Source organism: Camellia sinensis, unplaced genomic scaffold (assembly GCF_055761805.1).
Source record: "Camellia sinensis isolate YWXY unplaced genomic scaffold, ASM5576180v1 Unanchor12, whole genome shotgun sequence".
NCBI lineage: Eukaryota > Viridiplantae > Streptophyta > Magnoliopsida > Ericales > Theaceae > Camellia > Camellia sinensis.
Genome location: NW_028128998.1, coordinates 1,544,813 through 1,688,991, shown reverse-complemented (window position 1 = coordinate 1,688,991; position 144,179 = coordinate 1,544,813). Strand labels below are relative to the sequence as shown.

Below are 144,179 nucleotides of genomic sequence, written 5' to 3'. Positions count from 1 at the left end.
CTCCGCTTTATATGCCCCTGTCCAAAGCTTTGGGGGTTTTAATCAGAAAAGGGCATCTGAAGCCCCTAGAGCCGCGGCCCTTACCAGAAAGACTTCCCGCTACCCACAACCCAGCCAAATATTGTGCATTTCACCAACAACACGGTCATGACACCGATCTGTGCTTCCGATTACGTCATGAGATTCAAGATCTCATCGATAACAGGGTGATTTTGCCTCCCGAGAAACCCAACGTTACTACAAACCCTCTCCCCACACATAACCAAGCTCCACCACCCAAAAGAGTTAACTTCATCCAAACTGGGGTCATGCCTTATGATCCTAGCATCTATATCACTCCTTCCCACCTGCCTAAGCCGAAAGTGTTCCTTCCCGATTGCACCGATTTGTGCATGATGGACATCTCCATAACCCAACCTAAGCCAGCGGTGATGACTATCGAGGACAGGAGAGAGAAGATTCCAAAGGAGAAGGGGGTTGTTGAGCCAGAGTCTGCGGAATCTGGGAGTGGTGTTGAGAAAGCTTATAGTCCAGGTGACTACATTTTGTCAATAGGCTAGGATAGGCCAGATATGGAACTACCAACAGAGGGGGAGCTGTGTGTGATCCAAGGGGACAGTCTGGGACAGGGAACGGATGATTTAACGGCTGTGGAAGAGGACCTTGCCAAGCTCCAGTTTTACAGTAACCAAGATCCAGGAGACTCAGCCATCAACTGGTTCGATTATGAGGAATCAACAGAGGCTACGAGATGGTTGGACGATCAACCAGATGTGGTAGAAGAGTTTCAGCCACAACAAGGCCCGGCAGGGGCAAGAATGTCAGTGACAGCCGGAAGGATTGAAGAACAGAGTGCATCGCCGGAGAGCGCCGGTGTCAAGAATTTCGCTCGGGATTGGAGCATTTCGAGTACGAGGATTATTGAACAGTCGGCTGCATTGACACAGTCGGAACAGGAAAGATTCGAAGATTCCGAGAGAATCAGGAAGGCAAAAGCCCATGTGGGGACTGAGACTGCTGTGAGCACAGAAATGGAGAATGCCGCGAGCATAGGGATAGAAGGTACTGCGAGTATGAGAACAGTCATGCCAGAGCCAGACAGGTGCCTGTCGGCTGCAGATGGAATGTGGTGGGAGGACGATGATCTATGTCTTTCCCACATAGACGAAGATTGGGGGAGTAACCAACCAGATGATACCTAGTATATCGGCGAAGTCGATCATATGACTATGAGTGGATGGTATTTCAAGCCTCCACACCTAGATCAACCAGTGGTGTCTGGAAAAGATAGGGAGGTAGAGAAGCAAAAAGAAAAGCAACTCGAGGATGAGGCCGTATTGAGACAATTGAAAAAGATACAAGCAGACATCTCCATCTGGGGGCTGCTTATGGCTTCTCGAGTACATAGACAGGCTGTCCTTTCAGCCATGGACAAGGCTAAACTCTCGATAGAGACTACGCCGGAGCAGTTGGTTGGATTGGTTTTTCCGGGAGGAGCTACCCCAATGCTGACATTTTCCGACAAGGAATTACCACCCGAGGGGGCAAACCATAACAAGCCACTCTACATCTCTATGGAGTGTAGGAATAAATGGATACCGGTGGTCCTTGTTGACACAGGGTCCACCATCAACGTCTGCTCGGCAAGGACAGCCTATGCGATCGGTTTGAAAATCGCGGACTTTGTGCCAACAGCCCAGGTGATTCGGGCGTATGACAACACAAGACGGGAAGTAATGGGAACAGTTAAGATTCTAACAAAGGTTGGGCCGGGATAGCATGAGATAGATTTCCATGTCTTGGAGGTTCCTGCAACTTTCAACCTGCTTTTGGGGCAGCCGTGGCTACATCAGGTAAAGGCAGTCTCCTCCGCCCTACATCAAGTGGTGAAATACCCCTATGGGAAGGGAGTAGCCATTATTTTCGAAAATTCATCGATTCATCCGCCGCCGGAGGTATCTATGCTTGTTCTAGAAATTGAGCACGGTATGGAGGATGTGTTCATATCGGGTTTTACCTTGGCTGAGGCTCATGTTGTACAGAACATCATGGCAGCTAATGAAGGGATATATGTCAGTGTTCAAGCAGTCCATCTCATGAACAAGCTCCAACACATCCCCGGGATGGGATTGGGAAGGAGCGGCCGGAAAGGCGTCGCAGCATTGACCGAAGTGCCACACAACCCTCATACCTTTGGATTGGGTTATCTGCCCACCAAATAGGACTAGATAAGGAAGGGAAAGGAAATGGCTGGAAGAGCCAGAGCAAAGCAGGCTGGGAAACCTTTTGAGTTGATGCATAGGCCCATTCAGGGTACCCTGAACGGACGCTTCGTCCGGGAGGGGGAGGATTTTCCATTTTGCGGCTTCCCAAAGCCGTGGCTGAGCGCGGAAAAGAAACGGGTGCCAGGTTTCGAGATCTTCTTCGACCTGCAAATATTTGGGGATGACGTTGCCAAAGGGCAGATAGACCTATCAGCTAAGGTTGAGCAGTGTAAGGAAGTGCAGTCTGAGGACGCTGAAAATGAAATGGGGGTAGCGCTGGCTTGTCTACTTTCAGATCCTCCGATCGTATAGAAGTACTTGGAGGATAACTTCTCGGTATGCATGATCGGGAATGAAACAGCCGCGGGCCTACCATCAACTATTTTGGATGCATCCATCGCACCCTCTCTCGCTTGGCAATACGAAGAGGGATTTTTATCAAGCAACACCGGGTCAGGTAGTGAGCCGGAATCTGATTCCACCGAGTCTTGTGAGTCAGAATCAGGTTCCAACTCGACTGAGTCTGAGTCCGGTATTCTTGGGGGTGATAACCCGGATGCCACAGTCCTGTCTAGGTCGTCATTTTCTTTCTCTTTTGAGTCTGTTGTAACAGAAGAATCGGACAGCTTGGAAGTATTTAATGAGAATGATGTGGATGTGGTTTCTGAGTATTTTTCTGTGCCTTTGATTTATTGCTTAAATTAGGATTTTTAAAATTTTGATGAAAACGATGAGGAAGAAATTCCTCCGGTTTTGCAACAATTAATTGATCGAGAGCAGGAAAGATTTGTTAAACCCTTCATGGATGAAATCACTACTATGAATGTTGGTACTGAGAAGGACCTGCAGCTGGTCCAGATCGGGTCCACGTTGTCTTCGGAGGAACGCGAGTGCTTAGTCGCTTTATTAAAAGATTTCAAAGACGTTTTCGCGTGGTCCTATGAAGACATGCCTGGAATCGATCCTGAGATTGTACAGCACCGGATCCCTCTTGACCCCGAGGCCCGACCTGTCAAACAGAAACTCAGAAGGATTCGTCCGGACTAGGCCATCAAAATTAAGGAAGAGGTCACCAAGCAAATCGATGCAGGCTTCCTGCTGGTATCCGAATACCTGACTTGGTTGGCCAACATTGTTCCGGTACCGAAGAAAGATGGCAGGATCCGAGTATGTGTGGATTTCAGGGATTTGAACAGAGCTAGTCCAAAGGACGACTTCCTCTTGCCGCATATTGATGAGTTGGTGGATTTTACAGCGGGGCATGCTTTGCTTTCGTTTATGGATGGCTTCTCATGTTACAATCAGATAGTAATGGCACCCGAAGACCGGGAGAAGACTGCTTTCACCACCCCATGGGGGACATACTGTTACAGAGTGATGCCGTTTGGGTTGAAGAATGCTGGAGTTACATATCAACGGGCCGCGACCACGATATTGCATGACATGATCCACAAAGAGGTGGAGGTGTACGTAGACGATATGATTGTCAAGTCCAAAGAAAGGGAGGGCCACTACACCGCCTTGCAAAAGTTCTTTCAAAGGATCAGAGAATTCCGGTTGCGGCTGAATCCTCAGAAGTGTACGTTCGGTGTTACGGTAGGAAAAATGCTAGGGTTTCTGATTACACAAAGGGGCATCGAAGTCGACCCTTCCAAAATCAAGGCCATCCTAGAAATGCCACCACCAAGGACTAAAAAGGAGGTGCGAGGCTTTCTGGGTAAAGTGCAATTCATAAGACGGTTTATCTCAAAATTAACCTTGACTTGTGAACCACTTTTTGGTCTCTTGAAGAAAGGAAGGAAATTCCAATGGGACGGCCGATGCCAAGCTGCTTTTGAACAGATCAAGGAATACTTACAGAACCCGCCTGTATTGTCACCACCAGAGCCGAGGAAACCGTTGATATTATACCTTTCAGTGACTGAGACCACAATAGGCTATATGCTCGCGCAAGAGTCAGAGGACAAGGTAGAGAGAGCCATCTACTATCTGAGCAAGAAGATGCTAGAGTATGAGACTCGCTATACGCCGTTGGAAAAGGCTTGCTTAGCTTTGGTATGGGCTACCAGGAAGCTGCGGCACTACTTATTACCTCACTCCGTAATGTTGGTTTCACGACTTGATCCCATCAAATATCTTTTCGAGAAACCGGCACTTACGGGTAGGCTAGCTCGTTGGTTGTTGTTGCTCTCCGAATTCGACCTGAAATATGTGACACGCAAGTCAGTCAAGGGAAGAGCAGTAGCAGAATTCTTAGCCGATCATCCGATGGAAGGAGGTGAAGCAGTTGAATACTTATTCCCAAATGAAGCCATTTTGCACATCGAAGATGAGTATTGGACGATGTACTTTGACGGGGCGTCAAATCATTACGGGTATGGGATAAGAGTGTTGCTAATAGCACTCAACAATTCCTGTATCCCTCTAGCCTTCAAACTCCGGTTCAAAGTCTCGAACAACGATGCAGAATATGAGGCATGCATTGCCGGTCTAGAAGCAGCCCTGGAATTAGGAGCAAGACGGTTGGACGTCATCGGGGATTCAAACCTTGTTGTGTCTCAAGCAAAAGGAGACTGGAAGGTCAAAGAAGAAAAGATGATGATGTATCACCAGACCTTGGACTTGTTAATTCCTAGGTTTGAGAAACTAAACTTTGCTCATCTTCCAAGAGAGAACAACAGGTTCGCAGATTCTTTAGCAACTCTATCTTCCATGATAGACATCCCGTTTGGAATCTGGACGCGTCCAATCGTCATTGACCAGAAATTTGCACCAGCCTATGAGTCGATCACTGCTATAGATGAGGTTCAAGACGAAAACCCCTGGTATTACGACATTTGGAATTTCTTGGAGAATGAAGCATACCCGCCAGGGGTAAATGCCAAGGATAAAAGGGCAATCAGAAGAATGGCCATTCAGTTCCTCATCTGTGGGGATAAGCTGTATAAGAGAGGTCATCTGGGAATGCATAAACTATGTGTTGAAACCGAGGAATCAAAGCGCCTGATGGAGGCCATCCATGGGGAAGAATGCGGTGCGCATATGAACGGAGTAATGCTAGCACGAAAGATCCTCAGACAGGGTTACTACTGGTCCACCATGGAGGAGGATTGTATCAGTTTTGTTCGGCGATGCCACAAGTGTCAGACCCATGGAAACCGCATGAACATCCCACCGTCGAAGCTGTACAACATGACTTCGCCATGGCCAGTTTCAGTTTGGGGAATTGATGTGATCGGGGCTGTCACTCCAAAGGGGTCGAATGGGCATGAGTTCATCCTAGTTGCGATAGATTACTTTACAAAGTGGGTCGAGGCCCAATCATATGCCGTGTTGAAGGCGTCGCACGTTGCAAAGTTTATCAGAAACAACATCATCTGCCGCTACGGGGTCCTAAACGAGATTATTTCGGATAACAGTTCCCACTTCAAGAAGGAAGTGATTGGCTTGTTGGAGAAATACAACGTGGCTTTTCATAAGTCATCCACATACCGGCCGCAAACCAACGGAACGGTCGAGGCTGCCAACAAGAATATCAAACACACACTGCAAAAGATGGTGGAAACCTACCGGGATTGGCCAGATAAGCTGCCATTTGCTCTGTGGGGCTACAGGACTTCAATTAAAACTTCTACCGGAGCGACTCCATATTCATTGGTTTATGGGATGGAGGCCGTTCTACCTATCGAGATTGAGGTTCCGTCATTGCGAGTATTGGCTGAATGTCAAATAGCCGAAGCAGATTGGCAGCAGAGCAGATTTGAGGAACTCATGCTCTTTGATGAGAGAAGACTGAAAGCACTGTACCATGTTCAAGGCTATCAGTGCAGAATTACCCGGGCTTTCAACAAGAAAGTTAAGTCTAGGAATCTAAAGGAAGGAGATTTGGTGCTCAAGGACAACCGAGCTCCCATCCACGACCCAATGGGCAAGTTCAGACCTAATTGGACTGGTCTCTACATCATCAAAGCTATCTGGTCAGGTGGAGCTGTGGTTCTGATGGACCTAGATGGCCTGGAATTTTCCCAACCGATCAACATGGACAAGTTGAAGAAATATTACCCCTGAGAGGCTCGCTAGGCAGAAAACCCGAAAGGGCGACCTAGGCAAAAGTTAGAGCACAAAAAATTAGAAAATATAAAAACTGAGCTCGCAAGGTTGAAAACCCGCAAAGGGCAACCTTGGCAAAAGTTAGAGCGTAAAAGGAGAGTGAAAATACCCGAGTGAACCTAAGCCTGAACTACGTAAGGCTTGATTCCCATCTTTGGGATACGTAGGCAACTTCATCCTGAAGTTCAGCCATAAACTTTTCCCCGATCAACTTTGTCCATTCGATCATCTCAGTCATCTTTGTCTATCAGCATCCATTGGAATCTCCAGTGCAGTGCTATTCAGACTAGGGGCAACTTTCCGTTACCATGCAGTGCCGCGGTACTCTTCAGACTAGGGGCAACTTTCTAGTTGCAGGGATCTGGGGTTGTGCATCTCAGTGACAGATCTTAGGCGTGTCCAGTTCTGATCCATATCGAAAATGATTCTGAAAAGTTTTAATAAAAGTTGACTTTGTTCAAATTAATCTTTTTACAACTAAGACCATTTTTTGGACCAAAGAGGAAAATTTTCAGTGCCACAACCTTCAATTTCATTGATTTCAAAACAGAGTTCTCCTGCTCTTGCATACAATCGAAGTTGCTTTTTATTACATTCATAAAGAAAACTTGAAAGTACTAATAAAGCAATAAATCCGGGGCATAGTCAAGTCAGGTGTTCCTGTGCCCCCTTCCAGAGCTGGTCGAAGCCTTTGATGCTAAGCTGGGCCCTTTCTGTGCCTCTTCATTGAGCCAATCCAAGCACTCATCAGACAAAGTGCAACTGAAAGTAGGAGCGGGGGCCAGGAGTTCTCTTGTCCTCCATGCTCTGGCCTGCCGAGCAAGCTGTGCACCTCGGGCTGGGAATGCAGCAGGATACTCTATCCCCTCTGGCAGGCAGGTCTGATCATGGCCAAATTGGCGTCGAATCCGGAATGGGAAGTAGAATACACAGTGAGTGAGACCAATCAATTGAATCCCAGTCTGCTGGGACATGTTGTAACTCATTGCCAGAAGGCTGAGCCAAGGGCACCGCCAAGCAATACGGTCTACGGACAAACGGCACATCCAAGCGAACCACCATCCCTCATCAAGGGCATTAACTAGACAGTGCCGGAAGAAGTAGCCGCGAGCTGAATATGCTGGGCAAGAGTTCACAACCTGCAGTTTGTCCATCAACCATACCTGGGAAGGGATGAAAAATGAGAGAATAAAGAATAGAGAGATGTACGATAAGAGAAAAGTGAGAATAGGGTTTTTGTGAGAAAAACCGAGCTTGAGGGCCAAGTGATGTGAGCGATACATATGTGAGATTGGGTGGGAAACATTACTTGTAGTAGTAGTGGACTCCCTGCTAATCTGGTTGTCTCACGACGATAAAAGGCGTCTAAGCCCATTAACGTCTCAGCCAGAGTCATGGCAATACAGCTCTTGCCCTCCTTCAAGCCTTGGGCAACCTCGGTCAGCCGGACACTAGACCCTCCGGAGCCTGAGACAAATAGAAAATAAGATAGCATGCACAAACAGAGGGCGTGTCGCCGGAAGCCTTGCCAATGATGGTTGTTGCGATCACCGGCATCAGAAAACCGATCGATCAAACTCGGAATATCCAGCATCCCGTCACAAATCAGAGACCGAGCGTCACGCATAATGAGTCCACACATTTGCCCTAAGGATTGGGCATGGCCAAAATTAAGTTGGGGCAGGAGCTCCTCGTCGCGCTCGGACTCCATTAAGGCTCAGAAATCTTCGAAGGTAGGACATATCTCTTGCCCAGCGAAGCTAAAGACATGTGTCACCGGATTCCAAAACCTCGCCGCAGCATGGAGAAACGGAAGGTGCAACGGGGTACGACCTAGAGTGAATAGTGCTTGTATGTCGAAACCCCAGAAATTCAACTTTTCCGAGCCATCCAAGCTAGCAATCCAAGCTGTGAGATTTTGAGCAAGAAACTCTTTCATTAGAGCAAATCAGTGTGGAATTGAGAAAAACTACGAAGCTGAGGTCTTTTGTAGGAGATAAGGTTGGGTGGTGGACAGGTGTCAACATTCTGGTGATTCCTTCATTCATGGCCGGCCGGCCAAATATTGTGCCGACCGGCCATCACTTTTTGCCGACCGAACAAATTTCTGGCCGATGGTCTTCCTCCTTGTTCCCTGAGCTGTTTATGCTAGGGATTGGGGAACTCCACCACCTCCAATCCCCCCCCCCCCGGTGATCGATTCTTGTAGAGTCACACCTATCTGCTTATCAAGTTATTGTACATTTGCTTATCGAGTTGTATTTCACTCTCTTTAAGTCTTTGATTTGTTTATCGAGTTGTACTCACACTTGATTGGTTATATCATGCCTTTGTTTTGTTTATCGAGTTGTAAGTCGGTTCACTACCTGATTATTACGATGCAAATACTCAATGTTCAAAACAGGTTCAATTTCGTTCACATTGTGGTGTGATATCTTGCGATGCGATGCATAGAAAATTTACAAATGCAACATCTTTTGAACAAAATGGTCGTTTCATTCCCATCGCGAGTTTTGCAAAATATGTAATTTTGAGAAAGAATAAAACCTGCCCGAGGCAATGCAATGTGCTTAAACTACCAGTAAAAAGGAAAGTAAAGCATAGAATGGCAGGGTAGCAAAGTGTCGGAATTGATACCAGTAAAACTCCCCTTACGGTCAATGCACCTTCCGCACCTTTGTTCGGGTCAACTATATGGTTTGGCACCTTCATCACTCGAGACAATGCGGGAAAGCACACTTTTGAAACGTGAACCTTCGAGTTGACCTCAGGCCACCACTTCTACGAGCGATGCTCGGTACGTACGAAGAACGTCCCTTCCCGTATCCTTTTCATGTCTTGTGGATTCCACAAATCGTTTCAATTATGCTGTGTTACAGTACTTTACATTTCAGCATCGTGAATAACATGTTTTTACTTACATGTGTACATTCAACTCTTCTCATACACACTACTTGCGTAGACCGCATGTTTGTAATCAATTTCATTACTTGCGTAGACCGCATGTTTTGCTTGCGTAGACCGCATGTTTATAATTAGTTACGCTACTTGCGTAGACCGCATGTTTGTAATCAATTTCATTACTTGCGTAGACCGCATGTTTTGCTTGCGTAGACCGCATATTTGTAATCAATTTCATTACTTGCATAGACCGCATGTTTGCTTGCGTAGACCGCATGTTTATAATTAATTACGCTACATGCGTAGACCGCATGTTTGTAATCAATTTCATTACTTGCGTAGACCGCATGTTTTGCTTGCGTAGACCGCATGTTTATAATTAGTTACGCTACTTGCGTAGACCGCATGTTTTGCTTGCGTAGACCGCATGTTTGCAATCAATTTCATTACTTGCGTAGACCGCATGTTTTGCTTGCGTAGCCACATGTTTTGCTTGCGTAGCCACATGTTTTGCTTGCGTAGACCACATGTTTTGCTTACGTAGACCGCATGTTCTGCTTGCGTGGACCGCATTCTTATGTTCAAATTCATTACCTACGTAGACCGCATGTTCTACTTGCGTAGACCGCACGTTTGAAACCAATTTCATTACTTGCGTAGACCGCATGCTTATGATCAATTTCGTCGCCTGCGTAGACCGCGTGTTCCACTTACATGTCTGTGCCTTCACAGCATTGTTATGCTTCCCACTTGCTTTGCATTGTCACGCATTTTCAAGTACATTAATATGCATGTTGTTAATCACATTGTACCTGTTAAGTTTGTTTTTCTTTGCAGGCACGATATTGTATGTACGGTTCATTTAAGGCTGGTGCAACCCGACGAACAGGACAGGTATGGTATACTCCGAGTGAGACATATCGAGAATCGTATAATTCTCTTACATCCTTTCTGCAGTATAGTGTAGTTCGGTGTATGCTAGCTTAAAACTGTTGCATGTGGGCTTCGTTACAGCTTTCTTTGCATGATCATAAGTTATGTTCGGCTTTGTGCATTGTCTTGCATTTTGCCCCTACCTACAGGCACATATCCTGCTTGTCTTGCATGTCTGTCTAAGTCTTCGGCCTTGTCAAAAATGGGTCGTCTCTGGGCTTTGACATTCACTCCCGTCATTGTTATGACTTTCGAGTTCTGTCAAAGAGGGGCAACTATAGACACCACATTTTTGACCGTCCTCAAGACTTGGACGTCACTGTTGGAACACTCGGTGATCATCCGTGCTTGTGTTCGTCTCGAGTTTCCGGAGGTCTCGGCTGTGCGCCTCGCCTCAAGATCTCTCGACTCGACTTTTCGGTGTTTGGTTTTGCACCAAACACTTGTGTTTTTGCCTTGAAAGGCAGGGAATGGCTTGTTGGCCATTCCCACATCCCACCGGCCATTTATTGGTGCCACCGACAATGGTTTCTTAAAACCAATGGCCGGTCGGCACTATATTTGGCCGGCCGGCACTTTATTTGGCTGGTGACCTATTTTGCTGGCCGGTGTGACCCTTTTGCACCCTTCAGACTTGGTGCATGCCAGCCGTGCCAACTGGAATGCACCAACACTCCTCCCCGTACATGAAGTGGCTGTTTTGAGCCTTTGCACCCCTTTTCCTTCTAGAAAGTTGAACCCTTTGCCAACTGTCCTAGCTTCCTCAAGAAGCCTTGACTCCTTTGCCCCCTTTGCCCCTTTCACTTAGCTTCTTTGAGAAGCTTGAGTCCATTTCTTTTGCCTATATAAGCACCTCTCTTCTTCCATTGTAGGGGGTTGGAGTTTTGAACATAAAAACCAAAGCTTATATACATATACATCTGATATATACACTCTCTCTCTCTCTATATTTCCCTCTCTCTCCTCCCTTATGTGTGTTTTCTTGGACTAAAAGTGCATTTTGACCTTACTTTTGCACTAATACACACACCATTACACCTTGCTCCGAGATTGAGAGGCATTGAGGGTTGTTTTTTGAGATTTTGGACTGATTTTGCTCAGTAGAGTGTGGTTGGACCAACTATTCTTGAAGTGTTCTTCAAGGGTAAGACTTTCACTTTATTATCCCTAATCTTGCATTGGTTCTTGACCTGCCTTGCATGCTAATTCAAGCTTTGAGTATAACATAAAAAAGTCTTACATTTTCTTGCTTAAGAACTTTCATTAAGGGTGTTTTGGGGTTTGGGGTCGAACTCACCCTCTTAGGCCTTGTTTGGCTCTTTTGGTGCTTCCATTGTTAGGCTTTATTTGCTTGAGTGTTTGGTTCTTTTCACCACTGAAATCCAGTGGATTTCCAGTGGTAAAGAAGAGGGATTGAGGTCTTGCATAGGGGAGGGACACCCCTCTCCCTTGGTCTCTCTCTTGTTTGCATATTTGGCTCAATGTGGTAGCATGCATGTCTAATCTTGTTTAGCTTCATTTCAGAGCTTATTTGGTGTTTATACAACATGTTTTACCTCTGTCTCATGTGGGTTTGTTGGTCTCTTTCATGCATATTATACTTGCTTTATATCTCCTCAAGGTTACCTAGAGGTATGCCATACATTAAGGCCATGATTCTCGCATGATCTAGCCTAATATTATGAAGGTATTAGCATCATTTTGCCATGTTCAAGATCTGTTGGCCACTGTTTCAGTCATGCTTGCCATGTTTGGTGTCACCTCTTTGCATTTTGGCTTGAGAGCCTTAAGGGTATGGGTCATGAACATGCATTGGTTAGGCTATTCCGGTGATTTGGAATCACTTAGCATATCATTTCAGTCCCTAAACCATGCTTGTATACTTGCATTCATCGCTCCTCTCATGCTTTGAAGTTGTACCCTCTTATGCCTTGAAACGTGCATTGTGTATGCCTAGGTGTTTGTTTCATTTGGGATGCCATATGTGTGGGTTTTGGAGCTCTTTTTGCATGCTAAAATTCTGTTTTTGGTTGTATAGTTCATGCCATGTTTGTTTGGGTTAGTGGGTAGAATGCCCTTTGTTATGCCTTAGCTTTGGCCCCCTTTTTGGCTTGCATGTTTGTAGTACATTTTGTTCATCACTTGAGGCACTTTTAGCCACTGTTTTTGGGGGTATTTGAGGCCTCCCATTTCAGTCTAAGTCCCTTCTTGGACATGGTTGTATGTTTGACTTGTTGCCTCTAATTACATGCGTGCATTGTACCATATTAGCATTACGTAATGAGTTGCATTGTAGCATTGCATATTGGGAACATTGTATGCTTGCCATGATATGTTGCATTTGGCATGCCTTGGCTTTTTTGTGATATGTTGCATTTTTTAGCCATGTTTGCATAACATGCATTGCATTGCTTGGTTTGGGGTGTCAAACCAAGTGTGAGGGTTAAGAAGTGTTCATACTACGAGTGATGTAACACGCCTTAACTCTCAGTCACCGAGACCCTTGACCTTGACATGATAGGGTCTTGGTCTTCATTCGTGTGTTGCATGCATTTTTATTGAATCGCAACCGTGGCTCCTTAGGCCATCACGCATCAAAATGCATGATTGATGGCCCGAGGGTCGAGGGTCATGCTCCCTTGAGTCCCTTGCATGATAGGGAGTGTGCCCGCGCATACATTTGCTTGAAATTGCATGCCATACACTGTCTGTCCTTGTTGCTATCAAAAACCAGTTTCTGCAGGGAGTTCTTGCCGACCGGCACTGTAGAGTGCCAACCGGCCATGGATTGGTGGCCGATAATATGAAACCCCGGCCGATAGATAAGTTCCATGGCCGGTGTGTATTCCCTCCAGCCGATGGTGTCCTACAGGGTTTAGGGAACCTGTCCCAGGATTTTGGCAGTTTTCAGAGAAGCAGGGCAGTGTAAACAGAGGCAGCAGTGGTATGGTACGGGCTTTCGGGGCAAGATAAATTTGAGCATGCATCATTCACGCATCCCGAGGCGGGAGCTGAGGCCATCTTCTCTTTGCATTTAATTTGTTAATTGGATTAGAAATTTTGTAATAATTAATTTAGTATTATTTATTCGGACTGTAATATTTATTTGGACCCTCCGAGTGAGGGCAATTATGTAATAAGTGTGGGTGCGTGTGTGTATGTCTTCCAATCCCACGTCTTTCTTCCCTTTTATTTACCCGCTTATGATGGTAGACTAAGACATATTTAAATTAGCATACCTTATGCTATGCATGCGTGCATCCACACATTTGTCTTACATGCATCGGGCTCTGCGCATCACTCTAACTACATTTGTATTTTAATTTCAAATTGAATACGTGTTAGTTGTAGCATTTCACATGTCATTGTAGATTAGCCGAGCCTATCTTAGTTGCATTCTGCATGTGTTGCATTAGCTATCTTAACATGAACTAGGATCATGCATATGATTACTAACTAGTTTCTGTTTTGGCTTGGAGTACTCTGTAAGTTTTTTGCTTTAGCATCCTTGCATGCGTGTGAGTGTTGCCATGATAGCATAATTACCATGAGGCTAGCTGCTTATGTGATATAATTGCTTGAATGCCTGTGGGTAAAGGTTGGATTGTCTGAGTTGGAATAGCTCATTGAAATTCGTGTTTTCAGCATACTTGCGAGTAGCAAATTCCAAAACATTTTTCAAAACAAACGGATATGCAATGCTTATTTCCAAATTAGGCGATCTAGTTTATACTTTTGTGTTGTGTGCATAATATAGTAATTCTAGGCTAATAATCGGGATAAGAACACATAACATTTTCAAAAACGGATATCACGGTTAGTAGAGGCCGATCTTCGGATCGGGCGAGAGGGGGTGCTCATAGTTGACCTTCCCCAATCGTACCCTAGCTCCCGAGCCGAGGCAACTTTGGTGATGACGGACACGTGGCCTTTGGCACCGAGTCAGGGTTTCCTAAATTCCCCCTTAAAAAATATTTAGGTGGCGACTCTGTATCTGGCAAAGCAGTCCATGTTTGGCACTTCTTTTCTAAAAATCTGTTTTCTCAAAACGATTTGCCGGATTTGGACTCTTTGGTTCAGATTAAGAACCGTGACACAAAATTGAGTCCGAATTGCAGCACGAGGGCCTCACGCGGGCGCGTCTACAATCACCAAATATTGTGTATATTAGTGCGGAGGTAATGTTGGCTACATATTTTGTATAAGCCAATTACAATTCGACGTGTGGCAGAATAAGGGTAATATGGGAAGACTGCTCAAGTCTTCGATCGTGGTCGTGTACGTGGCAGTTAGTGTTGTTTCTTACAAGATCTGCGTAGCACTAGATCAGCAAAGAGATGCAAAGTGATGTGGCTTCAATGGTTACTCACAATCAAATTCAAAATCAGGAGAGAAGCCTAACTGCAAGTAATGGTAGAGTGGAGCTAACTATAAGGCAAAATGATCAGCGATCATGGAGGTGCGATTCGACGGTTAGAAGTGCAGTTCGATGGTCATCCTTGAGAAGTATAAATAGTAGAGAAAGCTCCAGAGAAACACTCAGACTCAGATCTAGAAAACCAGTTTTATTTTATTTTATTTTTTTTTCAGTTTTTACATTTCTTGTTCTTTACATTTCTGTACTTCAAATTCCTGCACTACATTTCGTTCATAGGAGTAGTTTCAAGTAGATTGTTGCTATAAATCTCTACAAGGCTGAATTGGATCATTGTAAGTCTTTCGTTTTACTTAATGAAATACTGCAATTGTTCTTCAATTAATCATTGTCAGTTTATTCTTCCTAAGTAAAGCCACCAGTAAAAGTCCTCTTCATTGAGGCTGAAAGAACTAAAACACAATCGTCTGATAATTGGTTGGCAATTAAATTTCTGTAAGGACTGATTGATCCTTGTTGGCACACTCACAATTACAAAAATAACATTCGAAAGTCAAAAAAGCCAACAATATTTACTTTGTTTAATCTATTTGTATATATATATAATTAATGGAGGCAAAAGGGAATGAAAAATAATTAATGGAGGGAAAAACAAATATCAAAGGAATTGAGGGAAACAGAAATGAAGAGAGAATAATTTTTAAAACTCTTATCGGTCGACCAGCCAATCATCTCCCCGATTAACTTGTTTGTTGATGAGAGTCAGAATTGTTTCGATAAAGTGCTAAATATCAGATACAATTTTTGCTTAAATTTAATAAAACAAATGATTAATAGTCGGAGATGCTCCTACCGTGAAATCAAGGGGTGTGTTTGAATGTTTCCACTTGGCATTTAATATAATCCCAAGTTATAACTTTTGACTGCAGCTTTTGTGAGGTTTGAAATCTTGAAGACTTGAATTTCATGAAACTTCTACAAATTGGATTGAATCACTCACTCAAGTTGCTAATAAATATCTTATTCATTACTTTGTAAGACTGTATTTGAAATATAAATTTAAATAAGTTAATAAAAATTTAAATAAAATATAATTATATTATATATATATATATATATATTTTAATTTTTATTATCTAAATTCGTACTCTAAACATAACGTCAAAAGATTCCATGTCCATAATATTTCGCCACCATCATTACTCAATCCTATGGGCGGGTCAAAGGCCCGTAGTCCCACTAAAAATTTTCATCTTTTAATTACTTTTTTATAAAAGCAATAATTTAAGAATATTTTTATAATATATATAAAATAATTCTCTTTCATTTTTATATTTTATTTGTTTCGTTAACCTTCAATAGTTCACTAATATATATGACATGATCCTCAACTATTTCATGTACTACGTAATAACATCATGTTTAAATAATTAATATTGATTTTCAATTATTTATGAAAAATGCTATGTATCCTAAATATTTTTCTAAATATTTTATCAAACCTCTCATGGAATGAGATTCACACAAATTCACATGTGTGTGGTTCCATACCTATGTGAGATGTTTAGTAGAATATGGGTAGAATATTTGGAGTCTCCATAACTCATTATTTATACAAATAGATTAACCAATTAATGCATTAAATTATCAGTCTAATATATTATAACTAAGATCCTAATTATATAGCCTAAAAATTAAATTTAATAATTGAAATAAATATTAAGAAGTGACTTATATAAATTTATTAACTTTTGTTACTAATGTTTTCATAACATGATTACGTAAATAATAAAATTTTCAAATGATACGTAATTTTTTTGCTGCAGTTATCTCGGTCAATTTAACTGGAATTCGTAATGTTGGAGGGACTAGATTATAAAAAAGAGAAGAGAAATTATTATTATAAGATATTTAATGAAATCATTGTTGGAATTGAGATTTATTTAAAGAGATAGTTATTAAATATTTGAATTTTTTTAATGTTATATGAATGATTCGATTGGCAAAGGATCACGACTGACAATTGTTTGATCCTCTTTCTTTAAGAAAGATGCCAAATACAATCAATTTTAATTCAGAATTGCTATTCAAAATCTTAATAAAATACTTACGTTTGTTTTTCGTAAAAAAAAACACTAAGGGTTGATTTGGGAAGTGGGTTAGTTTTTTGACTTTTTGATTTTTTTGGCTATTTTAGCTTGTGCTAAAAAGCTTGGTTTGAGAAGGACTTTTTGACTTTTTGACTTTTTTGAATTCTTTTGTAAGAGAAGAATGTAATGATTGTGGATTGGATGTGATATTTTGTTTATTATGACTAAAATATCTTATTTTATCTTTTATGACTATTTTAGTCACAAATTATCTTCCCACACGGGCCCTAATTGAAGTAAAAAGTTTCTCCAGACAAGGCCTCGACTAAATTATTTAGGGCAAATTACATATACACCCCTCGAGGTTTGGCTAAATTACAGATACCCCCCTGAGGTTTCGGAAATTACATCCCGCCCCCTGAGGTTTGTATTTTCATAACAATTTGCCCCCTGAGGTTTATATTTCATAACAAATTACCCCCTAATTTCTTATGCAAATATAGCATTCAGGGGGGAATTCGTAATTTCTCAAACCTCAGGGGGGCATCTGTAATTTAGCCAAACCTCGAGGGGTGTATATGTAATTTGCCCAAATATTTAACTTTATCCACTCTCAATCCCATCCCATGTTGGCTACCTTTTCAAAATTGAGGGGTGGTTTGTAGTGGGAAGATTTTAGCCAAAAAAAATAAATTAAAATTTAATACAAAAGGTAATTCATCCTAGTTATTTATTTATTTACATTTCTTTATAAAAAATGTAAAAATTATTAAAACAAAATCAATTTCTAAATTTCAAGGTAAATCATGTCTTGCCATCAATTCAAATGTACAGTGTCATAATTATTATATGTATTTTTCTGTGGAAAAAAATTATTATATGTATTCCAAATTTGTACTATTTTCCAACTAGATTTTAATTGGGAGATTGACCAATAAGTCTCATATTTTGAACTTGTAATTCATATAGTCTCATATTTTTGTGTGATCCATTTAATCCTTTTGGATGTGTAATGACTCATTTACCTGCCACATTAGAGTGTCATATTTGGAAAAAGTACATTAAAGAGTTTTTAGTGTCACATTATATCCGCTTAGAGTTTCACATTTGGAAAAAGTAAAGAGTTTTTAATTTTTTTAGAGTGTCACATTACCCGTCACATTAGAGTGTCACATGTCACGTTTGAAAAAAGTACATTAAGGAGTTTTTAATTTTTTTTAGAGTCACGTTATGCCCGCCACATTGTCACGTTTGAGTAAAGTACATTAAAGAGTTTTTATTTTTTTGAAGTGTTCCATCATACCCGCTATGTTCTCACATTTGGGAAAAGTAAACTAAAGAGGTTTTTTTTTATTATTTTTTTTATTTTTTAGAGTAAAAGTTTTGTACGATATCATATCCGCCACGTTATCACATTTAAGAAAAATATACTAAGAAGTTTTTAATTTTTTTGGATTGTCACATCGTTAGAGTGTCACATTTGTACTTATCACATTGGAGTATCACATCATACCTATCACATTAATAAAAGGATATAGCTGTCCACCAAAACACTACTAAAATAAAAATAGGACCATACGGAAACAAACTCATCACTAATAGAACTTAAGAGATTAACAAAAAAAAATTAAGATTAATTGAAGTACTTGTTCGTAAGATAGAATTTGTTGATAAGTATCCCATTTTAAATCCCATCCTCTACTAGTTTCACAAAATAGTCAAATGGATCTTCTTTCTTTTATCTTTAACCTTTCATTTTAGTCTAAGGAAATCATTTGGGGCTAAATCAAATGGAGCAAATTTAGGAACTTTTTTCACCCGTATCAATCGATTGGCTTTGAAGTTTACTTTATTTCCCAAATATTTTCCAGACAAAATGTCTGATTTTGACCATTTGATTGATGGCATGACATAAACTCTTTGAGTAAAATTCACTCTTTGAAAATTAGCATGCAAGAGGAGGATAATTAATGACCTAATGGTTGGCTCCAATATTAAATCCTGTGGGTCGAACTGACTATTGATAACTAGCTTAGAAGAGGAGAGTGCTGAGAGGGTTATATGCACATAATTGAAACTTATATTAACTGATATGAGATCGTAATAGATCCAATTTTATTTGTTAATTTAATAAATAATAAGTGTCCTAATAAAAATGCTAAAGCATGTGTGCTAAGTGTTGGATCTACCCAAATATGTACATAAAATGAGTATTTATTTATTTAAATTTTGTGGCCCCATTGTTCTGTATAGATTGCTTATCACAATTGAAAGTGCTTTAACATTTTACATGTAAAAAACACTATTTGCAATGACCTTAATGCTGTATTTGGTTGAAGAATTTGGAGAGGAATTTGAAAAGGAAAAGGGAAAGAAAAAGGTGTGTGAAATTAGGTGAAATGTAGGTATATTCCATTAACATTTTACCTACCTTTTCTATTTCTTTTTTCAAATCACTTCTCAAATCCTTCAACTAAACACTGCATATCAGTTTTATTGGAATAGAAGAAGTGAAATCTGTGACCTAATTATTGACACTAGTGTAGTGTCAAGACTTTCCTCATTAGAGATGCTCTAAAATTGTTGATGTTGATCTAATAAAGTCCGAAAATTTAATGACAATTGAGAATTACTTTAAATTTTGATCAGACACGACATGTTATATTTTAATGATTCATTATTCATCATTACCCAAGATCAAGTCAAGCTGTGTACTGATTTAAACTTTGGAATATTGGTTAGTCGTGGACTATAATTTGTTAGACTAAGGCCCCGTTTGGGAACAGACTAATTTAGTAATTTTTTGGCTAATTGGTTAAAAAGGTAAGTAAAAAAAACTTGTATGTTTGGGATGACTTTTTGACTAATTACGAAAAACTGTGCAAAAAGTAGAGAGAAGCCATAATTGTTGACTTTTTGGTATGACTAATTGGCTAATTGACTAATTTAGTAACTTTTTGACTAATTGACTAAAAAGGTAACATCCCAAACGAGGCCTAATTATAACAATTTGTCACTTTTTAACTCTTTGTGTTCACACATAATGGGAATTTTTAAAATAGATAAATAGGGTGTAGTTTGACTGTTAAACCTTGTTTGGGCTGCCTTGGTGCCTAACTACGGCCCAAGGCACTAACCTTGTTTATCTTGAAATTCATTTTTGGGTTTCATGTGAGGCTAATTTTCTCAAAATTATATTTGGTTTATGAATTTGGATAAAAATTTAGGAAGGAAAAGATAAAAGTGTATGAAATGTGTGAATTGTAATTATATTTCATTCATATTTCACTCCATTTTTTCCTATTTACTTCCAAATTCCTATCTAAATCTTTGTATGAAAAACAACCTAAAAATTAGTTTTCAATCATTTAGGTTATGTTGAATTTTATAAAAGTATAAGAGATTGAGAAACTAAAAAAAAAGAAAAAAAAGAAGAAGATAGACTGGAGATATAAAATAAGTATTTTATTAAACATTTTAGAGAATTAGAACCTTTTAGCATGAATGAATTCAAATAATTGTTTTTATGTTGTTATTTTATATCCGTCATGATGAAACTTCTAAATTGAAACTTGGAAATTTATAATGAAATAATTAAATTTAAATTTAAGGTATTCTCCATAATTGAATAATGTAAAGTAATTATATTTAAAATCTATGTGTTCAAACATAACTTTAATGCATGTTGCTCATGATAATAAGCAAAACACAATGGCAAAATACATCGCTTGAGTATGCTCGGGACCTAATGACAATGCATGACCTAAAAGAATAAAGAAGAAAAAGAAAATACGTATGTTTATGAATCGAACTAAAATAATATGTTCCTAAAATTTTTAATCTAATTCATACGCTAACATAAGGTCATGTTTGGTAATTTGTTAAAATAATTAAAAAGTCAATTTATTTTTCACTATTTTTTACATATTTTTTTATAAAAATTATTAAAATAATTTAATTTTCAAACGAAACCTAAATGTTAAAAAGCCCAAATCCGACTCAAGTGTAAAAAAAATATTTCTATATATACAAATTTTTTTTGAACTAATTTCTATATACAAATTGATAGACGCAAAAATGTACACAAGTAATATGGAAAAAAATTAAATTATTGGTTAGTTTGGAATATTACATGATCATATTTTAGACTAATCACAAACTCTCATATTCCTTCATATTCTTTAATTATTCAATACAAAATTATAAATTTTTTCTTCTTTATTAATCAAAATATATATAGAACACTAAGTGATGTTACCTGAACCAACCAATGACGAATGGTCTAGTTCCTTTCTTGGTGAATGCGACAGTTGATAATCATTGGTCTTCGAAACCACAACAAATTTATGGACAGTCGTATGAATAAATGCACAATATTTTATTAATAAAGATTAAAATCAATAAATTAAGAATTATGTATTAATTACCTTGTATGAATAAATTTACACTCATCTATATATATAATAATTCTACTATGTACTAATTTTTTAACATTAAATAATAATCTAAAAAATTTATCTAGTAAAAATAATTTAAAATCAATTAAATTTTATTCATTTTTATTACAGTTAGAGAATTTTTTTTATTCTTACGTGATTAATTGTGTGCTCTAAGTTCTTAATAACAATGTCATAATTTAATTGATAAAAATTTAAAAATAAATCACAAAAATTATGTTTATGATAAAATATAAATATATTTTGTCTTATGAGTTTCGTAAATTTAATTTATCATATGATAGTAGTAAATTATATTTGTCAATATATTAAAATTTTCAAGTTTGTAAAGTCTAAAAATTTGTCTAGGATCAAAATTATAATTTATCTTATGTTATAAAATTTACGTAAAAATAGATTAGAATTCACTTGTGATATTAAATTAGGGCTGAATATTAGATTTACACTAACTTTCCATTTACCTAATCATTAAAAATTGTCTTGGTCTATTTCCAACTTATATGAATCATTTGACCTATCTATTTATTAAATTAGTAAATAGATATTTGTAACTATTTTTTATAATAAAAATAAGAAATATGGACATATTTTATGCATACTAAAAAATTTGAACTTAGTTTAAAAAAAAAAACTAATGTTTAAAACAATTAAATGAATAGTTATATACATTTATGTATGAACAAATTATCTAAGATAGAGCCACCCTAAATTGTAGGTCATATTCGAATTTAAATTTTATATTCAAATTTTATCACAGTTTATCAGTCCAGTTTATCAGTCCGTGACTGATATAAGCTAATTTGATGGTTTTAATATTGGATTAAGCACTAAAAAGTAGATAAGAAAATGTCAATTTCTTTGCTAATAATTCTTAATTTAAGCCTAGTTCTTGGAGAATCATCTAATTCATGTCCAATCCATAAGTTAGTAGACCCACATATTTATTTAATTTTTAATTACTAAATATATTTTTTTAAAAAAAATTATAACAAAAATAGGAAATATGTACATATTTGTTTGGTATATTTATTAACAATTTTAAAATTAATTAAGAAATTATGTAGTTATTCTTAAAAGAATAAATTATAGGGAGCTTTTTCCATAAATCTATCTTTAATTACTTATATTCCATCCAATCCATATTCTTTTTTACTATTCTATTAGGTCCTATTTGAGATAAGAAAACCAAAATACCATTTTCATCTACTTATGTTCTATTTAGCTCATATTATTTTCTAATGTTTCAATAAGTCCTATGGGTGACATAATTACCAAAATACCCCTAATGTGAATGTTCACACCGTCAATGTGAATGTTCATATCGTCAATGTGTAGGGGCCCGGCCTATGTACAATGTGAATATTCACATTGACATGTTAATATTCACATAGATATGAGTGTAAAATTAGCCCGCGGCCTGTGGGCGGCCCAGGGCGAGCCCGGTCCAGCCCGTGACAATGTGAATATTCACATTGACATATTAACATTCACATTGATAGGACTGTAAAATTGGCCCGCGGCCTGTGGGCGGCCCGAAGCTCGTCTGTTGCCGGGGCGGGCTCGGCCCGTTGATAATGTGAATATTCACATTGATATGTTAACATTCACATTGATAAGAGTATAAAATTGACTCGCGTCCCATGGGCGGCCTGGGGCGAGCCCAGCCCGACCCGTGACAATGTGAATATTCACATTGACATATTAACATTCACATTAATAGGAGTGTAAAATTGGCCTGCAGCCCGTAGGCGGCCCGAAGCCCGCCCGTTGCCCGGAGTGGGCCCGGCCCGGCCCGTGACAATGTGAATATTCACATTGACATATTAACATTAGCATTGATAGGAGTGTAAAATTGGCCCGCGATCCGAAGTCGACAGCCTCGGGTCGGGCCGGTGGGCCTAGGCCTAGGCCTAGGCCTAGGCCTAGGCTCGAGCTTAGGCCGGGATTGGGCGGGTCTGGCCATTTTTTTTAATTCTTTTTAATTTTTTCTACCAAAATTTTATTATTTTTCACAAAAAAAGACATTGTGCCTTAGGCGGGCTGGGCCTCGGACCGAGCCTTGAATGGGCCTTAAGCGGGCCGATGGGCCGGGCCGGGCTTCAAAGTGATGGCCTAGGCCCTAGCCTAGGGTCTCGGACATGCTCGGGCCCGGACCCAAACGAGCCTGCCTCGGGCCGTGGGCGGGCTTTGAGCAGCCCACGGGCGGCAGGCCAATTCTACATTTCTATCAATGTGCATGTTAACATGTCAATGTGAATATTCACATTGTCAGCGGGCCAGGTCGGGCCTCCCCGGGCCGCGGGCGAGCTTCGGGCAGCGGACAAATTTTACACTCCTATCAATGTTAATGTTAGCATGTTAATGTGAATATTCACATTATCACGGGTCAGGCCAAGCCCGCCTCGTGCTGCGGGCCAATTTTACACTCTTATCAATGTGAATGTTAACATCTCAATATGAATATTCACATTGTCAATGGGCCAGGCCGGGCCCGCCCCGGGCTGCGGGCGGGCTTCTGGCCGCCCATAGGCCGCGGGCCAATTTTATACTCTTATCAATGCGAATGTTAACATGTCAATGTGAATATTCACATTGTCAACAGGTCGGGCCGGGCCCGCCCCGCTCACGGGCTATGGGCGGGTTTCAGTCAGCCATGGGGCACAGGCCAATTTTATACTCTTATCAATGTGAATGTTAACATGTCAATGTGAATATTCACATTATCAACAGGGCGGGCCGGGCTCACCCCAGGCTACCTACGGGCCGTGGGCGGGTTTTGGGCAGCCATGGGGCGCGAGCCAATTTTATACTCTTATCAATGTGAATATTAACATGTCAATGTGAATATTCACATTGTCAACGGCCCGGGCCGTCCACGAGCCGTAGGCGGGTTTCGAGCAACCACGGGGCGCGGGATAATTTTACACTCCTATCAATGTGAATGTTAACATGTCAATGTGAATATTCACATTGTCAACGGGCCGGGCCGGGCTCGTTGCGGACGGGCTTTTGGCCGCCCACGGGACACTGGCCAATTTTATACTCTTATCAATGTGAATGTTAACATGTCAATGTGAATATTCACATTGTGAACGGGCCGGGCCGCGGGTGGGCTTTTGGCCGCCCATGGGCCGCAGACCAATTTTATACTCTTATCAATGTGAATGTTAATATGTCAACGTGAATATTCACATTGTCAACGGCCCCGACCGGGCCCGCCCCAGGCCGCCCATGGGCCGCGGGCGGGTTTTGCACCGCCACGGGATGCGGGCCAATTTTACACTTCTATTAATGTGAATGTTAACATGTCAATGTGAATATTCACATTGTCAACGGGCCGGGCCCGCTCCGGCTCGCAGACGGGTTTCGGGCTGCCCACGGGCCAATTTTACTTTCCTACCAATGTGAATTTTAAAATATGAATGTTCACATCATGAAATTGCTAACCGTTCAAAAAATATTTATAAGGGTATCAAAATTAAATATAAGGGCATAAGTGTCCAAGAAAATAGTGTAAATCAAGAAAAATGAGTTTATGGAATAAAACTATACATACATGGGACTAAATGGGTTAAAAAATTTGTTTATGGACTTCTTGGGTTAAAACACTTTTAAATGGGATTTATCAATAATTTTCCCTAAATTATATTGGTAGTCCCTATATTTTTACTCTTGTGTTATTTTTGTCATTGCAATTTTATTTTGCTTGATTTTGACCATGAATTTATAATTTGTCTCAATTTGGTGCAACTGTTAATTGCTAGTTTTTTTATAATTATTATTATTTTTATTGAAAATACAAACATTAGTATCATATGTTATAATTTTATAGACAAAATTATAAATTTGTTTAACTGAGTAAGTTAATCTCAACCAACTCAATAACTATTTTCTTTTAAAAACCTTAACCGACATTATCAATTAAACCAAATTGATAAAAAATCTAAAATTAATGGTCAAAATCAAGCTAATTGAAATTATAGAGACCAAATTGACATAAGAGACAAAATGCGGAGACTATCGATATAATTTACCATTCTTAAAATATGTCTAATATTGATTGTGTCAATATTAAGATATATTTATATCTGAAAAACTATTTAGGACCATATCAAGGTAAATACTGAATAAAAAATTAATGGCTTATTAAAAATATTTAATAATTATAAATTTAAATTTGATCAATTTTCATAATAGAATTAGATTGTTTGATAATTATAATTTATAGTTCCAATTTTTCTTTGTATTTTTTTAAAAATATTTTAAAATTATATATAATTATAGTTTCTTTTGAATTTTCCTTTTCAATCTCAAATTAGTTATAACTTGAATTATATATAATTTATTTTTGACTTCTTATCTACAAAAACCAACAATGAACTTAAATTGTTTTTTTGAACATTGTAAAAAATAAATAAAGAAATATATTATCAATAATAATAACAAAACATATTTTTATTTATCATATGACATCTTACCACTATATTGATAATAGACATTAATAATAAAACTTATTATAATAATACAATAATAATACATCAGATGATAAGTAACATGTGATCACAATAATTTTTTTTTATAGTTATACAAAAGTATCCAAAATGATATATATATATATATATATATATATATATATAAATATTATCCATATTCAATTTTTGTATAGTAAAATTTACACTTAATCTCTACCACACATTAGTTATCTAAATCAATTTATCACCCAAACTATCTACCATTTTTCTAAGTAATATTCATCTTTTCAAAACCCATCCAAACAATACTCTGAGCGAGCTCGTCATTATCCTTGTTGTTTCCATGCTCACCACTTACACTAACTACTATGCAACTCTTGTCTAGTTTTTTTTAATCTTTGTAAATTTGAAAAGACAATATTGGAGAAATAAAAAGGTACCGTTAGAGTTTTTAAATGATAAAAATAAAAAATGAAAAAAATGTGTGGTTTTAGTTTTTCTTATTCCATATATGGGTGATAATTTTTTTTAAAGTCTATAAATTATGGAACATTGTTCATTATTTAAAATTTTATTTATTGATGGTCAAGTCAATTAAATGTTTTTAATTTGGGCGAATTACACTAATAGTCTCCTATAGTTTGGGGCCCGTATCACTTTGATCATTGACTTTTCAATTGTGACATATTTGACTTTGAATTTTGAATCTTGTTCCAAATAAGGACAATTGAAGATATCATTACTTAATTTCAAGGGCAAAATCGTCAATTTGATAAATATAAATTAATTTGACAAAAATAAATGTCAAAGAAATATTTTTAAATTTTTAAAAATTATTTCTATTCACCAAAGATAAAATTATGTAAAATTGATAGATCTTTTAGATATTTATTTATTTTACCAAATTAATTTTTATTATATGTTTGGATGATAATCATGTAATAAGTAGTTGTTAAGTTTTTAATATGTAATCGATATATTTAATATATGAAATGTTTTTAATTTGGATTTTTTGATTTAATGGATTGGATTAATAATGATACCAAAGTTGTTGTTATATTTGACTTTTGAAAAAATAGAAACTAATTTAATGAAAACAAAAACAACCACCAATTACATGATTATCATCCAAACATATAATAAAAATTAATTTGGTAAATAAATAAATAAATAAATGTCTAAAAGATTTATCAATTTTATATAATTTTATCTTTAGTTGGTAGAAATAATTTTTTAAAATTCAAAAATATTTTTTTGATATTTATTTTTATCAAATTAGCTTATATTTTATCAAATTAACGTTTTTTCCCTCGAAAAATTCAATGGTATCTTCAATTTTTCTTATTTGGAATAAGATTCAAAATTCAGGGTTAAATGTGTCACAATTAAAAAGTCAATGACCAAAATAACACAAGTCCCAAACTATAGGGACTGTTAGTGTAATTCACCCTTTTAATTTTTTACAAACAAAAAAAATTGAAAATTTTGTTTAAGAAATAAAAAAAAGGGCCAAATCACAAAGAAGAATATAAGACGCCATACTCTATAAAAAAAAAACTCATAACTATATTATCAATTTCAATATATAAAAAATAATAATAATAACAATATAAAAAATACACAAACATTCACTAAAAAAAATATAAATAAAAATTCAAATTAACTCCCAAAACAAAGATAGTTAAACATATATATATTTATTATCAATTTAGTTAGAACAAAAATACATTGGAAAAAAAAAATCATGTAGAGGAAAAAAAAATACTCATACCAAAATAGAAATTTCCAAAAAAAAAAAAAAAAAATCACAAACAAACAAACAAACTTGAAATAAGTTTGGACAATTAATAAAGAGAGAGACTAACCTTTGCATCATTACATTTGGAGAGGAGCTGGTCAGGCTGAAAGAAAAATCAAATATTGAGTACTCTAAAGAGAGAATTGTATTAAATTTTTAATTTGATTGAGTTTTTAAAGTTTTAAGATTTATATTATTTTCGGAAAGGATGGGGTGACTTACCATATTATTTTAAATTTTGAAATTCAAAATCATAGATAATTAGTACCTTTATTGTTCTTTTATTTGAATTGTTTTGATCAATATTATTTTTAGAAATAGTGAAGGTGACTTATCATATTATTTTGAATTATAAAATTTAAAATCATAGATAATTAGATTTTTTTTTTTTTTTTGACTTAAGGAACCAACCAATAAATTTTTTTTCTTATTTCTTTAAAAATTAAGAAATTGATAAAATTAGTTTAGGGGTTTAGAACTCCCACTTAAAAACTCCATTTTCCTTATATAAATGAAGTTTGAAATCAATCAATTAAAAATTAGGGAAAATTATTGATAAATCTCATTTAGAAGTGTTTTAACCCAAGAAGTCCATGAAGAAATTTTTTAACCCATTTAGTCCCATGTATGTATAGTTTGATTCCATAAAATCCTTTTTCTTGATTTACATTATTTTCTTGGACACTTATGCCTTTATATTTAATTTTGATACCCTTATAAATATTTTTTGAACGGTTAGCAATTTTATGATATGAACATTCATATTTTAAAATTCACATTGGTAGGAATGTAAAATTGGCCCGTGGGCGGCCTGAAACCCGTCTGCGAGCCGGGGCGGGGCCGGCCCGTTGACAATGTGAATATTCACATTGACATGTTGACATTCACATTAATAGGAGTGTAAAATTGGCCCGCGTCCCGCGGCGGCGTGAAACCTGCCCGCGGCCCATGGGCGGCCCGGGGCGGGCCTAGTCCGGGCCGTTGACAATGTGAATATTCACGTTGACATGTTAACATTCACATTGATAAGAGTATAAAATTGGCCAACGTCCTGTGGGCGGCCAAAAGCCCGCCCGCGGCCCGGGGCAGGCCCGTTGACAATGTGAATATTCACATTGACATGTTAACATTCACATCGAAAGGAGTGTAAAATTAGCCCGCGCCCCGTGGCTGCCCGAAACCCGTCCACGGCCCATGGGCGGCCCGAGGCGTGCCCGACCCGTTGACAATGTGAATATTCACATTGACATGTTAATATTCACATTGATAAGAGTATAAAATTGGCTCGCGCCCCGTGGCTGCCCAAAACCCGCCCACGGCCCGTAGGCAGCCCAGGGCGGGCCTGGCCCGGCCTATTGACAATGTGAATATATCACATTGACATGTTAACATTTACATTGATAAGAGTATAAAATTGGCTCGTGCCCCGTGGTTGCCCAAAACCCGCCCATAGCCCGTGGGCGGCCCGGGCACAGGCCCGGCCCGGGCTGTTGACAATGTGAATATTTACATTGACATGTTAACATTCACATTGATAAGAGTATAAAATTAGCCCGCAGCCCATGGGCGGCCAAAAGCCCGCCCGCAGCCCGAGACGGGCCCGGCTCGGCCCATTGACAATGTGAATATTCACATTAATAAGAGTGTAAAATTGGCCCGCAGTCCGTGGACGGCCCGAAGCCCGACCGCAGCCCGAGGCGGGCTTGGCCCAACCCATGACAATGTGAATATTCACATTGACATGTTAACATTAACATTGATAGGAGTGTAAAATTTGCCCGCTGCCCGAAGCTCGCCCGCGGCCCGGGGTAGGCCCGGCCCGGCTCGTTGACAATGTGAATATTCACATTGATATGTTAACATGCACATTGATAGGAATGTAGAATTGGTCCGCCGCCCGTGGGCTGCTCGAAGCCCGCCTACGGCCCGGGGCAGGCTCGTTTGGGTCCGGGTCCGGACCCTAGCATGTCCGAGACCCTAGGCTAGGGCCTAGGCCATCACTTTGAAGCCCGGCCCGGCCCATCGGCCCGCTTAAAGCCCATTCAAGGCTCGGTCCGAGGCCCAGCCCGCGCGGAGGCATAATGTCTTTTTTTGTGAAAAATAATAAAATTTTGGTAGGAAAAATTAAAAAGAATTAAAAAAAAATGGCCAGGTCCGTCTAAGCCCGGCCTAAGCTCGAGCCTACCGACTCGAGGCTGTCGACTTCGGGCCGCGAGCCAATTTTACACTCCTATCAATGTGAATTTTAATATGTCAATGTGAATATTCACATTGTCACGGACCGAGCCGGGCCCGCCCCGGGCAGCGGGCGGGCTTCGGGCTTTCCACGGGCCGCGGGCCAATTTTACACTCCTATCAATGTGAATGTTAATATGTTAATGTGAATATTCATATTGTCACGGGACGGACCGGGCCGGGCCGGGCTCACCCCGGGCCGTCCATGGGCTTCGGGCCGCCCATGGGACACGAGTCAATTTTATACTCTTATCAATGTGAATGTTAACATGTCAATGTGAATATTCACATTATCAATGGGCCGGGCCCGCCCCGGCAACGGGCGGGCTTTAGGCCGCCCACAGGCCGCGGGCCAATTTTACAGTCCTATCAATGTAAATGTTAATATGTCAATGTGAATATTCACATTGTCACGGGCCGGACCAGGCTCTCCCCGGGCCGCCCACAGGCTGCAGACTAATTTTATACTCCTATCAATGTGAATGTTAATATGTCAATGTGAATATTCATATTGTACATGGGCCGGGCCCCTACACATTGACGATATGAACATTCACATTGACGGTGTGAACATTCACATTAGGGGTATTTTGGTAATTATATCACTCATAGGACTTATTGAAACATAAGAAAATAATATGAACAAAATAGAATATAAGTAGATGAAAAGGTTATTTTGGTCTTCTTATCTTAAATAGGACCTAATGGAATAATAAAAAAAAATATGAATTAAATGAAACATAAGTAATTAAAAATAGATTTATGAAAAAAGCTCCCTAAAAATTATGTATTAATTGCCTTATACAAATAAATTTACACTATCTTTATATATAATAATTCTATGTGAAAGGTATAACGTCAGTCAACACAATTGTGGGCTGAGGAGAACTAACACTAAAGCACTACACTCTACCCGTTGGCACTAAGTGGACCAAACCACATCAAATTATCAATAACAAAATTAAAAATTATCAGATAATTATAAGATATGAGGATGTTAGAAATTAAATTTTTACATCCTTGAAAGCAAAAATTGTGTTATAAAAAAATAATAAGAGATTAATTGTATCCATCATGTGAGTCGTTATTAAAAGACTGTTTCGAAAAGCAAAAAAAAAAAAAAAAACTTTTAACTGTAATATACTTTTTGAAATGAAAACTTTGTCCTAAAATAATAATAACTTAGGCTTGTTTTGGCAATTCAGCTAGGAAAATGTTTGGTGGCCACAAATTCTGTGGCTCAAATGGTCCGAAAATGCCAAAACGGTCGTTTTGACATTTTCGGACCATTTGAGCCACAGAATTTGTGGCCACCAATCATTGCCCATTCGGCTAAACACTTTTTTTTACTTTTTGATTTTTAGTTCATATCACCCCTTCATTTTTTCATACGTTTTTTTTTTTTTAAAAAAAAGGGTCAAAAAGCTATCTTTTAACTTACTTTTCAAAACAAGCCTGATTACTGAATGTTTAATTTCATCGTTAAAAAATATAATAATGACACTTTTGATAACTAAAATATTTCGTTTTTAAATTTTTGTCTTTAATATTTTAATTTGTTGTAGTGAATCCTCATAGTATATGTGGTACTCCGAATAAACTCTCGACAAATAAGATATCACAAGACATATTTTATCTCTCAACTATCAAATAAAATTAAATCAGTATGTTTCACTTACAAAATTTTTCATTACGTGATTGGTTTAAAATATCACTTACACAATGAACCAGACTATACTACTGAATAGTTATTCTTAAAAAATGGATCTAACCAAGTTATAACTGAAAAATTATTAAGTAATTTTAAAATTTTAAATGATATTAAACAATAAAAAAATGAAAAAATTACTTATAAATCTAATTTAGAGAAAAGTTATTCCATTTAGTCCTAAAAGTCTTCTTTCAAACCAATTAGTCATTTTTATTTTGGGAATGTTGTATTTCCTTGATTTGGGGGTTTGAAAGTTTACTTGTTTGCCTTTGTATGTGATTTTGTTTGGATTTTTTCCCTAATGTTGGATGTGCGTGGGTAAGGTAGACTTTTACGTTTCTATTTTTTTTGTGGGAATTTAGTGGAGCGATTTGTAGGTGAATGATGTTATCCCGTTTGTGGTGTTATTGATGTAGTGTTTGTTCATTTTGTAGTGTCCGTCCCTATTGTAATATTGACATTAATTAATATCCAAACGTAACACTAATGTAACACATAAAAAAACTTCTTACTGTACTTTTCTCAAACGTAACACTCCAATATAACACTTCAAAAAAATCCTTAGTGTGACACTCTAAAGTAACACACAAAAAAAAAAAAATTTCTTATTGTAATACTCTAATGTAACACACAAAAAAATCTCTTAGTGTATTTTTTCCAAACGTAACACTCTAATATAATACACAAAAAAACTTCTTAATGTAACACACAAAAACTCTTTAGTGTAACACTCTAATATAACATACAAAAAAACTTTTTGATATATTTTTTCCAAATGTAACACTCTAATATAATACTCTAAACAAATTTCTTAGTGTAATACTCTAATGTAACACACAAAAACTCCTTAGTGTAACATTCTAAAGTAACACACAAAAAAATTCCTTTGTGTACTTTTTCTAAACGTAAAACACTTAAAAAAAAATTCATTAGTGTAATACTTTAATGTAACATACAAAAAAATTCTTTGGTGTACTTTTCCCAAACGTAACGCTCCAATATAACAAGAAAAAAAAAATTTCTTAGTTTATTTTTCCTAAACGTAACACTCCAATGTAAAACTAAAAAAAAAAAAAAGAATGTAAGATTTTCGAACCATTCCAAAAGGAGTACAAAATATTCTGTAGTAAGTTTTGAACAAATGTATAATTGGAGTGTTATGTTTAAGAAAAGTACACTAAGAATTTTTTTTAATTTTTTATTTTACATTAATGCATTTCGTTTGGGAAAAATGCACTAAAGAATTTTGTTTTGAGTGTTACGTTGTTACATTTGGAAAAAAAGTGCACCAAGAAATTTTTTAGTGTGTTACATTGATGTGTTACGTTATTAGAGTGTTACATTAGAGTGTTAGGTTTTTGTTCGTAATGTGATGATAAGAAGAAGACGATAGAGATGGAAAGTGATACAGGCCATTAGCATTATAGCCCTTGTGTAAAATGGCCTTGGTGTTCTTGTCCTGAACCACAAAGGAAGAAGCATCAAAAGTAATAGTGCAATTATTATCTTTGGTGAGTTGATGAACAGAGAGAAGATTGAAAGAGATAGGAGCATGGAGAAGTTTATTGAGTTTAAAAGAAAAATGAGGAGTAGGAAGGAGACCTTTACTTGTGTGGTGAATAAGAACAGAAGTGCCATTGCCAACTGTGATCTGATCAGGACCAGTATAGGATTGAGACATGTTGAGATTGGAGAGATCATGAGTAATATGATCCGAGGCAGCCGAATCAAGATACCAGGGAGCAGCCTCAGATAGAGAAGGAGAAGGAGCATAAGCAACATAAGCTCTTGGTGGAGGATAAGCAGAAGAGAGTTCAGAAGAAGACTGAGATGAAGAATGTTGGGAAGAAGCATATGGATGCACAATCTGATGAAAATTCACATCCAGTTTGTGCCAACAATCAAGAGCCATATGGTTACTTTTGCCATAGATTTGACAATTATAGTAGATGAATAGATTCTTTCTCCACCTCGAGAGTTTTGTCGTCCATTACCACAAAAAGAGCCTCGAAATTCTTCTCTTTGGCTTCGAAAAGAGGATCGTCCTCCTCTTGAAGAAGAAGATCCACTAGTGGAATCTCTCAGTGACACATAGGCAATTGTGTTTTCATGTGATTGCATTTTTCTCGGTTTGGAGTCTATATGGAAAGACTCAGAACACAGAAGAGAAGTTAAGTCTACCACGGAAATAGGTTCAATCCGAGCATGAACAGTAGTTTTAAGAGCATCAAACTCATCTGGCAAGCCATTCAGAGTAAGTAGTACCAGATCTTCATCATCCATAGATGATGAAGCAGGAGCTAATTGATCAGCAAGCTCTTTGACTTGAGTCAAATATTCTTCAATTGATTTGGAACCTTTGGTTAAATGAGTCAATCGATTCTTGATTTGATGGATGTGAGAACGAGAAACCATGGTGAAATGTTTGCAAAGAGCAGTTCATACCTCGAAGCTATGTTGCAGATGAAGAACAGAAGAAAAAATTATAGGTGTAAGAGTAGCAGTTATATAACTGAGTAGATGAGCATCAGTCTTGTTCTAAGTTGCTTGATTTGGATTCAAAACTTCAAGGCCATTGGAGTCAGTGATCATCAATGGAGGACATGGAACTGATCCAATTGCAAACTCTAACAGATCAGTAGCTCGTAAAATATTCTGAAATTGACTTTGCCATATAAGGAAATTGGTGGAATCGAGTTTAATTGTGATGAAAGAATTTAGATCGGAAATTAAGAGATTAAGATTTGCAGGTAAAGAAGAAGAAGAAGAAGATGATGAAGCAGCCATATGTGGATAGGAACTATGCTCGTAGGAGCTTTATTGTAACTCTGATACCATGATGAACAATTGAATCTTTCATTAATCAGATACAATGTATATATATACAGATGATGTAATAACCTCCTAACAAACTATAACAAACTCTAACTACTAACTAATCTTGAGTTAACAAACTCTAACTACTAACTAACTATCTTAAGTTGAAGCAGAGTTAGCTATTGGTGTAACTGCTGAACTTGAGACTGAGTTAGCTGCTGATGTTAATTTAGTCTTATCAGATTTGTTATAGAATGAGAGAAAATCCAAAACTTCTATAGTCTAAATTGCCCAAATGTGTAATTTTACATTTTGAGAAAATTACTTTTATTCCTAAAAAATTAAACTCAAATATGTAAGTGACTACTTTTTTTATGTAATTTTCACTTTAACGGGACCATTGGTTTTATAAGAAAAAAGGGAGGATTAAACCAATCACAAAATTATATTGTATGATTTATTGGTGCTTCACCTTAAAAAAATTACAAAACACACTTAAATGCCTCATTTTATTTCTCTCAACAATATAACATAAATGAATTAGCATTATCTCACAAATAAAATTTCTTAAATCATATAAACAATAGAGTACCAACTAATAATTTCTTATAAGGGTTTAGATTCTTTCAAGTTAATAATCTCAACTCGAAAGAACGTTTAGTTTGACAGACCCATTTTAAGATCGACTTCGGCGATCCAAACCATTTACCTTTCAATACTTGTTGAGTAGAATATTCATATTAAAAATTAAAATAATTAGACATCGATAATTATATATTCAAATCCCATTTATATTACAAAAAATTAGTAGTTACTGTTCAAATTATAATTGTCATTTATTTTTTTAAAATAAATATAATTTAAATATATAACTATTGATATTCAATTACCTTAATTTTTTACATAAATATTTTACTTAATAAATTACAAAGAATAAACTAATGGAATTACTAATTAGTCAAAAATTTGGCCCACCAAGCCCAATGAGTCTATCCCTTGTTATAATTACCCTGCCAATGAAATCATCAAATCCAACGTCACACCGAATTGTTGTCTGACCCGGCCGCCCATGCCCATGACTCCTTTGACTCACGTGCACCAAACTTCTTTTAGAGGTCCCTCCAACGACCACACAACATGTATTTGCACCGAGTAAGGTTTTTTTAGAGTTTTTTTGTTTTAAAATTTTTTAGAGTAGTGTATTGTGTGGTTGAAATTTAATGATAAGTGATATCAATTTTTTAATATTAAATTTCAACCACACAATACATCACTTTAAAAAACTTTAGTAAAAAAACCACTCTAGAGGATTCTTGGTGATTTGCACCACCTTATCATTTTTTAAAAAAAGAAAATTAATGTTCTATACATATTTTTATTGATTTATATATAGATTAGTGTATCAACTTTTCTAATCCACCACTATATAGTAGTAGGAGAGTGAATTTTTACTCTTCGAATCTCTCTCAGTGCGTATTATTTCCTTGAACCTGTAAATTTCATGTTTTTATTGAAATTTTTTTTTCCGATCAAAAAAAAAAAAAAAAACTTTTCTAATCCACCACTACCCCCACGTGTGGCTATATAAAGGCCTAATCTTCATAATATATGTTCTCATACGACCAAAGACCATTGACAACAAACACAACTATTTTTCAAAGCATTGAAAACACTCTTGAGATTCGTTCATGGATTCTCCTTTCTTTCCATACCCATATCCTGAATTCTCACCTCAATCTTCTTTCACTTCACTTGAATCCTCGTCATGTAATATTGTGCTAGGCTTCACCAACCAAACCACCCTTCCCTTCAATGAAAATGACTCTGAAGAAATGCTTCTCTTCGGAGTCATAACTGAAGCAGATAGTGACCACTCATTAATGGGCACCTCTTCATCTCGATCCAGAGATAAAGAGGCATGCTCAGAACCACGTGAAGAACTCATTAATGAGTCACTATCTGCTTCTACTTTGAATGCTTATAGAGGTGTTCGTAAACGGCTTTGGGGGAAATATGCAGCCGAGATAAGGGACTCCACAAGGAATGGTGTTAGGGTTTGGTTGGGGACTTTTGACACGGCCGAGGCCGCGGCTTTGGCCTATGACCAAGCTGCATTTGCGATGCGGGGTTCCTCAGCTGTGCTCAACTTCCCGGTGGAGGTGGTTTACGAGTCGCTTCTAACCATGCATTATGGTTTTGAGGAAGGGTGTTCGCCGGTTTTGGCATTGAAGAAGAGACACTCCATGAAGAGGAAAAGAGTTGGTAGGAAGAAGAAAGAAAGAGAAAATAATCAGACGAGGGTGGAAAATGTGGTGGTGCTAGAGGACTTGGGTGCTGACTATTTGGAGGAACTTCTAAGTTTATCTGAGAGTACTACTACTAGTGTTGGAACTTGGTGAGTGATCTAGGGTTACTCACATTATTTGAAATAAATATTAAATATAATAGTGATATTATGTAACCATCCCACTGTTTAGTGTTTCTGTTATATATATCATATTTTCTTTTCGATGAGGCTGGTGATTGATTTTAGTTTCTATCAGAAAAAGATAAAAAAATTCATTTGTAAAATTTGAAGACGATAGTGGATGATTAAGGAATTGTTTGTAATAATTTAAATAAGTATATTTTTTGATTTTTTATGAAATATGGGTTGGATTTGAAGTGATGTAGTAGAGAGATTATGTAACTTAAATAAAATGATATGACTTAAATAAAATAATAATTTTTTAATTTTTTGACTTTTTTAAAGGTTACCAAACCTAGCATAAGTTCTCAATTATGTGGGGCTTGGATGTTTAGTCCATGCACGTTGACAAGGGAACAATCTTTTCTCTCTTTGTCATATTTATTAATTTTCTTTTCAAGAATGATACATCTTTTAATTTAGGAGTTCTTAAAGAGCATTAATAATGTGACAAATAATTACAAAAAAAAAAAAATTAAAATCAAAACATCACATCACATAATACCCACACACTAATTAAAATTATTATAACTCTTAATTTAGAACTCTCAATCTTTTTTCCAATCTTTTTATCCGTGGGACATGCTCTTTCTTGATTATTAGTATAGCTGTGCAAAGGGACGGACCTACGCAAGGGACTGGTAAAGCCTCGGCAACCCTGCAAAAAAAAAAAAAAATGAACTTAAATTTTAAATTTTAAATTCTAAATTAAAAAAAAAAAAAAATTAGAGCTCTACCAAATTTTAAATTTTTGTAATATACTTAATGCAAAGTCTAGGTAAATTTAATCAGGATTTTTTTATTATAACATATTTTTGTTATTTCTTAATTGTATATGCATATTATATTTTAGTACTACAAATAATATAAGTTTCAGACTCAAGAGAAATATCAGAACAAAATATATTAAAATGTACCTAATAAATTATAAAAACTATATGTCGACTAGACTTTTGAAATTGTTCTGTTTCAAAATAATATATATCAAAAAAATTCTGAATAAGTTGTTATTTTAGTAGGTTATTTTAGTTTTTGGCTATTTTAGTAAGCCAAAATTTTTGTGTCTGGGAAGATAATTGGATTTTTATGTAGTTGAATGTGATGTTTGTGAGAGAAAAAAAAGTAATTATGGTTTAATGTATCATTTTGTCTCATTAATTATTTTAGTCTATTGTATCTTTTTATAAATTTTAGTCTAAAAAGCCAAAAAATTACTTTTGTCAATAAATAGCCCTTGAGTCAACTTTCTGGTTTTGCTCCTGATTGTGCAAGAATGATATGTATGTATGTAGTTAATTAGCCTCACTTGTGAAATCGTCATTTTAGTTAAAAAGTTAAAAATTTATTAAATAAGATTAAAATTTTGAAAAAAATTTATGTCACACAAAATAGTTAAAAACAAATTTCCATTCATTTTATAAAATCAGAGATTCCTCTCTAGTCACATTACTTTTTTGCACATTTATTTTTCATAAAAATATAAAATTTCCCTTTTCAAGTATATTGAATTTTTTTAATCCAATTTTTGTAGTAAAAATACTAAAAGCCTACTAAAAAAGTCATTTTTCAAACGGGACCCTCACTATATGTTCTCCTCTAAATGATTGGGTGATAAAAAATTCAAAAATGTCTAACACCTCCTTTTTTTCCACCCCCTTTGACCTCGTCTTTCTCTCATTGGTTGGATTTTCTTTTCTTTTTTTTTTGTTTCTCTTGTCCTCCAATCACCACCTGCCACATGTGTGTAGGGTGGTGGGGGTGGTGATTGGAGGGGCCTCCATCACTCCTCTAAAAAATTTTATGAGTAAGTAATACATTTAATCTATATTGTGATTTTTTTATTTATAAAAATATTACATAAATAACTTTATATAATATTTTAAGAATATTCAATAATTTTTCTTGTTCTTGCTAAATAAAAAAACAATTCTTGTGTGCTCCGGTCAATCCTAATGCTCTCAAGCGTCATGTGTATCCTTTTATTTGAGTAGCCTATAAAATGATGGTTTAATTTTTGGAGGCATTGGAGGATTCTCCCAAGATAGGATTTTTTTTTTTTATTCTTAATTTCTGTAATCAATATGATAATTAAAAAAATAAAAAGATTATACTATGATAAAATCTAAAAGAAAAATGATATGCAAGTTTACTTTTTACACCAAGGATCCTCTAGAGTGATTTTTTCCTAAAGTTTTCTAAAGTAGTGTATTGTGTGGTTGAAATTTAATGCTGAAAAATTGATGTGATTTGTCATTAAATCTCAGCCACACAATGCACCACTTTAGAAAACTTTAAGAAAAAACCACTCCAGAAGATCCTTGCTCTACTTTTTAACTCAATTTTATAAATCTAATGATGTGTATGTGATATGATTGGTTGATGATTAGATAAGATATGAGAGAGTGTGTTATCTTTAATATTCTAATTGATTGTTCACTATTACAAAATCATAAATAGATCATGTATATTATTTAATCATACGTTTTAAGTTTTGTTAAAGTGTGATTTTTGAGAGTGTAATTAAAAATAGTCATTTTTAGTCACACGTTTTGAGTGTCATTAAAAGACACTACAAGAAATTTCACTTTTGGCGACTAAGTTTTTAGTCGCCAAAAGTATAATTTTTAGTCGCCAAAAATTTTGCCCGACTAAATATTTTGGTCGCCGGATTGGTCGCGGGAAAATTGTCGGGGAAGGTATCGGCGACTAAAAAATATTTAGTCACCAAAAGTCCTATAAATGGCTACTAATATTTTTAGTCGCAAAAAATAATATTTAGTCGTCAAAAATCTTATTTTCCGCTAACAAAACTTTGGTCACCAAAACTTGAAGTATCTATGGTGACCAAAGTTTTAGTTGCCAAAGGGTTTTTTTTTTCAATCTGATTTATTTTATTTTATTTTTTTTAGCTACTAAATTCTTAGTTGCCTAAAGAGTGCTTTTATTTTAGCTACTAAATATTTAGTAGCCAAAAGTTTCTCCATTTTATTTTTATTTTTATTTTTAGCTACTAAATATTTAGTAGTCAAAAGTTTTTTACTCCATTTTTAGCTACCAATTGTTTAGTAGCCAAAAACATCATTTTATTTTTTTAAAAAAATTAATTTGTCCACAACCTATATATATCTTATGCAATCTATAACAAGTATACAAACAAAACAATATATATATATATATATATATATATATTATCATCCATTCCACAACCTGCATCTATTTTACTTACAACCATCCAAACAAAAGAATAACTTTTAATGTCAACATTGCATAAAAACCAAGTATATTCCAACTTCAAATAATAATTTCATACAAATCCAATAATGATATGAGCTCCCGGTGACTTCCATACACCAGCTATATATAAAATCAAAAGCCTTGAAAAATTTACTAGAATAAATCAACCTCAACAAGAGCAATCATAGCTGCAGCCATCATTATAAAAGCATCCATAGCATTTACAGTGGGAGTCCCCCATTGCCATGGATATGGAAACCTTATCCTGCATGTTGAGAACTAACAGAAGCCCTTAGTATTGTTACCATCACTCCTGGATGACCATCGATGTTCCCCGATCTTTCACTATACACTCATCATTTGGAAGGTTGAATGCAACAGTTTGAGGACCCTTCGCATCCTGCCATAAAAATGAAGTTCTCAAGCTTCAGTTTTTCAACCAGATAGTTCCAGTAAAACTTTGTACAAAATGGGAAACATCAGGTTCTGAATAAGAGATGGCTTAAAAAGAGGCTGAAAAAGAGATGGCTTAAAACTAACTTCAAATAAAAAATTTAGGGAAATTACTCTATGACACTTTGATAAAAATTATCCTCCTCTTGTACAAATCTCACCCACACCCACACCCACACCCACACCTGCTCACATGCGCTCATGCGCGCGCGCGCACACACACAAAAGACTATCTTTGGAAAGAAAGAATAAGATCAATAATCACAAAAAAATGAGCCATATGATTGAGATATACTAACTCAAATCTGAATTGTTGCTTGCTACCTTAAAAAAAAATACGTATATAGAACACAGATGACACTCATGCCAGAACCCATCTTAAAACAATGGAGAGGGAAGACCAAATGTGTTTGTCAATCCATTTTCTAATAAGATGAGTGGGGGCAACGTCACAGATCAGAACCATCAACTAGATAGTTTTTAACTCAAAGCAACAACATGCCTGGGAAGAAATTCAAACATTTGTGCACACTGTTACATATACACGTGCAAGCACAGAAAGAGAGCTTGTATTAGATGGAAGCAGGAAACAGAGGCAGAAACCAGTAATGACAAGGACTTTTTTAAATGATTAATAAGAATCCAAGAATCGAAAGAGTCAAAGGATTCAAACTAGGAGGTGATCATTTTGTAAGTAATTGAATATTTCCCAATTCGGCACAATATCTGTAAATAAATTTTAAACATCAGACATATCATGGTACCTATTGAAAAGCCTCAATGTTCTAAGAATTCTTCAAAATTTATAATATGGTGCAACAACAGTTCTTGCAACGGTTTCATTTTTTTGATTAGCTGCAACAACAACTTCATAGTCTTTGAACATTTACCACATAAGTGAATTGAAGCCTGGATCAACCCACTACATAATAAGTACAAAGTTGCTGCTACTACCATACTCAAACCCGCATTCTCATTTTTGACAGCCCAACCATATTTTTTTATTGCCCCTACAAATAATAAAATTACTTTTTAAGGGAACTTTAAGAGCTTAAGCTTACTCTTTCCTTTTTCTCATTCTTTTTGGGCCTTCTTTATATTGTGTTAACATGGTGGATTGAAGGCGTGGTCCGATGTTCATTTATTGATTTAATTTTTTGTTCGCGAAAATGAAGTACTGTTATGGATTTAGATAAATCACATGCAAATTTCTGTAAGTTGTCATAATAATGTCTCCATTTTCATGGTTTCTCTTAGTAATTCATACTTAATGAGAGGAACTATTTATACACAAGAGGTTCACTTTTCTTTCATCTTCAAATATACTTATCACTTAAAAAGGTGTGTTAAAAGTTTACAATTATGTAGTTGTTGTGTTGCACTTTAGGACCAAACCACAGGAGATGGAACCATAAGGGGGAATGTGTTTTTGGGCCTAATACAGGTGGTAAAATGTAATTTATCCTTAAATAATGCAGTATTGTAGACCTATTAAAATTCTAAGGCTCTGAGTCTCTTGATCAGTAGTGAAGGAGAAATTTCTACCTGCCTGTGTCACCATTAATTACTTTAGTCTTCCACTTATCATATGCATTTACAAGTTATAAAGCATGTTCCTGTTTTGATGGCCACATTAAGCGATACTATTAGCAAACTCCTCACATATAGCGATTTTGGTTCAGAGACATTTGCAGTCCTTCAAGTTAGCCTGTACAATCTAAGATTGTAAAACTCGTGTAGTAGTTATACAATACACATAAATGTACACAGTGAAGGAGCTGGCTACAATTCCACATTTGTAAAAGCTGAAAAAGTTCATCTAAAAGTACTCAAACAAAATGCTTCATATCATTAAATCAAAATGTAAATGCTTTCTAAAAAAATTGAAGCCACAGATTTTTTTATTTTGCTTCCACAGGAATGTGGATAATCTCTGATTAAAAAGGTATCGATCATCAACACAATCAACTTAAAAGACTACCTGATCGTAACACCAAATGGTATTTACATATAGATATATATATATATATATATATAGAGAGAGAGAGAGAGAGAGAGCATACGCGAGACGGAGCATCAATGGAGCAGAGTTCTTCTCAGCGATGAAGCCTCTAGATCTCGCGGCGGTGGCAGTGGATCTGTGAAGATTGGCAGAGGAGGAGGAGGAGGCGGCGGCATGAAAAGAGGGCAGCGACGGAGGTGGTAGCGGAGGCAGTGGTGGTCGCAGCAGTCACGATGGCAAAGACGGAGGAGGAGGAGGTGCTCCGGTTGCCGACGAACGCGATGAGGAGCGGCGGCGGGGCGGCGACGCAGCTGGACTCCTCAACCCTTCATCTTCTGAAACGCAGAGATGACCCTTGTAACACCCTCAAAATAATACATATAAACCCAACATTCAATACATCCATAGACATGAGAGAATAAAACATATTTCTATTTATCAGAGTATTCATTACAAAAGTATTACATGTTGACAACAAAAGTAAATGCCCTACGGGCTTACAACTTTCCAAGCCAACACTTGGTTACAAAAAGAGAGTACTAACTCAAATACACATTAAGCCCTTGGCTTGAATTTACATGTAATACCAAAAGAGAACAACAAAAAGATCTATCAGCCTCAAAGCCTCCCAAGCTACGTCCTTAGAGATGGCATATCACCTGAACCTGAAAATGATGTCCCATATAGGGTGAGCCAACGCCCAGTAGAGATATGCTAAACATAATATGAACAATAACTAAAACATTAGTATTTGATAAATTTTTAACTCATATAAACAAACGTACATCCCTTTCATAACCAATCCATACTCACAGATATATATATATATATATATATATGTCAATCCCTTTCCGTTTCATCATCCAAACCAATTCATATATATGGTTTTCAATTCATCCAGACAGTTTATAATGAGACTGCAACTCACATCATTAACATTTCCATGCTTCAATTCAAAGTGAGACTACAACTCATATCAATAATACTTCAACACTTCAATTCATCTACGTTATGCAAACGTAATCAAGATTTGGGACTTTCACCCTGGACACTCCGGCCAACTTAATTATCACTGGAGTCCAGCCCCTATCTCCTCCCAAATCTGGTTTATGAGTACATCCCCTATCTCATCCCAAATTGTGGAGTACATCCCCTATCTCCTCCCAAACAACATACATATACAATGTATTTAAACACTTATCATATACAATGATTAAGCAAAGCACATATTCAATATGTTATTCTATCCGTCATATTCAATGACATACTCAATTGATTAGTTTTAATTCACCTAATCAACATGCAGTGTCTACAACAATCAAGGCTATCCTCCACCGATAGTCCAAAATAGTTATTTCTAAACAGATAATAAATTCATCAAACAGATAAATTATCAAAAATTTCATAGGTGAGTGGTTTATCAATCCAATCGTACCATTAAATCTCACAATTTCCCAATTTCCTTATTTCTTAACCAATTTCACATTCCCATAATTAATTTCATTAATTACTCAAACGACCTAATTATACCCAACTAAGGCATTTCCCTTTTTTTGTCAACACTGACCCAAAGGTCCAAATATCATCAATAAATATCAATAACCTCATTTTAAGACCCAAATACACATGTATAGTTCAAAGGAACAAAAACCCCTCTTTACACATTTCAAGCTTTGAAATCCTAACACCCAAAATTTTCCAACTTCAACATTAAATCAAAATGAATACATGTTTATGTCAAAGACCATAAATATGAGTAGTTATTCCCACCTCAAATGAAAAGATCCAAAGGAGATGTTGAACAAACTCGAAGGTGCTCCAAACCCACAACTTTTCGGATCAAAATGGAGGCCTTGAAAAGCTCTAACACTTTAATGAAGACACAAGGTTTGGGTCTCACTAAACCAAGATCAAAATGTAGAGAGAGAGAGTTCTAGAGAGAGGAGCTCTCAAATTAGGGTTTTGAAAAGCTAGAGAGAGAGAGAGAGTCGAAAAAGTGATTCAAAAATGGCTTCTCTCGGACTGATATACATCACAGTCTGCTCGAGCGTGGAATGCCCCGCTCGAGCGTCAGACACAGAATCCCGCTCGAGCATGAAAAGCGACGCTCGAGCGTCGAATGCACACTTCCAGAAGTTCTGCAGACGAAGGTCCCCGCTCGAGTGTGAAAGTGGACACTTGAGCGTCCGATGTCCTGCAGGGAAAAATACTGAAGACTGAATAATCCCGCTCGAGCATCAAACTCCCCGCTCGAGCGGAGGAGCAAAAGTAAAAGGCCCGCTCGAGCGTCAAAAGCCCTGCTCGAGCGTGAAGGCCAAATCTAGGCATCAACTCTATGTTTCTAGACACAACCAACCTGCTTTAAACCTGCCCAACACAACCTAAAACTCAAATGCAAAGAGTAAAGGATGGAAACGAGAATAAGACAATAACACACATCCACGGAACCGAGTCCGGAACACAATAAACAATGAAAGGAAAACCGGGATCGCTATAACCCTAATATTTCATTGGAGAGGTATTGATCTCACCCGTTGGTTCTTCAAGTGATCTTAGCCATCCGTTTTACATCCTTGCTAACTTATTTTCCCGACTAAAAATAGCTTTGTCGTTAATTAAGTAAGGAACCTGTAGACGTCCCCCGAACGCCCGGGGAGGAACGAGTCCCGTTCTGTTCGCATTGGGGTCACTACAGCTCAGGATTCTCAAATTGTCACGGTTCGTAATCTGAACCAAAGAGTCCAAATCCGGCAAATCGTTTTAAGAAAACAGATTTTTAGAAAAGAAATGCCAAACATGGACTGCTTTGCCAGATACAGAGTCGCCACCTAAATATTTTATTTTGGGAAAATTTAGGAAACCTTGACTCGTTGCCTAAGGCCACGTGTCCGTCATCACCAAAGTTGCCTCGGCTCGGGAACTTGGGTACGATTGGGGAAGGTCACTTTGTGAGCACCCCCGCTCGCCCGATTAAAGATCGGCCTCTACTAACCATGATATCTATTTTTGAAAACATTATGTGTTCTTATTCCGGTTATTAGCCTAGATTACTATGTGATGCGCACAGCATACAAGTATAGACTGGATCGCCTGAATTGGAACAAAACATTTCATGTTTGTTTGTTTTGAAAATGGTTTGATGGTGCTACCCGCAAGTAGGCTAAGACGTAGATTTGCCACCCTCGGGTGGGCTTAGAAAACATGATTTGGCCACTATCTAGTGGGCTTAAAATACACATTTGATGAATTGTTCCAATCCAAATAACCCAACCTTCACCCACAGGCATTCAGACAATTATATCACATAAGCATATAGCCTCATGGTAAGCATGCTATTCATAGCAATCACTCACACGCATGCAAGGATGCTAAAGCATAAAACTTACCGAGTACTCCAAGCCAAAACAGAAGCTAATTAGAAATCCATGCATGATCCTAATTACACGGAAATGCCTAATGCAACACATGCAAAAATGCAACTATAGCAGGCTCGGCTATTCTAAACATGGCATATGAAATGCTATATGTAACAAGTCCGCGAGGGACCCCGCTACAGTTCGGACTCGATTTGTGTCACGGTTCTTAATCTGAACCAAAGAGTCCAAATCCGACAAATTGTTTTGGGAAACAGATTTTTGAAAAGAAGTGCCAAACATGGACTGCTTTGCCAGATACAGAGTCGCCACCTAAATATTTTTTATGGGAGAATTTAGGAAACCCTGACTCGGTGCCAAAGGCCACGTGTCCGTCATCACCAAAGTTGCCTCGGCTCGGGAGCTTGGGTACGATTGGGGAAGGTCAGCTATGAGCACCCCCTCTCGCCCGATCCGAAGATCGGCCTCTACTAACCATGATATCCAGTTTTGAAAACGTTATGTGTTCTTATTCAGGTTATTAGCCTAGAATTACTATGTTATGCGCACAGCAAACAAGTATAGACCAAATCGCCTAAATTGGAACAAAACATAGCATGTTTGTTTTGAAGATGGTTTGCTACTCGCGAGTAGGCTAAAATGCAGGTTTTGCCACCCTCGAGTGAGCTTTTAGAAAAGATGGTTTTGCCACTATCTAGTGGGCTTAAAACTCACAATTTTAGTGCATTATTCCAATTTAGGTAATTCAACCTCCACACACAGGCATTCAAGCAGTTATATCACATAAGCAAGTAGCCTCATGGTAAGCATGCTTTCATGGCAACACTCACACGCATGCAAGGATGCTAAAACATAAATGCTCACCGAGTACTCCAAGCCAAAATAGAAACTAGTTAGTAATCATATGCATGATCCTAGTTCATGTTAAGATGGCTAATGCAACACATGCAAAAATGCAACTAAGATAGGCTCGGCTAATCTACAATGACATGTGAGATGCTACAACTAGCACGTATTCAACTTGGAATTGAAATGCAATGCAGTTAGTATGATGCGCCGAGCCCGGTGCATGCAAGACAAATGTATGGATGCACGCATGCATAGCATAAGGTATGCTAATTTAAATATGCCCTAATACTAACCATCAAAGCATGTAAGTAAAAGGGAGAAAAAAGTGGGGGTTGGAAGACATGCACACACGCACCCACACTTATTACAAATTCGCCCTCGCTTGGAGGGACCAAAAGAATATACAAATTAGTTATTACAGACCACTTAATTAATTAACAAATTAACTAAACTATGGAAAGCAGTAAAGGCCTCGGGAAGAGGATCCAATGCGCGTGTGCTCGGGTTTGCTCAGAAATCCAACGCCATGCACAAGTTTGCCTCTGTTTTCCCTGCTCTGCTCCTCTGAAAATTGCCAAAGTCTCAAGGATGCCTTTCTGGATACTGGGAATCACCACCGGCTGAGTAAAATTACCACCGGCAGTGAATTGTGGTCACCGGCACAAAATGCATCCATCGGCTGGTGATTGACTGCCGGTCGGCAATGTATCCTGCCGGTCGGCAAAGAATGTTTGCAGAACCTGCAACTCTCAGCAGTAGAGGGCAAAACAAGGCATGGCAATGCATTTCAAACAAATGTGTGCACCAACACATCCCCTATCATGTTTATGACTCAAAGGGACTTGGTTCTCGGTTCTCGGACCACCAATCGCGCATTTCAATGCGTGATGGCCCAAGAAATCAAGTGTGCATTTTCAATGTGGAATGAAATGCACGTAAACAAACAATGAGCTCAACCTCTATCATACTCAAGTCAAGAGGCCAAGCATGCATGCCAATGCAATGCACCCTAGGCATGTGAGCTAGTATGCAACATGGCGATGCAAACAAGCAAGCAATGAACAAGCATGCAAGCTAGTGGACATGCAAGACATGATGCAATCAAAGCATGCAAAGTGTAAGACATGTAACAACATGTAAAGAGTGGACTTAAACTAATTTGGGCAGCCCTATACTAGGCCCAAAACAGTGGCCATAATGATGCAAGTGAGGCAACAAAATACATGGAATGCATGCACAATGCATTAACCAAGCTTAAGGCACAAAAATACAACTCTACCAAAGCATGGCAAAGAGGGAATATGGCATACAATGGTGCATGTTCCAGATCTGAAATGGCAAAATGACTCAAAAGCATGCAAACACTCATGTAATGCATTGTTAAGGACTCAAGCACTAAAGCTAGTGAAATGCAATACACCATAAACATGCAAAGCGATGCTCGAATGATGAAACCAGCCCCAAACAGTCCCCATGCAGCCCAAAATAATGCTAAAACATGTATGAAATGTAGCCAAAATAGGCTAGCATGCTTGGCCAAAACAACATGCAACATAGGCTAGTAAGCATGGGTTGTATGGAAAGTATATGATGCACATGGAATCTCACCAAACCATCAAAAATCAGTGAATAAAACATGTGAAAATAGGCCCAAATAATCACTGGTACGCAACCATGGCATGCAAAAATGATGAGTTACTTTAGAGGGCCGTGCAAGGAGTTATTAAGCACATGCAAGATAGACATTTAGAGAGACCAAATCAACTCTGGAAATGGCTTATGGGGGTCCTAAAACCCACTGAAAAATGCTTGAAACAAGGTTTGAAAGCATGCAAATAGGAGCCCCTTTGGAAGGCCAAAAAGGGCAACAAACAAGACAACAAGGAGAGGGGATGGCCCTCTCCTTCTTAGGACCTTAAACCACCATCCTCACCACTGAAATCCCTCAAGATTTCAGTGGTGAGGAGGCCCAAACAAGGTGGTCCCGAAACTCACCAAAAATAGCACAAAATGGGGCCAAACAAGGCCTAAGAGGGGGTAAACGACCCCAAACACAAAAGTGGTCTTAATGAAGTATCTTAAACACAAAAAAACAGAACTTTTTTATGTTATACACAAAGCCCAAATCCGAAAGCAAGACAGGCTAAAATGGTATGCAAAAACGGAGAATAAAGAGGGAAAATGGGTTACCTTTGTAGCCAAAAGGGGACAGCAGCCTCTAGACCCAAAAATGCAACCCTCAACCTCTGAAAATGGCCTCCAAGCTCCTTATGTTGATGATGGAGGTGTTAGGCCAAGAGTTGTAGTTCAAATGGCCAAGAACTAAACCCTTTTGAACCCTCTAACCAACACAAATGTAGAGAGAGAGGGAGGTATAGAGAGGGAGTGATATATATGTGATATATCAGATTTTTCTAACCTCTCTAATGGAAGGAGAGGCTCTCCTTATATAGAGAAACCAATGGGGCAAAGCTTCTCTTAGAAGCTTTGACCAAAAAGGCCAAGCTTCTCTTAGAAGCTTGGAGCAAAAGGGCCAAGAAGGCCAAGCTTCTTGGAAAAGTTAGACAAAAGGGCCAAGCTTCTTGGAGAAGCTAGACAAATGGGTCAAGCTTCTTGGAGAAGCTAGACAAGGGGTCAAGAGGTGCAAGCTTCTCTTGGAAGCTTAGAAGGGTTCAAGCTTCTTAGAGAAGCTAAAAAAAGGGTCAAGCTTCTTGGAGAAGCTAAAAAAAGGGTCAAGCTTCTTGGAGAAGCTAAAAAGGTTCAAGCTTCCTCAAGAAGCTAAAAAAGGTCAAGCTTCTTGGAGAAGCTAAAAAAGGTCAAGCTTCTCGGAGAAGCTAAAAAAAGGTCAAAAGGTTCAAGCTTCTTGGAGAAGCTAAAAAAAGTTCAAGCTTCTTGGAGAAGCTAAAAAAGGGTCAAGCTTCTTGGAGAAGCTAAAAAAAAGGTTCAAAAGGGTCAAGCTCCCTCAAGAAAAGGTCTCGGCCAGGAAAAGTGGCCGATTGATCAGAAACAGTGGCCGGCCGACCAAACACAATGCCGACCGACAATAAACAGTGCCGACCGGCAATATACATTGCCGATGGCAGCAAAAACCAGCTGGTGGCCTCTGGCCATGGCCGGTGGTGTGTGGGGATGCCTCACAAGGCATTCCCTGCCCCTCCAAGGCAAAATGCAAGTGTTTGGTGCAAAACCAGACACTGAACAGTCAAGTTCGGAGATCTTGAGGCAAGGCGCGTAGTCGAGACCTCCAGGAACTCCAAACGAACACAAACATGGATGATCACCGAGTGTTCAAACGGTGACGTCCAAGTCTTGAGGTCGGTCAAAAATGGGGTGTCTACACTATAGCTAACATGTATTCAACTTGGAATTGAAAATACAATGCAGTTAGTATGATGCGCCAAGCCCGGTGCATGCAAAACAGATGAATGAATGCAAACATGTTATCATACTGTATGCTAATTGAAACATGCCCTAATCTAACCATCATAAGCGGGTAAATAAAAGGGAGAAAGACGTGGGGTTGGAAGACATACATCACACACACGCACACTTATTACAGTTGTGCCCTCACTCGGAGGGTCCGAATAAATAATATACAGTCCCAAATAATTACAGTCCAAATAATTACAAAAATCCTAATTAATTACCAAATTAACTAAGAAAATAATAAACTGGCATGCAAGCCAGGGACTGCCTTGACTCTTCTTCAGATGATGGATGATGCAAGTCCGGGTCGCCTTTGCACGGAAATCCACTGTGATGCCCCAATTAGCCTCTGTTTTGAAATATTTTTTGAAAAGCGCGCCAAGCCCCGGAAGACGGCTGATTTTTGATTTGCTGCAACAGAGAGCAGGAAAGGGGCATGGCAATGTATTTTCACATATGTATGCGTGACTACTCTTCAGGGAGTGTAGTCCTCGATCCTCGTGCCACCAATCACGCATATCGATGCATGATGGCCGAGGAGTCAATTTGCATGACTCAATATGGAATGAATGCACACATAAACACAACAAAACCTAAACTCCATCATAGATAATCCGGAGTGTCGGTGATTGGGAATTGAAACACGTTCCGTCACTCGAAGTACGAAACGTACCTCGTTTCCTGTGCTCGGGCTAACTCCTATCCCAAGCACAATGCAATATGCATGACATGCATGAAATGCAACTAAGATACAACCTAACATACACAATGTTATGAAATGGCATACACGATGCACGAGATAACATGGCATACACAATGCGCTAACATACAACCCAGCATACGCAATGCTATGAAATGAAATGGCATACACAATGCATAATGGACTTACACCAACATGAGTGGACCTCAGCCACACTCACATAGGAGGCCATTAGATGAAAATGAGATACTCGAAATGCGTGCACACGTGCACGCAAACCGAGGACCGAACCTAAGGCACGAATACCACTCTACCAAAGCATGGCAAGGCATGGAATATGGCATACTAGTATGCAAATATCAGCGCTAGAATATGACCCAAAACAGCCCCGAATCATGGAAACATGGCACCCGATGCATGGAATGAGACCCGAAATGCAAAACTAGGCACACGCAATGGCCTATAGCTATACAAAGCATGCATTATTTGAACATGAAGTGTGAAGAAAGATTCAAGGCAGTCCCAAAAAAAACATATTTACAGTTTTAATCAAGGCCAAACAATGAACACAAATGGGGCTAAGCTAGCATGCAAAAATGGCCCCGTAAGAGAGGTAATGAAGCAAGTAACAGCTTCTGGCCCCAAATGGCCGAGAGCCCTTTAACAAAGTTGAAGAAGGGCTCAAAATGAAGCACTTTACAGTTTATAACAAGCCATGGATCTAAACACAAGCAGGCCTAAAATAATGCGCAAGAAATGGGCCAAAAGGGAGACAAAGAAGCAAGTGATGGTTTCTGGCCTCAAACAGAGGAGGACCCTTCAACAAAGTTGAAGAGAGGCCAAAAAAATGGTATTTTACAGTTAATGACCACACCCAAAACAGTGCACATGCAAGCCTAAAATATTATGCAAAATAAGGCCTAAAAAGAGGCTTAAACACAAAGTGTAAAAGGGGAGCCTCAAACAGAAAAAGTCCCTTGATAAAAAAGAAGAGGGGGTCAAAATAAGGCTATTTACAGTTCGGACCAGAGTCCAAAAACACAAGCACAAGGGGCTAACATGTCATGCAAAAAAATGGCCAAAAGAGAGATAAAGAGGCAAGTGACAGATGAAAGCCTCAAACAGTGGAGAGCCCTTCAACAATGTTGAAGAACGGCTCAAAATAAGCTACTTTACAGTTTACAACCAAGCTCAAAACAGTTTAAAAAAGGGCCTAAAATACTATGCAAGAAATAGGCATACAAGAGAGGTAAAGAAGCAAGTGTAAGCAAGTGTAAGCTAGAGACCTTAAACATGGAAAGACCCTAAAGCAAACATGAAAAATAAATCAAAACATGACTATTTTCAGTTAGGGTCGGAGCCCAAAAATGGAAGCAAGTATGGCTAATATATTGAGCAAAATAGGGCAAGAAAGAGGGAGGAGAGGACTTACCCTTGAAGACCAAGTCTTTGACAACTCTTGGCTTGAGTTTGGTGGCTCCTTAGCTCTAAAAAACAGCTCCAAGTGGCTGGAATGGAGGATGGGGGTGTGGTGCTAGGTGGTGGTGTGGAAATGGTGTAGGGTTTGGAGAGGTTTTGGTGCTTGGAAGAGAAGGAGAGGGAGAGACAATATAGGAGGCTTAAAGTAAAATTTTGTAACCCTCAGATGGGAGCTGGAGTTGCCATTATATAGGCAAAAGAAGGGGAGAAAAGGGGGGAAAAATGGGGGGGAAAGAATTCAAGTTTCCCCCCAAAAGTGCAGCCCCCCGGATACAAAATCTGGGGGGAAACAGAATGTACATTTGAACTGTACCAGTGGAGGGGATCATGGCCGGCCGGTTATTGGAGTTGTAGGTGGCCGACCGGCTCTTCCCATGGCCGGCCGGCCAAGGGTCAAAAGGCTCAATGAAGATTAGTGGCCGGCCACCCCAGAAAGAGGGCCTCCCATGTGTGCACAACACAACCATGTAGTCAAAAACTGGAGAAAGTGAACCAGGAGAGAGAAAATGCCACTTTTAGGAGGGGTTCAAAAGGGTCAACCAGAATTACTTGCCGGCCATGTGATATTGGTGGCCTCCCAGGTGTGTACAACACAAATATGTGGTTTGGGGCAAGAAAAAGTGGCCTTAGGGTGGTCAACATTGGCTTTCGAGGGAGAAAAAAAAATGGGCGACGGAGGGCAACGGAGGAATAAAACTGGTTATCAGAACAATTGCTGGCCTCCCACCCTTCTACGACCTTTCTAACAATGAAACAGAGGTCCCTGCCAAAAATAAACTCAAACCGATGCAAAATGAAGGTTCGGGGGCCGAAACGCGCAGCCCGAGGCCCCGAAAATTGACTGTTAGGCACCGGAAGTGGTGTTCAACCAGGAAGTTGGTTTTTTGAGCCACAGTGTCCCTCAAAAGGGAGCAAATAAGATGCATGCCAAAAATCGGAGCAAACGGAGGTGGTTAAGCGGTCCCGAACCGAGGCACACGGCCAATGGCTCCGAAAAACCGGAAACCAGACTCCAAACGAGCAAAATGGCCTACGACCACGAAACATAGCCTACGGCCACTGAGAGATGATCTACGAGACCTCTCCCTCCCTTCGGGAAGAGAAAACAGAGCCTGGTTCACAAACTGAGGCAAAGCATGAAAGAGTCCGGAAGTCCGGAGGCAAGGCTCGCAGCCGAGACTCTGAAACCTCTGAATGAGCACAATATGCACCATCACCGAGCGCTCAATCAGTGACGTCTGAGTCTTAAGGTCGGTCAAAAATGGGGTGTCTACAATTGCCCCTCTTTGACAGAACTCGAAAGTCATAAGGGACGGGAGTGAATGTCAAAGCCCAGAGACGACTCATTTTTGACAAGGCCGAAGACTTAGACAAACAGGCGAGATAAACAGAGATGTGCCCGCAGGCGTGCCCGCAGGCAGGGGGCAAGATGCAAAATGATATGCACAAAGCCGGACGTAACTCATGATCATGCAAATGCAGCAAGCTGTAATGAAGCAAGTATTCGCAAATAGATGCAACAGTTTTAAGCAAGAATGCAAAGCGACAACTACATTTCATGCAGTTAGGAATGCAGAGAATTATTCAATTCTCGTCACGTCTCACACGGAGAAGATACGATACCTGCGCGATTCGTCTGGTCGCACCAGCTTCAAATGAACCGTACATACAATATCGTGCCTGCAAAATAAAGAAACTCAACAAGCACAACATATCTAACAACATATGTTCATTGTGATATCGAATGCAGACAATCGCGGTGTTGATGGAAAAGTGCATCGCAATGCGGGAAGAAACGTGCGTGACAACATGAGTTTAAGGACGGAGGCTCGGTGATATCAAAGAGACGTGCATAACAATGCAAGTATGTTCATGAGGATGCAAGTTATGTGCATGATAATGCAGAACAAGCGTAAACCAGGATGTATGTTTGTCACAAAACAACGAGCAAGGAAATGCGCGTTTCGGCGAGGGCGACTCGATCGTGGCCTCCGGTTCACCTCCCGGAGAGGTTACAATATGTTCAAAAGGATATATCTCACTTTAGATGAGTAATGATGAGACACGCATCGGAAATTGAAGCTGAGGTTCCGGCGGAGCGATTTCGCGACAGAAAGTGCACTTCTCTTGTACTTTTTCAGGTCCCGGGGACTCCAATCCTCCCCAAAATTTGCAGGGACCTTGGGGGGCGTGTGGGGAACACCACCGGCCAGTTTTATTGGGAGAGGGAGGCCACCGGCTAGTTTTTGAAAAGGGAATGGCCGGCTTGCCAGAAAAAGTGGCCGGCCGGCCACTTAGCCAAATTTCGGGGCAATTTTGTACTTTCACCCTCTTTTCTTTAAATATACTCATCCAAACACTTCGTGCTCACAAGTGCAGCTCTGAAAACATCTCTTCTTCCTTCCCAAACCATTTTCTCCCTCAGATCTGGGCTCTATACGCGTTTTCCAACGTCCCATGTAAGTTGTTTTCGCGAAATCTTTCAGTTTTAAGCACTTTGAACCGATTAAATTTTGATTTCGGGGCTTCTTTTCTCATTTTCGCCACTTGAGGTGAGTTTGTCTCAATATTTTGAAGATTTTCTCGGGAGTTGACTTTTGTTGACTTTTTCATTTCCCGAGAGTTGACTTTTGTTGACTTTTTCCAATTTTGGCTCATTTTTGCCCCTTTTGCAGATTTCTTGAAATGGCAGGTCACTTTTCCCATGGCGGAGGTTCTCCAGGCGCTAGAGGCAAGCCTGACATTATGTCTTTGCATCCGAGGGTTTGCCCCTTTATCCCCGAGAGGTACGCCCCTCAGGCTCATATCCTCCCACGAGCTGTTTTCTATCACTTCACTGATTTCGACGAGCGAGCACCCGGGGATCTCCTTCTGCAGGAGCCAGAGCATCACCTCTCCCATGAGGCACGAGAGGTATTTACTTCGTTTTTACCATTTCTGTAACATATTATGAATTTTTCATGCCTTTTGTTTGCATTCTGAACACACGGTTCAATCATTTGAATTCCTGAACACTCAGCCCATAGATTGATTGTGAACACACGGCGCACGTTGGTTGAGGGTTAAACACGCAGCCCAAAATATTGATTTTCTGAACACACAGCCCAAATTGATTGTGAACACGCAACCCATACTGATTGAGAGTTGAACACACAGCCCAAAACACTAATTTTCTGAACACACAGCCCAAATTGATTGTGAACACGCAGTCCACAACATTGATTTTCTGAACATACAGCCCAAATTGATTGTGAACACACAGCCCATACTGATTGAGAGTTGAACACACAACCCAAAACACTAATTTTCTGAACACACAGCCCAAATTGATTGTGAACACGCAGCCCACACTGATTGAGAGTTGAACACGTAGCCCAAAACACTAATTTTTTGAACACACAGCCCAAATTGAAGGTGAACACGCAGTACACACTGATTGAGAGTTGAACACGTAGCCCAAACACTGATTTTCTGAACACACAGCCCAAATTGAAGGTGAACACGCAGCACACATTGATTGAGAGTTGAACACGCAGCCCAAACACTGATTTTCTGAACACACAGCCCAAATTGAAGGTGAACACGCAGTACACACTGATTGAGAGTTGAACACGCAGCCCAAAACACTAATTTTCTGAACACACAGCCCAAATTGAAGGTGAACACGCAGCACACACTGATTGAGAGCTGAACACGCAGACCACAACACTAATTTTCTGAACACACAGCCCAAATTGAAGGTGAACACGCAGCTTACACTGATTGAGAGTTGAACACGCAGCCCACAACACTAATTTTCTGAACACACAGCCCAAATTGAAGGTGAACATGCAGCACACACTGATTGAGAGTTGAACACGCAGTCCACAACACTAATTTTCTGAACACATAGCCCAAATTGAAGGTGAACACGCAGCATACACTGATTGAGAGTTGAACACGCAGCCCACTTACTTTACTTTACACGCAGCCTATTCATTTTATTTGCACGCAGTTTATTCATTTTATACTGAAACATGTATTCATTCTGAATGCAGGTGACTTCTCGTACTGTGCGGGGATATGGCTCTACCGCAGTGAGAGATTGGTACATTGAGCTCCCGGAGGCTGTTCGGGATTTGGTTGACCTAGCGGGGTTTGGGCCCTTCTGTACTGGGCTATCTCGTTGTCCTGCCAGGAGGACGCTGATGGCCGCCTTGGTGGAGAGATGGTGGGACACCACCAACTCCTTCTATTTTTCTGCCATGGGGGACTTGACTATGACCCCGTTTGACTTTGCTGTGCTGACTGGCCTTGACGTGGGAGGTTAGCCTATCCCTTACGACGAGGATATGGGCCAGTGGGAGGCCGCTTGGATATATCTGCTGGGGGTTCGCCCGCCTGTTGACAGAGCTTCGGGGAGAGTCCGATACACCTGGTTCTCTTCCCATTTCCGGCGGGTGGAGATGGAGCCCGGGACTACTGAGGAGGCAGCACAGTATACCCGCGGCTTTCTGATGTTCCTCTTCGGGACCACTTTGTTTGCCGACAGGGGGAACACTGTTGGGCTGTATCTGTTGAGTGCTTTGGTGGACCTGTCACAGGTTAGACGGTATGACTGGGGTGGCGCCGGCTTGGCTACCCTTTATTGCTACATGAGTGCGACTTCCCGCGGACGGGGGGACTCACCTGGCGGCTATTGGAGAGCCTGGGAGGTACTTTCTGCACTCTTGATTTACATTTCTGCTCCTCATTACTTGCACATTGCACACGCATGGCGCGCTTTATACTCTGTATCGTGCACTTTACCCTCAGCACTTCGTATTCTGCTTTGTTTTCCACAGTTGTGGGTCTATGTGTATTTCTCGATATTGGCCCCGGAGTTGGTGGTAGCGGGACCTCTTGTGACCCCATACTCGCTTGTATTTGAAGGCCAGCACCGGCCAAGACCTCGGGAGTCTCTCCTTTATCTGCGGCAGTACTTCGACACTGTGTGGTCGACGGAGGTACTTCAGAACTCTCAGTTCTTTCTGTTTTCATCTTTGATTTGTCCTGTACATTTTTGATTTTTGCTTGGCTTATGCATCTGTTATCCGCAGATTACATGGCAGCCCTGGGCGCCTTTAGGTGAAGGTCTCCGATTCTAGTTTGCCGGGGGGTGGGGTGCCTCCCGGTACAGGCTCCTGTTTGAAGGGCCAATTGGTAGGGCCTGGTTTTTGGGGGATCGTTTCTTGCATCAGGTCTGGGGGTACACTTCTCAGGACGCTCCCTCAGCACCCCCAGTCGAAATGCGGATTGCTGATAGGCTCCCTTCCTGGGATGTTGTTAATGCTATGCTGGGTACTGATGCCTTGCTACATCTTGAGGAGGGGGATTACGCTACTTACCGTCACATATACCTGATGCCTCCATTGACGGGAGTTCGTACTCCGACGATGAGGCCTGCTGGCATGCCATCTTTGAGCTAGGCCCGGGCTCGGGCTGCAGACGCCCCTTCCACCAGCAGGGCTGGTACATCTAGAGGTGGGAGTGGATTGGTTCCCCCGATTCCTCCGACTTATCCTCATCCTGGATAGCCGGACATGCCGACCGAGTTGATGGGGTGGCAATATGGGACTACCTCTCCGATTCCGATCCCGATAGAGCCGCCGATGCCCGGCCATCGATATGTCAGAGACCCCGACTCACCACCGGTATGTTTTACGGCTTTGATTCATTACTCAGATGCTTGGACGTTCATTCCTTTGCTGATACCCTTGCCTTTGTATCTGCTGCCCCCTGTTGAGTACATGGATCAGGTGCTCGAGATGTTAGCCTCACTTGAGGGGATGGTCCTGCGGAGGGAGGCGTAGTTGTCTATCATGGGCTTCCAGGTACCCTTTAGTTTTCTGACATTTATCGTACTTCTGATGATATGCTGATTTCTACTGCATTGATAGGCTACTTGTGTAGAGCACATCTGATACGCACCTCATTTATACACTGTGTTTACATGTACCCACTTCATATAGTTTTCTTGTATTTGCATCTGATGTACATATTTGGACTGATGTATTTAAATTGAACTCTTTATTCTCAGATGCCTCCGGTATATGCTCAGCTGCAGGCCGGGCCACCTGGGCCTTCTTGGGGAGCTGGGCCATCTGGGCCTTTTCGAGGAGCTGGGCCATCTAGGCCTTTTCGTGGAGCTGGGCCATCCAGGCCTTTTCGAGGGGAGGGGTCGTCTCGTAGGCGCAGAGCCCACATTGTAGAGGAGGAGCCCGGTGAGGACGAGGAGGAGGAGGAGGCTGCAGACCGTCAGTCGGAGACATCTGCTGACAGAGAGGACGGCTCTGGTCTTGGTTCCCGGGAGTGGAGGCGAGGCTGAGGGAGATCCCGAGGATGACGACTCCGATTCAGATGATGATGATAGCGATGGTGGCGGGGAGTCTATTCCGCAGAAGAGGATGAAGAGGGCCTCTTATTCCTGCTCTTGAGAGCACAGATGCGGCTGTTTCCTGTTTTATTTATCTTTTTGCTAGTAGTTGTAGCACATTGTACATTATCGGACAGTTTTATTCTTTTTAAAACTTGTGCCTTAGCCTGTAAAATGTTGTAACAAGCGAGGCATGATGGAATGAAACAACTTTTGAAAAAAGTGTTGTATTTTGAACTCTTAGCATCATATCGCATCATTTTGCACCATAATGAGATTGAATGGAAATGTGCATTGTGCATTTTGCCCAGTCAGGTAGTGAACCGACGCAACAACTTAACTTTCTAAGATATAACAAAACCTTAGCAAGTTTACAACTCGATAAGCAAAACACAATAGTGTTGACAACTCAATAAACAAGACTCAAACAAAAATTACTTAAACAAAGAGTAACAACTCAAAAACACGAGACATGACAGCTCGACAAACAACTCGATAAGCAAAACGACAACTCGATAAACAAAACAACAACTCGATAAACAAAACTTTAACAAAACAAAGTGTACTTCGGACGATCTGGGCAACGGAAAGCATCCGAAACAGAGGGAAATAGAGGCCTCCAACACACCCGTTGCATGGAAATGCTTGAAACTTTCCCTTGGAGGGTAAAACAGGGCTAAAGACACACATTGGAGCATGGCCGGCCACTTTTGGGAGCCGGCTGGCCAGATTTATTGCTAAGGGGAGGCCACCGGCCAGTTTTTGAAAAAAGAGATGGCCGGCCTACCAGAAAAGGTGGCCGGCCGGCCACTCAGCTCAGCAACCGTCAAATTTTTGACACTTGTCCCCCAAATAGTGTCTTTTCCTCTTTAAAAGCCTTAGCTCCGTGGTTCATTCAATTCATCTTAGCTTTGCACAAAAATGGAGGCGTTTCTCGTTGAAAATCTCACAGCTTGGATCGCTTTTCTAGATGGTTCAGAAAAGTTGAACTTCCGGGGTTTCGGCTTGAATGCACTATTCACGCTGAGTTGCACTCCGCTATATCTTCCTTTCCTCCATGCCGCGGCGAGGTTTTGGAACCCGGTGACACATGTCTTTAGCTTCGGCGGGCAAGAGGTATGTCCAACTTTTGAAGATTTTCAAGTTTTGATGGAATCTGAATGTCGTGAAGAGATCTTGCCCCAGTTCCGCTTTGGCCATGCCCAAGCTTTAGGGCGGATGTGTGGACTCACCGCGCATGACGCTCGGTCTCTGATCTGTAATGGGGAACTGGATATCCTCAGTTTTATTCATCGCTTTTCTGACGCTGGTGACCGCAGCAACCATTATTGGCAAGGTTTCCGGCAACACGCCCTTTGCTTGTGCCTGCTGTCTCACTTTCTGCTTTCTCCGGGCTTTGGCGGATTTAGCATTCGTCTGATTGAAGTTGCTCAAGGCTTGAAAGAAGGAAAGAGCTGCATTGCCATGACCCTGGCCGAGACACTGATGGGCTTGGATTCTATCTATTGCCGGGAGACGACTAGATTTGCTGGGAGTCCACTGCTGCTGCAGGTAATGTTTCCCACCCAATCTTACATATGTATTTGCTCACATCACTCGGCCCTCAGGCTCGGTTTTTCTCACAAAAACCCTTTTCTCACTTTTCTCTCACCGTACATCTCTCTATTCTTTATTCTCTCATTTTTCATCCCTCCCCCAAGTATGGTTGATGGACAAATTGCAGGTTGTGGACTCTTGCCCAGCCTACTCAGCTTGAGGCTATTTCTTTCGACAACGCCTAGTCGATGCCCCTGATGAAAGGTGGTGGTTTGACTGGATGTGCAATTTGTCTGCAGGTCGCATTGCTTGGCGTTGTCCTTGGCTCAATCTCCCGGTAATGAGCTATAGCATGTCCCGGCTGATCGGGATCCAGTTGATTGGTCTGACCCACTATGTGTTCTACTTTCCGTTCCGGTTCATGCGCCAGTTCGGTCATGATCAGATTTGCCCGCCAGAGGGGATTGAGTACCTGGCTACTTTCCCGGTCCGAGGTGCACAGCTTGCCCGATATGCCACAGCATGGAGGACTAGAGAGCTCCTGGCCCCTGCTCCCACTTTCAGTTGCACTTTGTCTGACGAGTGCTTGGATTGGCTCAACGAGGAGGCACAGGTTGGGCCTAGCTTGGCATCAGAGGCTTCGACCAGCTTTGGGAGGGGGCGCAGGGATACTTGACTTGACTATGCCCCGAATTTATTGCTTTATTAGTACTTTCAACTTTTCTTTATGAATGTAATAAAAAGCAACTTCGATTGTATGCAAGAGCAGGAGAACTCTGTTTTGAAATCAATGAAATTGAAGGTTATGGTACTGAAAATTTTCCGCTTTGATCCAAAAAATGGTCTTAGTTGTAAAGAGATTAATTTGAACAAAGTCAACTTTTATTAAAACTTTTCAAAACCATTTTCGATATGGATCAGAACTGGACACGCCTAAGATCTGCCACTGAGATGCACAACCCCGGATCCTAGCAACTGGAAAGTTGCCCCTAGTCTGAATAGTACCGCGACACCTTGTGGCAACGGAAAGTTGCCCCTAGTTCGAATAGCACCGCGGCGCCTTGTGGTAACGGAAAGTTGCCCCTAGTCTGAATAGCACTGCACCGGAGATTGCGATAAATGCTGATGGATAAAGATGACTGAGATGGTCAAAATGGACAAAGTTGATCGGGGAAAAGTTTATGGCTGAACTTCAGGATGAAGTTGCCTACGTATCCCAAAGATGGGAATCAAGCCTTACGTAGTTCAGGCTTAGGTTCACTCGAGTATTTTCACTCTCCTTTTACGCTCTAACTTTTGCCAAGGCCGCCCTTTGCGGGTTTTCAACCTTGCGAGCTCAGTTTTTATATTTTTCCAATTTTTTATGCTCTAACTTTTGCCTAGGTCGCCCTTTCGGGTTTTCGGCCTAGTGAGCCCCTCAGGGGTAATATTTCTTTAACTTGTCCATGTTGATCGGTTGGGAGAACTCTAGGCCATCTAGATCCATCAGAACCACAGCTCCACCTGACCAGATAGCTTTGATGATGTAGGAGCCAGTCTAATTGGGTTTGAACTTGCCCCTTGGGTCGTGGATGGGAGCTCAGTTGTCCTTGAGCACCAAATCTCCTTTCTTTAGATTCCTGGACCTAACTTTCTTGTTGAAAGCCCGGGCAATTCTGCGCTGATAGCCTTGAACATGATACAGTGCTTTCAGTCTTCTCTCGTCAAAAAGCATGAGTTCCTCAAATCTGCTCTGCTACCAATCTGCTTCGGCTATTTGACACTCAGCCAATACTCGTAATGACGGAACCTCAATCTCGATAAGTAGAACGGCCTCCATCCCATAAACCAATGAATACGGAGTCGCTCCGGTAGAAGTTCTAATTGAAGTCCTGTAGCCCCACAGAGCAAATGGCAGCTTATCTGGCCAATCCCGGTAGGTTTCCACCATCTTCTGCAGTATGTGTTTGATATTCTTGTTGACGGCCTCGACCGCTCCGTTGGTTTGCGGGCGGTATGTAGATGACTTATGGAAAGCCATGTTGTATTTCTCCAACAAGTCAATCACTTCCTTCTTAAAGTGGGAATCATTATCTGAAACGACCTCGTTCGGGACCCCATAACGACAGATGATGTTGTTTCTGATAAACTTTGCAACGTGTGACGCCTTCAACACCGCATACGATTGGGCCTCGACCCACTTCGTGAAATAATCTATCGCAACCAGGATGAACTCATGCCCATTCGACCCCTTCGGAGTGACAGCCCCGATCACATCGATTCCCCAAACTGAAAATGGCCATGGCGAAGTCATGTTGTACAGCTTCGACGGCGGGAAATTCATGCAGTTTGCATGAACCTGACACTTGTGGCATCGCCGAACAAAACCGATACAATCCTTCTCCATGGTGGACCAGTAGTAACCCTGTCTGAGGATCTTCCGTGCTAGCATTACTCCATTCATATGCGCACTGCATTCTCCTCCATGGATGGCCTCCATCAGGCGCTTCGATTCCTCGGCTTCGACACACAGCTTATGCATTCCCAGATGACCTCTCTTATACAGCTTACCCCCACAGATGATGAACTGAACGACCATTCTTCTGATTGCCCTTTTATCCTTGGCATTTACCCCTGGCGGGTATGCTTCCTTTTCCAAGAAATTCCAAATGTCGTAATACCAGGGGTTTTCGTCCTGAACCTCATCTATAGCAGCGATCGACTCATAGGCTGGCGCAAATTTCTGGTCAATGACGACTGGACGCATCCGAATTCCAAACGGGATGTCTATCATGGAAGATAGAGTTGCTAAAGAATCTACGAACCTGTTGTTCTCTCTTGGAAGATGAGCAAAGTTTATCTTTTCAAACCGAGGAATTAACAAGTCCAAGGTCTGGTGGTACATCATCATCTTTTCTTCTTTGACTTTCCAGTCTCCTTTTGCTTGAGACACAACAAGGTTTGAATCCCCGATGACGTCCAACCGTCTTGCCCCTAGTTCCAGGGTTGCTTCTAGACCGGCAATGCATGCCTCATATTCTGCTTCGTTGTTCGAGACTTTGAACCGGAGTTTGAAGGCTAGAGGGATACGAGAATTGTCGGGTGCTATCAGCAACACCCCTATCCCATACCCGTATTGATTTGACGCTCCGTCAAAGTACATCGTCCAATATTCGTTGTCGATTTGCAAAATGGCTTCATCTGGGAATAAGTACTCAACTGCTTCACCTCCTTCGACTGGATGATCGGCTAAGAACTCTGTTACTGCTCTTCCTTTGACTGACTTGCGTGTCACATATTTCAGGTCGAATTCGGAGAGCAACAACAACCAACGAGCTAGCCTACCCGTAAGTGCCGGTTTCTCGAAAAGGTATTTGATGGGATCCAGTCGTGAAACCAACATTACGGAGTGAGCTAACAAGTAGTGCCGCAGCTTCCTGGTAGCCCATACCAAAGCTAAGCAAGCCTTCTCCAGCGGAGTGTAGCGGGTCTCGTAATCCAACATCTTGCTCAGTTAGTAGATGGCCCTCTCCACCTTATCCTCTGATTCTTGTGCGAGCATGCAGCCCATTGTAGTCTCAGTCACTGAAAGGTACAATATCAACGGTTTCCCCGGCTCTGGTGGCGACAACACGGGCGGGTTCTGTAAATATTTCTTGATCTGTTCAAAAGCAGCTTGGCATCGGCCGTCCCATTGGAATTTCTTGCCTTTCTTTAGGAGACCAAAAAGTGGTTCACAAGTCAAGGTTAACTTCGAGATAAATCGTCTTATGAATTGCACTTTACCCAGAAAGCCTCGCACCTCCTTTTCAGTCCTTGGTGGTGGCATTTCTAAGATGGCCTTGATTTTTGAAGGGTCGACCTCGATGTCCCTTTGTGTAATCAGAAATCCCAGTATTTTTCCCGCTGTAACGCCGAACGTACATTTCTGAGGATTCAGCCGCAACCGAAATTCTCTGATTCTTTGAAAGAACTTTTGCAAGGCGGTGTAGTGGCCCTCTCTTTCTTTGGACTTGACAATCATATCGTCCACGTACACCTCAACCTCTTTGTGGATCATGTCATGCAATATTGTGGTCGCGGCCCGTTGATAAGTAGCTTCGGCATTCTTCAACCCAAACGGCATTACTTTGTAGCAGTATGTCCCCCACGGGGTGGTGAATGCAGTCTTTTCCCGGTCTTCAGGTGCCATTACTATCTGATTGTACCTTGAGAAGCCATCCATGAATGAGAGCAAAGCATGCCCTGCTGTGAAATCCACCAACTCATCAATATGCGGCAAGGGAAAGTCGTCCTTCGGACTAGCTCTGTTTAAATCCCTGAAATCCACGCACACCCGAATCCTGCCATCCTTCTTCGGCACTGGAACGATGTGGCCAACCAAGTCGGGTATTCGGATACCAGCAGGAAGCCTGCGTCGATTTGCTTGGTGACCTCTTCTTTAATCTTGAGAGCCTAGTCGGGGCGGATCCTCCTGAGTTTCTGCTTAACAGGTTGGGCCTCGGGGTCATTGGGGATCCGATGCTGTACAATCTCAGGATCGATCCCAGGTATGTCTTCGTAGGACCACGCGAAAATATCTTTGAAATCTTTTAATAAAGCGACTAAGCACTCGCGTTCCTCCGAAGACAACGTGGACCCGATCTGGACCAGCCGCGGGTCCTCCTCAGTACCAATATTCACGGTAATGATTTCATCCGTTAAGGGTTTGACAAATCTCTCATGCTCCTGCTCAATTAAACGTTGCAAAATCGGAGGAATTTCCTCCTCGTCGTTTTCATCAAAATTTTGAAAGTCTGAGTTAATGCAATAAATTAAGGGCACAGAAAAGTACTCAGAAACCACAGTTAGTTGATTCTCATTAAGCACATCCAAATCGTCCGAATTCTCGGTTACAACAGACTCAAACGAGAAAGAAAAAGATGACCTGGACATAACCGTGGTATCCGGGTTATCATCCCCAGGATTACCAGACTCAGACTCAGTCGAGCTGGAACCTGATTCCGACTCACAAGATTCGGTGGAATCAGATTCCGGCTCACTACCTGACCCGGCGTTGCTGGACAAAAATCCCTCCTTGTACTGCCAAGTGAGAGAGGGTGCGATAGATGCATCCAAAATAGTTGCTGGTAGGCCCGCAGCCGCTTCATCCCCAATCATGGAAACTGAGAAGTTATCCCCCAAGCACTTATGGTCGATCGGAGGATCTGAGAGTAGACTTGCCAGCGCTACCCCCATCTCAAGTTCGGTGCTCTCGGAATCCACTGCCTTACACTGCCCAACCTCAACTGATGGGTCTGTCTGCTCTTCGGCAATGTCATCCCTGGATAGTTGCAGGTCGAAGAAGATCTCGAAACCAGGCACGCGCTTCCTCTCCGCGTTCAGCCATGGCTTTGGGAAGCCACAAAATGGAAAGTCTTTCCCCTCCTGGACGAAGCGTCCGTTTAGGGTACCCTGAATGGGCCTATGCATCAACTCAAAAGGCTTCCCAGCCTTCTTTGCTCTGGCTCTCCCAGCCATCTCTTTACCCTTCCTTATCCAGTCCTCTTTGGTGGGCAGATAACCCAAACCAAAGGTATGAGGGTTGTGTGGCACTTCGGCCAATGCTGCGACGCCCTTCCGGCCGCTCCTTCCCAATCCCATCCCGGGGATGTGTTGTAACTTGTTCATGAGGTAGACGGATTGAGCACTGACGTACACCCCCTCATTCACAGCCATAATATTCTGCACCACTAGAGCCTCAGCCAAAGTGAACCCTGATAAGAACACATCCTCAGTGCCATGCTCGATTTCCAAGACTGGTGTGGACACTTCCGGCGGTGGATGGATTGATGAATTCCTGAAGACAATAGCCACCCCCTTCCCGTGAGGGTACTTCAACATCTGATGTAAAGTGGAAGAGACTGCCTTGACCTGGTGCAACCACGGTCGCCCCAAAAGTAGGTTGAAGGTTGCGGGAACGTCCAAGACATGGAATTCAATGTTGTGTTGTTCGGGACCAACCTGGGTCTGAATTTTGACAGTCCCCATCACTTCCCTGCTGGTATTATCATATGCCCTGATCACCTGAGTAGTTGGCGTGAAGTCCGCGGGCTTCAACCCGATTGCATACGCTGTTCTGGCTGGGCAGACATTGATGGCGGACCCGGTATCAACGAGTACCACCGGTATCCACTTTTCTCTACATTCCATGGAAACGTAGAGGGGTTTGTTGTGATTTGTGCCCTCAGGCGGTAGTTTTTTGTCTGAAAAGGTTAATGCCGGGGGACCTCCTCCCGGAAAAACCAGCCCAACCAGCTGTTCTGGTGTAGTATCTATAGAGAGTTTGGACTTGTCCATGGCAGATAAGACAGCCTGTCTATGTACTCGCGACGCCATAAGCAGTCCCCAGATGAAGATGTCTGCTTGTATCTTCTTCAGCTGTTTCAGTACAGCTTCCTCTTCGATCTGCTTCTCCTTCTGTTTCTCAGCTTCTTTATCCTTCCCAGATGCCTCGGGTTGGTCTAGGTGCGGGGGCTTGAAGTACCGCCCGCTTCTTGTCATGTGATCAACCTCATCGAGGTACCAGGTGTCGTCCGGTTGATTGCTTCCCCAGTCTTCGTCTGTGTGAGCAAGACATAAGTCATCGTCTTCCCACCACATTCCGTTGGCATTCAAAAGGCACCTGTCTGGTTCGGACATGTTTGTACTCACAGCACTTTCAGCCTGCATGCTCACAGCATCCTCTGTTCTTGTGCCCGCAGCACTTCCGATCCCCTCATGGATTTTGGCTTTCCCGGTTCTCTCAGAACCCTGTTGTTCTACTTGCGTCAGTGCAGTTTGTTGTTCAACTTTCCCTGCATTCGCAATGCTTCCGTCCTGAGCGAAATTCTTTGTACCGGCACTCTCCGGCAATGTAACCTGACTTCCGGCCACAGTTGATACTCTCGCCCCTATCGGGCCCTGTTCTGGTTGGGATTCTTCCACCACATCTGGTTGATCATCCAGCCATCCAGTGGCCTCTGCCGATTCCTTATAATCAAACCAGTTGACTGTCGCGCCCCCTGATTCTTGGTCATCGAAAAACTGTAGGTTGGCAAAGTCCTCCTCCACAGCTGTCAGATCATTTGCCCCTTGCTCAAATCCATCCCCCGGATCACACACAGCTTTCCCTTCTCTGGCAATTCTATACCTAGCCCAATCTGGCCTATTGACAAGATGTACTCACTTGGATCATAGACTTCCCCAGCAAAACTCTGTTCAATCCCAGACTCAACAATTCCATTCTTTCCTGAAGTCTGCCCTGCCCCGTCTTCGATGGTCACCACCGTCGGCTCTGGTTGGGTTGTGGAGATGTCCAACTTGCACAAGAAGTCAGTGCAGTCGGGAAGGAGCACCTCCGGCTTAGGTAGATGGGTAGGAGTAATATAGATGCTAGGATCGTAAGACACGACCCCAGTCTGGATAAGATTGACTCTTTTGAGAGGTGGAGCTTGGTTGTGTGTAGGGAGTGGATTGGTTGTGACGTTAGGTTTCTTTGGAGGTAGGATCACATTTTTGTCAACGAGGTCTTGAATCTCGTGACACAGCCTGAAACATTGGTCAGTATCATGACCGTGCTGCTGGTGATATGCACAGTACATGGCTGGGTTGTGAGAGGGTAGAAGTGGATTTGGTAATGGCCTCGGCTCCAGGGGTTTTAGATGCCCCTTTCTGATTAAGACCCCCAGAGCCTTAAACAAAGGCATGTACAGTGGGGTGAAGGTTCTTTGGCCTCTGGGCTGGTATTTAGTGGTTTGGGTATTACTTCCAGATGCACCGGAGAAGGGTGTAGCTGCCATAGGCCTTGGAAGGAGAGGGGGAATGGTGGCGACCATGCTGACCTCCGAAGCTCTTGCGGTTGCAGCGCCACTCGGGCCTGCGTTATTGTTGCGGTTAAATGTTCTCCGGGGTTGCTCCCTGTCCTGGTCAATCAGACCTTGCTTCATCGCATCCTCGATTTGTACCCCCATCTCATGTAGATCCGAAAAGGTGAGAAAGGGGAGTACAATCATCTTCTGCATCAATTTTGGTTGAAGATTGCACACAATCATCCGGATTTGGTCCTTATCAGTGGGCCTCAAAGTCATCATCAGTGCCTTCGTCCTCCACCGAGTTACGAAATCTGAGAAAGTCTCTTTGGGCTCCTGCCTTGTCGTTTCGAGATCACGAGTTGTAATCTTGATCTGGGTATTGTACGAGTACTGTGCGACAAAGGCTTCGGCCATTTCATCCCAACTTCTTTTTACCTTATCTTCCAACTTTGCGTACCAGATAGCGGCCACACCTGACAGGGTTCGGCCAAACAGCGAAAGCTTTTGTGGTCGGGTTAGGCCCATTAGTCGCAGTATATCTGAGAATAACCGGAGGTGGACCATGGGATCTCCAGATCCGTCGAAACGATCAATCTGCGGCATCTTGAATCTATTTGGAAATGTTACGGCCACATCGGTATATCCGTCCTTGATATCCGGAATAGCCTTTACCCCTTGTGATTTCTTGAAAAGCTTCTCGAGTTTGCTCAGTTTCAGAGCTGTATGGTCTATTTCGAACTCAAAGGGAGAGTCCGGGTGGTTGGGTGTATGGGTCTTGGATAGTTGAGGTGGAAGCGGGGGCGGAGCTGGCCCCGTTGGAAGGTCCGTGTCCTCTTGGATGTTTTGGACATTGGGTAAGGTGTTCTGGGTGTTTGGCAGGGTATTTTGGACAGTAGGTGCCTGCTCGGGTAACGGGATCCCTGGTGGGGGAGGAACTGGATATGAGGCAGATGCTGCGTTTTGTTTTTGCAGTCTAGTGATTAGTTCGGCCTGCTGAGCCATGACTGTGGCTTGCTGTCTAGAGAACTCTGCTTGGCGGGCAACGTCCTCCTGCATTTGTCTCATGCTCTCTTGGAGCTGGCGCATCATTTCTTCCATCCTGGCAGTATTCTGTTGATCTTGCTGACTGACTGGTATGTGTATCTCTATGGCAGAAACTAAAACCTCAGCCCGACTGTTCACTGCTAGGGTAGACCACTATTCTGGTAACCTCTGCTCAGACACACTGCGTCTTCTCGGCCCTCTTCTGACAATTAGGGGTAGAGAATGAAACACTGGCTGTCCGTCAACCAGATCCTCGGATCGATTGAGCCGGCGACCTCTTGTCCAAAGTGTTTGGGGAATATCTACTGGGTCGGAAGCAATTGTGCTAGAACTGCCCTAGTAAAAAGATAAATAAAGCAATAAGGAAATAAATAAACAGATAGACGGACAGCATAACAGCTTAAAGTAAATGCATGACACACAGCCAGGCATAACAACACACGGTCGATAAGCTAAATACACACTGTCCTCAATCACTGATCATTATCCCTGAATCACTGTCTCCAAAACTGAATCTCTGATACCCGCAGATAACTGATTCTCAAACACTGACTGATGCCCGCAGGCCTGATGCCCCAAACTCATAAACTGATACATGCATTTCCCCTGTAGAGACGCACTCTAAAAGCACATAACAAACAATTGAGAGCCAAAACACCCCTCTGTTGGGGTAGGGTTTCCCTGTCCTATTTTGTCAGGAGCTAGGGTTTCACTACGTATGCAGCGGTTTCAAACAACCTATAAACGGGTAAGCAACCTGTCCTAGTTTGGAATGGTCACTATGGATCCGAATATGCACTAGGTCGAATGGTCAAAAAGGGTGCCCTGGTAAAACCGGGGTTTGTGTTCCCATACTGGCAGAGCCCACAACCGGTCAGCCTTATGGTCATGCCTTGACAAGACAAGTCTCCGGCAAACCGTTCAGGAATAGTAGATGGCAAACACGGTGTCCTAGGCGCACCAATGCAAATGCAATGCAAAGAAACATATAAGTGTAGTCAAAACCAGAAATCATGAGTTCGAGTCAAGTTCTCTAACTCCCCAGCAGAGTCGCTAGAAACTGTAGAAGTCCCCCGAACGCCCCGGGAGGAACGAGTCCCGTTCTGTTCGCATTGGGGTCACTACAGCTCAGGACTCTCAAATTGTCACGGTTCGTAATCTGAACCAAAGAGTCCAAATCCGGCAAATCGTTTTGAGAAAACAGATTTTTAGAAAAGAAATGCCAAACATGGACTACTTTGCCAGATACAGAGTCGCCACCTAAATATTTTATTTTGGGGAAATTTAGGAAACCCTGACTCGTTGCCTAAGGCCACGTGTCCGTCATCACCAAAGTTGCCTCGGCTCGGGAACTTGGGTACGATTGGGGAAGGTCACTTTGTGAGCACCCCCGCTCGCCCGATTAAAGATCGGCCTCTACTAACCATGATATCTATTTTTGAAAACATTATGTGTTCTTATTCCGGTTATTAGCCTAGATTACTATGTGATGCGCACAGCATACAAGTATAGACTGGATCGCCTGAATTGGAACAAAACATTTCATGTTTGTTTGTTTTGAAAATGGTTTGATGGTGCTACCCGCAAGTAGGCTAAGACGTAGATTTGCCACCTTCTGGTGGGCTTAGAAAACAAGATTTTGCCACTATCTAGTGGGCTTAAAACACACATTTGATGAATTGTTCCAATCCAAATAACCCAACCTTCACCCACAGGCATTCAGACAGTTATATCACATAAGCATATAGCCTCATGGTAAGCGTGCTAATCATGGCAATCATTCACACGCATGCAAGGATGCTAAAGCATAAAACTTACCGAGTACTCTAAGCCAAAACAGAAGCTAATTAGAAATCCATGTATGATCCTAATTACACGGAAATGCCTAATGCAACACATGCAAAAATGCAACTATAGCAGGCTCGGCTATTCTAAACATGGCATATGAAATGCTACAGCTAACATGTATTCAACTTGGAATTGAAAATACAATGCAGTTAGTATGATGCGCCGAGCCCGGTGCATGCAAAACAGATGAATGAATGCAAACATGCTATCATACTGTATGCTAATTGAAACATGCCCTAATCTAACCATCATAAGCGGGTAAATAAAAGGGAGAAAGACGTGGGGTTGGAAGACATACATCACACACACGCACACTTATTATAGTTGTGCCCTCGCTCGGAGGGTCCGAATAAATAATATACAGTCCCAAATAATTACAGTCCAAATAATTACAAAAATCCTAATTAATTACCAAATTAACTAAGAAAACAATAAACTGGCATGCAAGCCAGGGACTGCCTTGACTCTTCTTCAGATGATGGATGATGCATGTCCGGGTCACCTTTGCACGGAAATCTACTGTGATGCCCCAATTAGCCTCTGTTTTGCAATATTTTTTGGAAAGCGCGCCAAGCCCCGGAAGACTGCTGATTCTTGATTTGCTGCAACAGAGAGCAGGAAAGGGGCATGGCAATGTATTTTCACACATGTATGCGGGACTACTCTTCAGGGAGTGTAGTCATCGATCCTCATGCCACCAATCACGCATATCGATGCATGATGGCTGAGGAGTCGATTTGCATGACGCAATATGGAATGAATGTACACATAAACACAACAAAACCTAAACTCCATCATGGATAATTCGGAGTGTCGGTGACTGGGAATTGAGACACGTTCCGTCACTCGAAGTACGAAACGTACCTCGTTTCCCGTGCTCAGGCTAACTCCTATCCCAAGCATAATGCAATATGCATGACATGGATGAAATGTAACTAAGATACAACCTAACATACACAATGCTATGAAATGGCATACACGATGCACGAGATAACATGGCATACACAATGCGCTAACATACAACCTAGCATACAAAATGCTATGAAATGAAATGGCATACACAATGCATAATAGACTTACACCAACATGAGTGGACCTCAGCCACACTCACATAGGAGGCCATTAGATGAAAATGAGATACTCGAAATGCGTGCACACGTGCACGCAAACCGAGGACCGAACCTAAGGCACGAATGCCACTCTACCAAAGCATGGCAAGGCATGGAATATGGCATACTAGTATGCAAATTTCAGCGCTAGAATATGACCCAAAACAGCCCCGAATCATGGAAACATGGCACCCGATGCATGGAATGAGACCCGAAATGCAAAACTAGGCACACACAATGGCCTATAGCTATACAAAGCATGCATTATTTGAACATGAAGTGTGAAGAAAGATTCAAGGAAGTCCCAAAAAAAGCATATTTACAGTTTTAATCAAGGCCAAACAATGAACAAAAATGGGGCTAAGCTAGCATGCAAAAATGGCCCCGTAAGAGAGGTAATGAAGCAAGTAACAGCTGCTGGCCCCAAATGGCCGAGAGCCCTTTAACAAAGTTGAAGAGAGGCTCAAAATGAAGCACTTTACAGTTTATAACAAGCCACTAATCTAAACACAAACAGGCCTAAAACAATGTGCAAGAAATGGGCCAAAAGGGAGACAAAGAAGCAAGTGATGGTTTCTGGCCTCAAACAGAGGAGGTCCCTTCAACAAAGTTGAAGAGGGGCCAAAAATATGGTATTTTACAGTTAATGACCACACCCAAAACAGTTCACAAGCAAGCCTAAAATATTATGCAAAATAAGGCCTAAAAAGAGGCTTAAACACAAAGTGTAAAAGGGGAGGCTCAAACAGAAAAAGTCCCTTGATAAAAAAATAAGAGGGGGTCAAAATAAGGCCATTTACAGTTCGGACCAGAGTCCAAAAACACAAGCACAAGGGGCTAACAAGTCATGCAAAAAAATGGCCAAAAGAGAGATAAAGAGGCAAGTGACAGATGGAAGCCTCAAACAGTGGAGAGTCCTTCAACAATGTTGAATAAGGGCTCAAAATAAGCCACTTTACAGTTTACAACCAAGCTCAAAACAGTTTAAAAAAGGGCCTAAAATACTATGCAAGAAATAGGCATACAAGAGAGGTAAAGAAGCAAGTGTAAGCTAGAGACCTTAAACATGGAAAGACCCTAAAGAAAAAATGAAAAATACATCAAAACATGACTATTTTCAGTTAGGGTCGGAGCCCAAAAATGGAAGCAAGTATGGCTAATATATTTAGCAAAATAGGGCAAGAAAGAGGGAGGAGAGGACTTACCCTTGAAGACCAAGTCTTTGACAACTCTTGGCTTGAGTTTGGTGGCTCCTTAGCTCTGGAAAACAGCTCCAAGTGGCTGGAATGGAGGATGGGGGTGTGGTGCTAGGTGGTGGTGTGGAAATGGTGTAGGGTTTGGAGAGGTTTTGGTGCTTGGAAGAGAAGGAGAGGGAGAGACAATATAGGAGGCTTAAAGCAAAATTTTGTAACCCTCAGATGGAGCTGGAGCTGCCATTATATAGGAAAAAGAAGGGGAGAAACGGGGGGGAAAATGGGGGGGAAAGAATTCAAGTTTCCCCCCAAAAGTGCAGCCCTCCGGATACAAAATCTGAGGGGAAACAGAATGTATATTTGAACTGTACCAGTGGAGGGGATCATGGCCGGCCGGTTATTGGAGTTGCAGGTGGCCGGATGGCTCTTCCCATGGCCGGCCGGCCAAGGGTCAAAAGGCTCAATGAAGATTAGTGGCCGGCCACCCCAGAAAGAGGGCCTCCCATGTGTGCACAACACAACTATGTAGTCAAAAACTGGAGAAAGTGAACCAGGAGAGAGAAAATACCACTTTTAGGAGGGGTTCAAAAGGGTCAACAAGAATTACTGGCCGGCCATGTGATATTGGTGGCCTCCCAGGTGTGTACAACACAAATATGTGGTTTGGGGCAAGAAAAAGTGGCCTTAGGGTGGTCAACATTGGCTTTCGAGGGAGAAAAAAAAAACGAGCGATGGAGGGCGACGGAGGAAGAAAACGGGTTGTCAGAACAATTGCTGGCCTCCCACCCTTCTACGACCTTTCTAACAATGAAACAGAGGTCCCTGCCAAAAATAAACTGAAACCGATGCAAAATGAAGGTTTGGGGGCCGAAACGCGCCGCCCGAGGCCCCGAAAACTGACTGTTAGGCACCGGAAGTGGTGTTCGACCATGAAGTTGGTCTTTTGAGCCACAGTGTCCCTCAAAATGGAGCAAATAAGATGCATGCCAAAAATCGGAGCAAACGGAGGTGGTTAAGCAGTCCCGAACCGAGCCACACGGCCAACGGCTCCGAAAAACCGAAAACCGGACTCCAAACGGGCAAAATGGCCTACGACCACGAAACGTAGCCTATGGCCACTGAGAGATGATCTACGAGACCTCTCCCTCCCTTCGGGAAGAGAAAACAGAGAAAACAGAGCCTGGTTCGCAAACCGAGGCAAAGCATGAAAGAGTCCAGAAGTCCGGAGGCAAGGCTTGCAGCCGAGACTCTGAAACCTTTGAATGAGCACAATATGCACCATCACCGAGCGTTCAATCGGTGACGTCTGAGTCTTAAGGTCGGTCAAAAATGGGGTGTCTACAGAACCCACCAACTAATTTATAAAACCCTCCAAAATTTGAAAAATTCCTCCAAATATTTTAGTTTTTTAGCGACTAAAATTTATTTTTGTCGTTGAAAACAAGTTTTTGGCGATTAAACTTTTAGTCGCCAAAGATAAAAAAAATATTTTTTTTATTTATATTCAGCGACTAACTATTTTAGTAGCCAAAACTTGATATACGGCGACTTAAATTTTTTTTTGTCCCTGAAAATAAGTTTTTGGCGACCAAACTTTTTGGCGACCAAACTTTTGGTCGCCAAAGATAAAAAATATTTTTTTATTTTCCATTCGGCGACTAAATGATTTTAGTAGCCAAAACTCGATATACGGCGACTAAAATATTTGTTGTCGCTGAAAATATGTTTTTGGCGACCAAACTTTTAGTCGCCAAAGATAAAAAAATAATTATTTATTTTTCATTCGGCATGGTTTTAGTAGCCAAAAACTCAACATATGGCGACTAAAATAATATTTTTGTCGCCAATTCTAGTATTTTTAGCTACTATTTTTTTTAGTCGCCAATAATCCATATATCCCGACTAAAAATAATTAGTAGCTAAATATTATGTTTTTGCTGACTAAAAAAATTTTTAGTCGCCAATTCTACAACTTTTGGCGACTAAATTCTTTTTAGTCGCCAAATGTGCATTTTATTGTAGTGAGATGATTCCATCATATGTTTTACATATGATAATAAATATTTAGATCACATCTTTTAAGTGTGATTAATAACATTTAGATCATATCATTTAAGTGTGATTAATAACCAATAAAACTTGAGATTGAACTTAAATAATCCATTACTAATTATTAATAATAATATAATATTACAATTATATACATTTCTCATCACGGTTAGTGCGTGTGATAAAAAAAAAGATTTAACCACAAAATGTGACTGTTAATCGCAACATATAAATTGTAATTAAAATCTAAATAGAGCTAATATCTAAAATATAATAAATATTATTTGTACAAGAATTTTCTAAAAACAACATTTTTTTTTTGATCAGCAAAAAAACAAAACTTTATTGATGAAAAAGCATAGTACATGCGAAATTACAACAACAAAGAAGGGAAGTGCAGAAAGCATCAAAGCAAACCTTAACAATCCCAACTAGGTTGGCACCGCAAAGGAAGCACAATCATCTGCTAGCACTTATCCAAGATTGGTAAGGGACCAATCAAACAAAACCCAAAGAAGAAATCAAACAAAACAAGCACTGCCAATTCAGACCATGACCATATACCAGCCCAACATAGTAGCCTAACATAACACCATGGCAGACCAACATATCAGTTTAGCATCCATAGATCAAGTCATTGGCTCTTCCTATTGTCACCCACCCAAACTTTGCAACCTTCTCCTCCCAAATAATACCTGATGGCTAACTCTCAAACAATGAAGCAGAGTTGTGCAGCCAATCTGCTTTCATTCTTATGAAGGTCCCCCAATTCCATTGGTGAGGAAACAAGACACTAGAATCTGTGATGATGCTACCATGAGCACCAACACACCAGATATGGACTGATGAACCAAAAGACCCATAAGACTGATGAAACCAATCTGCTAACTCTCTTGTGAAGACCTACATAACCAATCAAACAAAACCCAATACCAGCAGCAAGCCACACATCAAACCAATCCGCCCATTATCATCACACCAGCATTGAACCTCTGTTGCCCTGAACTCCACCTAACAAGCACTGCCAATCAAACAAATGTAGACTACCAGATTTGATCCAGATTAGACAACCACCATTACTGATACAGCCCTACCCATCGCAGACCACCAGATCAGATTTAGTAGCCATATCAGATCAGCAATCCACAGATGAGCATAACAGGCACAAAAAAAGAATGGGCCAATATTGGAACCAGGACTGATGAGCATATCAAACAAATGAAGACTCATAAGACTAATGAAAAATAGGAACACTTCGCATCAGCCAGCACTGCAAAATAGGAACTAACCCAGGACTTACAGCCTGCATCCGATATTGGACCTGCTAGCACTAAGGAATCACCATATTAGTCCAACAGATCAACCCCCAAGACTTGTAGCCCTCTTCTTTCTATACAAACTAGGAATCACCATATCAGTTCAATTTCCATTCCTCAGCAACAAGACTCAAAATAGAACAAATCAGCAACTCAGAACATAACAAAATCAGAACAGATTTGGGCACTCAAGCATAAACCAACCAGTCCTGTAGCAACACACACAAGAGAACCAACTGGTGTTGCCGAAACAAAACAACTGGACAGATTCATTCACCATTCCTTCAAGCACCTGATGAGCCAACAGATTCATCTACCATTCCTGCTTTAAAAACCAGCCTCAGAAATCAATTTGATAAAAAAACCAGCAGCCTGCATACTCATACAGCCAGCTTCAGAAACTCCTAGCCAGAACAGAAATCCCACAAAACAGAACCAAAACTGACAGAACATACAGTGCAAAAAAAAACATAACACCAAAAAAGTCACCAACACCAGCATACTTAGTAGCTATGAAGCACGGACACCTCTCCGAGGGCTCCGTACCAGTGTCGGACACGCGGTGGACACGTGTCTGACAAGCAATAGAGAGTGTCCAATTTTTTTTTTTGCTTTTTCTGAAGCCGGACACGTCCAGGACACGTTATGGACACTTTCGGACACGCACGGGGTCAATTTCAGAATTTACAAAACATTTTTAGGGTCAATTTCAGAATTTACAAAATATTTTTGGGTCAATCTGTAAAAAAGCAAAAATAACTTTTGTTTGCCCTAAATCGATCTAAGAGCTTAGCAGAGAACAAAAAGAGAAAGAGAGAAGGCAAAGATAACAGAGGAGAAAGACAACCTGGTCGCTCGTCCGTCGCTCATCATCGCTCGTCGTCGCTCGTCGCTCGCCGTCACTCCTCGACCGTCGCTCGTAAGGTACACCTTCTTCTTCCTTCCTCGGCTTCAGTCTCCTTCCTTCTTCGCCAGTCGATGTTTCTCTTTCTCTCTCTGTGTCTGTCGAGGTCTCCTCTCTCTCTCTCTCTCTCTCTCTGTCTGGTCTTCTTCCTTCTTCTTCGACTTCGGTCTTTTTTTTTTTTTTTCTATTTTCCTTTTATATTTTTTTCCCTCTATATCTTATTTCAGAACATATATACATATATATATATATATTTATTAATTAGTTTTGTGAATAAGTCTTTTTTTCAGAATATATATTTATATATATATTTATTAATTAGTTTTATTAATATGTCTTTTTTTAGAATATATATATATATATGTCTTATTTCAGAATATATATATATATATATATATATATTATTAGTTTTGTTAATTTTAATAATAATGTGTGTTTATTAGTTTTATTATAGGAACAAATTTGTAATTCTGAAACAATGGCTACTACGGGTGGTAGTTCTAATGATATACCAGATGATGATTTTGATGAGAACAAACCATTGTGGAAGTATGTAACTAAATTAGCAAAACCTGGGGAAGGAGGAGGAAATTGCCAATTACAATGTAATTTTTGTAATAATACTTTCAAAGGTTCATATACAAGAGCAAGGGCACACCTATTAAAACTTCCAGGAAAGGGAATTGGTGCTTGTAAGAAAATTACAAGTCAAAAACTTTCACAATTGCAAAATGAGAATGATGCTGCTGAATTGAGAATTAAAAATGCTCATCCCAAAAATGTACCACTACCCCCTTATAGTGTATCAATTGGTAGTAGTTATGCTTATGAATCAAAGAAAAGGTGGACATGTGCAAGTGGGAGTGGAAGTGAGAGTGGGAGTGGAAGTGCGCCTGGGAGTGGGAGTGCTATTGAGAAAGCATTCAACATGAAGGATAGAGAGCAATTACATTTTGAAATTGCTAGGATGTTCTACTCGGGAGGGGGGGTACCATTTAATCTCGCAAGAAATCCTTACTATGTTAGCTCTTACACACTTGCTGCAAACCATAATATTCCTGGATATTTGCCTCCTGGTTATAATTTGTTACGAACCACATTACTTCAAAAGGAGAGGGCAAATATTGATAGATTGTTGCAACCAATTAGGGGCACATGGAAGGAAAAAGGGGCGAGCATTGTTAGTGATGGTTGGAGTGATTCTCAAAGGAGGCCTTTGATTAATTTTATGGCGGTGAGTGAAAATGGGCCTATGTTTATTAAGGCAGTTGATTGTTCTGGAGAAACTAAAGACAAATATTTTATTGCAAATTTGATGAAAAAAGTGATTAATGAGGTTGGGGCTAGTAATGTTGTTCAAGTCATCACGGATAATGCTCCTAATTGTAAGGCAGCTGGACAACTCATTGAAGCTCAATTCTCTCATATTCTATGGACTCCTTGTGTAGTGCACACATTAAATCTAGCTTTGAAAAATATTTGTGCGGCAAAGAATATTGAGAGGAATGAGGTCACATATGAAGAGTGTAGTTTGATTAGTGATATTGCCGGAGATGGTTTGATGATTAAAATTTTTATCTCTAATCACTCAATGCGATTGGCTATGTACAATGAATTTGTGTCTTTGAAGTTGTTATCGGTTGCCGAAACACGATTTGCCTCCACAATTGTGATGCTCAAAAGGTTGAAGCTTATAAAACATGGGCTTCAAGCAATGGTAATTAGTGACAAGTGGAATTGCTATAGAGAGGATGATGTTGGGAAGGCAAAATTTGTAAAAGAAAAGATTTTGGATGATGTGTGGTGGGACTACATTGATTATATTCTTTCCTTCACGGGTCCTATATATGACATGCTTAGGGCTTGTGATACGGACAAACCTTGCCTTCACTTAGTGTATGATATGTGGGACACAATGATAGAGAAAGTGAAGATGGCAATATATAGGCATGAAGGGAAAAGAATAGATGAGGAATCTACATTTTACAATGTGGTACATCAAATTCTCGTAGATCGTTGGAATAAAAACAATACTCCTCTCCATTGTATGGCACATTCATTGAATCCAAAGTAAGTATCACATTTAAATTTGTTTTAGATATTTCATTTTAATGGACTTATCTAGTCTTTCTTGAAACAATTATTTTTTCCTATTTTGTATTGTAGATATTATAGTGATGAGTGGCTCCATGAGGATCAAAATAGAGTTCCTCCACATAGGGATGAAGAGGTGACACGTGAGAGGAACAAGTGTTTTAAGAGGTATTTTGAAGATATCACAGAGCGAACCAAGGTGATAACTGAGTTTGGAAAATTTTTGGGTTATGTTGAAGCATTCTCGGAGTATGATTCCATTCATAATAGGTGGCACATGGACCCTTATACTTGGTGGTGTGCATATGGTGCATATGCACCATCTCTTCAAAAACTAGCTTTGAGATTACTTGTGCAACCTGCCTCTTCATCTTGTTGTGAGAGAAATTGGAGTACTTACTCCTTTATTCACTCAGTGAGAAGGAACAAAATGGTCCCTTAAAGAGCGAAGGACTTGGTGTTCATTCATAGCAATCTTCGTCTTTTATCAAGGAGGAGCTCCCAATACTTACAAGGAGAGACAAAAATATGGGACATTGCTGGAGATAACTTTGACTCACTTGATGATATTGGAATGCTTGGTATAGCTAACCTCTCACTTGATAAACCAGCTATGGAGGCAGTCCTATTTACAGATGAAGGAGAAGATGGAGGTGGTGGTGAAGATGTTGTAATAGTTTCCTCTACTTAAATTCACATTTTCTGATATTTATGGATTTTGTAATAGATGATAGTTGTTGGTACATTGGATAATTTTATATTTTGTGGTTTGATTTTCATGCATTTTGTAACAAATGATGGTTGGTAGCTTCGAATGGCATGTTATGTATTGATGGAATGCAATTTTATGTTATTTCAATGTTTTTTTAATTATTTTTTAATAATTTTATGACATATAATAAATAAAATTAATTATATATATTGAACGTGTCCCCAGTGTGTCGTGTCCCCCATTTTTTGAAAATTTGCGTGTCGGCGTGTCGCGTGTCGTGTCGCGTATCTGTGTTCGTGCTTCATAGCTTAGTAGCAATTCAGCATCCTTAGGTCTCATTTTCTACACACAGTTGCAGACCTGCTTCAGGTTATATAACACATCGTGCACCGAGTAATTAAACTCTTTCAAGGATGAAACAGCCCACATAGCAACTCTAGTTTTTACTAGATCAGCCAAATCATTCAAAGGCGGTTGTGCTTCATTAAATATGCACTCATTCCTGAGTTTCCACACTGACCACATTATTGCCAATGGTATCATCTTCCAGATCTCCTTTACATTTTTCTTCATTTTTGGGCCTGACCAGCAGTGAAGTACTGCCTCCACTGAACCAGGAATAGCCCAACTCAGGTTCCACCAACTCACAATACTGGCCCATATTCTCCAGATCTTAGGACAATGAAGGAGGACATGGTTTAAAGACTTCACCTCATATTTACAAAACACACACAGTGCACTAACATTAGAATTCAATACTCCAATCCTTTGTAAAAACTCAGAGGACTTAATCCTACCTCTCTAAGCCAACCAGCTTAGAAACTGTACTTTGAGAGGAGCTAAGTAATTCCAAATGCTTTTAGTGACTGTGGTAGTTGGCCCTTTACATGCTACCACCCACTTCCAGATTGATGACACATTAAAGACTCCAGAAGGGTGAGCTAACCAAGAGCAATAGTTTCAACCTCGTCATTTAGTCTAGGAGCACTCTGTAACAAATCATTAAGTTTCAACACTTCCTCCTCTTCCCAAGCAAGAAGAGGCCTTCTAAAATCAATATTCCAGACTGTACCCACTCCTCTACTATGAACATACTCAAACAGAGTGCCATCCTTTTCAACTGACAAGGAAAATAATCTGGTAAATACCTCATTCAGACTTTGATTATTAATCCACCTATCAATCCAGAACCACACTCTTCTACCATTTCCAACAATTACCTTAAAATTTTGCCAAAAGAAATCTCGCAAGTTAGGATTTTTTGCAGCCATTGAATGTACGCCCTGCCACAAATTTGACATGGGCAGTGACTCTCCTAAAAATGGGCTCCATCTACCACCCAAACCTCCATATTTACTGCATACCACTTGTTTCCATAAAGTTGAATCCTCTTTGCCATATCTCCACCACCATTTAATTAAGAGGCACTCATTAACTTGACTTAGATTTCTCACACCTAGCCCACCTTGATTTTTGCTTAGACAAATCTCCTTCCAGCTAACTAGGTGCACTTTTTTTTCGGATTTCAGAGCCTCCCCAAAGAAATTGGCTTGAATTTTGTCTAGTGATTTTGCAATCCCCACTGGCAGCTTGAAGATGGATAGGAAATAAATTGGCAAGCTTGTCAAAACAGACTTTATTAGTGTTAATCTTCCTGCAAAAGACAAATACCTTCTCTTCTATGAAGCTAGCTTACTCTTGAACTTATCCACTACTGGTTTCCATGAGCTCTTTCTTCTTGGATTTGCTCCTAATAGAAGTCCCAGATATTTCATTGGCAGCTTTTGGCTGAGGTAGTTAAGTTTTTTTGCAAAGACCTTCACTAAGTCATCCTGAATACCCACCCCACACACTTTGCTTTTATGGAAAATTATTTTGAGTCCTGACATCACCTCAAAGCATCTTAAGATCCTTTTCAAAGCAACAATTTCTTCCCATTCAGCTTCACAAAATATAATAGTATCATCAACAAATTGCAAGTGTGATAGTTTCAACTCATTTGGCCCTACTGTGACTCCTCTGATCAAACCCTCTTCTTTTGCTCTTTCCATAAGTATATTAAGGCCCTTCGCTACAATATTAAAGAGGAAAGGTGAAAGTGGGTTGCCTTGCCTAAGGCCTTTCATAGGGGAAAACTCTGAAGTAGGTGATCCATAGTACTGAAATTCTAGCTGTAGATATGCATGCCTTTATCCAACCCACCCATTTCTCACCAAAACCAAAATTGGCCATCATTGAATACAAAAACTCCCAATTTACTGAGTCATATGCCTTTTCAAAGTCCAATTTTAGGATGATTCCTTTCTTTTTTGACCTTCTTCACCAATCCACCACTTCATTGGCAATTAGAACTCCATCTAGAATGTATCTTCCACTTAGAAATGTCGTTTGTACTTGACTAATGATCTTTGGTAAGACCTTCCTCAACCTTTTTGATAAGACTTTGGCAATTATTTTATACATGGAGCTAACCAAACTGATTGGCCTATAGTCACTTAGACCTATTGGATTTTCCTTCCTTGGAATTAAGGTAATAAATGAACTATTCACTCCTTTGGCCAACTTACCATTGGAGTGGAACTCATACATCATCTGCACAATCTCCCCTTTCATGATGTCCCAGCATTTTTGGATACACTTTAGATTAAAACCATCCAGCCCCGGGGCTTTATTACCATCACAGTCGTTGATTGCTGCCCAAATTTCATCCTCTAAAAAATCTGCCTCCAATAATTTAGTTGAATCTGTTTGACTAAGTGAGGCAAAAACACCTGACAACTTTGGTCTACACTTCCATTCTTCAGTGAACAATTGACTGAAATGACTAACCACAGCCTGTTTAATCATCCCAGGCTGATCATGCAGTACTCCATACTCATTAATTGAGTTCAACAAGTTTTTCCTTTGCCAACATTGAGCACATATGAATAACTAATAATGTCATATATTTCATAAATGAAAATCGAATATTGAAAAAATATATACAATAAAAGTTAAGGAATAAAAGGTTTTTTTTTACTTTGATTACACACTAGAAATCTCATTAAAAAAAAAAAAAAAACCTTAGGAAAAACTTAGAGTTATTGAATGTTGTCTTCTTTGATCTTATTTTTCGTCTCTCCAAGCAATTTCTGACCTGAATAAAGAATTTTTGTTATGAAAATATCTTCAACAAAACAAAATTAATAGGGGCATTTGTTTGTATTTACCCCAACAATTTCTAAGAAACCAACAAAAAATTAAAGAACTAAAAAAACACTTAAATATCAGCCAACCAAAAATAAAAAGAAAAAAAAACTAAAAATGAAAAATTATAATTCTCCTTGTTTCTTTGCATTTTCCCCAATTTTCTGACCAGCCAAACAGAAAATCAATAAACATAAAAAAAAAAAAATTAACATCTACCCAAAATTGTAGGATATAAAAGAAGAAATGGAAAAAAGATACAATGGTGAGGCATTTATAGGCTTGAAGGAGTCTTTAGGGATGAAATGGGTCCCCGCACATATAATTAAAGGAACAGTCTTTGGGGGATGGCAAATTCAACTAATGATTCATGGGTAATAAGAGCAATTTTCAATCTGAGAGAGTTGGCTTAGCCTTTGATTAGAGATATCCAAACCCACACTAAAAAAATAATCTTTCTAGAACAAGAGATATCCCAAAATCTTCGAAGGTTAGGTTGGTTATCCTTTCAAATATAATAATAAAGAAGGTAATCCAGTCACAAATGGAAATAAATGAATCAGCTAGGCAACTTCAACACAATTAAGGTCAATACCAAATAAGGACCCAAATGACATACCTGATATAGTTGTGGACCCTTGTCATGAAAGCCAACAACCAACAGTGAAACACTAAAATTCCTTATACCACTACACAAGAAACAGAAGGGTAAGAAATTGCAACAAAAATAAGCATATGCAAGAGCTAAGATAAATCACATGAGAAGTCATAGAAGCAGAGATGAGTCTTAGTGTGAAACCTAAGAGGAGGTTAACATAAGTTCCAAAACCATTACAGATGTTGGGGTCAGCTTCAAAAACTTCAAGATCGAAGTATCTTGTCTTAGATAGAAATTATGAGTAATCAACTTGACTATGTACAACAATTATTGGTTTTTTGAAACCCAAATAAATACAAAATAACTTAATTCCAAAGTATAGCCCAAACTTGTTAATGTGTATGCAAAATATTTTAGTATTCTTGATTGGTAAGATTGCTTTATATCATTAAATCTTACTTTCTTAATTTATGAATGATTTACATGTAAGCTTTGTCTCTTTGTGGCAAATATAGAAGATGAAAACTGATAATTTAAACATCACTTACCTTAAGTTCGAGTTTCCTCAGTAATCTTTGTTGGAGAAAAAGGTTTTATGGTGACTTTAATGTGAAATTAAAGTAGGTCCCAACCATTGGTTGAGGTGGGATTAAATGGGTTTAGATTATTTGTAATAAGGTCTTTATACCACAAAAAGAATGACCAAAAACTCATTAAGAATTGAATGAGAAATTGTCTCACAAAGTTGGCCTCATGAATGAGGTATCGGAAATTATGTATAACTACCAATCTCACATTGATTGTAGAGGAAAACTTTGATGGTATTTGAACCTCAAGATTTTGATAAGGGTATGTGCCTTTTGGGGCATCCAAATTTTTCGAAGGAAGGGAGTTATGGATGTTTCAAGGATGGGCTTGGGCCAAGACTATGGTCCAAGTTGGCTATGCAAAAATTGCCATACGTGCGCGTGCGTTGCCCGAACTAGGCCTGGTCCGGGGTCTGTGATCCGTGGGTCGTGGATCGTGGGTTAACCAACGTTGGAGGCTGGAATGGGTTAGGTTTGGGCTAGGCCGAATTGGTGGTCCACCAACCTAATCTTTTTGGGCTGAATCTGTAGAGTGGCTGCTGATATATTTATATATTCACACACGTGTGTAACTCACACACTTAAGTCCCATCAGTTTTGCAGAAGTTATTGGGTAGTTTTGCCTGCATTAGTTGCTAGCCTTCATGGTTGGAAGGTTTCTCCTCTCTCCCGCATTGTGTATAAAAGGAGGCCCATCTCCCTTGGTTTCAACATAGAATTTTTGCTTCCAGAACATATTGTCAGTTTGTTCCTATAATTTTGTTCCTATGTGAGAGAGTGTTGCCATTGTCGGTTTGCCAAAGCTAACAGAAGGTGCTTTTGCTTAGCCGATCTAAACAGTCGTATCTAGGGAGACAGAAGTAGACATACCTCCAGTACCCACGGTGAAGCGGGTAATCTGTTTTAAGGAGACTGTGGTATCACACAAGTTTCGGTTTGCTTCTTTACAATTTTTTTGATTTGATATGTATTTATGTTCATCATGTTTATGGTATGGAATTTATTTTATTAAATATGAATTTATTTGTTTTGTTTAATTACACAATTTGTACAACAATCTTAAGACAGATTAATACATTCCCCATGAAATTATACAAATAGAATTCATGATTAGGATGTATAGTTTATTTGTTGTTTGCTACTGGTCATGGAAAATCAAAAGTTGTTCAGAATGATTAATTATATACTTTTTCTTCTACACCTCTTGTTCCGGAGCCTTAATATATATAGGAGTTCACTATTTCCCACTTGGAGTTCATGATTCCTTTAATCATAGATATATATTTGTTCCGTACCTAATATTCTTACATGCTTAAGTCCGCTGTTATTCAATTTAATTGGTATGGTATGCCATTGATTACATATATGAATTCATGATTACAAATCCCTGTTTAGATTAGAAAATTTATATATGTAATGGTATGTGTTAATTTTATGGTTCGGTGGTGATAGAGACCACTAATTTAATAACTCTAAACCCACCACTAATGAGGTGGCAAAGTAAAAAAAAAAAAAAAATACAAACTGTAGTGGTAGCTCTAATTAGTGCTCCCACTCATTTTCCTTTTACGGTTTTAATTTAATCAGAATGCTTAATCTCATGATTTTAATTTAATCCGAATGTTTAATCTCTCTTGCATAATTTGTCTGCTTATTTGGTGATAATATAATTTTATTGTATGAGCATGATTCATAATTTCCTACCATGCTTTGCATGTCTTTTTATTTTATAATTTTATAACATAATTTGCATGCTTATGAGTGTTTAACTTGTAGTTAATATTGACATGCTAATTATTTTCTAGTTTCTAGTATAATCAACATGCTCAATATATATATATTTTTTACATTCTAGTTTACTTCACATGTTTATTAATCCTAGATTTGTAGGATATTTGCATGATCTTATTTCTAAAATAATTTACATGATAATTGCTAGGAACAATCACATGTTTTTTATTTTTTTTATTTTATTATTTTTTATTTTTTTTGGGTACATTGGAAAAAAAAAAAACAAAAAACAAAAAACATTCACATGTTTATTACATGGTTTTGTTATGTAAAAATTTCATATAACTCTTGCCTATTAAATTTTTAATTTAAGTATTTGGAGTTATAATTTTTTTTGTAGCTTGTCTGTATTTATGTACATGATTATTGTGTAATAATTTCCTATAACTCTTGTCAATTAATTTTAATTTAATTTTTAGAGTTATAAGGTTTGTAATTTATTTGAGAGTTATAAGTTTAATTGTATAACTTGTCTAGCATTTTTAATTAAATTAATTGATTATTTTTACAGTTTCTTTAGATTATTTGTTTTGTATTTTGTTGTGTTTTCTGCTAAGTTTCTCTACAAGAAAATCTATGTAGAAGAGGATGGGAAAAAATACAAATCCCAATGGAAAAATTTGGGATTACAATAAAATTTGGACTACTAACCTTTTTGATTGAACAAAAATACCAAAGCGAGGAAAGGAATTTTGGACAAATAAGAATCCTTATTTGGATTGGTTTCATTTCTTTTTATTTGAAGCAATATTTTGCTTGAGTTTTAATTTGGTTCATTTACCAATTTGTAGAAGCAAGTTTTATTTGCTTATAACTGTTGTAGCAATTTTTTATAAATTGCATGTAAGCTTGGAACTTGGTTTGGTTTAACCTAGTTCATCCCCTGGAAAACTTAATTCAGAAAATTATTTTCCATGAATTAGGAGTTAATATGCTCTTGAAAGCTTTGTGAAAAGGTTAACTGGGTTTTAAGTAGCACCGATGTAACCTCTCTAGCCTTCCTAGGAACATTGCTGACCATGTTTGATTCTAGGTTAAGTGGTGAGACTAGTTTTGAATTATTCCAACTTTGAGATTTTCTAGTGTGAAGTTTAATTTTGGAAACATAGAAAGTGAATTTATGTTATATTTTTTAGAAATGGCAATTGTCATCGATGCTGCTACTGCTTCTAATGTTGGTGGGGATCAGAACCCTGGGACAATTGGCTTGCCAACCCTTATTGCTGTGACCTCTGTGGTCAACTCGGTTGCTGTGACCTTTGTGGTAAACCTTGTTGCTGCTCCTGCTATTACAGGAGGCTCGCTCAACCATCATGAGTGTCCGAAGAAGTTCATGGGAGTGAATTTCAAGAGGTGGCAGCAGAAGATGTTGCTCTACCTGACTACTCTAAGCCTTACGAGGTTTTTGAGCGAGGATCCACCAGTCGTGGAGGAAAATGAGCAAGACAAATTGAAGCTCATGGCTCTAGATGCTTGGAAGCAGTCAGACTTCCTTAGCTAGAACTATGTTCTGAATGGCTTGGCAGATTTACTGTTCAATGTGTTTTATGCCAAGAAGTCGACAAAGGAGCTGTGGAATGCTTTGGACAAGAAGTACAAGACTGAGGATGCTGGGGCAAAGAAATTTGTCGTTGGTCGCTTTGTGGACTTCAAAATGGTGGACTCAAAAAATGTCATTAGTAAAGTCCAAGAGTTTCAAATAATTCTGCACGAGATTCATGTAGAGAGAATGTTCCTGAGTGAATCATTCCAAGAAGGTGTGTTGATTGAGAAGTTGCCTAATGGCAGGAAAGACTTCAAGACCTACTTGAAGCATAAACAAAATGAGATGACAGTTGAAGAGCTCGTTGTCAATCTCCAGATTGAGGAAGATGACAGGAGGAAATGGAGGAATACCTCCACTGTGAAAGCAAACGTGGTTGAGCATGGCTAGTCCTCGGGGATAAAGAAGAAGCCACCGATAGGCAAAAGCTCAAAGTTGGGGGCAAGAGGTGGTGTCTCTAAAAGGCCGGTCTACAAGCCGCAAGAACCTACTTTTAGGTTTAATGGAAAGTGCTTCAACTGTGGAAGCGATGGGCATTGGGTAGTTGACTGTCGCAAGAAGAAGAAGCCTTACAACAAGTTCCCTCCACAGAATGAAAGCCGGGCTCACATGGTTGAGATGGAAGATCTCTCACAAGATCTGGACGACATTCATCTGGCAGCTGTCGTCACCGAAATGAACAAGGTAGGGTCTAACCTGAAGGAATGGTGGGTAGACACTAGGGCCACTCGCTACATCTGTGCAGAGAAAAAGATGTTCACAGCTTTCAAACCAGTTTCAAATGATGAGAAGTTGTTCATGGGAAATTCTACGACCTTAACTGTTACGGGTAAAGGTAATGTGGTCTTGAAGATGACTTTAGGAAAATAGCTAACTCTGAATGATGTCCTATTTGTATTGAACATTCGTAAGAACCTTGTCTCGGGGTCGCTCTTAAGAAAGCATGGCTTTTGTTAGGTATTTGAGTCAGATAAGGTCGTGTTGACCAAGAGCGGGGTCTATGTGGGGATGTGATATATGTCGGGCGGTATGTTTAAGCTCAATATAATGACTCTTGTCCCTAAAATTAATGAGAAAGCTTCTTCTTCTTCTTCTGCTTATATGTTTGAGTCCCCTAATTTATGGCATGGTGGACTGGGTCATGTAAATTTTGACTCTTTGCGTAGATTAATCAAGTTAGATCGCATACCATCTTTCAAGATTAATCCAAATCACAAGTGTGAAACTTGCGTAGAAGCAAAATTGACAAGGACTTTTTTTCATTCTGTTGAAAGAAGTACCTAGCCTTTGGATTTAATGCATAGTGATGTATATGGCTTGAAAGTTGTTTAATGACGTGGTGACAACAAGTACTTCATCACTTTTGTTAATGATTGCACAAAATATTGTTATGTGTATTTGCTTAAAAGCAAAGATGGACGATTGATAAATTTATTCGTTTCAAGAATGAAGTTGAGAATCAACTTAGTCGAAAGATCAAGGCTATAAGGAGTGATCGTGGTGGTGAGTATGAATCCTCGTTTGCTCAGATTTGCGCTCAATTTGGAATTATTCACCAAATCACAGCGCTTTACTCCCCTCAGTCAAATGGTATTGCTGAGCGGAAGAATAGAACGTTGAAAAAAATGATGAATGCAATGTTAATAAGTTCTAGGTTGCCACAGAACTTGTGGGGGGAAGCGATTCTCTCTGCGAATTACATTCTAAATAGAATCCCTTGGAAGAAAGTAGACAAGACTCCATATGAATTATGGAAAGGTCGCAAGCCTTCTTATAATTTCCTACGAATGTGGGGGTCTACATCCAACCAGGTTAGGATAGGTTCGAAAACCGTGGATTGTATATTCATGGGTTATGCCCAGAATAGTAGTGCATATAGGTTTCTTGTGTACAAGTATGATATTTCAGATATACACAAGAATACCATAATGGAGTAAAGGAATGCATCTTTCTTTGAGGACGTATTTCCTTGCCGAACCCAAGGAGAGGATCAAAGTTCTTAAAAGGAACTTGAAGATGATCAAGATGAGGAAGTAGATGAGCCAAGAAAGAGTAAGAGGGCTAGGACTGCCAAGTCCTTTGGCCAGGACTTCTTGACTTATATGTTAGAAGGCGAACCTCGAACTTTTCATGAAGTTGTGACTTCACCTGAAAGTCCCTTATGGAAAGAAGCAATTAAGAGTGAAATCAACTCCATCTTACAGAACCATACTTGGGAGTTGGTTGATTTACCCCCAAGCAGTAAGGCCTTGGAGAGTAAGTGGATTTTTAGAAGAAAGATGAAAGCGGATGGGTTAATTGATAAGTATAAAGCTAGGCTAGTTATCAAAGTATATATGCAGAGAGAAGGCCTGGATTATTTTGATACGTATTCACCTATGACAAGGATTACATCCATTCGCATGGTGATTGCGATAGCCGTTTTACGTGGTCTGGAGATACATCAAGTGGATGTAAAGATAGCTTTCTTAATGGAGATTTAGATGAAGAAATCTACATGGAGCAACCCGAGGAGTTTTCAGCCCCAGGGAAAAATAAGAAAGTCTGTCAGCTTGTCAAATCGTTATATGGTTTGAAGCAAGCTCCTAAGCAATGGCATGAGAAGTTTGACAATGCTATGTTGTCAAATGGGTTTAGAATCAATGAGAGTGACAAGTGCGTATATGTTAAAGATATTGACAGAGGTTATGTCATTTTGTGTCTATACGTAGATGACATACTCATTGTTGGTAGTAATGATGAAATGATTAGAACTACCAAGAGATTGTGAAACTCTAAGTTTGACATGAAAGATATGGGCCTTACAGATGTTATTCTGGGTATTAAGATCACCAGAACATCTAGTGATATTGTACTTTCTCAATCTCACTATGTTGAGAAGATACTTGAGAAACTTGGTAAATCAAATACAAGTGTGTCTAGGACACCAATAAACGTAAGTCTACATTTGACCATGAATAATGGTGAGAGTGTCTCTCAGCTAGAATATTTTTAGGTAATTGGAAGTTTAATGTATCTGATGAGTTGTACAAGGCCGGATATAGCCTACTCTGTTAGCAGGCTTAGTAGATACATGAGTAATCCAAATGCCACTCATTGGAGAGGTATTATGCGGGTGTTAGGTTATCTACGCTACACTCGGGATTATGAGTTGCATTATAGCAGATGCCAAGCGGTACTAGAAAGGTATAGTAATGCTAATTGGATATCTAATATAAATGACTCCAAATCCACTAGTGGTCATGCGTTTACTCTCGGAGGGGCAGCCGTGTCTTGGAAGTCTTCCAAGCAAAAATGTATATCGAGATCAATGATGAAATCTGAGTTTATTGCTTTGGATAAAGCAATTGAAGAGGCTGAAAGGCTTTGCCAGTTCGTTGAGGATATTCCACGTTGGCTGAAACCTGTGCCTGCTATTTGTATTCATTATGATAGACAATTGACGACTGGACGGGCATAGAGTCATATGTATAATGGAAAGTCTAGACATATCCGTCGTAGACATAATTCCATATGACAACTACTCTTTAATGGAGTTGTTTGTCTAGACTATGTAAAGTCTAAGGACAACGTTATGGATCTGTTAACCAAAGGGCTAACACGAGAGTTAGTGGAAATGTCGTCAAGAGGAATGTGGTTAAGGCCTTTAGTGATGTTACCGGAATGAAAAACCCAACCTATTTGACTGGAGATCTCAAGATCTAAGCTCAAAGGGACAACCTAATTTCATATGACGGGTGAGTCACTGAAGAGGTAAATCTTCTTGTCCATTCCTTTGTATAGTGATACCTTGTGGGAGTGGTAGGTTAAGATAATGTTTTTAATGACCTAAGTGATATGAATAATCAACCATGGTATAATGAGATACCTGATATAGGTCACCTATGTAAGTGTGAAGTGGAGCCACTTCTTTAAGAATTGGTAAGGGCGAACTTTTTAAAAACCACTCACTAAACCAGGCTAGTGTTTTGGGGACATACCGGACACACCAATGAGAACAAGAACAATGGTTGGACTAACTCTTGTGTCAGGTCTATTGTCTCAGTTTACACAAATGGTAGAATAGTTTAAGACATCACGTTAACTGGACAACCAGTAAATCCGATAGGTTTTCACTACGAAAGGTTCCAGGCAAACAACTACTTTTTCTGATGCAGGGTTAGTCCATGTGCTCTTTCTCCGAGTCTTTGTTGTAAACGTTGTCTGTTTTTCTTTATTCGGTCAATTTTTATTCATATGGGGCATTGTTGGAAAAAATGATTTTATGGTGACTTTAATGTGAAATTAAAGTAGGTCTCAACCATTGGTTAATGTGAGATTAAATGAGTTTAGATTCTTTGTAACAAGTTCTTTACACCACAAAATAAAAAAATAAAAAAACAAAAACCATTAAGAATTGAATGAGAAATTGTCCCATAAAGTTGGCCTCATGAATGAGGTATTGGGAATTGTGTATAACTACCAATCTTACATTGATTGTAGAGGAAAACTTTGATGGATATTTAAACCTCAAAATTTTGATAAGGGCATGATCCCTTTGGGGCATCCAAATTTTTTGAAGTAAGGGAGTTATGATGCTTCAAGGATAGGCTTGGGTCAAGACTATGGTCCAAGTTAGTGTTGCAAAAATTGCCCCGTGCGCGCTACCTGCCTGGACCAGGCTGGGTCCAAGTCCGTGTTTCGTGATTCGTGGGTCGTGGATCTTGGATCTTAGGCTTGGGCTTGGAGGCTGGATTGGGTTAGGTTTGGGCTAGGTCGGATTAGTGGTCCACCAACCTAATCTTTTTGGGTCGAATCTGTAATGTGGTTACTGATATATTTATATATACACACATGTGTGTAACACACACACACACTTAAGTCCCATCAATTTTGCAGACGCTATTGGGTAGTTTTGCCTGTATTAGTTGCCAGCCTTCATGGTTGGAAGGTTTCTTCTCTTTGCCCCATTGTGTATAAAAGGTGGGCCATCTTCTTTGGTTTCAACACATAATTTTTGCTTCCAAAATACATAGTCAGTTTGCTCCTATAATTTTCTTCTTGTGCAAGAGAGTGTTGCGATTGTCGGTTCGCCAAAGCTAACAGCAGATGCTTTTGCATTAGCTAGTCTAAACCATTGCATCTTGGGAGACAGAACTCGACATACCTCCAGCACCCACGGTGAGGTAGCTAATCTGTTTTAAGGAGACTATGGTATCACGCTGTAGACACCCCATTTTTGACCGCCCTTAAGACTTAGGCGTTACTGATGGTTCACTTGGTGGTAAAAGGTGTGTAGGGTAAAGGTTCAATTTCTTCAACAAAGAGAGAGACAAATCTCAACTTCACACCTCATTTTGGACCAAAGCTATTTTGGATGGTTTTCAGACCTTAAAACCCTCTCTTTCAAAACATTTTTGAAATAAAGTTTCTACAACGTTCCGAGGCTCACATTTTTGTCAAATAATGCGCTTTTCGATGAACCGAGCAAGGACAAAGTGGAAACAAATGAAAGAGTGATGAAATCTTTGAAAACTCTTTCAAAACACCTTACTTAGGGGTTTGAAGTTGAGGAAAAGAGGAGAAGAGGGGGGAAACCAAGTTGGACAAGAAGTTTGGCATGAATCCGGGTAGAAGAGAGTCGAGCAGCCCTCGCTAAATCGGGCTTATTCATCTGCATACTTGGATTTTAGCTATGAGGCCACCACCGTTGGAAAGCTTACTTCCAGGGCTTCATTTTGCACTCAAGAATCTCCTAAAGCCAAGTCCGGGTGGGGGAGATATGATTGGTTGAAGTTGGGCATCATCCCGATTGGATCGAATCTGCGCGGCTTCACCAAAAAGGGCATAACTGTTTGCATATGGGGAATTTTAATGCAAGGTTTGCGCCATTGGAAAGCTAACTTTTGGGGCTTCAATCTAGACACCCATCGGCCACTTTTTGACCTTGGAAGCCAGCTATCGGCCATCTATTTAGCCGGTCGTCCAGAAAAAATAGCTGGCCGACCATTTATTGTGCCGACCGGCCATTTATTTGGCCGATGGCCTCCTTTCGTGGCCGGTTTTACCCTTTTGCACCCTTCAGGCATGGTGCATGCCAGCTGTGACAGCTGGGATGCACAAACCCTCTCCCCCGTGCATATGTGTGGCTATTTTGAACCTTTGACCCCTTTTGATCCAAACCTTTTGCACCCTTTGATCAAGCTTCTTGAGGAAGCTTGACCCTTTGTCAAAGCTTCCTCAAGAAGCTTGCACCCTTACCTTAGCTTCTCTAGGAAGCCTTGACCCCCTTGACCCTTCTCATTTAGCTTCTCTAAGAAGCTTCAAAGCTTTCCCTTGTCTATATAAGAGACCTCCCTTCTCCTTTGATTGGGTTCAGCAAAAAACCAGAGCTATACACATATATATCTGATATATATCATCCTCTCTCTCTATATCTCCCTCTCTCTCTTCATTTTGTGTGTGTTTGAGGGCCTAAAGTGTGTATTTGTTCTTAGTTTTGCACTAAAACACATAGCATTACACCTTACTTCGAATTTGAGAGACATTGAGGGTTTGTTCTTGAGGTTTTGGACTGATTTTGGTCAGAAGAGAGTGGCTGGGCCTGCTGTTCTTGAAGTGTTCTTCAAGGGTAACACTTTTGCTTTATTTTTCCCAATCTTGCATTAGCTTTTGACCTGTCTTTCATGCTGATTTAAGCTTTGTGTATAACATAAAAAAGTTCTTTTTTTTTTTGTGTTTAAGATAGTTCATTAAGGTCACTTTTGTGTTTGGGGTCGTTTACCCCCTCTTAGGCCTTGTTTGGCCCTATTTTGTGCTATTTTTGGTGAGCTCCGGGACCACCTTGTTTGGGCCTCCTCACCACTGAAATCTTGAGGTATTTCAGTGGTGAGGATGGTGATTTAAGGTCCAAAGAAGGAGAGGGTCATCCTCTCTCCTTGTTGTCTTGTTTGCTTGCATTTTTGGCCTTACAAAGGGGCCTATATTTGCAAACTTCTTGAGCTCAGTTCTGGCATTTTTCAGTGGGTTTTAGGACCCCCAGAAGCCATTTCCGGAGTTGTTTTGGTCATGTTGAGTGTCCTTGCATGTGTAGAGTAACCCTCTTATTGGCCTTTCAAAGGAGCACCTTATTCTTGCATGTGTTGACACATTTCAGTGGGTATTTGGTCATATTTTGGCAAGCCTTAGATCTATTTTTGCTTAGTTTAATGGCCTCTCGCATGCATCATATGCTTGCTTTGCAATCCTATGTTTTGGCCTAACATGCATCATGTTGTGAGATGACATTTTAGCATATTTTGGTTAGGTTCCAAGAGGGTTTTAGCACTGTTTTGCCATGCTTAAGGTCTGGTTATGGTTGTTTTGATCATGTTTGCCATGATTTGTATAGTCGTCTTGCATTCTAGCTTACTAGCCTTGGGTGTGTGGGTCACTAGTATGCCTTACTTGGCTTATTCTCATGATTTGGCATCATTGGAAACCACATTTCAATCCATGTTCCATGTTTGCATACTTGCATTTTCCATCCCTTTCATGCCTTGAAGAGTTGATGGCTTACGCTCCATGTTTAGGCCCTTGTGCATGCATGCTTGTGTGTGCGTTTTCATGCCTTTGTTGCATCATTTTGGCCACTGATTTGGGCCTATTTGAGAGCTGCCCATTTTGGTTTAAGACCATTCTCACATGTCGTTGCATGCTCATCCATCTTGCATGCTTGTTAGTTTGCATAACTTGCATGCTTGCATATTTACATTGCTTGTTCACATGCTCATATTGCATGCTTAGCTTCCATGCCTAGGTTGCATAACATTAAGCATGCATGCTTTGCCTCTTGAATTGAGTATGATAGAGGTTGAGTTCATTGTGTGTTTGTGTGCATTATATTTGACATTAAAATGCACAACTTGGTTTCTTGGGCCATCACGCATTGAAATGCGCGATTGGTGGTCTGAGAATCGAGCACCATACCCCTTTGAGTCTTAAATATGATAAGGGATGTGGTGGTGGATACATTTGCTTGAAATGCATTGCCATGCCATGTTTTGCCCTCTGCTGCTGTCAAAACAGGTTCTGTTGGAATATTTGGCCGGTCGACGACATGGAGTGCCGACCGACCAATTATTGATGTCCGTGAGCTCAACAAATGGTCGATGACCATCCGGACATGGCCGGTGGTGTTCCCAGTTGGTCGGTGGTGCTCCACAGTGTCCATGGAGCATACCTTGGGAGTTGTGCAATTTTCAGAAGAGCAGAGTAGGGAAAACAGAGGCAAACTTGTGCATGGCGTTGGATTTCTGAGCAAACCTGAGCACGCACGCATGGGACCCTCTTCCCGAGGCCTTTTACCGCATACTTAGCTTAGTTGATTTGCTTAATTAATTAGGTGGACTGTAATATTTAATTAGCTTGTAGGTTAATTAATTTGTATTATTCTTTTGGTTCCTCCGGGCGAGGGCGAATGTGTAATAAGTGTGCGTGAGTGTGTGCATGTCTTCCAACCCCACGTCTTTCTTCCCTTTTATTTACTAGCTTTCAATGGTTAGTCTAGGGCATGTTTCAACTAGCATACAGTATGATAGCATGTTTTCATCCATTCATTCGTTTCGCATGCACCGGGCTCGGCGCATCATTCTAACTGCATTTGTATTTCAATTCCAAATTGAATACATGTTATCTGTCGCATTTCACATGTCATTGTAGATTAGCTGAGCCTATCTTAGTTGCATTTTGCATGTGTTGCATTAGTCATCTTAACATGAACTAGGACCATGCATATGATTACTAATTAGTTTCTGTCTTGGCTTGGAGTACTAGGTAAGTTCTTATGCTTTAACATCCTTGCATACGTGTGAGCGTTGCCATGACAACATGATTACCATGAGGCTAGTTGCTTATGTGATATAACTGCTTGAATGCCTGTGGATGGAGGTTGAATTACCTAAATTGGAATAATGCATTAAAACTGTGAGTTTTATGCCCACTAGATAGTGGCAAAACCATCTTTTCTAAAGCCCACTTGAGGGTGGCAAAATCTGCATTTTAGCCTACTTGCAAGTAGCAAACCATTTTGAAAATAAACATGAAATGTTTTGTTCCAATTTAGGTGATTTGGTCTATACTTGTTTGCTGTGCGCATAACATAGTAAATCTAGGCTAATAACCGGAATAAGAGCATATAATGTTTTCAAAACAAGATATCACGGTTAGTAGAGGCCGATCTTTGATCGGGCGAGAGGGGGTGCTCATAGCTGACCTTCCCCAATCGTACCCAAGTTCCCTAGCCGAGGCAACTTCGGTGATGACGGACACGTGGCCTTTGGCACCGAGTCAGGGTTTCCTAAATCCCCCAAAATAAAATATTTAGGTGGCGACTCTGTATCTGGCAAAGCAGTCCATGTTTGGCACTTCTTTCAAAAATCTATTTTTTTCTCAAAACGATTTGCCGGATTTGGACTGTTTGGTTCAGATTAAGAACCGTGGCAATTTGAGTCCGAACTGTAGCAAGCCCAATATGAATAGAACGAGAGTCATCCTCCCGGGATGTTCGAGCGCGTCTACAGTTTCTGGCGACTCTGCTGGGGATTTAGAGAACTTGACTCGAACTCATGATATCTCGTCTTGACTACACTTATGTGTTTCTTTGCATTGCATTTGCATTGGTGCGCCTAGGACACCGTGTTTGCCATCTGCTATTCCTGAACGGTTTGCTGGAGGTTTGTCTTGTCAAGGCATGACCATAAGGCTGACCGGTTGTGGGCTCTGCCAGTATGGGAACACAAACCCCGGTTTTTACCGGGGCACCCTTTTCGACCATTCGACCTAGTGCATATTCGGAATCCATAGTGACCATTCCAAACTAAGACAGGCTGCTTACCCGATATTAGGTTGTTCGAAACCGCTGTGTGCGTAGTGAAACCCTAGCTCCTGACAAAATAGGACAGGGAAACCCTACCCCAACATAGGGGTGTTTTGGCTCTCACTTATCTGCTATGTGCTTTAGAGTTGGCCTCTACAGGATTGCATGTATCAGTTTGCAAGTTTGAGTATCAGGCCTGTGGGCATCAGGATCAATATTTAGGGAATCAGTTTTACCTGAGGGTATCAGTTTACAGGCAAAATTTTGGGACATAATTCAGTAGAGGGCACAATCATCCTAGTATGCTCATATCTGTTTTGGTGAAATCAGGCTGAGGTGCTGTCTGTTTTCTCTTTTGCTAGGTAGTCCTGGAACCATAGCTTCAGAAGGCTCTGATATCCCCCGAGGTTCATCGGACTTGTGCTGATAGACTTTTTCGGGTCAGAGATTCAATTCAAGGGCAATCAGTGTTCCTTTGCCAGAGGTAGCGTAAAAGGGTCAGTCAAGCACAGATCACCAGTGAACAGTCAGGCTGAGGCCTCAGTTTTTATCACAGAGATAGATATACCAGTTAGGGGTGTGCGCGGTGCGGGTCGGTGCGGTTTGAGAGAAAAATAGAAACCGTATGGCGGGTGGCGGATTGATAAAAGTGTCACTAGAATTTGCCATTTTTCTTATCAAAAACCGGCGGTTTGGTTGGCAAATAATGACGGATTTGCCTTGGTGGTTCGGGCGGATTGGCGGTTTATAAAAAACATAATTCAATTTACAAAACTTAAATCAAAGAGTAAAAAAAAGACGAGAGATATCATGATGTTAAGTATCTTGCGAAACTTTCTTCTGATGCAGCAAGTGTATGCAACAACATGATAATATCAACGACTATGCCATCAGTTCATTACAAGCATCTGTGGAAGCTACAATGATCAAATACAATACATAAAATTAATATCATTCAGGGTTTATAATATATTGAAAATGTTTACTGTTGAAAAATATTTAGATTGAAAAGTGAGCTAATGCAAGTTTGCAACATGGCCAGAAAAAAAAAAGATTGAAAAGTGAATTGGAATCCAACTTTATTTTGGATTACTGACATCTTGAATTCCCCTCGAGCAGTAATGTAATACTATATTCTAAGGTATAGAACAACAAGCAAACTTAAGTAAAAAAGAATTTTTAGAATCTTATAAAACATGATTTAATAGCGGTGCGGGTCGGTGCGGTTTGGAAGAAAAATAGAAATCGGCGGATTGATAAAAGTGTCACTAGAATTTGCCATTTTTCTTACCAAAAACCGGCGGTTCGATTGGCAAATAATAACGAATTTACCTTGGCGGTGTGGCTCGGTGCGGTTTTGGCGATTTCGGCGGTATTATGTACACCCCTAATACCAGTCAGTCAGTCGGAATAACAGAACATGGCAGGAATGGAGGAAATGATGCGTCAACTCCAAGAGAGCATGAAAACCATGCAGCAGGATGCTGCTCGTCAAGCAGAATTTGCCAAACAGCAGGCTGAGATCATGGCTCAACAGGCAGACTTAATTGCTCGGCTGCAGCAGCAAACAGGAGCATCTGCTTCACATCAGGCCCCTCCCCCACCTAGAGTTCCAACACTCGGGGAGACAGCTAATGTCTAGGAAGATACGGACATTCCGACAAGGCCACCTCCGCCCCCGATCCTACCCCAGCTATCTAAAGCACCGATCAACCTGCCGAATTCACCCTTTGAGTTCGAGTTAGACCCTACAGCGCTGAAGGTGAGCAAGCTGGAAAAGATGTTCTAGAAATCTCAGAGAGTAAAGTCCATTCTGGACATTGAGGACGGGTATACCGACGCAGCTGTGACGCTGCCGGACAGATTTAAGATGCCACACATCGACCGATTTGATGGGTCTGGGGATCCCATGGTGCATCTCCGGTTGTTTTCGGACATACTAAGGCCGATGGGCCTCACTAGACTACAGAAACTTTCATTATTTGGCCGGACCTTGTCGGGTGTGGCGGCCATCTGGTACACAAAATTAGAAGATGATGTCAAAAGGAATTGGGATGAGATGGCCGAGGCCTTCGTTGCACAATACTCGTATAACACGCAAATCGAGATTACGACCCGTGATCTTGAGACGACGAGGTAGGAGCCTAAGGAGAGTTTCTCAGAATTCGTGGCCCGCTGGAGGGCCAAAGCCTCAATGATGACCATTAGGCCAACGGACAAGGATCAAATACGGATGGTTGTGCGTAACCTCCAGCCCAAACTAATGCAGAAAATGATCGTGCTCCCCTTCCCTACCTTTTCAAATTTGCATGAGATGGGAGTAAAGATTGAGGATGCCATGAAGCAGGGCCTTATTGACCAGGAGAAGGAGCAGCCTAGGCGGGCATTTTCCCACAGTTCGAATGCGACCACCAGTGGTGATGCGACCGCAAGATCTTCTGAAGTGGGCATGGTCACCACTACCACATCAAAAACAGCTACCCCATTCACCGGTGCGTCCGGAAGTAGCTCACAGACAGCCAAATATCCACCCCGGGTCGAGAGGGTTTTCACCCCACTTTATATGCCTTTGTCAAAGGCTCTAGAGGTCTTAATCCTGAAAGGACATCTGAAACTGTTGGAACAACAGCCTCTACCCGATCCTTTCCCTTCAAAGCATGACTGGACTAAGTATTGTGCCTACCATCAACAAATCGGTCATGAGACCGATAGCTACTTTCGTCTGCGCCATGATGTACAAGATTTGTTTGACAACAAGGTCATTACCACACCAACTCAGCAAAGTCTATCACCACTGGATCAGTGAACTTGGGAGATAGTACGAATATGTGATCAGGGGATGAACCACCTGCGGGCGGCACTTAGTTTACTCCAGATGTGGCGTTTGGCACGCACTGTTTTGAGCATTTGCGAATGCTAGTTTTGTACTTTCTGACTTGGGTATTGGGTCAGTCTTGTCATTTTGTATTGAGTCAGTCTTTTCATACTGAGTCAGTCGGGTCTGTCTTGTTGTATCGAGTTAGTCCTGTTTTGTTAGAGTCGGGTGATTTCGGGGGTGTTACCTCGGACATCATTTGCTTGTTTTGTGTTTGTCTTTTTGCTTTTTTTTGAGTCTGTTTCTGCCTTGGAGCCAGTTATGCCAACAGATCTGAATGAAACAACAATGATTTTCACACTCTTGTATTTGCTTCTGCCTTGCGCCAGTTGTGCCAGAAATTTTGAATGAAACGGCAGTGCTTTTCACCTGCTCTTTTGTGCCTTGAACTCATTGCATTGACCTAAGTTTTTTAAAACCTTTTGAACACTGCGGTGAAAATGAAGAGGAAGGAATTCCTCGGGATTTGCAAAACTTTGATCAAATTGAGAGAAAGAGAGGTGTGCTAAGCCCTTAATGATTGAAATCATGCTTGTCGGCGTGAGTACTGAGAAGGACCCTGGCTTGATCCAGACTGGTTCCACACTATCTTCAGCGTGAAACTTAGGATCGCTCTCAGCCTCAAGACTTAAGCCCTTGCTTTAAAACCTTGAACCACAATTAGAAGTGTTCAACGATCGACCATCAAGGGAGGCTTGTGTGGCCAGATTGGAAGCAGCCCTCGAGCAAGAGGCACCAAAGTCAGATCAAGAAGATCAGATCTCATTAGAAGAAGCTTGTAAAGCTAGAACAGAAGCACCCCTCTAACTAGGGGCAAAAATGTCCGATGTGGTCGAAGAGCCGAAGATGGGTCCTTCAGCGAATCAATACAACAGTCATTTTCCTAGACTTAGATGACTTCAGGATCTCAAAACCATTTGGCATGGACTTGTTACATTTTTACCCTTTGAGAGGCTCGCTGGGCCGAAAACCCGGAAGGGCGACCCAGGCAAAAGTTAGAGCAAGAGAAAATACAAAAAAAAAATGCAAAAGAAATGAAAAGAGAAAAATAAAAAAAAGAGAAAAAAGAAAAGAAAAGAATTGAAAAAGGAGAGAAGAACAAACCTTGCAAGGTCGAAAACCCGCAACGGGCGTCTTGGCAAAAGTTAGAGCACAATAGGATAGGTTAATACCCGAGTGTACCTTAACCCGAACTACGTAAGGCTTGATTCCCATGTTTGGGATACGTAGGCAACTTCATCTTGAAGTCTAGCCACAAACACTTCGAATTCGAACATGTCCATGTAATGGTTTTGACCATCATTATCTTTTCTGTATCTGAGAATTTGGTTGTGTTCGTCACTCTGAGGACTGACTACAATGCGCTGTGGTGCCATTCAAACAAGGGGCAACTTTTCGTTGCCATTCAATGCGCTGCGGTGCCATCCAAACAAGGGGCAACTTTTCGTTTCCATGCAGTGTCCTCCAAGCAAGGGGCAATTTTCCTTCAGATCTAAGGTTGTGCATCTCAAGAGTAGGTTCCGTGCCCGTTGAGCAGTGGTCGTTTGCAAAAATAGTTTTTGAGAATTTTTACTGAGGTTGACTAATTCTCCCGAAAATTATTCCATTTTCCCAAAACTGAACCATTTCTTGGACCTAAAACAGGAAAATTTTCAGTGCTCACAGCCTTACTTGCATGATTTTAAATCAGAAAATCGAACAAACATGTTAATCTAACTCTCATGTTGGTCAAAATTGTTTTAGTAGAAAGCCAAAACAAAAAAACGGTCAAAATAATGAACTGGGGGCACAATTGAGTCACGCTTCCTGTCTTTTCCTTGTTGTCAATGCATTTGCCAGAAAAGGAACCATACTTGCCAAGAAGGACACTCTACCTATCGGAAAAAGGCACCACTAAAGCTGACCGCAACAGGGGAGAAAGCTCTCACATCCTCCAAGCAACGAGGTATCAAGTCAAGTACGAAGCACGAACTGAAATGGACCAAGATATTCCACTCCCTCATCTGGACAGATCTGATCACGTCCAAACTCCCCAACAAAGCATCGTCAACCGATGCTAGCTGCAGATTTGCTACACACCCAGTTGTAGCGCAGCCCCTCTGTGGGAGAAACTCACTGTTGTGAACAAGATTGAGAATCTGGTAGAATACCAGGGGCAAGAGCCCACAATTTCCAGCTTATCCATCAACCACCCAGGGGAGGGATGAAAAAAATGAGAGATTGAAGAATAGAGAGAGAGAGAAAAAGTGAGAAAATGGTTTTTTCAGAAAACCAGAGCCTGAGGGCCGAGTGATGTGAGAATCACAAATTAGAAAGGGTAGGAAATAATACCCAGAGAAACTGGCTCCTCGTGCACTGAGAGGTCTCTCGTCTTTGTAATACGTCTGTGTGTCATGTCTTTTGTTTTGTTCGTCTCGATTCTTGCTTTGAGTCGTTCCGAGCGTGTCTCGATGTGTTTAGGGTGTTTACTTTTGTTTTCCTTTGTTGAGTCGTGATGCGCTGTGTCCATTCGTAGACTCAATACCCAGTTAAGAATTCATTTTCAATTTCAATTTCAAAATAAAATCGTTTTGTGCTCAGAATGTTGTGCCATTCTCCACATTTGTGCAAAATAGTATTTGTTCTTTCATAAAACCGCAGGGTTCAACCCAGGTCATGTCAGAACAGTAAAACCAGGACCTATTTGAAGCTATATGGGTTCCAGACTACAAAGCAAAAGAAAAGAGGGAAAATGTCGGGTATCTGAGTTTGTTTCAACTTCAGTAAGTTTCGAGACTACATTCCGTGTGTACCTCTTCAAATCTTGCCAATGCTCCGAAGTATGAGTGTGCCTCTACCTCAAGCTCAAGATCAAGTCTGCTTCAAGCCAGAATGGCAATCAGAAGTGCTCTCCTCGAGTACCGTTTCATGCCAGGGACATCTTGGCTATGTCTGCAATGAGTTCCTAGGAGACCAACTGCGACGGTGGAAACTAGAGTTCGAATGGCTGAAGCCTAAAACGTAAAGGTTCGGGATTTCTGGGACTAAAGTCTGGTTTAAAATACCCAGGGGTGTATCCCCGTCTTGAAATCTGTATGGAAGCCCCATAGGTTGAGATAGCATGTATGCACCTCAATTCTAGATACTGAACCAACCTAGTCTGTCACCCCGTTGGAGAATAGGAAAAGTTGTGAATATGATTAGGAAGAAAGGCAGCATCCAAAGTGTTCTACGTGAAGAACCCTGGTCAGCATTTCAGAACCTTTGTATTGTGATTTGAAGGTAAAGTGTTCGAAGAGCACAAGGGGAGATCTCCATCGGAGAAGAGCGGTTCACCACCACTCACCTCATGAGGTGCTTTCTAAAGCGCTGCTTTGTCCATTTATTGCTTTCCTTAAGCATCATGCATTGTAATGCATTGTACCTATCAAGTTTCTTTCTCATTCATGCACAATATTGTATGTACGGTTCATTCAAAGAAGTTCCGTTTGAGATCATTTATTTAGTGTATCAATCACACTCCATTCAGTTAGTGTATCAATCACACTTCATTTATTTAGTGTATCAATTACACCTCATTCACCCTTAGTGTATCTATCACACTTTCTTACTTCAGTTTTGTGTATCTATTACACTCTCACTAAGTGCATCTATCACACTTCATGTTTACATTTAGTATATCTATCATACTCTGTTCACTAAGTGCATCTATCACACTTCGTGTTCACCTTTAGTGTATCCATCATACTTGTTCACTAAGTGCATCTACCACACTTCGTGTTCACCTTTAGTGTATCCATCATACTTGTTCACTAAGTGCATCTATCACACTTCGTGTTCACCTTTAGTATATCTATCATACTTTGTTCACGAAGTGCATCTATCACACTTCGTGTTCACCTTTAGTGTATCCATCATACTTGTTCACTAAGTGCATCTATCACACTTCGTGTTCACCTTTAGTATATCTATCATACTTTGTTCACGAAGTGCATCTATCACACTTCGTGTTCACATTTAGTATATCTACCATACTCTGTTCACTAAGTGCATCTATCACACTTTGTGTTCACCTTTTGTATATCTATCATACCTGTTCACTAAGTGCATCTATCACACTTCGTGTTCACATTTAGTATATCTATCATACTCTGTTCACTGAGTGCATCTATCACACTTTGTGTTCACATTTAGTATATCTATCATACTCTGTTCACTGAGTGCATCTATCACACTTCGTGTTCACCTTTAGTATTCACTAAGTGCATCTATCACACTTCGTGTTCACCTTTAGTATATCTATCATACCTGTTCACTAAGTGCATTTATCACACTTCGTGTTCACCTTTAGTATATCTATCATACTCTGTTCACTAAGTGCATCTATCAGACTTTGTGTTCACCTTTAGTATATCTATCATACCTGTTCACTAAGTGCAGCTATCACACTTCGTGTTCACATTTAGTATATTTATCATACTCTGTTCACTAAGTGCATCTATCACACTTCGTGTTCACATTTAGTATATCTATCATACTCTGTTCACTAAGTGCATCTATCACACTTCGTGTTCACCTTTAATGTATCTATCATACTTGTTCACTAAGTGCATCTATCATATTTGTTCACTAAGTGCATCTATCACACTTCGTGTTCACTTTTAGTATATCTATCATACTTTGTTCACTAAGTGCATCTATCACACTTCGTTTTCACCTTTAGTATATCCATCATACTTGTTCACTAAGTGCATTTATTACACTTCATGGTCACCTTTAGTATATCTATCATACTTTGTTTACTAAGTGCATCTATCACACTTCGTGTTCACATTTAGTATATCAATCATACTTTGTTCACTTGGTGCATCTATCACACTTTGTGTCCATGTTTAGTGTATCAATCACACTTCATCACCTTTTGTGTATCCATCACACTTTGTTCGCTTAGTGCGTCTAGTACACTTTGCGTTCACCCTTGTGTATCTATCACACGCTCACCTAGTGTATCCATCACACTTTGCTTCATATAGTGTATCCATCACATTCGCTTCACTTTGTGTATCTATCACACGCTTACCTAATGCATCTATTACACTTTGTTCACTTTGTGTATCTATCACATGTGCTCACTTTTGTGTATCTATCATACACGTTCACTTTGTGTATCTATCACACTATACTTACTTTGAGTATCTATCACACGTTCGCTTTGTGTATCTATCACACTTTACTTGCTTTGTGTATCTATCACACGTTCGCTTTGTGTATCTATCACACTATGCTCACTTAGTGTATCTATCGCACATGTTCGTGAAGATTTCACAATTTTCAAACCGGCTTCGCGTAGCGTATAAGTCCAATTATCAAAGTCTTCCTGCACATCATTTGCATCATGCCCCTGAACTATGCTGGTTTGATTCCTTGCAAAGGGATACGTAGGCAGCCTGCGGGCACAACCATTTATTTATCGGTATTTTGTTTGTTTGTCCAAGTCTTCGGCCTTGTCAAAAATGGGTCGTCTCTGGGCTTTGACATTCGCTCCCATCACTTCTTGACTTTCGAGTTCTGTCAAAGAGGGGCAACTGTAGACACCCCATTTTTGACCGCCCTTAAGACTTGGGCGTTACTGATGGTTTACTTGGTGGTAAAAGGTGTGTAGAGCAAACGTTCAATTTCTTCGACAAGGAGAGAGACAAATCTCAACTTCACACCCCATTTTGGACCAAAGCTATTTTGGATGGTTTTCAGACCTTCAAACCCTCTCTTTCAAAACATTTTGAAATAAAGTTTCTACAATGTTCCGAGGCTCACATTTTTGTCAAATAATGCGCTTTTCGATGAACCGAGCAAGGACAAAGTGGAAACGAATGAAAGAGAGATGAAATCTTTGAAAAATCTTTCAAAACACCTTACTTAGGGGTTTGAGGTTGAGGAAAAGAGGAGAAGAGGGGGGAAACCAAGTTGGAGAAGAAGTTCGGCATGAATCCGGGTAGAAGAGAGTCGAGCAGCCCTCGCTAAATCGGGCTTATTCATCTGCATACTTGGATTTTAGCTATGAGGCCACCACTGTTGGAAATCTTACTTCTGGGGCTTCATTTTGCACTCAAGAATCTCCTAAAGCCAAGTCCGGGTGGGGGAGATATGATTGGTTGAAGTTGGGCATCATCCCGATTGGATTGAATCTGCGCGGCTTCACCAAAAAGGGCATAACTTTTTGCACATGGGGAATTTTAATGCAAGGTTTGAGCCATTGGAAAGATAACTTCTGGGGCTTCAATCTGGAGACCCATCGGCCACTTTTTGACCTTGGAAGCCACCTATCGGCATCTATTTAGCCGGTCATCCAGAAAAAATAGCTGGCCGACCATTTATTGTGCCGACCGGCCATTTATTTGGCCGATGGCCTCCTTTCGTGGCCAGTTTTACCCTTTTGCACCCTTCAGGCATGGTGCATGCCAGCTGTGCCATCTGGGATGCACAAACCCTCTCCCCCGTGCATATGTGTGGCTATTTTGAACCTTTGACCCCTTTTGATCCAAACCTTTTGCACCCTTTGATCAAGCTTCTTGAGGAAGCTTGACCCTTTGTCAAAGCTTCCTCAAGAAGCTTGCACCCTTACCTTAGCTTCTCTAGGAAGCCTTGACCCCCTTGACCCTTCTCATTTAGCTTCTCTAAGAAGCTTCAAAGCTTTCCCTTGTCTATATAAGAGACCTCCCTTCTCCTTTGATTGGGTTCAGCAAAAAACCAGAGCTATACACATATATATCTGATATATATCATCCTCTCTCTCTATATCTCCCTCTCTCTCTTCATTTTGTGTGTGTTTGAGGGCCTAAAGTGTGTTTGTTCTTAGTTTTGCAGTAAAACACATAGCATTATACCTTACTTCGACTTTGAGAGACATTGAGGGTTTGTTCTTGAGGTTTTGGACTGATTTTGGTCAGAAGAGAGTGGCTGGGCCTGCTGTTCTTGAAGTGTTCTTCAAGGGTAACACTTTTGCTTTATTTTCCCCAATCTTTCATTAGCTTTTGACTTGTCTTTCATGCTGATTTAAGCTTTGTGTATAACATAAAAAAGTTCTGTTTTTTGTGTTTAAGATAGTTCATTAAGGTCACTTTTGTGTTTGGGGTCGTTTACCCCCTCTTAGGCCTTGTTTGGCCCCATTTTGTGCTATTTTTGGTGAGCTCCGGGACCACCTTGTTTGGGCCTCCTCACCACTGAAATCTTGAGGGATTTCAGTGGTGAGGATGGTGATTTAAAGTCCTAAGAAGGAGAGGGATCCCCTCTCCTTGTTGTCTTGTTTGCTTGCATTTTTTGCCTTACAAAGGGGCCTATATTTGCAAACTTCTTGAGCTCAATTCTGGCATTTTTTAGTGGGTTTTAGGACCCCCATAAGCCATTTCCAGAGTTGTTTTGGTCATGTTGAGTGTCCTTGCATGTGTAGAGTAACCCTCTTATTGGCCTTTCAAAGGAGCACCTTATTCTTGCATGTGTTGACACATTTCAGTGGGTATTTGGTCATATTTTGGCAAGCCTTAGATCTATTTTTGCTTGGTTTAATGGCCTCTCGCATGCATCATATGCTTGCTTTGGAATCCTATGTTTTGGCCTAACATGCATCATGTTGTGAGATGACATTTTAGCATATTTTGGTTAGGTTCCAAGAGGGTTTTAGCACTGTTTTGCCATGCTTAAGGTCTGGTTATGGTTGTTTTGATCATGTTTGCCATGATTTGTATAGTCGTCTTGCATTCTAGCTTACTAGCCTTGGGTGTGTGGGTCACTAGTATGCCTTACTTGGCTTATTCTCATGATTTGGCATCATTGGAAACCACATTTCAATCCATGTTCCATGTTTGCATACTTGCATTTTCCATCCCTTTCATGCCTTGAAGAGTTGATGGCTTACGCTCCATGTTTAGGCCCTTGTGCATGCATGCTTGTGTGTGCGTTTTCATGCCTTTGTTGCATCATTTTGGCCACTGATTTGGGCCTATTTGAGAGCTGCCCATTTTGGTTTAAGACCATTCTCACATGTCGTTGCATGCTCATCCATCTTGCATGCTTGTTAGTTTGCATAACTTGCATGCTTGCATATTTACATTGCTTGTTCACATGCTCATATTGCATGCTTAGCTTCCATGCCTAGGTTGCATAACATTAAGCATGCATGCTTTGCCTCTTGAATTGAGTATGATAGAGGTTGAGTTCATTGTGTGTTTGTGTGCATTATATTTGACATTAAAATGCACAACTTGGTTTCTTGGGCCATCACGCATTGAAATGCGCGATTGGTGGTCTGAGAATCGAGCACCATACCCCTTTGAGTCTTAAATATGATAAGGGATGTGGTGGTGGATACATTTGCTTGAAATGCATTGCCATGCCATGTTTTGCCCTCTGCTGCTGTCAAAACAGGTTCTGTTGGAATATTTGGCCGGTCGACGACATGGAGTGCCGACCGACCAATTATTGATGTCCGTGAGCTCAACAAATGGTCGATGACCATCCGGACATGGCCGGTGGTGTTCCCAGTTGGTCGGTGGTGCTCCACAGTGTCCATGGAGCATACCTTGGGAGTTGTGCAATTTTCAGAAGAGCAGAGCAGGGAAAATAGAGGCAAACTTGTGCATGGCGTTGGATTTCCGGGCAAACCCGAGCACGCACGCATGGGACCCTCTTCCCGAGGCCTTTTACCGCATACTTAGCTTAGTCAATTTTCTTAATTAATTAGGTGGACTGTAATATTTAATTAGCTTGTAGGTTAATTAATTTGTATTATTCTTTTGGTCCCTCCGGGCGAGGGCGAATGTGTAATAAGTGTGCGTGAGTGTGTGCATGTCTTCCAAACCCACGTCTTTCTTCCCTTTTATTTACTAGCTTTCGATGGTTAGTCTAGGGCATGTTTCAACTAGCATACAGTATGATAGCATGTTTTCATCCATTCATTCGTTTCGCATGCACCGGGCTCGGCGCATCATTCTAACTGCATTTGTATTTCAATTCCAAATTGAATACATGTTATCTGTCGCATTTCACATGTCATTGTAGATTAGCCAAGCCTATCTTAGTTGCATTTTGCATGTGTTGCATTAGCCATCTTAACATGAACTAGGACCATGCATATGATTACTAACTAGTTTCTGTTTTGTCTTGGAGTACTAGGTAAGTTCCTATGCTTTAACATCCTTGCATGCGTGTGAGCGTTGCCATGACAGCATGATTACCATGAGGCTAGTTGCTTATGTGATATAACTGCTTGAATGCCTGTGGATAGGGGTTGAATTACCTAAATTGGAATAATGCATTAAAACTGTGAGTTTTATGCCCACTAGATAGTGGCAAAACCATCTTTTCTAAAGCCCACTTGAGGGTGGCAAAATCTGCATTTTAGCCTACTTGCAAGTAGCAAACCATTTTGAAAATAAACATGAAATGTTTTGTTCCAATTTAGGCGATTTGGTCTATACTTGTTTGCTGTGCGCATAACATAGTAAATCTAGGCTAATAACCAGAATAAGAGCATATAATGTTTTCAAAACAAGATATCACGGTTAGTAGAGGCCGATCTTTGATCGGGCGAGAGGGGGTGCTCATAGCTGACCTTCCCCAATCGTACCCAAGTTCCCGAGCCGAGGCAAGTTTGGTGATGACGGACACGTGGCCTTTGGCACCGAGTCAGGGTTTCCTAAATCCCCCAAAATAAAATATTTAGGTGGTGACTCTGTATCTGGCAAAGCAGTCCATGTTTGGCACTTCTTTCAAAAATCTGTTTTTTTCTCAAAACGATTTGCCGGATTTGGACTCTTTGGTTCAGATTAAGAACCGTGACAATTTGAGTCCGAACTGTAGCAAGCCCAATATGAACAGAACGAGAGTCATCCTCCCGGGACGTTCGGGCACGTCTACACACGCAGGCATCGGTTTGTTTTTTTACAATTTTTCGATTTGATATGTATTTCTGTTCATCATGTTTATGTTCTGGAATTTATTTTATTAAATATGAATTTATTTATTTTTGTTTAATTACACAATATGTACAACAATCTGGCAACGCCCTTGGAGTGAGTACCATATGCATCCATAACTATGACCTTGGACCTGTCCTATACATAGGATAAAGACATTACTCTGAAGCATCATATTAAAATTTAGATAGAAAGAAGGAAATATATTACTAAAAAGCACATGATATAATCTCATTGCCACTAAACTAGCCCCATCATAAATCTTAAAAACTCATATTTTCCCTCCAAATATTAACCATTAGATCTATTCAACTCCAAATTTTAATTTAATTTTTGCTTTAGATAGATGGCAAAAATAATTTTTTTTATTAAAAAAGTTAAGTTTTCTCCAAGCCAAGACTTTTCTCCAACCTCTCTAAAGTAATGTAAATCTACTTATAGCACATGTGAGATCATAATAAAAGATACCATGAGACATGTTAGGTTTTTATTCTTGGCAATCCCGTTTGACAAAACTCCTTTAAGTTGTATTTGTTTTCTCACTTTTTATTTCAGTGAGGCTATGAGTGTTTAGATGCGAATCCAACCTGAATTGTGCTTTGCAGAGAAGTTTGTGATGTTAATACTTTCAAGATTGCCACTCCGCTGATTATGACGGGGATCGAGCTGCTCGGTCAGCTCGAGGGGGTCCAGGGGGCAGCGCCCCTTGGCGAGTCCAGGGCAGCACCATGGCGGGGTCGACGGGCAGCGCCCCCGAAGCAAAATGCAAAATTGCATTCAAAATTGCATGTCCGCCCTTGCTTGCTCAAGTGAAGAAGGCCTCGCTCGAGCGAAGACTGCATCTGTGTAAAAACCTGAAAGAGATGAATGTTCGCTCGAGCGAAGGGTGTGGCTCGAGCGAAGCCACTTGTGGAAAACACGTGTTTTTGGTTTCTCGCTCGAGCGAGAGAGTCTTTGCTCGAGTGAGCTTCGCAGTCCCAGAATTCTATAAGTACGGGTTTCTGTCAGATTTTAGGATTACTGCTCCAGATCTACTTTTTGGATAGTAAGGTTTATATCTGGGGATATTTTGTTAGTTTTCTTTGATGTTTTGATTGAGTATTCAACTCATGGTTTTAGAAGTTTACATCAAAGGATTGTTTGTTTAATTTTATACAAAAGAGAGAGTTGTTCTTCGGCAGATTTTGAAGAATACGAGCCTGAAGCTTTGGTGGATTCTGAAGTGGCTCATAGTCAAGACAATTCCGAGGTGAAGATGGGGTTGGAAGAGACACATAGAGGTTGGTTCAATTCAGGCATGGATTGGCTAGGTAATTGAGAGTATACTTGTGTAATTCCTTTATATCTTCTTAGTGGATTGTTTTGTGGCTGTTACCCGTGGTTTTTTTTTATCACAATTGGAGGTGTCCAATTGTGGTTTTTCTACGTAAAATCGTTGTGTCGATTTGTCTTGATTGTTTGATTGGAATTGTTGTTTACTGCTTAAAATTGATACATAATTACAAATCAACATCTAGGGGATTTCTAGTTTTTTCAAGACAAAAATGTTAATACACTTAAAATTAAATTAAATCTCAAACAAATATATGATTAGCATGGATATTGCAAGCTTCCAAAAACACCTCTACTATTTGAAAGTTGATTTCAAAAAGGACTATTTTTTCTCAACCATTCAGAATAATTTAATTAGACAAACTAAAAAATACTCTTGAGGATGATTTCTTACCTAAAAGATTTTGAGATGGGAACCAACCGTTGAATCATCTACATCAATAATCCACTAGTCATGGATCCATGTATATGGCCGTATGCTAAGGGAAAGAAAAAGAATTGAACATACTTGCTGAAATGTTGTCCCAACTGGCCTTAAGATTTTTACTACCCTCTCTTCAGATAAACTTAGCACATTTTGGGCTTCTGGAGGAAGCAAATCCCTTGCTGATCCATACGCATAAACAACATAGGTGGTGCCTTGATATACAGAATCCTCAATTTGAACAATTGTACACCTCAAGATATTGAATATATGGTAATTGGATGCAAACCAATTTGTATCTACAAAACCAAGTGACCTGGATAATTTCTTGGCTACAAAATAACTCAGAAAACCAAATCAAACCAAATCAAGCATTAAGTACCATCACAAAAAAACTCAAAAAAATATAAAATATAAAAAATAAAAATAAAAATAAAAAGAATAAAAAAATAAAATAAAATTCAGAAACAGTAGGAACTTCCTATTTAAAAGTCAAGTGCCATCACATTGTGTTGCAATAATTAGTGCCATCACTTGTGGAAAGAGGGCTTGAAAGCTTTTACCTAGACAATAAATGTTACAGAAGGACTATAACACTTTCCAAATGTACATAAAATTTTCAAGATCTTCTCTGATAAGTTGAACAGGAATCATGACTCCTGTGACAGGAATCCATTAGGCATTAAGAGATACAACAATAATTTAATAATCAAAGATGTGTAGCTGTTAAGTGTTAAAGTAGACTTGAATAAATGAGAAGTCAAAAACCGAAACTAGAAAATAGATTTAATTTGCATATGTAGCATTTTACATTGTGGAATGAAATGGAGTTAACAATAATATTAACAAGACGCAAGCTTAAAACACTGATTAGATGTTAATTGTAATACTCTATAAAGTAGCTTGAATAGTGAATATAGATTGAAAAACATCTAAATATTCTCGGGCCCCATGAAACCATGAAAAATGAAGTATCCGGCAAGAAATATGAACTTGTAATGGTAGAGGAGTGATGATACACAGAGGAAACTTTAATGATTTCCTTGAGAAGTCTAGAAACTTTGAGGGGCTCCTATATCAATAATACAACCAGATTACATGGTCAATTCAAAAGGACCTCCATTGGAAACATCACAAATAACAATCTAAACAATCACATCTCTTTTTCCTTTTTATTGGTACTAAAATAGTCAAAGAAGATAGTGAGTGAAATTAACCAAAATAAACAGAAGTAGGAAAATAATATGTAGTTTGAGTGGAGAATTTATGCAAACATGTGTGAAGCATTATATAAAAACACAACTAAAATACAAGATTAATAATCCCCATTTGATATTTTGAATCCATGAATCAAGATCATCATATCATTAAAAAAAAAAATCAAAATTCCAATCATTCATCAATGGTGGTGTGTGGGTCGATTTGGGGGTGGGTTTGTGTGAAGATATGCGAATGGAACAAAAAAAAAACCTAGAGGCCGAAATTGGGGGAAGAGAGATGGAGATAGAGATAGAGAAACATACACATAGAGTGAAAAATATAAAGGAGATACTTGGGGGTAGTGCTCCAATGGTGCATCGTGCTATGAGATAAGAAGAGAATGGATGCTGGTTTGCGATGGTGATATCAATGGCAGTGGTGGTCGTCGAGGGAATGGTGAGTGGCGGTGGCCGTGTGATGATGTGTGACAATGAGCGACGATAGAAGATTGACAAACACTTTGTGGTCCTATGAGACATTGAGATGAGCGATGGTAGTGACTCTGTGAGAGAGAGCGAGAGAGAGAGAGAGAGAGAGAGAGAGAGAGAGAGAGAGAGAGAGAGAGAGTGAGAACCTGTTTGTGAAGAAAAAAAAATTGAGAGAGAAAGATACAAAATAATGGCACATATTTGTAATTTTGGGAATATTATTTTATATAAAAATAAAATTGAAAAAATATATACAATCACACTTCTAATAAAAATGAGATGCTTTTATTTTCTCCTGTGTGATCTTTAATTATTGTAGTAGCGTATATATAATCGCACATTAATTAGAAAGTGTGATTAAAAGAAATATATATATATATATATATATATATGTAATGGCACTTAATTGAAAATTGATATAAAAAATAAATATAATCAAATGTTAATTAGAATGTGTGATTAAAAAATATATATATAATCACACTTAATTGAAAAGTGACATAAAAAATATATATTATCACACTCAATCAAATTAAGTGTGATACTCAATCAAATTAAGTGTGATTAAAATATCAATCTAATTTTTTTTAATCACACTTCCAAGAAAAGTGAGATATTTTCATTTGTCAAAATTTGGTCTTTAACTATTTTTGTAGTAGTGGCTACATCGCTGGACTTGAAAATTTAATTTAATTTTTGATCTTGAATAATAATACTCTATTCAAAGGAAAATCTATTCATAAATCCTATATGGGGAATGTTGATCCATTTAATTCTAAGAGTTTTCATATGAATCAATTAGCCCTTTTTGTTTTGAAAAATTGTATCTATTTGATTTAGTACCATTTAAGTTTAAGTAAATGCCCTTTTGTGATCCATTTTTCCAATTTTCTAATACATTTTTGGCATGGGAATGGAAATGTGAGGTATGTGAGATTCTTTTTGGGGAGATAGATAGCCGAAGTGTTGGTTGTCGAGTGTGAAAATCTACATTTCTATTAATGTGATTTTCTGGTGTTATATTAAAGTATTACATTAGAATGCCGCATTTTGCAATGTAGTGTTATGTTTGAAAAAAATATATTAACAAATTTTTTTGCAATGTTACATTATTAAATTTGAGAAAAGTACACTATGGAGTTTTTTAGTGTGTTATATTCGAAGAAAGTACACTAAAGACTTTTTGTGTGTTACATTGATTGGAGTGTTACGTTTGAGAAAAATAAACTAAGAATTTTTTTTATTTTATTTATTTATTTTTTTAATATTATGTTGTTACGTTTGAGAAAAATGCATTAATGAGTTTTTTAGAGCTTGTTTGGGAAGAACATTTGGGCTAAAATAGCCATATAAGACAAAATAGACTATTTTAGCCAAATAGGACAAAATGTTTACATCCAACACATAATCATTTCATTTTTTCTCTCACAAAAGTCAAAAAAGCCAAAAAGCCTATTTGAAACGAAGCTTTTTAGTTTCAGGCTAAAATAGCCAAAAAGTCACAAAAGTAAAAAAGTCAACCCACATCCCAGATGAGCTCTTAGTTACATTATTGTGTTACGTTTAGAAAAAATATACTAAGGAATTTTTGTATGTTACATTGATTGAAGTGTTACGCTTGGAAAAAGTACGTTAAGAAGTTTTTTTTTCAGAATTTTACATTGTTACGTTTGATAAACGTACAGTAAGGAATTTTTTAGTGTTGCTATATTGGAATGTTATATTTTTGGAGTGTTATATTGGAGTGTTACGTTTGAGAAAAGTACACTGATTTTTTTTTTTGAAGTGTTATGTTTAATAATTTTAAAATTATGAGAAAATTCACATTTGTCTCTCAATACATAATACACGAGCGTTTATGCTTGGCCCTTTATGTAATTGACACTAGAATGAGACCTTTAGGTCTATAAGAAAAAAAGAAAGACCAAATAGTTTATAATATCACTATTGGAGATTTATTGTTGTTTCACCCCTATTCAAAATATCACACTTAAAAAAAAAAAAAAACTTTTATCAACCAAACCAACCATTATTCTTGCAAAACATGGCATTTAATGGTTATTATTGAATGGTTTTCGGAAAAATTATAGGCTTAAGTATTCTAAAAAGAGTTATATATATTAGGGCACTGTAAACAACTCATTTTGACCGGTCTTAAAACTTGAACACTTTCTTTTAATTACCCAATGATGAAAATCAGAATGGTAATAATTGTTGTTCTCCGTTGCTGCCACAACCACCTTAGTGCTTATGAATTTTATTAAACTTTTTGCAATTTTTTTTTAATTTTTATATTTATAGATGGTGCATTTGTCTATTTTATATGTTTTACATCTCTAATAATTATTATTGGCTAAAGGAAGAGATAAGTTGGTTAATTGTTTCTGTTTTAAACTTGCAGGAGTCACTACAACAATCTGCACCATTGGTGATCACTTTTGGCTACTAAAACATTTTTGGTCACCAAAAGTTAGCCCTTTACTGAAAAATTATCTTGTTGGTCGGCAATGATTTAATTTTTATCTACTAAATTTTTTTAGTAGCCATATATTAGTTATTGAGGACCAAAAAAATATTTAGTCACTAAAAATATGTCAATAGGCGACTAAAAAAGTTTTAATCAACATTTGTTTACATTTTAGGCTACTAATTTTGGTTTTAGTCAGCGTACACAGCCTTTTGTAGACCAAAATTTCTAATAGTCACCAAAAATAGGCTTATTTATTACAACCTTCAGTGACTAAAACACTGTAGTCGTAGATGGGTAGTTATTGCTGACAAAAACATTATTAGTAGCCAACATTAAACAAACAACTACAAACTTTTAATTGCTATTGATTGCATTTGCCGACCAATTTTCATTTAGTCGCTAAAGGTTGGGAGTTTTTTTAGAGGGAAATATTGGCGCCCTTCCCTCTTTCTTTCACACAAATCTTTTGTTTGTTTTGTCTCACAAACACACAGACCACCAGTACACCAAACCTGACGCATGCTCACTGATGGTTACCACCTCACCGTCGCTAGCCACCGTCGGTCACCACCTTATCGTCACACGTCACCACCACCGTAAATCACCACCTCCATTGCCGCAAATCACAGGTTCTTGTCCCTCTCTCTCTGTTCCTCTCGGTCCTCTCCCTTTCTGTCGATCTAGGTCTCTCTCTCTCTCTCTCTCTCTCTCTCTCTCTCTCTCTCCACCCCTTCCCCTATTTCCCCATCTCTCACACTTCATCTAGGGTTTATATGATTTTTTTATTTTAATTTTGTGTTAATTTCTGTAGACACCCCATTTTTGACCACCCTTAAGACTTGGGCGCTTTATTCCAAACACCCGATGATGAAAGTTACGTTGCGCAATCTTTTGAATTCTCAGTGAAGAAATTTGGATTCAAGCTCTAATCCCAAACCTTGCACCCCAGTTTGGCCAAACTATTTTAGACCTTAAAACTCTCCTTTCAAAATATTTTTCCAAATGCTTCTACGATGTTTTGAGGCTCGCATTTCGTTTAAAACATTGCACTTTTTGGTAAACCGAGTAAGGACAAAGTGGAGATACATGAAAGGGAGGTGAACGCTTTGAAAAATCTTGAAAACATCTAATTTATAGGTTTTGAGTTGAATAAAATAGGAGGGAAGGGAAGAAAACTAGTTCGGAGAAGTTAGGCATCAATCCGATTAAGATCGAAATGAGCAACATTTACTAAAATAGGCATATGTCTTTGCACACTTAGAATTTAGATGTGAATCTACCACCATTGGAAATTAGACTTCCGGGGCTTCAATTTAGACTTACGAATCACCTAAAACCAAGTCTGGATGAGGGAGATATGCCCGTTTGAAGTCGGACCTGAAGTGTAGTCTTTTAGACCCGACTGGGTCTATTTAGAACCGGCCGAGCCTCAATGAAAACTTTTCTTGGGTTGCTTTTTAGGCCCATTCATGTGATTTTAGGCTTGGCCATGGGTTTTGAGGCCTGGTCGGGTCTCAATGGCGCCAGACAGACAGTTGGCGGGAATTGAACAAATATCTTTGTTTGAAGATATTTATGATTTTTTTGGCTCAAACTCTATAAATAGAACCTTGCACTTCAGATTTAAGGATAGAAAAACCTTCCAAGAGGCTTAGGTATTGATAGAACAACCATCTTCCTTCCAAAGGCTTTCTTGACCTCATATCACCTTTTAACTATATATACACAATACATACACCATTAGAGCTTATTTTGGAGCGTTTTGTTAAGATTTCAACCTAAGTTTCACAAACTTTAGGGTGTTTTGAATCAAGTTTGTTAACTAAGAAGTTATCTCTCTTTGCAAGAGGTATAACTTTGCATCTTCTTCCTTACTTCTCTCTCACTCTTTTCCTCTATTTTCCTTGATTTATACACTATTTTTAGACTATTTTGGATCCATTTCAAGTGTTGGAACTTGGGGTTGAAGAGCTACCAAAGGTAGAGAGGCTTAAAACCCTTTTCTTGCACCTTATCCCATAGTTCATACCCTTTGTTTTGCACTCTTTTCTTTGGTTTTCATAATAATTTTCAGAGCTTAAAAATGCTGGAAAACATGGTTTAAAAGTCTCAAAAGTGGAGGGGTTATGTAACAACCCTCGTCATTGTTTACCGGTTAACCACTGATTACTGCTAAACTGAGACTGATTATGATTGGTAACTGAACTGATTGAAGTACTGAACTGACTGACTGAAATCTGAAACTGATTGATTGAGTATATCTGTTTAAAATGCATTGTCTATCTGTTGACTGTTTGATTATCTGTTCATGCCTTTGTGTTTAAATTGCGAATTGAAGGCCTTATCGGCGGCCGAATCTGAAATTGATTGATGATTTGTGTTCATTGGAATTAATGTGATTTTATGGCATATTCAGTTAAAATGTGATTTGGTACGATTAAATTAGGTTAATTATTGATAAATTGCACAACTTAGACTTAATTGCAATATTGTCATCCTTAGTGGCCCACTACCTCAACATATTGAGCCTTGTACACAATTAGACAAACTTTTCCTCAGCCTCATTTGAGTACAAAACCGATCTAGTGAGAGAGGGAGTGAGAGAATTGATGTGTTCTTGAGGGATTTGCTTGGAATCTTGAGGATATTGTAGAAAACTTGCAACATTGAGCCTCCATACCTCTAATTCAAGACTTAGGTAAGGATTTCACCTTCTCATTGTTGAATTCGAGCTAGTCCTTGCATGGTTCATGTCTAATTGAGGAGCTAAGTCATAATTTAGTTCTAACATGTTGAATTATAGCTTAATTCATGCATGCATGTTTGAATTGTTGCGTTGCGAGTTGATTTCATGGTAAAATGTTACATGCATGTTCATATTGTGTTTAAGTCCATGATTTCATCTTGTCCTTGGAAGAATTGGCTCATTTGAGCATGAAATTGAAGCTCTGAAATGGTTTAAATTCATGCATGTTATGTTTGATTTATGTTCATGCAAATTGGTTTCAAATTGAGTTGAATTGATCTTCATTTTGGGCCTTGATTTTACAAATTGAGCTTTGAATCATGTTATTCTAAGTATTTACAAATGTTTTCCAGGAAAAAGGGCCCAAAGGAATTGGTTTGAATGCATTTGAACTTGGTTTGAGCTTGGAAGTTCAAATCTGGAAATTCCAGATTTTGAACTCCCGCTCGAGCGGGAAATTCGTGCTCCCAGTACCTTGCACTGTTTTGATGTTCGCTTGAGCAGAATAATTGACGCTCGAGCGGGACCTTGTGTCTCACGCTAGAGCGGATATCGAGAGCCCATCGAGCGTGATTTTCACACACCCAGTACTTTGGGCCTGTTTTTCAGAACGCTCGAGCGTGAAAGTCTACGCTCGAGCGTATATCTCTGTTTGCATGTTTGCTCGAGCGGGTAAACCTACGCTCGAGCGGGACCTCTGTTTTCTGAAAATTCTGAAAATGTTTTCTGAATACGTCTTTGCATCCTCATCCCATCCTAGGCATTCTTAGGCCTAGTTTAAGACATCTTAATGAGGATATAGATGTAGAACACACCGAGGCAAATTAGGGATTAAGTTACTATCTTTCCCAACTGTGTAGCTTAGTGTGTGTTCAATCTGTAACTGTGTAGGGTTGGCGACTGGGGACGCGCTCTAGCGTTACTGTAGCCCAGAACTCTGTGAGTAACAACTGTGTAAAGATATGTTCAAATATGATTATCTTCTGAACAATTGAACTGTTTCCGAACTGTTACTGTTAATTGAATGAATGTATGTCCTATATTCTGAACTGTATTGTGGCATCCTTAGCAACTACTGTTTACTGTTACTGTTACAGAGATCTCTGATGGTTCCCTTGTTGGAACCACTACTATTTACTAATTGATGGCCATCATTTACTGTTCGGTCTTTTAAGACCTACTGTTTACTGTACTGTTATGCTAATGGATGTACCACATATGACTGAATGACTGATATACTGAATTAACGAACTGTTTTCATTACTGTGAGGACATTCATTCTTAACCTCTTTACGCATTACGTTATTCACTGGGCTTTAGCTCACTGCTCATATATATATATATGTAGGTGTACAGGCACCAGACCGTGGTTAGAAGTGTCGGGGTAAGCTTCAGTTTTGTCAAGCCAACCACTATGCCTCACTGCGAGGTTCCGAGCCTGTCAAGTTATGGCTTATGGGTGTTTTAATTTCCCCGTCTGTTTCTGTATCTATTTTGTATAACTGTATAGACTGTTACTGGACTGTTTAATAGGGATTAGGTCCCTGAACTGAATGATTGTATATATGTACATACTGTTCTGTACTGTTCATGTATATGTGTATGAAAAGTCTTTTTGGCATACAGACTGTCACAGTTCATTGGACATTGTTTATTTACTGTTTTGGCTTCCGCCATGCCCCTGTACTCTGTTTTAGTGAATTACAGTTAAGCAGGCCTTCTGTAATCTTGGATTACTGGCCGGTTACGGTGCTAAACCCATAGGGGCGGGTTTGGGTCATGACAGAGTGGTATCAGAGTGATACTTACCACGAGTTATACCGCACACACGTGTCCCAATGAGCTATAGGATGCCCTAGAAAAGCGATTAGGGCATTACATGAGCATGATAAGTGTGTGGCTATGACATGACTGAATATATGCTAATGTGATAATCTGTTTAAACAAATGGCTGCCTATGTTGATAAGTATTATAACTGCCTATAGTGAAATGGATAATGCGAGAACTGCAAATGAATCTGAATCCTCATCCTCTGAGGCAAGAATGGCAAGGCTGGAAAGAATGATGGAAGTAATAACTGAGAGACTAGATCAACAACAGAATCAACAGCCCCCACCTCCTCCTCCGGTACAGCCGGAGCAGAATGTGAATGTTAATGATGGGGACATAATTTCTCTCACCCATAAGTTCAGCAAAATGAAGCCGCCATCCTTCCAGGGAGGCCTTGAACCGTTAAAAGCTGAAGCATGGGTTCTCGAGACAGAAAAATTGTTTGAGGTTTTTTCGTGCTCTGAAGCACAGAAAGTGCTATTGGCCACCTTTACTTTGCAAGAAGAAGCTAGAAGGTGGTGGATGCTTATCCGTGATGACAATACTGTTATGACTTGGGCTCAATTCAAAGGAGCCTTCTTTGAAAAGTATTTCCCTCAGTGTGTTAGGGACAAAAAAGTAACTGAATTTGAACAGCTGAGACAGGACACAATGTCCGTTGCTGAATATGAAACAAAGTTCACCGAGCCTGCTAGATATGCACCACATATGGTTGACACTGACTACAAGAAGGCCAGAAAGTTTGAAGGCGGCCTTAATGTTGCAATACTAGACAGAATAAATGTTCTGAAATTACCGAATTATGTAAATGTTCTTGACCGAGCCTTGATGGCTGAATCGAACATCGAGGCACTGAAAACTGAAACACCAGCGTCTGAATGGCGTGGTAAAAGGCAGGGTTTTAAATTCAAGAAAGGCAAGCATAACCCATTGAACAAGAAATAGAATGCGGGGTCAACAACTAGCCCCAGCCAAGGGAGTGGTTTCATACCACCCTGTTCTGAGTGTGGCAAAAAGCACAAAGGGGTCTGTTACAAAATATCTGGAGCCTGTTACATGGTTAAAGACTGCCCCTCTGCTTCACAAGCCAATAGTAAAGCTGCACCAAGCGTGGCAGCATCAACTGTTGCACCAAAACCGAATCCCAAAGCTACCGGGAAAGAGCCCATGAGGCAGGGCCGAGTGTTCGCCCTAGTACCGGGAGACGTGTAGAATACCGAGACCGTTGTGTCAGGTGTTCTCTCTATTTGTACTCAAAATGCTTATGTACTGATTGATTCGGGGTCTATGCATTCATACGTGTCGCATGCTTTTTCGCGAAAACTGAATAGACCATTAGAACCCATGAATTATCTGTTAGCTGTATCATCACCCATTGGGGGATCTATGACCTGTGCATATATGTACCCTACTTGTGAAATTATTGTTAGAGATGCACATTTGTTTATTGACTTACTGCCCCTGAACATTGATCATTTTGATGTAATATTGGGAATGGACTGGTTAACGAAATACCATGCTACCATAGACTGTGTAACGAAACAAGTAGTTTTCCGCCCACCAGGTTTACCCGAATTTGTGTTTAATGGGGTTGGTGTAGTACCTCCTCTGTATTTGATTTCATCTGTGAAAGCTGTTAAATTGATTAGAAAGGGGTGTAAGGGATATCTGTGTTCTGTATTGACTGTATCTACTGATGATAATGCAATGTGAACAGTATTCCTATAGTCAAAGAATTTCCAGATGTTTTTCCAGATAGTCTGCCAAGGGATTTGATTGAAGGGAGATTGAATTTACCGTTGATGTGATTCCGGGAACGCGACCAATATCTAAAGCTCCTTACCGAATGGCTCCAACTGAACTGAAAGAATTGAAAGTGCAACTGCAAGAACTGCTAGATAAGAAGTTCATCAGGTCTAGCACTTCGCCATGGGGCGCTCCTGCTTTATTTGTGAAGAAAAATGACGACTCACTGAGACTGTGTATTGACTACCGTGAACTGAACAAGGTAACTGTGAAAAATAAATACCTATTCCCACGTATTGATGACTTATTTGATCAGTTACAGGGTGCTCAAGTGTTCTCTAAGATCGACCTCAGATCAGGATACCATCAGTTGAAAGTTAAACCAGAGGACATTGATAAAACTGCTTTTCGAACGAGGTATGGACATTACGAATTTTTAGTTATGCCTTTCGGAGTTACCAATGCACCTGCTGCATTTATGGACCTCATGAACAGAATCTTTAAACTATACCTTGATGACTTTATTGTAGTATTCATTGATGATACACTGATTTACTCCAAAGGTATAGAAGAACATGAACATCATCTGAGACTTGCCCTACAGACCCTAAGAGAACAGAAACTTTATGCTAAACTGTCTAAATATGAATTTTGGCTTGATCATGTTATGTTTTTGGGGCATGTTGTTAGCAAAGATGGAATTTCTGTTGATCCGCAGAAAATTGAAGCTGTAGTAAATTGGCCTAGACCAACAAATGTGACAGAAGTCCGAAACTTTTTGGGACTAGCCGGGTATTACAGAAGATTTGTCAAAGATTTTTCCAAAATTGCCTTACCGTTGACTCAGTTAACTCAGAAGGGGATATCTTTTGACTGGACTAACCAAAGGGAATCAGCATTCCAGGAGTTGAAAACTCGACTTGTAACTGCACCGATTCTTACCCTACCTTTAGGTACGGATGGTTTTACTGTATTTAGTGATGCTTCTCATAAGGGTTTGGGATGTGTTTTAATGTAGAATGGGAGAGTTATTGCTTATGCTTCCCGACAACTGAGACCGCACGAAAAGAACTACCCGACCCATGATCTGGAACTTGCTGCAGTAGTATTTGCACTGAAAATCTGGCGTCACTATCTGTATGGGGCGACATGTGAAGTATATACCGACTACAAGAGTTTGAAATATTTCTTCACACAGAAAGAACTGAACATGAGACAGCGGAGATGGCTAGAACTGATTAAAGACTATGACCTACAGATTTTGTACCATCTGGAAAAAGCCAACACTGTTGCCGATGCACTGGGTCGGAAATCGATTGGAAATTTAGCATGTTTGCTTACTAGGCAAAAGGAATTGCTTTGTGACCTTGAAAAATCTGAAATTGAAATCGTTTTGCGAGAACAAGGTGGAACCTTAGCTGCTATTTCTGCTCAACTAGCACTGATTGAAGAGGTTAAAGAGAAACAGCAACTGGATGACTTCTTGAAGAAGATCATCGAAGAAAGGGAAACTAAACCAAGATCGGGTTTCAAATTTGAAAGTAATGTACTGAAATTTTAAGAAAGACTGTGTGTACCAAATGATACTGAACTGAAAAAAAGAGTTCTGCAAGAAGGCCACAATTCAAAATTTTCCATCCATCCGGGGAATAAGAAAATGTACCAAGACCTGAAACTGAATTTCTGGTGGCTAGGAATGAAGAAAGAAATTGCTGATTTTGTATCGAAATGTCTTCATTGCCAACAAGTTAAAGCCGAACATCAACGACTCACAGGCTTATTGCAGCCCTTACCCATACCGGAGTGGAAATGGGAACATATCACCATGGATTTTATTGTGGGATTGCCTCGCTCCAGTAAAGGTATGGACTCAATTTGGGTTATTGTTGATAAACTGACTAAATCTGCTCACTTCTTACCTGTTAAGACAATTTATAATGCGGACAAATTGGCTATACTCTATATTGATGAAATTGTTAAACTGCATGGAGTGCCTGTGTCCATTGTTTCTGACAGGGATTCGAAGTTTACATCGAGATTTTAGCAAAGCTTACAGACTGCATTGGGTATTGAATTGAGACTGAGTAGTGCTTATCATCCTCAGACCGATGGCCAGTCAGAAAGGACCATCCAGACTCTGGAGGATTTACTGAGAATGTGTGTCCTTGATTTTCAGGGAAACTGGGAAAGCCATTTGCCATTGGCTGAATTCGCTTACAACAATAGTTATCATTCAAGTATTGGTATGGCGCCTTTCGAGGCATTGTATGGCAGAAAATGTAGATCTCCGATTTGCTGGGCAGAAGTTGGAGATGGGCCTTTGTTTGGGCTCGAGATTGTATACGAAACGACTGAGAAAGTGAAACTGATGCAACAGAGACTGAAAACCGCACAGAGCAGACAGAAAAGTTATGCTGATGTCAGAAGACGGGATAGAGAATATGAAGTTGGTGATCACGTGTTTGTGAAAGTGACACCGATGAAAGGCCAGACTCGTTTTGGAGTCAAAGGCAAGTTAGCGCCGAGATACGTCAGACCATATGAGATTATTGAGAAAATCAATCCGGTGGCATATCAAGCTGCGCTTCCTCCTGAAATGGAGCATATGCACAACGTCTTCCATATTTCTATGTTGAGGGACTACCTCTGGGATCCTTTCCACGTGATAGAACCTACTCGTGTAGTGCTGAGTGATAACTACACTTACGAGGAACGGCCTATTCAGATTGTAAACAGACGGATCAAGAAGTTGAGAAACAAAGAGATCCCGCTAGTGAAAGTTGACTGGCAAAACCATAGTGGCGTGTATGCCACTTGGGAGAGGGAAGATGACATGGCTAAAAGATATCCTGAACTGTTTCCACTGAATCCTGTTTTCTTCCAAAACGAAGGTAACTCGAGGTTAGAGGACTAAACTCTTTTTAAGGAGGGGAGACTGTAACAACCCTCGTCACTGTTTACCGATTAACCACTGATTACTGCTAAACTGAGACTGATTATGATTGGTAACTGAATTGATTGAAGTACTGAACTGACTGACTGAAATCTAAAACTGATTGATTGAGTATATCTGTTTAAAATGCATTGTCTATCTGCTGACTGTTTGATTATCTGTTCATGCCTTTGTGTTTAAATTATGAATTGAAGGCCTTAACGGCTGCCGAATCTGAAATTGATTGATGATTTGTGTTCATTGGAATTAATGTGATTTTATGGCATAATCAGTTAAAATGTGATTTGGTACGATTAAATTAGGTTAATTATTGATAAATTGCACAACTTAGACTTAATTGCAACATTGTCATCCTTAGTGGCCCACTACCTCAACATATTGAGCCTTGTACACAATTAGACAAACTTTTCCTCAGCCTCATTTGAGCACAAAATCGATCTAGAGAGAGAGAGGGAGTGAGAGAACTGATGTGTTCTTGAGGGATTTGCTTGGAATCTTGAGGATATTGTAGAAAACTTGCAACATTGAGCCTCCATACCTCTAATTCAAGACTTTGGTAAGGATTTCACCTTCTCATTGTTGAATTCGAGCTAGTCCTTGCATGGTTCATGTCTAATTGAGGAGCAAAGTCATAATTTAGTTCTAACATGTTGAATTATAGCTTAATTCATGCATGCATGTTTGAATTGTTGAGTTGTGAGTTGATTTCATGGTAAAATGTTACATGCATGTTCATATTGTGTTTAAGTCCATGATTTCATCTTGTCCTTGGAAGAATTGGCTCATTAGAGCATGAAATTGAAGCTTTGAAATGGTTTAAATTCATGCATGTTATGTTTGATTTATGTTCATGCAAATTGGTTTCAAATTGAGTTGAATTGATCTTCATTTTGGGCCTTGATTTTACAAATTGAGCTTTGAATCATGTTATTCTAAGTATTTACAAATGTTTTCCAGGAAAAAGGGCCCAAAGGAATTGGTTTGAATGCATTTGAACTTGGTTTGAGCTTGGAAGTTCAAATCTGGAAATTCCAGATTTTGAACTCCCGCTCGAGCGGGAAATTCGTGCTCCCAGTACCTTGCACTGTTTTGATGTTCGCTTGAGCGGAATAATTGACGTTCGAGCGGGACCTTGTGTCTCACGCTAGAGCGGATATCGAGCGCCCATCGAGCGTGATTTTCACACACCCAGTACTTTGGGCCTGTTTTTCAGAACGCTCGAGTGTGAAAGTCTACGCTCGAGCGTATATCTCTGTTTGCATGTTTGCTCGAACGGGTAAACCTACGCTCGAGCGGGACCTCTGTTTTCTGAAAATTCTGAAAATGTTTTCTGAATACGTCTTTGCATCCTCATCCCATCCTAGGCATTCTTAGGCCTAGTTTAAGACATCTTAATGAGGATATAGATGTAGAACACACCGAGGCAAATTAGGGATTAAGTTACTATCTTTCCCAACTGTGTAGCTTAGTGTGTGTTCAATCTGTAACTGTGTAGGGTTGGCGACTGGGGACGCGCTCTAGCGTTACTGTAGCCCAGAACTCTGTGAGTAACAACTGTGTAAAGATATGTTCAAATATGATTATCTTCTGAACAATTGAACTGTTTCCGAACTGTTACTGTTAATTGAATGAATGTATGTCCTATATTCTGAACTGTATTGTGGCATCCTTAGCAACTACTGTTTACTGTTACTGTTACAGAGATCTCTGACGGTTCCCTTGTTGGAACCACTACTATTTACTAATTTATGGCCATCATTTACTGTTCGGTCTTTTAAGACCTACTGTTTACTGTACTGTTATGCTAATGGATGTACCACATATGACTGAATGACTGATATACTGAATTAACGAACTATTTTCATTACTGTGAGGACATTCATTCTTAACCTCTTTACGCATTACGTTATTCACTGGGCTTTAGCTCACTGCTCATATATATATGTAGGTGTACAGGCACCAGACCGTGGTTAGAAGCGTCGGGGTAAGCTCCAGTTTTGTCAAGCCAACCACTGTGCCTCACTGCGAGGTTCCGAGCCTGTCAAGTTATGGGTTAGGGGTGTTTTAATTTCGTTGTTTGTCTCTGTATCTATTTTGTATAACTGTATAGACTGTTACTGGACTGTTTAATAGGGATTAGGTCCCTGAACTGAATGATTGTATATATGTACATACTGTTCTGTACTGTTCATATATATGTGTATGAAAAGTCTTTTTGGCATACAGACTGTCACAGCTCATTGGACATTGTTTATTTATTGTTTTGGCTTCCGCCATGCCAATGTACTCTGTTTTACTATATTACTGTTAAGCAGGCCTTCGGTAATCTTGGATTACTGGCCGGTTACGGTGCTAAACCCATAGGGGCGAGTTTGGGTCGTGACAGGTTAGCCATCTATTATTGATTTTGCTTACTAGCTTTATATCTCTTGCTTTTGTCTATCTTTTTTGTGTTCTTTAAATACACTTTTAGCCACTGTTTTTGAGCTATTTTGGGACTGTTCTTGGACTATTTTAGGGCTGAAATATGTGATTTAAAATTGCACAAAGTGGAGGGGTTAGCCATCCCTCCTTAGGCTTTGTGCCATAGCTTTTTCTATACTTTTTTTTACTTACTTTCTCTTGCTTTTAGTCACTGTTTTTGTGTGTGTGTGTGTGTGTGTGTGTGTGTGTGTGTGTGTGTAGATTAGGGGCTATTTAATTTATTTAATTAGTTCATGCTTTGATTAGTTTGCTTGTTGTCTCATAAGTTCGCATAGATAGCTTGTTGCATGTTGTTCTTGGCCTTTCTTTGTTTAATTTCCATGTTTTAAGAGCCTCATTTTAATAATCAACTTACCATCCATTTCTTTCATTTGAGAGTTGTTTCAACTAGTTGATGGTTGTTCAAAACATGAGCTAGAGATCTATGCTTAATGGCTTAATCTCTATGGAGGTTCATTGCGAACGGCATAGTCTCTCTTTCATGTTGAGAATCACTTCTCGTTTGACACGCTTCTCATTTAGTGGATGCAATCATCACCTTGGACTTAATAGACTAAAGAATGGAAAGATCTAAGAAAATTGATTTAAAATGAACCAACCCACATAAAGAAAATGAGTCATATTGCTTGGGTTCGGCCGGATGTTATGCCGAGTCCATCGTGTCAAGGGTCATCATACGTCAACTCATGATGTTTTGATGAACCTTGAAGCATCTCTACTTTTCTCTTTGAGTTTACTTTATGATAAGAGGGAGGGGTGGTTGTTGTTTATTACATTCATTAATTTTTGTCCAAAATCATGCCCTAACTCATCAAGCAATCAATTTGCTCATTGATGGTTTTGGAAATGACTTCATTCTTCTCTTGAGGCTTACCAAGAGAGAGAAGAGTAGAAGGGACAAACAGAGTTCAGAACACTCTGTCTGCACTATTTTCACTTCAGAGCACAAAACAGAATTTTTCATGACATTGAGGCACGACCGATCATCTTTAGGCTCGGCCGGGCTTCATTGAGGGCTGGCTAGTCTTGAATGTTTGGTTGATAGTGCATTTTTGCAGAAAACAGAGGGTAGTGGCTGAGGTGAAACAGAGCAAGCCTAGGGTAAACAGAGCTGTTCTTGAACATTGTGCATGTGCATGCATGCAATCCTTGTGCATCCTCGCTTACATTATGATCGTTGTTGTAATTAATTTAATATTATTTATTATAATTAGTCTCACTAATTATTAAATGTTGTAATTATTATTATTGTCCCTTTGTAATTATTGTAGTTAATTAGTTTAAACAACGAGTTCGTTTATTGTGGTTATCCTTGTTGTAATAGCATAGTTAGCTAGTTAATTAGCCTCGCTTATTTATTCATTTAGTTTTGTAATAAGTAGTTTAATTCAGACATTCGGACTTTGATTCGTACCCTCTTGCACGGGAGCAATGTTGTAATGAGTTGTATGTCTTCCAACCCCATGTCTTTCTCCCTTTTACTTACTTGCTTATGATGGTTAGTATAGGACATCACGTTTCATTAGCATTCTTATGCTTTGCATCCATTGTCTTACATGCATCCAAGGTTCGGCTCATCATGCTAACCCGATATCAAATGTTTAAAATTCATTACTTGAATTTGTGCTCTCTCGCATGTCTTGAATGGAATCATATGCCATGCTCACAGCCGAGTCTATAAAAACACATAATGTGCGAGTTGCATTAGTCATATTGCATTAATTAGGAACATGCATATTTTTCTAATTATTTTGCTTTGTTTTGGCTCGGAGTACTAGGTAAGAAATTTTATGTTTTAGCATCTTACATCGAATGTTTGTGTTGCCATATCAAAGTATGAATACCATGAGGCTAAGTGCTTAAGTGATATAACTGTTTGAATGCTTGTGGATGAAGGCTAGTTGCTTGAACTGGGATGGCTTGATTAATGTCCATTTTAGCCCACTTTTTTTAAGTGGCAAATTCACAAAACAATTTCAAAACAAAACATGAGATTAAGTGTTCCAATTCTCGCAAACTAGTCTATACCTTGTGTGCGCATCACATAGTAATGTAACTAATAAATCGGAACAAGAGCATATAATGTAAATAAGAAAAAGATCATAATTAGTAAATGTCGATCTTTGATTAGGAGAGTGGGGTGCTGAATTCATGACCTTCCCCTCTTGTACGTAAGTTGTCGAGCCGAGACACTTTGGTGATGATGGACTAATAGCCTTTGGCACGAGTCTTGGGTTTCCTAAATTTCTCAAAAATATTTAGGTGGCAACTCTGAAATCTGGCAAAGCAGTTCATTTTTGGCATTTGATTCAAACATCGATTTTCTAAAAGAATTGCCAGATTTGGACTCTTTTATGTTTTCACTGTTTCACATTGCACTTTGTGAAATCAGATTTATAACCACAAGTGGAGTCCAAACTATAGAGGCTAGTCATCTTCCGAAAGGAGAGCGGAAAGTCGGGCTATAATTTTGTAAATGGATTTGGTTGAATTGTTTGATGTCTATGAAATTATGTTATTCTTCATGTCCAAAATTGGTTTGATTTTAGTTTTATGGGTTTGATGGACAAAGAAACTCTATGACTCTCTCTCTCTCTCGAGCCATCTCTCTCTCTCTCTCTCTCTCCCTTCCCCTATTTCTCCATCTCTCACACTTTATCTAGGGTTTATATGATTTTTTTAGTTTAATTTTGTGTTGATTTCATAAATGGGCTTGGTTGAATTGTTTGATTTCTATGAAATTATGTTGTTCTTCATGTCCAAAATTGGTTTGATTTTAATTTTATGGGTTTGACGGACAAATAAAATTTGATGTCTAATGGTTGGGGTACCCAAATGGTTGGACCGGTTGTTGACCAATGCTAAGTTTATAGACGAGATATGAGGGGTTGGTGTGAGAGCTAAGGAGGATGGGAAAGGGGTTGTGATTAGAGAAGAGCTCATGTCTTGTTTGAAGCAAGTCATGGAAGGAGAGAGAAGTGATGTCCAATGTCTTGTTTCAAATTCTCCTTTGTAGATTATATGGATGATTTTAGCTATGTTTAGATCCTTGTGCACTTTCTGCTACTTGCTTGTCCAACATTATACTCCATATGTAACATTCTACTGCCATAGTTGTTCCTCTAGAAATTCCTATTTGATATGATTAGAAAGTGATTGCATCACAATAAAAGACAACAGAGGTCATGATGTTTGTTTTCCTCGGATTTGTGAAATATTTGTCAAGAGGCCCAAGGAATTGTTCCTTTGAACAATTATGCGATAGATGTTATAGAAAGATTTGTAAAATTAAGGTGTATATTATTTTTTCCTTAGTTAAAAAGAAAATTATAATTCCTTTCTTGAGGTGAGAATGTTTTGCTTTATCCATGATATTTAACAAAAGTAGCTTTCTTAAATGCAATTACAATGAAACACCAATCTAATTCTCCTAGTACTTTAGATTAGGATGATCAACAATGAGTAGTGTGTCTCTTTACAACACTGTGAATATGAGCATTTGTAACAACTAAAATGAATATGCAACATGCTTTCTGGTTTTGTTGCACCTTTCGTGCATTATTTAGTTCTACTTCAAATTTATAAGTTTTTATTTTTCTAGCAATGCAATCAAGTTTACCCAAGAAAGGAAGGTTAGAATAAAGCTTTATGTGGTACTAGCCCTATCTTCAGCTATAGAAGAGGGATCCAATTAGAATATCACTGCAGACAGGTCAACAGTTTTAGTAAATGTTCACGAACTAGATAAATGCGTATCATTGTATCAAAGTTGCTGTGATCAAAAAGGTTTTGATAAAGAGAAACACGGGGAAGGTCCTTACAAAAACTGCAAACTTCATGACGAACCCTAAACCCTAGTTAGAAATGGGGCCTTGATAGATGGAGGTGAAGAGAATCACTTTCAACTAGATAAAACAATAGTATGGATAAGCTGTGATGTTTATGATACAGGGAATTAAAATACCGGGTAATTTCACATCTTGAAATATGCTTTGAAACATTGAGTACGGACTATTATTAATTATTTTTCTACTATTTCTTAGAATCTCACTTTTCATTTCAATGGAACAGAGAATGCTTTGCCTACTCTATTTAAAAAATACAAGCAAATAGGTGCAGACATAGCACAAAAGAATGGTGGGACTGGGCTAGGCCTAGCAATATGCAAACAACTAATGATCATTTTAAACAAATTTTTTTTTCATTTTTATTTACGTTTCTAGACTAGGGTTCATGTTGTACTGTGAAATGGGCATTAGAAGGCATATCTGTTTCAATTATATTAACCACAAGCATTATATTCATAGCTAAACATTTCCACTAAATCACATTAATTTTCTTCTTGAAATATCTACCCCTGTGGTGAGAAACCACAATTTAAATCACTTTTTATATGAGAGTAGGTAATTTACCTGCAAGAAATCCAGTAGAAATTTAAAATTACTAAAATTGAGCAACTCATTCTAAATTATTCTTCTCCCCTCGGACTTGTTCCAAGTCTATTGCCCATCCATACCACTTCATTTGATATGAATTTTCTATGTGAATTTCCAGTCTATCTGCAGCTTGAAGTTGAAATCATTTTTCATTTCATACGGAGACATGAATTTTCATTTTGTCACTTTGATATAAACTATCTTAGCTGATGTACTGCTCTTCACATTCATATGCGTAAGAAATAGGTTGAGCTCACGGGAGGTCATCTCAGTGTTTCCAGACGAGAGCCCCATGGATCTACATTTACATTTATACTACCATACAAGGTTGCAACAAAAGAGGTAACTTCATTAGAGGATGCCTGTTCGGTTGATGGTGGTAATACATCATTGGAACATGAATCTTTAATGAGGGATAACCCAGACTCTACTAAGAAAATTGCAGTTGGTAGTGATAGTGAGATACAGTGTCACAATAAAGAAAATGGTAAATTCCAGTATCCTGATATGAATTCCACTCACCATTCAAGGGAAAACAACATTGGGGAAACGATAAAGCCAATAGATTCCCAAGAAGCAAGGGAAGGGAGATGTGGGAGACAACTAATAGAAGCACCCAGTGCAGTTCTAGCAACAATACATAAATTCCCAAATCGATGTTGAAACCTAAGATCCTTCTTGTGGAAGATAACAAGATTAATATGGTGGTGACATGGTCAATGATGAAGCAGTTGGGCCATACCATAGATGTTGTGAATAATGGAGTTGAAGTTGTACGTGCAGTTCAGTCCTGTACTTATGATCTTGTTCTGATGGTAATTTTCCTAGAATTAAAAAATGTTTTCTATTATGGTTATTATTTTAGTTACCATTTTAATCACTTGTTATGCATATCCTTTTCTTTTCAGACTTCAATTTAAGATCAAGATAGTGTTTGAGCTTATCCCAATGGTTGTTAAATTGCTAGGTGAAATAGTTTGCCACTGGTTGTGCTGTCATTTTGATTGCCTTATTTCTCATCTTCTTCATTATCAAAGCCTATAGTTGCTTTCTCCTTTACTTTTTTTTATCCCTTTTTACATCTCCAAAATTTTAGTAGTTTTTTATCCATCAAAGCCAATAGTTCAATGTAGATGTCCATCTCACAACTTCCTTAATATACTTACATGTTCACAAAAATTTTCGGAGGAGTTTGTCTTGGAAATTAGATTAATTGTATAAACAAACCTTGCAACTCATTTAAATGTTTTTTAACATTGCCACATAGATTTGTAGTCTTATCCTAATACATTGAAGCTGTAACCATGTGCAGGATGTATGCATGCTAGTGATGGATGACCTTCAAGACACAAGACTAATTCGTTCTTTTGAGGAAACTGGTAATTGGGATGCTGCAGTGAAAGTAGGAATTGGGCAATTTGTGCTTGCAAATGATAAAAAATTTAACTCATCTAAAAAGAGGATGCCCATCATTGCTATAAGCACTTGAATCCTTATTTTCCATGTGTAGCCAGTATTCTTTATGAGAATCTTGCTCAATACAACATTTAATGTGTTTACATTGACTTAGAGTAAATGTCGGGAAGTCATTACAAAGAAAAGAAAAGAAAAGAAAAGGATGATTAAATTTGAGACAAGCCCAATGAATGTTATTTTGGAAGACAAGATATATGCACATTTGACATTTGCAAGTAATAATAATAGTTCAAAAATTTGTAACTTTTCTTCATAACAAATATCCTTGTATTAGTGTGTGGGTGATTTTCTGACCACACTGCCAATCAGGTACCCAGCTGGAGAGCACCGGCAGAATAGATTAAGCCCGAACGACCTACAACAGAAAGAGAAGACTCCGGTGGTGGTTCGCCACCCGGGGGTACTCCGACGATCAAGTCAGTACTCAATATCTCTCAAAGATAGTCAATAGTGCTAAACTCTCTAGCTTGAGCATAAAAAGCATACCTTAAACCCATGGGGGTGCCTCTCTTTTATAGTTACCTCAATCCTAATCCCAATAGAAGCCTGACTTCTATGGATTCTTGTTCAGTACTTACTTTGGACACCTCAAGAGATAAAGATAAACTCCCTAAGAGCTTTATCCTTATTTTGGCTAAGTCTCCTCTTTATTCTAGGACTCTTGTCCCTTATCCCTTATCCGCTTATCTCGGATTCCGATATCTTCGGAGATAACTTCAGCCTAACCGAGATGACCTCAGCATAACGACCAGGACACGTGGCACCTCGGCTGACACGTCAGCGTCACCTTGCCACGTGTTGGTACTCAGAAAATATATCCCCACAACTGCCCCCTAGGTTCTATTACCTCGACATTCTGAGGTGATAGAACCTATATTAGTACCCCATGCTAATTCATTGGTTTAATCCGAGATCATCATCATAGGCCGACATGTCTTCTTAAAGATCAAGAATCCCAATGAACTCTTTTATGCGCATGAGCTGTCAAACATCACTTTTCAACCGTTTCATTCACGCGTTTTATCCTTATCGGATCGTGCTTGTGATGCGCCAGTAAACCATCTTGTCTGCGTGCGCAGTCTGACGCATTTGCTGCTCTAGGTGCATTAATTTGATTTCGCCGCTTTTTCAAGTTTTAACGAAAACTTTTCCTTCTTCTCTCATTCCTTCACTTTTTATTCGATTCCTTTGCTTTTTCTCTCTCTAGCACTTGAATACGCCATTGTTCCAGACCTCAAGCTCTGCAACTGCCTTCATTCCTTTTTCTAGTGAAGCTTCCGCCGTTCTGTTACTTCTGCAACCATTGTCTGACTTCGGCGATCCTTACACTGGCTTCTTTTCTTCGGCGAGTTTACTGTTCCTTTTGTTTTCAATTCTTTGATGCTTTCTATTACTTGCTGCCATTACTGCATTTGTTCAAACTTTTAATTTGTGAATCATACATCTGAATGTGTTTTTTTCACGATTTTGCCCTTGCCCATATCTTGAACACACACACTGTTTCACCACTTCCTTGTACTTTTGCCACTGTTCTTGGCCCTATACTTGTTGTATTCTTTATGCTCTTGATAGACCATCTCTGTTCTTGATTCTGAAACTCGTTCTTGTTTCTGTTTTTCGTGTCTTTTCCATATTCGTGCCTTCAACTTTGTTTCCATAGACGTAGGTTTAGGATTTGTCTGTAGAACCCACAATTTAGGAAAAACTGAAACGAAATTCCTTCTAGATCCATACAAACCCTTACCAAAGTGTACTTTTAGGTTTTTGGCCGAGGTCCTTTAAACCTTCCAAAAATACTTCTTCCTGAAATCCGATATCTCCATTTAAGCTGACATCATGGGTATGTGGAAACATAGGGTAAACACCCCATCCAAACTAGAATTCTTTAGACAAGAGTTTGAAATCCCAACCGACGTCCATCTGAGGTTGGCTGGGGATGATGACTCCATCATGCCGACTAACGACTCCATGCCTTTCCCTGTGGTAGCCTTCATTGAGTGTGGACATCGGCTTCCACTCAACATCCTTTTTCATGAAATACTTCATTATTACAAGTTGAACCCAATGCAACTTTCCATCAATTCCTATCGAACCATCAATGGTATTATAGCCTTAGCCAAACAAGAAAACACTAGGATCACATTAGCCGATATCCAGTATTGCTACACTATGTGTGGCCTCAAAAAAGACACTGGCTACGTTTACTATCTCATGCCGAGGTCCACTGAATACAAAATCGTTGCCGACCTCCCTGACTCCAACAAGGGAGCTGGGGATGATTATTTCATTACTTCGGGGAACTGGGAGTTCGCCCCAGATGAAGACCTCCATCTCTTCCCTCTCCTTCGATCAGTCTTTGTAGAGGGCAATGGTAAGAGCCCTGCATTCATACCTACTTTGTTTTTTTAAAGTCTTTCATACTTTATATATTTCTTAATGTCTGTTTTTCTTGCAGCTATTCCTAAGCCACAAAAAAACTCTCACCAATCCTTCATTCCCAGCAAGGATTTGAAGAAACTCTTGGACCTGCCAGTCCATAAATGAACGATGCCTCTGCTTCTCAAGTTTATTCCAACATACAAGTCAGCTTTGCCCGACGTCCCTAGGAGGAAGAAGAAAAGCCTTTTTCCACCCTCTGCCACAACTCCACAAACCGCGTCCACATCTTGGACAGACCAAGGGTCAACCTCTGATCTAGCTGGGCAACCGTCAACCTCGGCTCTATACTTGATTCCAATATCCCAACGCCGTAGTCGATGCCAAACAGTTTCTTCTGCCGAGATGGGTCGCCCAAAACCAGTTGCAAAAGATCTCCTGGCCAACATTCCAACTGCTGTTGACGCTTAGCCAACACAAACCCTGCCTCCTCCAAAACCAAAACGAATAAAAAAGGCTCAGCCAAAGGCAAAGGTGCCTCAAATTGATTCTGAGGATACCTTGCCTATTTCAAAACCGGCTCCGAGTGAGAAAACTGTCTCTGTCCCTGCGAAGAGGTCCGCCAAAACGCTTCCATCCGAATCTACCAAATCCAAAAGGCCGAGGTCATCTTCTGCAATGACCTCGGGGTCTAAAAAGCCTGCTGCCCCCTGGGCCCCTGAAATTACCTTGGAAGATAAGCCAGTCATGGCCAATGATAGCACCGAGGACATAAACGTCGGCGCAGCCCTCAGTACTGCTCTACTTCTTCTCGGTGATCTCGACCAGAACGCCGAGTTGAGTGAGTACGAAAATTATGCTTTGATGCTCCAGCGATCTGTTCAGGTAAGTGTCTTTACTTGGTAATTTTTCCTCTCCTGTACTTTAGAAGATTTTGTAATAACTTTTGTCTTGTATTTTTTCAGGCTACCCAGCATGCCCATTCTTTCTCTATTCAATCTTTTGAAAATCGGGAGAAGTTGGCCGAGATGAAGAGGGAGTTCTCTACTCTTCAAAAAGCCAACAAAAGCCTTCAATCGAAAATGAAGAAGTTGGAGGACCAGGCCGAAGCTGCAATCAAAGCCCAAACCGATGCCGAAGAAAAGGCTGAATCTGCCGAGGCCATCAGGAAGGTTTCTGAGGCCCAAAAAAGAGAGACCGAGGAAAAGATGGACCAGGCCCAAAAAGAGCTTCAAGAGGCCTTGGCCACGAAAGAAGCCAAAATCAAGGATGTCGATGAGAAGGCATATGCTCAAGGCATGGCTGATGTCACGGAGGCCTACAAAAGGCAGGTGAAACAGGCATGCAACAGGGGTTTCTCCCTTGGTTGGATATCTCTTTTGAAAAAGCTTGAGGTCCCCGAGGACTCGCCTCTTCGGAAAACCGACGCCATTTCTATTCCATTCCCTCCAACTCCAACTCTTGCTCAATCTGATGATGAATCTGGTTCTAAGGATGAGACTGAGGAGGAAATTTTAGTGAGGAAGTCCAAAGGTGCTGCTGGGGCCAAGTCTTCTCCTCAAAATGAGCAAGTCCTGGACTTGACTCAAGATGAGGAGGATGAGGAGGTTCTCAAAGATGCTGCTCCTGAGAGGGTTTCAGTCGACGTCCCTCTCGCCGACAAGAGCATTGATGAAACCTTACAAGAGATTGATGCTAAGCTTGTGGCGGAGAAGGCGGCCGAGGTGGCTTCTCAACAGTCTACCGAGGTCCCAACCCAGCTTACTGCCGATGCTGAGGAATCTTAATTTTGATGTCTTTTTCTTCTGTCTTTTGTACTTTTGCTTTTCTTCTTTTGGGAACAATTGCAAGCTTTTGGCCGACGTGCCTTTTCTGAATATTAATACAACTTTCCTTCTTTGAGTGCTTGTATCTTTGTCTTCTCTTTACTGCTCTTGTATGATTCTATACTTAGAAATTTTTGCATGTCTTCAATATACACTTCAATCCTTGTGTAACCTTCTCGGGGTGATACACCTCGGTTGTACAAACTGATGATTTATCTCGGCAAGTATCTAACTACCTTTCTTGGCGTAATCTTGGTTTCACCTCGTAAATATAAAATTTTCAACAAGTGTTTAAAGAAAGATCTCGGTTTAACTTCAACTTGTAAATTGTCCACAAATTTCAACAACTGTTAAACAATGATCTCGGTTTAACTTCAACTTGTAAATTGTCCACAAATTTCAACAAGTGTTAAGCAATGTTTTCGGTTTAACTTCAACTTGCAAATTGTTCACAAATTTCAACAAGTGTTAAACAATGATCTCGGCTTAACTTCAACTTATAAATTGTTCATAAATTTCAACAAGTGTTAAACAATGATTTCGGTTTAACTTCAACTTGTAAATTGTCCACAAATTTCAACAAGTTTAGACAATGATTTCGGTTTAACTTAAACTTGTAAATTGTCCACAAATTTCAACAAGTGTTAAACAATGATTTCGGTTTAACTTCAACTTGTAAATTGTCCACAAATTTCAACAAGTGTTAAACATATTCTTCTTCTCTCTGCCCCCTAATGTGCACCTGAGTTCCACTTGGGTTCTCATTATGCATGTATTCTAGAGACAATGTCAAGTATCTCGAAAAGAGAACTAGCTGAATCTTTATTTATTTACTTCGACAAATGACAAAGGAACAAAGAAATTCTAATGATAGAAAAATTTCAAATTGCAAGTGTTCCAAGGCCTTGGCAATTCTTTGCCCTCATTATTTTCAAGCCGATATGCCCCATTGCCTAGCACCGAGATGATTCTGTAGGGTCCTTCCCAATTTGGGCCAAGCTTTCCCTCTCTGGGATCCTTCTTGTTACCGACGACATTTCTTAAGACGAGGTCACCAATTTGAAATTCCCTTGGGTTAACCTTCTTGTTATAAGCTCCGGCAAGCTGTTGCTCCTATGCTGCCAGCTGAATTGCAGCTTTCTCCCTTTCATTCTTCTAGAAGATCTAGATCTCGGGCTAGGATTACATCATTAGTCTCGTTCTCTACCCCTGGGTTCTGATCCCAGGGATGTCGACCTCCAGTGGAATGACTGCTTCTGTGCCATAAGCCATGGCAAAGAGGGATTCCCCTGTTGATCTTCTCGGCGTAGTCTGATATGCCCAGAGTACATTGGGCAATTCGTCTACTCACTTTCCTTTTGCTGCCTGCAACCTCTTCTTTATCCCATCCAGAATTACTTTGTTGGATGCTTCTGCTTGTCCATTGCTTTGTGGAAAGCTTGGGGTCGAAAAGTAGTTCTTGATTTTGTACTTTGCACAAAAGTTCTTAATTAGCTTACTGTCAAATTGAGTTCCATTCTCTGCAACAGTTGCTCTTGGAATCCCAAACCTGGTGATAATGTTTTTTCAAATAAAATTCTTCACGTCCATATCTCAGATCTTGGCAAAAGGTTCAGCTTCTATCTATTTAGTGAAGTAATCTGTTGCTACCAGCAAGTACTTCCTTTGTCCAGTTGCTTGGGGCAGTTGCCCGATGAGATCCATGCCCCATTGGGCAAATGGCCAAGGACTGGATACAGGGTTCAGGTCTGCTGCTGCCTGGTGTATTAGAGGTGCAAACCTTTGGCATTGTTCACACTTCTTTACATAGGCTTCTGCATCTTTCTGCATGTAAGGCTACCAATACCCCTGGGTGATGGCCCGATGAGCGAGTGATCTGCCTCCAGCGTGGCTTCCACAGATTCCTTCATGTATTTCATATAAAAAATCTTCGATTTGTAAAGGATGTACGCATCTTAAAAGGGGTCCAGTGAAGGACCTTCTGTAGAGATGTCCTTCTGCTGTCAAACTGAATCTTGCTGACTTCAATCTGATCTTGGGTACCTCCTTGCGGTCATCTGGCAGCTTTCCTTCTTTTAGGAATGCAACAATTGTGTCCATCCAACTTGGTCCCATGTCTACGCACATTGCTTCACGCTCTGTGGTTACTGGTTCAATGCTCGCGCCCGACAGGTAGTCAATCATTATTGTCCTTGCTTTTCCAGGTTGTACTGCACTAGCTAGGTTAGCCAATGCATCGGCGTGGCTGTTATCATGTCAGCTTACCTGAAGTAGTCGGCAGTTCTGAAACAAGCCTGACAACCTGATGACCTCTTTTGCGTATGCCGACATGCGTTCATCTCGGGCTGCAAACTCGCCTATTGTCTGGTTAACTATTAGTTGTGAATCATAAAAAACTATTACCTCATCTGCTTGCACTGCTGCTGCCAGCTTCAGTCCTGCAATGAGTGCTTCATACTCTGCTTCATTGTTTGAGGCCTTGAACCTCAAACGAATTGATTGTTCTAGTACCTGCCCATCTGGAGATATCAATACTACTCCTGTCCCCGCTCCCTGTCGGTTTGAACTACCATCAACGAACAGTCGAAAGGAGTCACCGATGTAAATGCTACACGGTCTGAGTTTTTCCTCTTTTCTTTGTTCTTTTGCCTTTGACTGAGCTTCTCCTTGCTTGGTTGGACATCGTTCATCCTGGCTCAACGGAGCCTGATGTTTGATGGATTCTAGCATGAACTCGGTCAGAACCTGGCCTTTGATTGTTGTCCTTGGCCTGTACTCCAGGTCATACTGGCCTAGGGTGACTGCCCATCTGGCTATTCTTCCTGTTAGGTCTCCTTGTTGCAGTAAGGACTTCAAGGGGTGCTCTGTTAGCACCACAATTTTATGGGCCTGGAAGTAATGGTTCAACTTCTTTGAAGCCATTACTAAAGCTAGTGCCAATTTTTTTAAGGGTAGATACCTCGTTTTTGCGTCAGCTAGGGTTTTGCTTACATAGTAAACAACCCTTTGCTCCCCTTTTTCTTCTCGGATTAGTACTACACTTATCGCATATTCTGAAACGGCTAAGTACAGGAACAGCTCCTCCCCAGGTTCTGGATTTGAAAGAACTAGAGCTGTGGTAAAGTACTTCTTCAGGTTGGCCAAAACGGCTTCGCATTCTTCGGTCAACAGGAAGTCTGTGGCTTTCTTCACCAAGTTGAAGAAAGGCCTGCACTTATCTGAGCTTCTGCTGATGAATCTATTCAGGGTTGCGGCCCTTCTAGTTAGCATCCGCACCTGTTTTGCCGATGTCGGGCTTTTCAACTCTAGGATGGCCTTGATCTGATCTGGGCTAGCCTCGATCCCCCTTCTGGTCACCAAGTATCCTAGAAACTTACCAGATTCGACTCAAAATGCACACTTTGATGCATTGAGTCGGAGCCGATATGTTTTAAGGATTTCAAAGACTGCTTTTAGATTGGCGAGATGACCCTCAGGCTCCTTGGTCTTGACGACCATGTCGTCGATGTAGACTTCTACTGCTCGGCCAATCAGGTGTTTGAACATTTTGGTTAACAGCCTTTGGTAAGTTGCTCCTGCATTTTTTAACCCGAAAGGCATTGCTCTGTAACAGTACAGGCCTTTTGGGGTGATGAACGCGGTCTTCTCTTCGTCTGGGGGTTACATGGCTATCTGGTGGCACTCTCTGTAGGCATCTAAGAAGCTCATTCTTCCATGCCCTGAAGTGACATATACTAGTTGGTCAATCTTGGGTAGAGGAAAACTGTCTTTGGGACAGGCTTTGTTGAGGCTGGTAAAGTCTACGCAAACCCTCAATTTACCGTTCTTCTTCTTTACCACCACTGTATTGGATAGCCATGTTGGGTAGTGAACTTCTCTAATGGCCTTGGCCTCCAGAAATCTGTCTACTTCTTCCTCTACTGCTTCGACATGCATCAACGTCGGTCTTCTGGCTCGTTGAATTACAGGTTTGGCCGACCTGTCAACATTCAGTTTGTGGCAAGTGACCTCGGGGTCAATGCCAGGCATTTCGTAAGGTGTCCAAGCAAACACCTCAATATTTTCTCTCAAAAAAGTTTCCAACTCTTTTTTCTCTTCTTCGGCTAAGCCCGAGCCGAGAAGAAATAAGCGTTCTTCATCCCCATCCTGGACAAGGATTTTCTTTAGTGCCTCTTCGCTCTTCTCGGCTAGCTCCTTGCCGACGTCTTCTAGGACTTCCACGTCCTCATCTTCAATTTCTGCCTTTTTTGGCTCTCGTATATTGAAGGTAGATTTCATTGCTGTCATGGAGCAATTCTTCGCCTGCAGCTTATCGCCTCTGACTTCCTCTATCCCATGCTCTGTTAGGAATCGCAATAGTTGATGCAATGTTGAGGGAACTGCCCCCATTGCATGCAACCATGGCCTTCCCAAGATGATGTTGTAAGGGGAGGGTGTGTCGATTACGGTGAACTCTGTTGTTACCTTCCTGGTGCCTGCCTGCACCTCCAAGTTGGTTGTTCCCAGTGGCCATGTCGGCGTTCCATTGAACTCGACCATTGGGCTATTGGATTGCTCCATATCGTCTGGGTGAAGGCCAAGCTCCTTGTAACATCGAACATACATGATGTCGCAAGAGCTACCTTGGTCAATCAAGATGGCACTCTCCAACCTGGAGGGATACTACCAAGGCATCATTATGCGGATGCTGTACCATCTCAAGGTCGGCTTCTGAAAAGGACACTACTGGTCCTTGGCATTCCTCTGCCTGATGTCTCTTCTCCCCGACTTGGTAGACATGTTGCAGGTGCTTCACTTTCTGGGTCTCCCCCCTAATTTCGTTCTTGTTGACCTTCGAGTGAATCACATTGACTACCCGAGGTCCTCCTGCCTGAGGTTGTGGTGCTGGGGGAGGCGAAGCTGCTGGCACCTAAGGCAATCTTGCCTGTTCTTCCCTTGTCCTGGCCTCATCGATGAGGTCTCTCAGGTGGCCTTGCCTCACCAATTCTTCCAGGTGTGTTTTCAAGGCTCTGCAACCCTGAGTCGTGTGCCTATCTTCATTGTGGTAAGCACAATGTCTGCCAACGTTCCTTCTTATAAACTCTCCTGGTGTCTTCGCTGGTGTTCTGAAATAGGGTTGGTTCCGAATCCGGTCCAGGACTTTGGGAATCGGGATTCGGAACACAGTTGTTACTGCCTGTGTGGCCCTCAGCTCTATTTCTTGTTTGCTCGATCCATTGTTACCTCAGCCTCACTTTGGCGAGCCGTTTCCTTTCTCTTGTTTTACCTCCCTAGTTCCCGATGTGTCTTCTTCGGCTCTGGCGTACTTCTCGATTCTCGTCATGCGCTCTTCCATACTTTTTGGCAATGTCTTTGCCAAAGACTTTCGTAGTGGATAGTTGTCTTTTAGGCCATTCTTGAAAGATACGAACGCCACCTCTTGATTACATTCGGGTATTCGATTGAACACCTCGTAGTATCTTTTTGCATAGGCTCTAAGGCCTTCATCCTTGCTGATCTTCAGGGCCATCAATGCGTCCACCCTTAATGGCTGTAGCTTGTTTGTCACGAACCTGGCCACAAACATCTCGGCCAGGCCTTCCAAAGTCTTCACGCTTCCCTTTGATAGTTTGTGGAACCAATCTGATGTAATCTCCCCGAAGGATGAAGGGAACACTTTGCAGAGCAACGGCTCGTTCCCACAATACAATGCCATTGAGTTCAAATATAGTCCAACGTGGAAGTTAGGGTCTAACTTACCATCGTATATTTGAAACCTCGGCATACTAAATCTCTTCAGTGCCTTAAACCTGTCTAATTCCACCGAGAATGGTGTTCTTGGCTTATCTGGGGAGGTTACCTCAACGTCGGCATTTTGTTGCTTCCTCTT

The 144,179-nt window shown here is 40.0% G+C and overlaps 1 long non-coding RNA gene and 1 pseudogene across 2 annotated transcripts; one reads left to right on the top strand and one right to left on the bottom strand.

Moving 5' to 3' along the window:
• Positions 1–35,849: 35,849 nt before the first annotated feature.
• Positions 35,850–36,567, top strand: LOC114286404 (ethylene-response factor C3 pseudogene; annotated as a pseudogene).
• Positions 36,568–40,013: 3,446 nt separating this feature from the next.
• LOC145814615 (uncharacterized) lies at positions 40,014–113,690 on the bottom strand. Of its 2 annotated transcripts, none has more exons than XR_014357961.1 (4): positions 112,842–113,690; positions 112,249–112,610; positions 83,963–84,032; positions 40,014–40,264 (listed from the first exon to the last, which is right to left on the bottom strand). It is a non-coding gene; the product is annotated as an uncharacterized LOC145814615 (long non-coding RNA). The 2 variants fall into 2 exon arrangements; XR_014357960.1 differs by lacking the exon at positions 40,014–40,264 and adding an exon at positions 42,517–42,654.
• Positions 113,691–144,179: the final 30,489 nt, after the last annotated feature.